The 144,179-nt window shown below is 49.0% G+C and overlaps 1 protein-coding gene across 1 annotated transcript; it reads right to left on the bottom strand.

Moving 5' to 3' along the window:
- Nucleotides 1–42,872: 42,872 nt before the first annotated feature.
- LOC149336128 (uncharacterized) lies at nt 42,873–142,412 on the bottom strand. The gene is made up of 17 exons (XM_089554081.1): nt 142,354–142,412; nt 131,416–131,550; nt 128,148–128,186; nt 127,596–127,637; nt 127,131–127,169; nt 126,136–126,174; nt 117,591–117,679; nt 114,864–114,914; nt 108,197–108,232; nt 86,113–86,142; nt 82,675–82,716; nt 75,103–75,115; nt 74,767–74,969; nt 66,436–66,548; nt 58,797–58,875; nt 51,074–51,214; nt 42,873–43,022 (listed from the first exon to the last, which is right to left on the bottom strand). Exons 2-17 carry the CDS (start codon nt 131,432–131,434, stop codon nt 42,873–42,875), a joined length of 1,125 nt encoding a protein of 374 aa, XP_089410207.1. The 5' UTR covers nt 131,435–131,550; nt 142,354–142,412.
- Nucleotides 142,413–144,179: the final 1,767 nt, after the last annotated feature.

Here is a 144,179-nt window from a genome sequence, read left to right as displayed (position 1 = left end):
CTGTCGCCATGCTACGGCGTCTTCTCTATTGAGTTGTTCGTGTGGGGGCGGGTATTTTCGCCTGATCCCTTGGTAGTAGTTAAAGGGACTGCGAAACACTCTTGGTTGGGATACCGGCTATACTTCAGATGGATTCTTTATGTGACACAGATGCTGACTTAAAAAGAATTACAGGAATCGATGCACAGGAACGGGAGTTATTCAATGAAGAAATTTCAAAATACAAGCAAACAAAACGCTGCCCTCAACTCGATTTTGGCGGGGCTTCCCACTCCTATTTCGCTCTCCCAGTGACGGCACCTGGCGCAAGCAATCAAAACAGCCCGCCAGAGCACGTCATTAACTACTATACATTAACTACTATCATGAAATGTGCAAGTCATTCTTAACTATAACCATCATTATTACACGTTTCTAGATGTTTCCTAGACATTGTGGCGAATATTCTAGACAGTTCCATCCTTTGACAGGTGAGTGATAGGACATGTATGCATTAGAACAATGGTAAAGACCAATTAGCCTAATTAACCTTTCTAGTCAGACCACTTAAATAAAACCGAGTAGGAAATTGGTCGAGTTGGGGAATCGAACCAGGGTCTCCTGAGTGCGAGGCGAGCACGCTAGCTACTCCGCCATGCCAGCTCGATGGTTTAGAGTGAACAAAGGCGCGTCTAGCTAATAGGGCGTCTTCGTTCACTCCCATCTTCCTGCCTTCCTTTAATGCGAGGTTCAGGTGTACATCGAGATATGCGAGAGAGGTACATTTCTTTTCCTCAAAAACCAATTTACCGTCGACCGAGGCGTAGATCCTAATGGGCGATGGCGTTTTGAGGACCCCTTGCAGCGTTGCACGATGCTGTTGCGTTCCACTCATAGAGGCGAAGCGTAATGTCTCAATCACACATCAGTGACACAAGCAGCAACACTGCGCTTAAGGCTTTCGCCTCACCGAACTTTAGCGATTGTTAACGCGACCTTAACTAGTACTCTGATTAATTAGCGTTAGTTAAGGTACAGGCGCAGTGCACAGTCCCGCATGCCTCTTTTTAAGTACTACTACTACTAATGATGAAATTCCTTTATATGTTCCGATTGCCTTTCGATTGCACCTGATTAAGTATCGATTGGCTATTGATCGGCATATGTCAACAAAGTGCCCCCCTGAATTTTTACTTACTGCGTTCGCTACATGGTACAAAACAAACAACTTTTTTGCAATAAGACGGGTGCTCAATTAAACTGAAATAATAAAATCGCTGCTAAGTGCAACAGTTCCTCAGAAAGAGCTGCAAGATTTCCGTCTACGCAGTTGTATACAAAGCACCTGAAAGGAATAGTGGAAAACAGCCCTCGTGGTCATCACAACGGTGGGACGCCACCGGGGACGTCTGCTCGGAAATGGCGCCCCTCGGTTGCTTCCATCCATGGAGAAAGGAATGCTTTCATGCTTGTACACCTGTGTCGGTGTGCCTTGAAGAGTACACACACAGTACGCGCATTCCATATATTGCCTGAAGTCTGTGAAGTAGGATGCCATGACAATAATGAATCTACTGTACTGTATTTTTCTAAGATATATCGCGTGACCCGGCCGCAGTTACGTTTGACCTTTAGCGGAGTGAATATGGGCGACAAACTCGCTCCTTCAGATAGCCCGGCTGCAGTTAAGCCGCGCCGCGCACCTGTGGCGCTACTGCCACAGGTGCGCGCAGCAGCGGCCGGTAGCCACGCGTGACCTGTAGACGCGGCGCACTGCGTTCCTTCAGTTGGAGGCGCTCCGCTTTTGCTTTCGCAACCTACCAGGCGTAATGGTAATGGACCCTCTTGAACTTTTTAATTTGGACACTGTTTCGGACACTTGCGTTGCTTGTCGATGTATGTATGTGTGTTGCATCGGGCGACATCGATCGCCATAGTGTTTCTTCTGTTTTGTAGAGGGACCGCTGTCCCTTGTATGCTCCAAGGTGAAAATAAACTTCACTTCATATGTGTAGACTGCTGTAATTGACAGATTATGCTACCCGAAATGCACCGAAGGTAAATCACTCATCTCATTAATTAGTCCTGGCACATGAAGCACATTGGACTGACCCACTGAGCAGTTTTTTTCGTCACTACGACGCTCCTTTTGAATGCATTGTTCCCCGAAGAATTTTTTATGTTACTAAGTCTAATTCTGTTACTTTATCCAGCTGCTTTATTCGTTACAAGCATGTGTGTGCATAATTCTTCTACAAAGCTTGCTTGTAGGAGAATCACTCTACCATTGTTGCCTCCACATTGGCAGACTGCGCAGGTAAAGCCAGCTGTTCCCAAGTCACATCAGTCCAGTGAAAAATTGTTGACATTCCTTCAAGTCACGATGACTCTTTATACGCAATGCACCGAAAGAAGTGTGCCATCATGCTGAACCTACACGAGGATTGGAACCTTATTTTCAGAATCAAATCACCTTGCCTGCTTGTAGACTCTGAGGGGGCAGTCCCATTTGAACCATGCAACTAACAATGCATTACACGCATAGAGAAACCGCTCTGAATGTGTATTGATGAATATTTTAGTTTCCCTTGGCATATATGCTAAACATCTGTTTGACTTCAGTGAGCCTGAGAACTTGTCAGGGTGCTCGCCTTCTCCAAATGCTGCCGCAGTGAAATAAACATTGGTTAGTAGGCTCCATCCTTCTTTGGCTCTCATTTCAAAATAGCCTAGCCCTTTATTCTTGCAGATGCTGTTCTGGAATGCATGGCACCTGGGAATGGTGAATGTGCTGTGAAGAATCCAACAATCTTTGTATGAATGAAATAAACTTAGGATAGAAAAACTTGGAGAGAAGAAAGTTCGCTGGTAATGGTACTTATTAGCCAACAGTAATGAACTATACTTGGTCGTAGGACCTATACCTACAGGAACTGTCTTGATCATTTTATTGACGCTGGTATCCAAAGCACCCAGGCTAGCAGTTAGCCGAAATCTTTCTCAGAAAAGCTCTATAAGTGCATTCTAAGAGCAGCGCATATTTGGATTTTCAAGGACACTGCTATCAGGCGAGAAGAGCATTCGACACAGACTGAAACAACCATGCACCTATTTGCACTTGGCCAGTTGATACATTGCACTCTGACACTCTGAGGGGGCAGTTCCTGGCAATGCATTGCTTGGCTGGGCTCACTTTCGTTCATATATTGATGGTATCTGTTTTTCTTTGTGGCCTGTTTATTCCCTTCTATTTTGTTACTTCATTTTGCCATGTTTTCCTGGCTTTGTGTGATATTGCAGCTGCCTATATAAATGATTGTGCTGCTTGACAAATTCAATGCTCGTCTCACCTTCCTTGTTCATGAAAAATGCAAGCGAGACAGTAATCGCAACTATGGGGTGTGCGACATGAATCGAGGCGAGGGAATGAAAGGTGCGTACAAGCGCATACAAGTTGCTACGATGTCGGCAAGGCATCGGAAATGCAGTCAAGTTTACCTAAGTACAAGCAGAATGATAAGGTTAAAAAGTTTGTGGGACAGCCTGTTCATGACAAAGACAAGGGAATGGTAACCGGTGATCATTTCACAGAATTTTTTCACACTGCTTAACCGAGAAAAAAAATATGCAACATCTTTATGCAGCACTTACCTCTAGAGCTTACCTATAGGGGTAAGAAGGTTAGAAAAGCTAAAGGCTGAAGCAGAGAGAACAAGCAAGATAGGGATCCTTGACAGCTAGGATGGCTATTTGTACATGCGCTGTAATCTATCATCTGCCATTTTCATGTGGCCATGCATATATTTTACATATTTTATTTATTTATTTATTTATTTATTTATTTATTTATTTATTTATTTATTTATGTATTTATTTATTTATTTATTTATTTATTTATTTATTTATACATACATACTGCAGCGCAGTTATATGCGCTATGGCAGGAGTGGGAAAAACAAAAAGCAAAATACCAAAGGTAACAGAATACAACAAAATGTACAAAGTGAGCACAATAAAGTTCAAAACACACAAAAAGTAACAAACAAGAAAGGAACTGTCAATGGCACTTTAGGAATATTCAGGTATTATGTGTCTTCGATGGCAGTTATAAAACTTTGGATTGGAGATGAACGAATGGATCCAGGTAGACAATTCCAGGCTTCTATTGAACGGGGAAAAAAACTCAATTTGAACAAATTAGTACGTGCAAAATACGGTATTAAATTTAGCTCGTGATGACTTCTTGTAGATGATAATGGTGCAAAGCTAATGTAGTGGTTAACTGAGAGCCTTACCGAGGAATTGACGATACAATGTAATTTTAGTGATTCAGTGTGGCGACGGGCGGAGAGCGTGGTTAAATTCAATGAGAGAAGTGTAGAACATGGTGAGAAATCGTGATCATAACGATGACATAAAACGCACAGCTTTTTTCCACACTACAGCTGCGTAATCAAGAACAGGGCGGATTAAAGTTTTATACAGCAGTAACTTTGTGTCTTTTGGTGAATTTGGTAACGTGCGTCGTAGGTAACCTAGTTTTTTTAGTTTTCACAAGTAGCAGTCCATGTGCATTAGCGGGCCATCTTTATCAGTGACAGATAGTCATCTTCTTAGACAAGATCTGAAAGCTGGCTTAAACATCAGTTTTCCCATCTGTTTCTCTTTCACTGTATGAGACGAGTCTAGGCACTGTCCACTAGCCAGGTGTGCTCTTCCCTTCTATTTATATATTTGCTATCAGAACCTCTTCTGGACTATCAAAATACCTCGCAATTGATATCCTAGTTAACCAGTACTTTTTTAGACTAAGTAAGAGGCAAGGCATCGGAAATGCAGTCAAGGTTACCTAAGTACAAGTGGAATGATAAAGTTAAGAAATTTTCTGGGACAGCCTGTTCATGATGAATGCAAGGTAATGGTAACCAGTGATCACACAGAATTTTTCCACGCATTTTTGTGCAATGGAAAGCACTGGCAGCATGGAGTGTGTGAAAGTACCATGCAGGTTCCAAATAGACATGATTAAAGTCAGTGTTCACCGGTATCCAAAAAAATGTTCCACGTATGTTTTCAACTTTCAGATTCAAGATGCCATGTTAAAGTAAGAAAGAGTCACTCTGTGGAATTAAGTTTCCTTATGGCATGCATATGCTTCATTCCTGAGCATCCTTTTCAAAATCCAGTGTGCTTTCCCAGTTCAGTACACCTACCTTTCCCGGATTTTATCAAATATTACCACAGCATGTACAAAAATAGCACACACAAGACGTAACATCGCTTGGCCTCAACTACTCGGCCTAAGTAATGAGCGGTTACCCATGTGAACACACACAAAGTTTCAAGAAATGCTTCGGCGCGGCAGACAAGGACAAAACGTAGAATAACACGCCGAAGCATTTCTTGAAATATGTATGACCAACTGGCCTACAAAACAACACTTCTCACACACAAAGATTTGCCTGAGGTTCTCTTTTGGACGAAGCCTCTCCATTGCACTAAGGTGGATGTTACTATAGTGGGATACAACTCAAGAACGGAACTGCCTTTCCCCGTCGAAGGACCCCCTTCCAGACAATAGTGTTGGCTGATTCTCATGGCCCCTTGCTACAATAGAGAGAGGGGTCTATCCCCGACCATAGAAGGGAGGGATTGTCCCCTTTCATCTACCACTCCCTGCTTTCTCACACAACAGGTTTGGTTTGGTTTTATGGGGTTACGTCCCAAAGCGACTCGGGCTATGAGAGATTCCGTAGTGGAGGGCTCCGGAAATTTCGACCACCTGGGGTTCTTTAACGTGCACTGACATGTCACATTCTCCTAACCCTGTTGTCACAAAACAGGGTTAGGAGAATCGGCCAATGCAACTGGCTGGAAGAGGGGTCCTTTGACAGGGAAAAACTGCTGCATTCCCTAGTAGCACGCTTTGTTGCCTCAGTGTAGCCACAACGTTAGCTTCTAACATTGCCTTAACATGGCTAGCGTCCTCTTTCTGCCATGTTAACGCAACATACATAAGACAACGTTGAGACAATATTGCTCCAATATTACACCAACTTTCAGTCAATGTTAAAGCACCTGCTGGAGACAATGTTAATGCAACATTACTACAACATTTTCTTAATATTGATACAACTTTTTATTTCCACACATGCAACATTCCCACAACAATGTTACTGCAATATTGCTGCAATGCTCTCATAATGTGTCAGAAACTTTCAGACAGCTACCAATGGCTGCTGCTCAAAGCGATGCCATGTACAATGACATCGTCACACCAGAATGTTTACGGCAGCTTAAGGTCACAAGAATGAGCAATTGAGCATTACTCCTTGCTACACAGTAATGCGGTGCTTGCTATAGAATACAAATAATTACAAGGCTGCACTGCACAACACAATGTTTTTCGATACTTTCCAGACCGCTTACTCTAAATCAATCCTTAAATGTAACATTCATCACCTCTCTACCAGTGCTCCTATCGTTTAGTTGCAACAAGATTCCATAACATGGTTATTCTGACAATAAGACTGATTTATTAAATAGACAGAAATATAATTTAGAAAAAGGAAGCAGACTCAATATTTACAAAAACCCATTTGCATAGCTTGAAAAATGCAACGCGTGGGCTTATATTTTCACAGATATGATTTATTTAATTACTTTATAAAGAAACTTCAAACAAATCTAAAAAAACAGCACACATGTGAGCTACTCAGGAACCAGAACCAGAGCTAATATTTTAAACAGTTACTAGGCACATTACCATAGCATGAAAACGCGCACACACCTTTCAACTGGCATGTTATAAATACAAAACACTTCAGTAAACCATTTACACAACAATAGCACACCTTGAAAACATGCACCACCTGGACTTTCTATTTCCCAAATATAAGACATTCATTTTATGCACAAAATTGCAGCAAATAAAGTAGCAGTGCAACCTAGTTGGCCATTCAGAAACAAAGAGCAGAGGTATATGAACAGCAGAGTTAGTTGTTGGGCTGGTTAACTCCACTGATTTAGGTTCATTGTTTTCCAGCCCTACGGAACACACACACACTGATACATGAGCCGCCGCGGTGGTTCAGTGGTTACGGTGCTCGGCTGCTGGCCTGTTAAGACACGGGTTCTATCCTGGCTGCGGTGGTTGCATTTCGATGGAGGCAAAATGCTAGAGGCCCATAAATGCAATCTGCATGCAAAAGATCTAAAGAATGAGGACAGGTTCCAAACTTCTCAAGCACTGCAGTGATTGTACAGAGATTTTCAAGTGTGAAGATCCTTAGCAGAAGGAGACCACAAACCACTTATGAAGTGACAGAGACGCATCATATTAAAAAAGCTGGTTCACAATGTGCGAGCAATACTTCAATTGTATCATATGAGGCAGAAATGATGTTTCTTTCATAGTTTTTATGATAAAGGTGTGATAAGTTTTTTTTTTCCTGTTGCGCTGGTATTAGGGCATTTAAGCAGTGTCTGGGCCTTAAATAACCAGTTGTCAGTGTGCGCTGTGTTTTATACTTTTTCCCAACTTCAGTAAAACGGCAAGTTGGTACATACTTGAAGAAAACAGCGCAGCAACAGGCACAAGAGAGAAAATGGGACCGGTGCTGACTAGCAAATGAAGGTTTATTGAAAAAGAACACATAAAATATACTCAATTTACAACCAACAGCGCGCATGAGCTGCGCGAACAACACTGATAAGCTATCAACTTCAGTCATGGTGGTCAAGATTCAACAATTCCCAGTCATGAACGACCGTCCGTCCTTGTTCATGATTGTGAACTATTGTATCCTGGCCACCATGACTTAAGTTCACAGGTTATCAGTGTTGTTCGCGCAGCTCATGTGCACTCTTGGTTGTGAATAGAGTATATTTCATGCATTCCTTTTCAATAAACCTTCAGTTGCTAGTCAGCACCTGTCTCATCTCTCTTGTCCCTGTTGCTGCGCTATTTCCTTCAAGTATCCTTCTTCCCTTCTTTGGTCATGCACCGTTGCACTGGAAAATTACAAATTTAAAGTACTGTCAACATTTGCCTGAGCAATTTAGCACTTCTAAAACATGCTTGTCTTCTGGTAGCCTCCAGCTGCTCACGATAATGGTCTCTTCTAATTCATGATGTCACAAGTGAGCTGCATCCCTGGAAAAAAAAGAAAGAACCAAAAATTTCCTAATATAAGCATCTTGGTGAGCACAAGTCTAATAACAAATCTTTTACACTCCTCAATGAACACAGACATTGGACAGCTCTATACAAAGAACTTAATGTCCAGTCACTTGGCTCAGCCGAAAATAGTGAAAAAAAACACCCTTCCCTGGCACCGCGAGCATATTTTAACAGCCTGAGCAACAAATTGCTCTGAAAGTGGCTAAAAAATGCATTCATTACATAAAAGACATTGACTATTCATGCCACCTAAAATTCCTCAAAAGCAAACAAATAATTTACGAACACAAATTCCCATTTCTGCACCTCACAGCAATGGTCAGTGCTGCTGTCTAGCTTGAATCCTGCCTATAAGCGGACCTACTGGTGTCAGCCATGGGGACGGCCATTCAATTGCTGAAAACCACAAAGGCGTTTGTAGATGAAGGCGTAGCCGGCCGGAGGTGGTTGCACATCACTCCCTTTGTCTTCCCTCAATTGCGCCATGGCAGGTGGCCGACAAAGTAAACCGAGCGAAGACGGCAGGCCCAGCCTAGTCTTTTTCAGCCTCACTGCTGTGCACAGTTTGAAAGGAAAAGTTGCTAACGGCCGATTCTTCCTGGGCTACATAAGCTAGATCACAAACTGATGATGGATGCAGGGGTAAGTGAATGCAGCTAGCACAGGAAAGCGCTAATTTGGGGAATATGGGAGAGGCTGTCGCCCTGCAGGGCGTACAGTCCAGCTGATGATGATGAAGGATGATTGAATACCAATGAATGTTTCACTTTTCTTACCCTTAGCGCAAATCGCGGGACAGTTTCATAAATGTTGGTTATAAGAGTGTACATCTGATTGGGAGGGAGAGGGCAAAGACTAAACTGCTGGCATGATGCAGCAGCGTCAGTTTCGAGTGAAAGAATAAATTCTGGTTCCTTGCTTACAATGCCGCTGGCTTTATGCTATCTTCCAGTAGAATGCATGAGAACTGGTGTAATGCCCTCGCACAAAGTGCAGACGTTAAGGAACATGCACAACATGTTCTTCCAGAAAACGAAAAATTCCAAAGTAGTGGTAATGACCATCGGTCATCACTGCTGGATCAGTATGCCTCGGCGGCTTTAGTAATTTTCTAGCATCCGTGGGTAACCCTGGATGGTATGGCTTCAGCACTTTAAGCAGGTGAGAAGCAGGTAATTGGCTATTAATTGCCCACACGCGCAAGTCGTGCTCTAGACATTGAGTAGCAGCACCAGACTCAAGTGTCATCCTATCTTCATAAACCACCAACACCTCATTGTCATAAATCCGCGACAACTCTTACGTTGCACATTCTATGTCAGAGATGCTGCTAGTGGTGCTAAAATCTGACAAGTGAGAACTGCGGCTTTCAACTGCGTCCTCGGCTGGCGCTGATAAAGATGATAAAATAACATTATGCCATGAAAAGGCATCTTGATACTGTTCTGCTCCTGTAGCGCACAATCTGCTGCCATGACTATTATCAAGACTGACAACTGCCAAACAGTTTTCTAGTTCGTCGTGAAGAGCCTCTGCTGTTCTTCGGCGTCGTTGTCGAATGGACACTTCGCTTAGCGAACACTTCATTCTCTTCATGATACAACGAGTGTAGCACTTATCAAACTATCACGAATGGCATGGGTAACATGGCTTTGTGCCAACCAACACTAGGTCACAGCATAACAATGAAAGTCTAAAAATCACTCACCATTGAGGTCATCCTCTGGGCGAGAGATGAATTCCAGTGAAACCACAAACAGCAGCGTGGGCACAGCGACCGCAAAAAAATTGTACTAGAAGAACAAAAAACGTGAGATCTTGCCACGACTGCCGCTGACACGGAGGGTCTCGGATGAGCGCGCGTCGCAGTGGATTTGGGATAGTGATCTCCATGGCCATTAGACTGCGGGGCGTCAGTGAAACCAAAACTAAATTTCTTCGGCAGTTTCAATTTTCTCTGCATGTTTAATTGAAAAACAAAGTAATTCCAGCTTTTTAAAAATATTTTAGATAGAAATATACCTTTCCACCTGAGTGTCACACAGTGCAATTACACTTGCACTGCTCACCACTTGCATACACACCACATGCAAGATTGCACTTGATGTAAAAATAATAAATACTGTTATGGTGAGGAGACGTGATCTGGTACCGGCTTTTTTATTTGGGCTTCAGAAATAGCCCGAGAGGGCAGACAACCTATAGTATGAACGTTATAGCAATGCCATCGTATGTAGTTCAACATTTAATCATCATTTGACAATATTGCTGCATTGTGAAAAGACCACTTTAGAGCAAGTTATCAGCATGTTGCTTGGTAACATTGCAGGAACATTATCTAATGTTAAAGAATGTTAGCGCAACATAGTACAACATTGGCAATGTCGCAACGTTGCAGTAACATACTGTGCTACTAGGGTTAAGCAATGTCCGAATATATGCAGGTACATTTTTACGTGGCGCCAATAACCTAATTTTTAACATATTATTCTGAAAAGCTGCGCATGCGATTTTCCCAACCCGCACAGGTTTGTTTTTGCAGCTATGCTCATCTGTGTTATGAAATTGAATTCAGGGCCTATGTTTACGAACTGGTGTGGACAGTGGTGGTAGACGTTGTCCGGCGCACCCCTATTCCAAATGCGGCCGCGCAAAAAATGGGCACTTGAGACCTCTTTCGCCCGCCGCGGTGGCTCAGTGGTAAGGCGCTCGTCTACCGAGCCGGAGTACCTGGATTTAAAACCCAGGCGAAACGCAAGAGGCGCCCTTGTGCTGTGCGGTGTCAGTGCATGTTGTAAGCAGGGGTTGTCGACAGAACTGTCACGCTTTTCAATTGGTCGAAACGGTCGTGACGTCACAGTGCGCGAATTTCAAACAGGGCCAATTGTACTTCGCCTACTAACCATGCAACCAATTGAAGGGATCGTACAGTGATGCTCCAAGTAAGTGGGACTGAGTTTAGTTATTTAACCAATTAGCCTAATTACCTTTTCTAGTCAGATCAGATAAGTAAATAAATCTGAGTAGGAAATTGGCCAAGCTCGGGAATCGAACCTCGGTCTCCGGAGTGCGAGACGAGCACGCTACCACTCCGCCATGCCTGCACGATGGTTTGGAATGAACAAAAGCACATCTAGTAAATAAGGTGTCTGCGTTTACTCCCATCTTCCTCTCTTGCCGTTACGGCGAGGTTTAGGTGTCCACCGAGATATCAGAGACAGATACATTTCCTTTGCTCAAAAACCAATTTACCGACGGCCAAAGCGTAGAACCGAACGGGCGATGGCGTTGTATGGACTCTGGCAGCGTTGCAAGACGCTGTCGCGTTCCGCTCTTAGAGGCGAAGCTTAAGATCTTGACCAGACATCAGTGACACAAGCAGCAACACCGCGCTTATGGCTTTCGCCTCACCGCACTTTAGGTCAACAAAGTGCCCCCCGGAATTTTCCGGAGATCTCCACTACGGCACCTCTCTCTCCTTTCACTACTACCTTCCTCCCTTCCCTTATGGCGCGGTTGAGATAGCCGCCGAGATATGCGAGACTGATACTGCGCCATTTTCTCCCTGCTTTGTCACAGAACAGGGTTAGGAGAATCGGCCAATGCAACATGATGGCCGCATAGCTCATCGCACGCTGATGCGATGAGTCAGCCCGCGCAGCGCCGAGCTGCTCCGACTAGTGCACTGCACGGGCTCGGGCCGGCCCAAAAGGCCGGGCCGGGACATGGTTTGTTTCGCCGGGCCTGGGCCGGGCCCGGGCCTGAAGTTGCGGGCCCGGGCCGGGCTCGGGCTTAAAGCTGCGGACCCGAGTCAGGCTTCGGCCCGTACAGAAACGGCTGGTGTCCGACTATTCACTCACTGTTGCACAGTGAAGTACACAACTGCGGCATTGGAGCAGCGACACGGATGAGCTATGGGGCATGGTACGCGCTGAGAAAAAAACTAAGCTTTATTCATTGACTTATCTATTTCCTTATTTCCACGAAGCGGGGGCTTAGTGGTCAAGGCGCTTGATTACTGAGCCGGGGAAGCACGGTTTGCTCCTAACCTCGGCGGCCGCATTTATATTTAGGCGGCAAGCATGACAGCCATGTATTTTGTAGTATCATTGCTCGTTGAAGAAATTCAGGTGGTTGAAATGATCCGGAGCCCTCTGCTTCGGTGTCTCTCACAGCCTGACTCCCCTTGGGCCCTTAAGCACCAAAAACATAGCTTTTATTTTATAGCTATATTTTTCTCATGTGGTAAAATTCTAAAACTAAAGCGCGTTTGGTTTTCTTTTTGATCAGCTGACCGGAACGTCTCGTAAATGCAATAGCCACAAAATCTCGTGAGAGTTTGTAAATCTCATCTGATAAGTCTATCCCTCCTCGCTTCTTCATCCTGATTGTCATGACAAGTGTTATCACGCGGTTCGCGCGTTTTCTGCTCCACCAATAAGAGTAAAATTCAACCCGTCTCAATTGGCAATTGATGGTTCGTCATCCTAAACATGCTTATGCACTAATAAATTCAAGGAGAGGGCTGAGTCGGGCTGGTTGGTTCATGTTGAATGGTACGGCAAAACAGCTGACGGACGGGACGGAAGAAGATGAGACAAACACATGCGCTGAACTAACAACCAAATGGTTTATTGCGAAAGAGGGGTGCAATATAAAGCATAGAAGGGAAAACTGCGGTGTAAACATGAAAAGGCATACATTCTGGATATCATCAATGATTAAGAAAAGCGATCTCCTGTGGGAATAGAGCCACCGATGGTTGGCTTACACATGAGTTGCCTAATGTGTGAATGTGAAAGGCCTCCGATATCAGGCGTGAGGTGTGATCTCTACACTTGGCGATGATAGTGGTTTGGTCTAAAAACGCCTCACATTTGTCGCAATCTGCGAAATGAATGACCATGTTATTTCGGCGTGACTTGTTTTCTATGTCTTTCGCGTGTTCGCGTAGCCGATCATTGACGCACCGTCCGGTCTCCGCCAGTGTATCGCTGATAGTGTACCGCTACAGCGATACACTATCATCGCCAAGTATAGAGATCACATCTCACGCCTGATATCGGAGGCCTTTCACATTCACACATTAGACAACTCATGTGTAAGCCAACCATCGGTGGCTTTATTCCCACAGGAGATCGCTTTTCTTAATCATTGATGATGTAGCGCCCGGCGACGCTATAAAGCGCCGGCGCTGAGATCGGCGTTACAGCGCGCGCTAGAGGAAAATAAAGACGGACAGCGCGTGCTCGTGGCGCACGCCCGGCACGGGCAGTTCGGAACTAGAAGCCTGCCACGCTGGTCGTCTCTCTCTGGTGCTCCGCTGCGACCCCGCAAAAACCTCAACAGTGGTGCCCTGGCGAACCTTGCCTTCTATCGCAGCGGCGTTCCAGCATGGCGTACTGGCAGCACCCAAGTTTCGACCCGCCGCTCCCGGCGTTCCGGCCTGCAGGCGTCGGCGGGTGGTTCGCCCAACTGGAGGCTGCGATGTACCTGAACGGCATCACCATCCAGCCGTTCAAACACGAAGTCCTTTGTGACATCCTCCCGGCCGACCTCCTGCGTCGGCTCACCTACTCTGCTTTCGGCGGCCGGCCATACGATGAGCTGCGTGCGGCCGTCTTGGCGTACTTCGGCGCCTACTACGTTCCGCCGCCGCTCTACGACGCAGCGGACCCGTTTTCGCCGCCGCCAGCCTCTGGCCCTGCACCGGCCTCGCTCGCGCCCACGCAGCCTTCATCAGAACCCGGCCCGCCTCAGCAGCCCCTCGCCGCCTCGCCGCCACTCCCGTCCAGCGTCTCCAGCCCGGCTGTCTCTCTCGACGCCACACCAGGTGGGATCCGCACGAGCTCCGCCTCGCGTCCTGCTCCCACTACTCTCCTACCCGCGTCTCTGGCTCTGCCTCTTTGCGCTTCAGTGGCGTTGTCGCCAGAGCCTCCTGCAGCCAAAGACGACTCTGCGGCAGCAGCCGTGCCGAGGCTTCCGGCATCTGCATCTACCTCGTCACTACCGCCAACAGCTCTGCAGGCCTCTTCTGTGAGGTTGAAGCCGTCGCCCGCTGATGCTAAAGAGCCCTCGACAACGACCAAGCCTGCTTGTCACACTCCCAGCCCCTCAGAAGGTCCGCAGAGCACTACTCGTCATCAGGAGCAGGATGAGAAAGCCAACCCGATGACAGCAGTAACAAGCACGGCGATCGCCTCCAGCCCCACTTTGCCTGAAACACTTCCTGACCCAGTGTCAGCGCTTGCTCTCAAGCCCGACCATGCCCACACGCGCATCAGCACTGGCCAGTCGCTCCGGACGGCCACTCCCGCTTTACCCCAGCACCTGGAATTGAACCCAGCAACTTCCTCCGTCATCACCACAGCTGTCACCGTTGTCTCGTCGGTCACACCTGTGCCAACCCTAGTGGCCGGGCCGCACTGCTCGTGCCCTACATCAGGGGCACCTGAGCCATGTAAGCCAGCCATTTCCACCTATTTGGACGACTTGAAGCTGGCGCTACAGCAGCGACACGCCACCACGCTAAAGACCACATCTGTCCACGGAGCCGTTTCGACCGCTCCCTTGCTTGTGACGGCGTACTCTGTGTGCCAGCTTCCCGCCGACATCAGCTGCCACGGTCCAGCACCAATGACACTTGTGCCAGCGGGCAGCACTACAGTCGGTGACGGCCCCACCATGGCCTCCATTGCCCTAATATGCTTTGCCAGCTCGGCACCCTGCATCATTCGCCCATTGCGCAGCAGCCAGGCTCGTCCACCTGAATCCGCGCCCTCCACCCGACGGCTCTTCCCGGACCCTGACATGAACTTACCGGACCCTCCCTCCATCGCGTGACCTCCATCTGTACCCCGTCGGAGCTGTTAAGAGTGGACAACGTGGTCCTGAGAGCCGGGTGTGACTCATCGCAAAGCAAGGGATATGACGAGGCCTGGCGCCGGCGGCAGAAGCATAGACGACGACGGCCGGGGCTGTTGCACTCCAAATCACCGAACCTCCGAACCGATCGAAGGACGCTGTGTCCCACGGACCTGGGAGAAATTACTGTCAGACGAGTGTCGTCGTTAGGCAAAGATGCGGCGACAGCTTGCGACAGCAGCGGCAACGGTGAAAGCAGAGATGCACAGCAGCAGCACGGCAGAAGCACCGGTATACGTTGGCCGAGTCGACCTTCGGGTCACCGAACGGGATGATGCTACGCAAGGTCACGCTGAGCGAGGCTGCTAATTGAAAGACGCTGTGTCGAATGGGTCTCGTGCTTCGGCCATCCGGCGGGGGAGTTCGAGAAGGTTCAACCACCTGCGAGAAGACTGCGGGATTCTGCTTTCCCACGGAGGCAACGCACAGAATACTTGCGGCAGTGGTCAAGGTGACGCATCTGTGTTTGATGACTGTCTTCCCCTTCTCATCCCCCGAGCTGTGAGAGAGCGAGAGCTTCAGCACCGCCCGTGCCGTGGGTGGTACCGCCAGCGTCATCAATGGCCCATCCGATTGGACAACGTTATTCGAACCAAGTTCCCCAGTCAGGGATCTAGGGAACGCGAACCGTATTTAACGGGATGTTGTGTGATCGGAGCATTGCATTCTATTCGATTCGATTCTCATCTGTAAATATGTAGAATAAACCCTTCTGTACAGTTTCTTTGATAACGCAGTCCGACATCGTCATTCGGAGCCGGTACCTGCGGGGCTAAACGAGTTAGTCATCTCCAGGACCCCTCCGTCTTCAACTCTGGTTCCAGCGGTGGGATAGAAGCCCCATCTTTAACACTGGTTCCAGCGGTGGGTGTGTGTGGCCCCCGTTCCCAACACTGGTGGCAGCGGTGGGATTGTGGCCCCGTTTCCAACACTGGTTGGCAGCAGCTGGGATGGACCGTGCGACATCGTACTTTCTCCACGGGTGAGCGTTTTGGTTTTGCTATGGGATTCGCCAGGCTTTAAGATTCAGAGAATAATCTTGACTGGGAATCAGGGCTTTGCCGTTTGAGAGGGGTTATTCTCAAGGCATTGTTGTGTTAGCAGAGCCAAAGCGGAGAAAGCGTTGTCATGGACCTAATGAGGTTGTACAAGTCGGACTTGCTGTTGATATGCGAGGAACTGTCAGTTGAAGTGCCTAGCAAACTAACCAAAATTGAATTGGGCGAATTCGTTCTTAAACAAGTCAAGCATAACGATCAGTTGCTGGTAGATACGTGGAATTTGGTACAAGGGGAAAAAGCCCGCAAAGTAAAAGCCGACCAGGAGGCTAAAGAGAAAGCCGACCAGGAGGCTAAAGAGAAAGCCGACCAGGAGGCTAAAGAGAAAGCCGATCGGGAGAAAAAAGCACGTAAGGAGCAAGCTGATCGAGAGTGGGAAATAGAGAAGGAACGGGAACGGCAACGGCAAAAGTGGAAGGTTGAAATTGAAACAAGGAAACTAAAGATATTAGAACTTCAAAACGAAATACGAAGAAAGGGCGGTAGTGTGAGAGCCGGAAGTCCTGAAAGAGCAAGCGATGCTTATGAAATAGGTCCGCAGATAAGACCCGAAAAGTCTGTGACCGTAGCCGCGTTGGTAAATCGCGACACCACGAGGGAAGTGGCAGAGAACGCGTTCAACCGGTACGGTAGTCCAAGGAAAGCCGCAGAATCCGAGACCGTGTCCAGTGTAGTTGGACGTAATGCTAAGAGAGAGCATTCCGAGATAGCGTCTCAACGACACGAGTGCGAGGATTCTCCTCCGAGTGAGGCAGGAGTGGCAACGGACAACTTTGTCGGGACTGTTACGAGCGCGACCCTTTCAGTAGAGTCGATACAGGCGTCAAACCGGCAGAACCGCGAAAAGGGAGATTTTCCTAGCGAGAAAGGTTTCGAAGTTGAAACAGCGGAAACCCCCTTTGAGAGTAACAACAGCAGTAGAGAGAATGGCGCGCAGAGCGACAGCCAGGCGGGCTCAGTTGTAGCTCAGCACTGCAGAGTAGAGAATGGCGCGCAGAGCGACAGCCAGGCGGGCTCAGTTGTAGCTGAGCACTGCAATGTAGACAATGGCGCGCAGAGCGACAGCCAGGCGGGCTCAGTTGTGGCTGAGCACTGCAATGCAGAGAATGGCGCGCAGAGCGACAGGCAAGCTGGAGAGGACAACTCCCGAGGGAATGAGCTGGGGATCTCAGGGGCAGTTTCATGCCCGTCTGTCAGCTGCGTGGAGCTGGCACTCTGCTGCGAAGGCACAGAGGCCAGTTTGGAATTTGAGGAAAATTTCCGAAGTGCGACGGAAAGACTAGAGATAGCTAGTTGCGATCAGCAGACGCACGCGGCACAGTCTAGGCGCAGAAAAAAGAAAAGGGCAAGAACCAAGAGGAAACGGATCAAATTCAAAGCCCTAAATTCGGTTGCGCGGACAGGTGCGAAAGAAAGAAATGCGGTAGAAGGAAAGGCGAGGCCTTCCCGCGTTGCACCTCGCAGACTTGCAGCTGCAGTTAATGATCTCGCGACACGTGCAGCTCGTTGGAAGGCTGACTGCAGCAACGGAAAAGGAAGTATGCGTTTTCCGACCAGAACAGGCGCGAAGTGCTTCAAGGGGCATCGGCCTGTAAGAAAGAATAGACCGCGCCGTCCGGACAAACAGCCAGTTAGGAAAAAGGCAAAGCGGCCCAAGAGATCAGAAAGCGCCAGGTTGCACGGTACTCAGCGCATGCGAGCGCAGGCGTCGAACAACCGAGACGACACCTGCAGGCGTGTTCGGCGGGCGCACTTGAAAAGGAATCGTCCTTCACATTTGGCACCGCATTCTAGGAAGCGCGCATGGCGAATGAGTAGCCGAGCTTCCTGCATGGGGCGAGAGAAAGAGGCACCTTCTCGCGCTGGTCACTGCTCCTCGTCCAGAGCCAGAGTCGGTTATCGACATTGTAGGCGCGACCAAGGTTTTCGAGAGCCTCGAGGGGGCGCGGAAACGACAGGGAGAGTCGGGGATCGTTTTTTTCTGCAGCCTTTTGTCACGAGTTGACCGCAGTACAATCAGTCAAAGCGCGACCGCGGCGGGCGCGTCTGAAAGACTAATCCTTTCAACTCGGCGGCGGGGAGTCAGCTTTCCCCCCCGCGTGGCGATTTGAAGTAGCTGTTTTTTTTTTGTTCCTCTTTTTTTTTTGTGCGTTTATGAAATCAGGCAGGGAAAGGCTGCTTTTTGAGTTAAAACGAGTTGATCAGAGGTTAGTTTTTTTCCTTACCTTAGACAAGGGCTATGGCGTCACTTAGAAGGGCTAAGGTGTCACTGAGTTAGAAATCACAGGTGTCGATTTCCCATGCTACCAAGAGATAAGGGCACTCACAGGAGTGCAGCTCGCGTAGAACTGCGCTTAGAGTCGCGTAGACGGAGCGTAGATCCCTTGACTGACTGACTGACACCTTACGAAAAGGGAGCCTCACTGACATACACTGAAATGACCGAAGAGAAAACTCGTCTGAAGGAAGCGCTCGTGTCCCAACCTTTGCTTCAGGCCACTTATTTCAGTAAAGAAGTTCAGTGTGACGCCAGTGATAGAGGACTGGGTGCTATTTTAGGTCAAGTTGGCGACGGCCACGAAGAGCACCATGTTCAGTACGTCAGCCGCAGGCTGACCTGTAGAGAAGAAGCGTTCAGCGCTTCAGACAAAGAGCGCGCCTTTGGTTTAGACGGCACAGATGTTGTCGGGTTACCAGAGCTACTTGAACGGCGCAAAGCTCATATTTGAGACTGATCATCGTCTCAAACATGCTTATGACAGTTTTGTCCCCCCCCCCAAAAATGGTCGCTTGCTCAGACGGAGTCCTGGTCTCCAAAAACAATTTCTCGATGCGTTTCAGGAACGGAAAACCGCACGGAAATGCTGATGGATTCAGCCGATTGTTGTAGACAGGACTACTTGGTAGGACCACCTACCGTGTGTGGGTTTTTGTTTTTAACCTTGGTCCAAGCAGTCCGTCTTTGGCGATTTCAAAGGGGAAATTTTGCGCTTTCTCGGCACCAAAATTACGCCAAAATTCAGTCATGTTTTATTAAACATTTATTGTCATTGTGGGAAGCCTGGTGGGTCTTTGGCAAATTCCGAGCGCTTGCTTGTGGGTCAGTGCCCTGTCTCGTGGAACAGTCCACTGATGCCATTCTTTGTTGAATGTTCGAGCTTGGATGCCATTTCTGGAAACCAGCCCTTCCACCCGACTCCGGCCTCATCTCTTCCTGCCCAGCGGTCGTGAACGCTGGCCATTCGAGATTTTTCGGGCCGCGGACGAGCTGTTAAGAGTGGACAACGTGGTCCTGAGAGCCGGGTGTGACTCATCGCAAAGCAAGGGATATGACGAGGCCTGGCGCCGGCGGCAGAAGCATAGACGACGACGGCCGGGGCTGTTGCACTCCAAATCACCGAACCTCCGAACCGATCGAAGGACGCTGTGTCCCACGGACCTGGGAGAAATTACTGTCAGACGAGTGTCGTCGTTAGGCAAAGATGCGGCGACAGCTTGCGACAGCAGCGGCAACGGTGAAAGCAGAGATGCACAGCAGCAGCACGGCAGAAGCACCGGTATACGTTGGCCGAGTCGACCTTCGGGTCACCGAACGGGATGATGCTACGCAAGGTCACGCTGAGCGAGGCTGCTAATTGAAAGACGCTGTGTCGAATGGGTCTCGTGCTTCGGCCATCCGGCGGGGGAGTTCGAGAAGGTTCAACCACCTGCGAGAAGACTGCGGGATTCTGCTTTCCCACGGAGGCAACGCACAGAATACTTGCGGCAGTGGTCAAGGTGACGCATCTGTGTTTGATGACTGTCTTCCCCTTCTCATCCCCCGAGCTGTGAGAGAGCGAGAGCTTCAGCACCGCCCGTGCCGTGGGTGGTACCGCCAGCGTCATCAATGGCCCATCCGATTGGACAACGTTATTCGAACCAAGTTCCCCAGTCAGGGATCTAGGGAACGCGAACCGTATTTAACGGGATGTTGTGTGATCGGAGCATTGCATTCTATTCGATTCGATTCTCATCTGTAAATATGTAGAATAAACCCTTCTGTACAGTTTCTTTGATAACGCAGTCCGACATCGTCATTCGGAGCCGGTACCTGCGGGGCTAAACGAGTTAGTCATCTCCAGGACCCCTCCGTCTTCAACTCTGGTTCCAGCGGTGGGATAGAAGCCCCATCTTTAACACTGGTTCCAGCGGTGGGTGTGTGTGGCCCCCGTTCCCAACACTGGTGGCAGCGGTGGGATTGTGGCCCCGTTTCCAACACTGGTTGGCAGCAGCTGGGATGGACCGTGCGACATCGTACTTTCTCCACGGGTGAGCGTTTTGGTTTTGCTATGGGATTCGCCAGGCTTTAAGATTCAGAGAATAATCTTGACTGGGAATCAGGGCTTTGCCGTTTGAGAGGGGTTATTCTCAAGGCATTGTTGTGTTAGCAGAGCCAAAGCGGAGAAAGCGTTGTCATGGACCTAATGAGGTTGTACAAGTCGGACTTGCTGTTGATATGCGAGGAACTGTCAGTTGAAGTGCCTAGCAAACTAACCAAAATTGAATTGGGCGAATTCGTTCTTAAACAAGTCAAGCATAACGATCAGTTGCTGGTAGATACGTGGAATTTGGTACAAGGGGAAAAAGCCCGCAAAGTAAAAGCCGACCAGGAGGCTAAAGAGAAAGCCGACCAGGAGGCTAAAGAGAAAGCCGACCAGGAGGCTAAAGAGAAAGCCGATCGGGAGAAAAAAGCACGTAAGGAGCAAGCTGATCGAGAGTGGGAAATAGAGAAGGAACGGGAACGGCAACGGCAAAAGTGGAAGGTTGAAATTGAAACAAGGAAACTAAAGATATTAGAACTTCAAAACGAAATACGAAGAAAGGGCGGTAGTGTGAGAGCCGGAAGTCCTGAAAGAGCAAGCGATGCTTATGAAATAGGTCCGCAGATAAGACCCGAAAAGTCTGTGACCGTAGCCGCGTTGGTAAATCGCGACACCACGAGGGAAGTGGCAGAGAACGCGTTCAACCGGTACGGTAGTCCAAGGAAAGCCGCAGAATCCGAGACCGTGTCCAGTGTAGTTGGACGTAATGCTAAGAGAGAGCATTCCGAGATAGCGTCTCAACGACACGAGTGCGAGGATTCTCCTCCGAGTGAGGCAGGAGTGGCAACGGACAACTTTGTCGGGACTGTTACGAGCGCGACCCTTTCAGTAGAGTCGATACAGGCGTCAAACCGGCAGAACCGCGAAAAGGGAGATTTTCCTAGCGAGAAAGGTTTCGAAGTTGAAACAGCGGAAACCCCCTTTGAGAGTAACAACAGCAGTAGAGAGAATGGCGCGCAGAGCGACAGCCAGGCGGGCTCAGTTGTAGCTCAGCACTGCAGAGTAGAGAATGGCGCGCAGAGCGACAGCCAGGCGGGCTCAGTTGTAGCTGAGCACTGCAATGTAGACAATGGCGCGCAGAGCGACAGCCAGGCGGGCTCAGTTGTGGCTGAGCACTGCAATGCAGAGAATGGCGCGCAGAGCGACAGGCAAGCTGGAGAGGACAACTCCCGAGGGAATGAGCTGGGGATCTCAGGGGCAGTTTCATGCCCGTCTGTCAGCTGCGTGGAGCTGGCACTCTGCTGCGAAGGCACAGAGGCCAGTTTGGAATTTGAGGAAAATTTCCGAAGTGCGACGGAAAGACTAGAGATAGCTAGTTGCGATCAGCAGACGCACGCGGCACAGTCTAGGCGCAGAAAAAAGAAAAGGGCAAGAACCAAGAGGAAACGGATCAAATTCAAAGCCCTAAATTCGGTTGCGCGGACAGGTGCGAAAGAAAGAAATGCGGTAGAAGGAAAGGCGAGGCCTTCCCGCGTTGCACCTCGCAGACTTGCAGCTGCAGTTAATGATCTCGCGACACGTGCAGCTCGTTGGAAGGCTGACTGCAGCAACGGAAAAGGAAGTATGCGTTTTCCGACCAGAACAGGCGCGAAGTGCTTCAAGGGGCATCGGCCTGTAAGAAAGAATAGACCGCGCCGTCCGGACAAACAGCCAGTTAGGAAAAAGGCAAAGCGGCCCAAGAGATCAGAAAGCGCCAGGTTGCACGGTACTCAGCGCATGCGAGCGCAGGCGTCGAACAACCGAGACGACACCTGCAGGCGTGTTCGGCGGGCGCACTTGAAAAGGAATCGTCCTTCACATTTGGCACCGCATTCTAGGAAGCGCGCATGGCGAATGAGTAGCCGAGCTTCCTGCATGGGGCGAGAGAAAGAGGCACCTTCTCGCGCTGGTCACTGCTCCTCGTCCAGAGCCAGAGTCGGTTATCGACATTGTAGGCGCGACCAAGGTTTTCGAGAGCCTCGAGGGGGCGCGGAAACGACAGGGAGAGTCGGGGATCGTTTTTTTCTGCAGCCTTTTGTCACGAGTTGACCGCAGTACAATCAGTCAAAGCGCGACCGCGGCGGGCGCGTCTGAAAGACTAATCCTTTCAACTCGGCGGCGGGGAGTCAGCTTTCCCCCCCGCGTGGCGATTTGAAGTAGCTGTTTTTTTTTTGTTCCTCTTTTTTTTTTGTGCGTTTATGAAATCAGGCAGGGAAAGGCTGCTTTTTGAGTTAAAACGAGTTGATCGGAGGTTAGTTTTTTTCCTTACCTTAGACAAGGGCTATGGCGTCACTTAGAAGGGCTAAGGTGTCACTGAGTTAGAAATCACAGGTGTCGATTTCCCATGCTACCAAGAGATAAGGGCACTCACAGGAGTGCAGCTCGCGTAGAACTGCGCTTAGAGTCGCGTAGACGGAGCGTAGATCCCTTGACTGACTGACTGACACCTTACGAAAAGGGAGCCTCACTGACATACACTGAAATGACCGAAGAGAAAACTCGTCTGAAGGAAGCGCTCGTGTCCCAACCTTTGCTTCAGGCCACTTATTTCAGTAAAGAAGTTCAGTGTGACGCCAGTGATAGAGGACTGGGTGCTATTTTAGGTCAAGTTGGCGACGGCCACGAAGAGCACCATGTTCAGTACGTCAGCCGCAGGCTGACCTGTAGAGAAGAAGCGTTCAGCGCTTCAGACAAAGAGCGCGCCTTTGGTTTAGACGGCACAGATGTTGTCGGGTTACCAGAGCTACTTGAACGGCGCAAAGCTCATATTTGAGACTGATCATCGTCTCAAACATGCTTATGACAGTTTTGTCCCCCCCCCCAAAAATGGTCGCTTGCTCAGACGGAGTCCTGGTCTCCAAAAACAATTTCTCGATGCGTTTCAGGAACGGAAAACCGCACGGAAATGCTGATGGATTCAGCCGATTGTTGTAGACAGGACTACTTGGTAGGACCACCTACCGTGTGTGGGTTTTTGTTTTTAACCTTGGTCCAAGCAGTCCGTCTTTGGCGATTTCAAAGGGGAAATTTTGCGCTTTCTCGGCACCAAAATTACGCCAAAATTCAGTCATGTTTTATTAAACATTTATTGTCATTGTGGGAAGCCTGGTGGGTCTTTGGCAAATTCCGAGCGCTTGCTTGTGGGTCAGTGCCCTGTCTCGTGGAACAGTCCACTGATGCCATTCTTTGTTGAATGTTCGAGCTTGGATGCCATTTCTGGAAACCAGCCCTTCCACCCGACTCCGGCCTCATCTCTTCCTGCCCAGCGGTCGTGAACGCTGGCCATTCGAGATTTTTCGGGCCGCGGACGAGCTGTTAAGAGTGGACAACGTGGTCCTGAGAGCCGGGTGTGACTCATCGCAAAGCAAGGGATATGACGAGGCCTGGCGCCGGCGGCAGAAGCATAGACGACGACGGCCGGGGCTGTTGCACTCCAAATCACCGAACCTCCGAACCGATCGAAGGACGCTGTGTCCCACGGACCTGGGAGAAATTACTGTCAGACGAGTGTCGTCGTTAGGCAAAGATGCGGCGACAGCTTGCGACAGCAGCGGCAACGGTGAAAGCAGAGATGCACAGCAGCAGCACGGCAGAAGCACCGGTATACGTTGGCCGAGTCGACCTTCGGGTCACCGAACGGGATGATGCTACGCAAGGTCACGCTGAGCGAGGCTGCTAATTGAAAGACGCTGTGTCGAATGGGTCTCGTGCTTCGGCCATCCGGCGGGGGAGTTCGAGAAGGTTCAACCACCTGCGAGAAGACTGCGGGATTCTGCTTTCCCACGGAGGCAACGCACAGAATACTTGCGGCAGTGGTCAAGGTGACGCATCTGTGTTTGATGACTGTCTTCCCCTTCTCATCCCCCGAGCTGTGAGAGAGCGAGAGCTTCAGCACCGCCCGTGCCGTGGGTGGTACCGCCAGCGTCATCAATGGCCCATCCGATTGGACAACGTTATTCGAACCAAGTTCCCCAGTCAGGGATCTAGGGAACGCGAACCGTATTTAACGGGATGTTGTGTGATCGGAGCATTGCATTCTATTCGATTCGATTCTCATCTGTAAATATGTAGAATAAACCCTTCTGTACAGTTTCTTCGATAACGCAGTCCGACATCGTCATTCGGAGCCGGTACCTGCGGGGCTAAACGAGTTAGTCATCTCCAGGACCCCTCCGTCTTCAACTCTGGTTCCAGCGGTGGGATAGAAGCCCCATCTTTAACACTGGTTCCAGCGGTGGGTGTGTGTGGCCCCCGTTCCCAACAGCGCGTACATTTCGCCGTTCCGTCTAGGCGGGGGGCCCTGTAGCGCCCGGCGACGCTATAAAGCGCCGGCGCTGAGATCGGCGTTACAGCGCGCGCTAGAGGAAAATAAAGACGGACAGCGCGTGCTCGTGGCGCACGCCCGGCACGGGCAGTTCGGAACTAGAAGCCTGCCACGCTGGTCGTCTCTCTCTGGTGCTCCGCTGCGACCCCGCAAAAACCTCAACAATGATATCCGGAATGTATGCCTTGTCATGTTTACACCGCAGTTTTCCCTTCTATGCTTTATATTGCACCCCTCTTTCGCAATAAACCATTTGGTTGTTAGTTTAGCGCATGTGTTTGTCTCATCTTCCGTCCCGTCCGTCAGCGCTGTTTTGCCGTACCATTCAACACTAATAAAATGCATTCGGGAAGAACATATTAGTTTAGGACGCTTATAGTCTTCAAAGCACACACCGTGAAATACTCAAGCCTTTCAGCTTTTCGTTTCTGCTGAAAGGCGATCAGTTCGGCTATGAGTACAGCCTCTGAGATCGCGTCCACTAAAAAAGTGTCATCCCACTGCTTACTAGGCAGCTTTGTTTAGACATCCGGGCGGCAAAACTGATTGAAATCATGGGGGAATGCAAAGTAGTCTACTGCGCGCGTATGCAGCCCTTTTTGTTTGGCTCTCGGAACTCCCCGAATTTATCATTGCGCACCTACACAAGTCAACACGAGATCACTGTCCAAAAGACGGGCCTGCCGAGCACAACTCTTAATCACTTTCTTCTGGGTTAAAAAGAACCTACTTTCTGCAAGCCAAACTGTGGTTTCAGAATCTTTGTCGGCCAGTTTCTTATCGGTCCAGTAGCAGTCTACTTGCTCAGAGTGAGCGGTATACCTCAAGCGTTACTGTGAAACGGGCCGGGCCGGGCCCGGGCTGGGCCTCACTCTGGGATTCACGGGCCGGGCCGGGCTCGCTACAGCGATAATTTAGCGGGCCTGGGCCGGGCCCGGGCTTGAAGCCGCGGGCCTGGGCCGGGCTCGGGCTTCAGGTCGCGGGCCCGGGCCGGGCTTGGGCCTCAGATTGAGGCCCGTGCAGTGCTCTAGCTCCGACACCCGCGGCCGACGACATTGACGTCACACACACGCGCCAATCAGGAAGCGCGCACATGCGATGAGCGACAGTGACGTCACGGCTTAGAGGAGACCAATCAGGAGGCTGTAAAGACTAGACAGGTTCTGTTAACATATGACCTTGATAATCAGCCGTTAAAGGCTTCCGCCTTAAAATAACCAACACATGCTGAATGCTTGCTCGGGTGCCTACAAGTGTCCCCGGCTTCTTAGCAGGACGTTACATTGGCCCACATGGACGCGGTTTTCCTCTCCGCTGTTCTCTCCTGCGCTCTCTCGGGGCGCCGGAGATTTGAACACAGTGCTCCCAACTTGTGATTGTGCCATTGTTTTTGCTGAAATAGGAAAGTAACTGTAGATGGTTAGCAGACTCGAAAACCGTCTATTTGCTTAAGGCTCTTAAGGAAGTGCATGCCCAAAACTAGTTCATTCCGTAATGTCTGTACAATCGCCTTCCTGTTCGAAGCCAAGTAGCATGCAATGGGGGCCCTCGGGAGGATGTCCTGGGCACGTGTTATCCAGCCCAACAACGGCCTGTGTGGAACCTACAGGGCCACACAGCAGCAGTTGGGCGAACCTGTTTCCCAGCTCCGCCACAGCCCACGCGGGACCCATGGGGTCTTTCTGGTTTCAGGCGATGCTTGGAATAAACAAACTTCGCTTTTACAACACTGCGAGAATCTGCCATCTGCACTACAGCACCGGACCAATATTTTTAGATTTCCGTGGGGCGTTTATTCACTCTTGCATAGACTGCTGTTACAAAAGCTCTCTTCTTAACCTACCTGCCATACTTAGGATCTTGTTGAACCTTTTCTACTTGGTAGAAGAGGGAAATGGTTCTCGATGGCGTATGAACTCATGTCAATGCATTATCTGGCGTCCCGCAAGGGGCCCGCTTCTTTTTCTGTTTAAGTATGTTGCCGAAACTGGTTCTAGCTGCGACATAATATACACGCTGAGGACGCGCTTGCGACGCAAACGTTCGCGTGATCTGCGTGCTTGGTATCGGACTTCGCAACAGCAACAAAAAAAAAAACACGGGAGCCAATACAACTGAAATTTGAAACTTGCCTAAATGAGCACGCTTAGGTGTCCGCCCAAGTGGACAACAGTATGAAAATAAAATAGCTGCCGACTGAATGTTTTCATTTTTTCTTTCGTCCGCATGATATCTCACTACTGTTTTCCGATTCAGTTGTCACTGCGCCTTATATGTTGTATAATACACGGAATATCAGAATTCCATCTTGTTTCCTGTTTGCGTGGGTTCCGCGTGGCAATCTCCGCCGGGCAGCGGAGAAATTCAATACCGGGGCTTCATGCTCTGTCCTGGTTTCCTGCCTACTTACCGGTTAGAGCGATGCAGACACTGATTTTCGTACGCACCGCCGAAGATACTATTCAAGGAGAACCAAAGCCTCAGCTGTGGTTTTAGTACCCGGGTTCCGGGAGATGTTTTTTTTATTAGAGAGTATTCCAAGTTAGGAGCTGGTTGCCACAAACTCATGAGCAAATCAGGGCGCTCAGGTTCCTTTCCACAACTCTGGCCACAGCTGCATGACGTTCCATGTCATCAAGCCAGCATGATTTTATAGCATGTTTTTTTGCGTGCGCAACCTGCAATTCAAAGATGTGTTAGCCTCGGTGATCCATTCATGTGGGCATACATAAACATGGAGCAAATTTAATGACCTCTCCCTATAGTTGCGTATGCATCACCGTTTCTGCCTAAAGGCTGAAGGTTACAGAAGGCTCAACAGATACTCGATAACTGTATGCATGGCAGAGTACGTACAATATGAAATTACGTGGAAAAACACAGGGATAAGTTTCTTGGCCTATCAGAGCACTTTCGGCGCTCGTGCAACTTTGAAGTCTATTCAGGGCGCCTTTATATTTCCGCAGCAAAAGGAAGTATTTTCCCTACAGCGCCCCTACTGCCTTTTAGTGCGTTGAACAGAAACAAGTGAGACGGGACTTTTAACAGGTAAATGCGCTTTTTTATGCATATGTGGTTAATGCGAAGCAGAGAAACCTGTTCACCGGCTCCTATGAGTCCGTACCGTATCTCGAGTCATGCCTTTGTGCTCCATAAAACACCTTAATGTCTATGTAAGTGCCTTTGGGTTGTGTATATATAGTAGGGGCCGTTCGGAATTTTCCTGGCCGCCTGGGCGTCTTCCCCCGTTACATCTGTAGGCGGTTATGCTGCCAGTTCCCGGACAATTTTCACACGATAGCGGCGGATGTAAAGAAACTAGGCCACTATGGATATATTTTAGAAGCTGGATATTTTTTCCCCCACGGAAATCCAAATAGAATTTTTTAGCCATGTAGCCTAGCTGGGTGCAAGATCTTATCAGCAGTTTTTTTTTATTCCAGTCAATCATACTCCCTGTAGCTTTTACACCACCCACCAAGCAAACAGCTGTCTCAGTACTGATTGACAGTACCTGCGGGGGACATTTATGTTTTATTTTCACCTACGAACAATTTCACACTCAAATTGTGCCCCAGTAAAATATCTCTGCAGGTGCCGCCGTTAACAGCGGCGAATGCATCGATGCTTGCTTACTTTGTGACAGCTTACTGCTGTGCCCCAGTAAAATATCTCTGCAGGTGCCGCCGTTAACAGCGGCGAATGCATCGATGCTTGCTTACTTTGTGACAGCTTACTGCTGTCACAACGCCGCGCTTATCCGCAGCAGCTTAGCCTGGCTCTTATTAAGGCGAAAGCCTTTATTGTCTCATCGTTGTAAGCAGAAGTAGTCGACAGAAATGTCACGGTTTTCAGTTGGTCGAAACGATCGTGACGTCACAGTGCGCCAATTTCAAACGGGGCCAATTGTACTTAAACTAGTAACCATGCAGCCAATTGAAGGGATCATACAGTGATGCTCCAAGTAAGTGGGACTGAGCTTAGTTCATTGCTTAATTACCCAATTAGCCTAATTAACTTTTCTAGTCAGGCCATATAAATAAATAAAACCGAGTAGGAAATTGGTCGAGCTCGGGAATCGAACCCCGGTCTTCGGAGTGCGAGACGAGCATGCTATCCACTCCGCCATGCCAGCTAGATGTTTTGGAATGAACAAAGGTGCGTCTAGTGAATACGGTGTCTTCGCTTACTCCCATCTTCCTCCCTTCCCTTCCGGCGAGTTTTAGGTGTCCACCGAGATATGAGAGACAGATACGTTTCCTTTCCTCAAAAACATTTACCGACGAGCGAGGCGTAGAACCGAATGGGCAATGGCGTTCTATGGACTCCCTGGCAGCGTTGCAAGACGCTGTCGCGTTCCGCTCTAAGAGGCGAAGCTTAACACCTTAACCGCACATCAGTGACCGCACTTTAGGTAAAAAAAAGTGCACCCCCCCTGAATTTTGATGGTTTCCACCTAGATATGTGAGACAGTTACTGCGTAATTTCCTTTCCTCAAATACAATTCATTTTCTTCATTACGGGCCATCTTTGTCTTTCTTCTTTCACTCCCACTTCCTCCCTTCCTCTACGGTGTGGTTCAGGTGTCCACCGAGATCAAGGCATCGCGCCGAACGGGTGGTGGTTCCGTACACTCCCTGGCAGCGCTACAACACGCTGTCGCGTTCCACTCCTAAAGGCGAAGCTTAAGGGTCATTGATTAGCAGTTAATTAGTATTCAGGTACTAATAAGTAATTAGCCATTAATTAGTGATTTGTCATCGCTTAGTAATTAGTACTCAATTACATGTGACGCCACCAGTGCCACAGAAGCAGGCAAAGTGGTGCGGAAAACGCTTTCGCCTCTACACACTTTAGACAGTCGTGCCCCCTGAATTTTTTCTACCTACCCTTCCACAGAGCTCCAACAACACTCCTCCAGCAACACAGCTTTAACTGCACTTCTGTACTTGATGTGCTTGTGTGTGTTTGTGTGTGTGCATGTGTGCGTGTGTGCGTGTGTGCGTGCGTGTGTGTGTGTGCGTGCGTGTGTGTGTGTGCGTGTGTGTGTGTGTGTGTGTGTGTGTGTGTGTGTGTGTGTGTGTGTGTGTGTGTGTGTGTGTGTGTGTGTGTGTGTGTGTGTGTGTGTGTGTGTGCGCGCGCGCATTTTCGCGTGTGAGTGCAAAACGACGTTTTGTGGTGCCCCTAAAGTGCCACTCGACATCCTTTAGTACTGGCTAATTACGCCCGCGCCTGTGTGCGTTCCCTCAAGGCATGGTACTAAATAGCACAAGAAAAGACCACAAGGACTAGTGCTATATCAAAACGACTGGTTTATTCCTGAACGTACAGGCAATTAATAGAAGTGTCGACATGATACAACAAAAAGAACGAAAACCGGCATACAGCACACATCAGCAAACAAATCACCAAAAGGCATGAGCCAAAAGCAATACCGAAGGTTGACTGATGCAAGATCTCTTCACACACGTAATTCCCAGGCCAATTGAACCAGGCCAATTGAATTGAAGAAAAAGGTGCTAATGTTACCTTTCTTTTTGTGATTTGTGTTTCAAGTGTTGCAATGGAAACAATCTGCAATGCTCCTTTAATATCATTCACACATCGGCCAGGCTGGCCAGAGTAGGAGGCACCACATCCCACAGGCCCTTAAGGTTGAGCGGGTCACAGTACTGTTGCGACTGCCTTCAAGGAGTTAGCGCGCAGATCGGAAGGGGTGCGGTGGCTTTGCGGGTATGTAGAGCCGCGCAAAGGTATGCTGCCAGCTTTGTCACATCGGGTTGCATCAGGCCGCAGCGCGCGGCGACTGCGTTCGCAAAGTGAGCGGGTGGGCGGGCTTACGCCTACGCACACTTAAGCAGTCTGCTCTCGGCCGACTCTACCGCTGGCGTACCTTGCTGCCGCGCTGGCTCAATGATTAGGGAGCTCGACTGCCGACCAGGAAGACGCGGGCTCTATCCCGGCCGTGGCGCTCGTATTTCGATGTAGCTAAGTGCTAGAGGCTCAGAGTCCTTTACTACTGCCTCCCTTATAGTCTAGTTGCTTTGAGACGTTAAACCGCATGAAACTAAAACCCAACCTTACCAAGCCCTCTATAATCCCGCGTTTCCACCAGCAGCTGCTGGGCGGCTGCTCTTCGCAAGTCATGTGCAGCGGTGAGTGAAAGAGCTCGGTCCCAGCCTCCTCTAGGCGCTGTACTCTTGGCTTGCTCTCCGGTGTCGTCCAGGTCAACCCCCATTGAAGCCTTTCGGTTACGAGCCCCAACGGCTACATAACATTGGCGGCGGTGGATATTAGATCCCATGCCTCGGACCTCTCCTCGCACCGGTTCATCGAATCCCGAGCGACTCCCGCTGGTGTCTACGCCCATACATCGCAGCATCCGCCGCCTTCACGGCCTTGCCCCAGAGTTCGGTCTCCTTCCCGACGCGGCGCTCACCGAACGGCCAGTTGAGCTTCCTCCCATGGCGCAGGCGGGTTCCCCTCATCTAACCCTCCAGCAGCCCCGTGTGCCGACCAGTTTCCATGGCACTCCTGCTAAAGACGTCGACGACTGGCTTGAGCAGTTTGAACGCGTGGCCAACTTTAATCGGAGTTCTGCCAGCTGCAACACGTGTACTTCGCGCTCGAAGACGGCGCCAAAACCTGGTTCGAGAACCGGGAGACCAGTCTTCAAAGCTGGGATGCCTTGCGCCAGCAGCTGCGCGATATGTTTGCCAGCCCCGACCGCCGCAATCGAGCGCGCCGCCTCCTGGAAGCCCGTATCCAAAAGCCCAACGAGACCGTCGCCATGTTTGCCGAGGACGTGATTCGTCTTTGTCGGCGGGCTGATGCCAACATGACGGAGGCCCGCCTCCGCGAAGGCGGAGGCTTCAGGGATTTTCACGTCACGCCCCGCGTCCACGATTCGGTGAGCCACCTGATGCAGGGGGTAAAAGAACATGTGTTCACTGGTTTGGTCCGGAATCCCCCCCAGACCGTTGCCGACTTACTTCATCAGCGAAGCAACCCTAATTGAGTGAACCCTGCAGCAACGTTGCCGACGTAACGAGTCTGCATGCGTTCAGCCCTTCAGCACGATGGCCGCTTCGTGCAGCGCCAGAGAACATTTATCTTTGCGAGAGCTGACACGAGAGGCAGTTCGCGAGGAGCTCCGGAAACTCCACATCGTCTCGCTTGATCCGACAGTCGCTGCCGTCCCTGAAGTTGGGCGCGAGGAAATCCCGCAAGAGTTTTCACTGCCTCAGTTGCTGCCAGAGCCTCGCGCTCTGTTATGCAGCAGCTGTCCGTCAGCCCGCGGTGCCTCCCGCGCAGCGTCTCCCGTTCGACTCGCAGCCGCCGTCCGTTCTGCTGCCGCCCTCCCACCAGCGGCCAACACAGCCAGGGCTGGCCATGCAACGATCGGTTCGGAAGGCTGATATCTGGTGCACTCTTCGTCAGCGGCCGCTCTGCTTCCACTGCGGGGAAGCCGGCCACCTGTATGGGCGCGGCCCCTACCGCGAACTGGGGCTTCAGGGATTTTCACGTGCCGCTCCGCGGCCATGCTATGGTGAGCGACCTCGGGAAATCGAGGAGTACCTTGCTACCCTGCAAACTTCACCGAGCGGCCGCCCACCGTCACCCTGTCCCGTCCGCTACTCGCCACCTAGCCGTCGTACTTTTAGTGATACGCTGAGGGGGCGGTCGTCAAGCCCACGCCGGGGAACTGAAGGTGGCGACCTAAGGGGGGCACGTTGCTGACAAACGAAACCGACCTCCCGAAGACCCCCCACCCACAACGACGCAGCGCGATTCCGTGACAACGATGCCGCCGCAGCTTGATTCTGTGACTCCGAGCTTCCCTGATACCGATGACAAAGCTAGCGTCGACCTTTCCGTGCTTGTTGACGGGCACCCAATGACTGCTTTAGTAGATGCAGGAGCAGACTGAATGGCCTGGCCTGGACCCCAGATTCGTACTGCTCGTGGCCACCTTAGAACATCGTTATGACGTTGCACTGAACGAGTTACTATTGTTGGCTCCATGTCTTTGTCGTTTTTATTATTCTTTCTTACTGTTGCAAGGACCTAGTACTCGGCCTTAACTTTTTACGACAGCATGGTGCCGTCGTTAGCGTTCCTTGCCATTTGGCCATGTTTTCACCGCCTGCACAGACTTCCTCAGACGCCGAATGAAGCCACGCATTTTTGCGCAGCCTTGACGCGGATGTAACCGAGCCGCCGCGCACATGTACCCTCGTTACTCTCGGGTGTGATGACCAGTCCAGTGCTGCAGGGGTTGCCGAACAGAACACTGAGCTGCTGCTCCATCACGGTGTCTGTATTGCCCGCGGTATCGTCCATCTGACCAACGGCCTAGCGGATGTACTAACTTCGGGAATGAACGGCAACACCTCCCTAAAGGGACCACGGGCGCCTACTTGGAAGTTATCGCCGAAAGTCCTGACTTCGTCGCACTCCAGAACGGGACATCCGCCAGCCAAACTGCCCGATTCGCCCCCGATGTGAAGCCCGCTCTGTTACCAACCCAGAAGGATCGCCTGCCTCGGCGGTCAAGCAGACGCCTTCACTAAGCACCGCATAATAACCGACGAACGTATCCGACCAGTACGACAGAACCCATACCGAGTATAACCGAGGGAAGGCGAAGTCATCGCTCAACAGGAAGACGAAATGTTGAATGAGTGTCATACAGCCATCCAGGTGTCCCTGGGCATCACCTGTCGTCTTGGTTAAGAAAGATAGCAGTCTGAGATTGTGTGCTGACTACGGCAAACCTAACCAGGTCAAATAAAAGACGTCTACACGTTACTACAAATTGATGACTCCTTGGACCGGCTGCGCCATCCGCGCTACTTCTCCTCGCTCGATCTCAAGAGGTTATTGACAGCGTATGATGGACGCAGTCTTATGCGGCCTTAAATAGCAAACTTCTCTAGTCTACCTAGACGGCGTTATTGTGTTTTCTCCAATGTTCAAGGAACACCTCCAAAGTCTTTCCACCGTACTACGGGCTATAAGATCTGCCGGCCTCATGGTAAAACCTGAAATGTGCCCCTTTGGTTATGAAGACCTCCGGTTCCTGGGCCACGTCGTCAGCCATCGAGGTGTTCAGCCCGATCCCGCCAAAACTGCAGCCGTCGCCAACTTTCCTACTCCCTCCAAGAAGACAGCCCGGAATTTTTTGGGACTGAGCCTATTACCGCTGATTCATTGCAAAATTTTTCACGAATTGCGGCCCCGTGACGCATCACCCAAGATGATGTCACCTTCATCTGGACAGGCGAACAGCAAAATGCATTCGATTCATTACGGCACCACTTGCAAATAACGCCTGTGCTTGTCCCCTTTAATCCCAATGCCGAGACCCTGGTCCACACGGATGGAAGCAATGTAGGCCTCGGCGCTGTACTCGCGCAGAGGCAGGACGGCGCCGAGCTAGTCATCGCGTACGCTAGCCGGACTTTTTCCCATGCTGAATCCAATTGTTCCACCACCGAGAAAGAATGCCTAGCTGTTGTATGGGCAGTGATTGAATTTCGCCCGTGTCTTTATGGCCGTCGCTTTCAGGTCATGAGCGACCATCACTCTTTGCTGGTTAACGAATTTCGCAATCTCTCTGGACGCCTTGTACGTCTACAGGAGTTCGAAGTGACCATCGTGTATAAGTCCGGGCGCCAGCAACGCGACGCCGACTTCTTGTCCCGTTTGCCTATCCAGTCTGCGAACCAAGACGAAGAGCCAAACATCCCTCTTATCGCAGCCGTCGACGCAGACACTGTTTCGCAGCATGAACATAAGGAGCCGGCGCTCGCACCACTCATCGACTTCCTGAAAGCGCGTACTAATGAAGTGCCCCGTCCCTTCACCAGAACGCACCTCTCGTTTTGTCTCCTTAACGACGTGGTGCACAAGGTCAACTTTTTTCTAACGGGAAGGGATGATCTACTCGTCGTGCCAGAGACTCGACGCGACGAAATCTTGCAGGCATGTCATGATGAGCCCAACATCGGCCACCTCGGCTATGCTCGAACTCTGGCTCGCATTTAAAAGTTTTTACTGGCCCAAACGGCGGCGGCAGTGCGCCACTACGAATGAACGTGCCACAGTTGCGATCAACGGAAAATGCAATCTGTGAGGCCGGCTGGTTCACTGCAGCCTGTACGAACTAACCCAGATTTCAACTCTCCTGCAATGCTATCCATGTACGTGGGTGTTGAACATCGGTCTTGGGATGACATCCTGCCGTACCTCACATTAGCGTACAATACGGCGCAACAAGAGACCACGCGCATGACGCCCTTCCCGCTGTTGTATGCGCGCGAAGTGCCCAACCATGCTAGATGCCATGTTGCCCCATGACGGCTATGATCCCGAAGCTGTTACCGAGGAATTTATTCAGCGCGCCGAAGAAGCACGGCAGCTTGCGAGACTGCGCATCCGGAACCAGCAAGGCAGAGACGCTCGGCGTTACAATCACCGCCACCGAGTACAGACCTTCGAACCGGACTACAGAGTCTGGCCGTGGACTCTGATTCGACGCCAAGGACTTTCCGAGAAACTGCTAAAGCAGTACTTCGGTACCTACAGAGCGGTCTGTCAGCAGAGCGACGTCACATACGAACTTCTTCCCGACGGCTCTTGCACTAATCGCTGCCAGGAGCAGGCCGAAGTGGACCACGTTGTGCGAATGAAGCTATACTTTCCACGGAGGTCCCCTAGTAGCCTACCGCCACGCCATAACCGCATGCTTCTTGTGACTTCATTTTCTCGCTATCCTTGCTTACGAACTGCTTAATTTTTCTTACATTTTCTTAGAAACTGCTTATTTTCTTGGTTTCTTTTCTTGCACATGCATCGGGTCTAATGCCGTGTTTCCACCAGCAGCCGCTGGGTGGCTGCTCTTGGCAAGTCTCGTGCACCGGCGAGTGAAAGAGGCAGAAGCTCGGTCCCGGCCTCCTCTGGGTTCTGTGCTCTTGGCTTGTTAAAGCCTTTCGGTTGCGAGCCACAACGGCTACGTAACCATATGCTGCTATACAAAGTCATAGTCTTGGCAAAGTATAGAACCCAAGGGGTCTGCTACTGAGGCTCGCAGTGCGGCTCCTCTTGCCTCCTAGGCACCCTGATCTCACCGAGGCGGGAGCTATTTGGGTCCTGAACACTCCCAAGCTTAGGAGTGTCAAATTTGAAAAAGGGCGCCGCTACACGGCTTGCATGCAAATCCTATGCAGACTATATTTTTGAAAGACTGTTCACCTCTGATATGTACTGGTTACCGGTCGGTTCATAGTGCTTTGTGTACTGTTCTGTAAGATTTTACACAATTTTAAAAAAATAGGTTGTCAGAGTTAGAAAAGTGCTTTTTCTGGCATGGGACTGTCAGCAGCATGCGAAATAGGCTGGCTAACAATGCGCGTTCGCCTACAGTTATGGTAGGAATGCGAAACCTTAGATATATATTTGAATTTTCAGTGGTTGCAGGCTAGCCACGGCTGCCACACCTGACAAGACGCAGCTTGCTGATGTGCTCATTCTGGAGGACCGGCGCACAAGGACTGTACAGTTGGCTCTGCAGCTGTCAATCAGCCAAGGAAGCGTTCATGCAATCATTCGTGCTATTGATTACTGAAAAGTGGATTCACGATTGGTTACAAGCTCTCTTACCTCAAACCTCCCAGGCCACAGATCTCAAAATATTTGAGCGGCTGAAATGTTTTATTACTGAGGGAGGAGCGTTCTTGTCCAGGATTGTGACAAGGAATGAAACCTGTGTTCGCCATTTTAAGCTCGAAAAAAAAGACACTCGATTCTGAAGCTTATGTGAAGACAGAATCGCTTCCAGCGACTTCGGTGCCTTAAGAGCTCAGGTGAATGGTTGATTCAACGTGATAACGCTCCTTTCATTCTATTCCATCCTTTACATTCTCTCTTAATGATTATATGCCCCGGTAGTACAAGAGCCAGCCGCCGTCTATAGCAGGAAATTCAGAGTATGTCAGATCATCTTTTCATGCGGCATTGAACTTCATTCCGCGCGTGATCACCACTGCATGGACATGTCGATCAACATGTTCGCCTGCATTCTTCCGACGCTGGGCAGTGCGTGCCTAATCACTACGTCAACATGCGCGAGTACTCTACATCAGGCGACGATACAGTGCAATCAAGCTAACGTGAGCCTCGCGATGGCTACAGTAAGCAACCTGGAAACTTAATTCTAGAGTTTTATCCAGTGAGGCTAGCCTAGCACCGCTGTTCTAGGAAATAATGGGTAATAAATTGTATGTCATTCAGGACAACCTTGCACTTTAGCCAACCAAATGATCAGGCTGGCTTTCGTAAAGGATACTCGACAACAGACCACATTCACACTATCAATCAGGTGATAGCGAAATGCGCAGAATATAACCAACCCCTATATATAGCCTTCATTGATTACGAGAAAGCATTTGACTCAGTGGAAACATCAGCTGTCATGCAGGCATTGCGGAATCAGGGTGTGGAAGAATGTTATGTGAAAATATTGAAGATAATTATAACTATTGCACAGCTACTATATTCTCCATAAAATCAGCAATAAAATTCCAATACGGAAAGGTATCAGGCAGGGAGACACGATCTCGCCAGTGCTCTTCACTGCCTGCTTACAGGAAGTATTCCGGGGACTGGAATGAGAACAGTTGGGGATAAGAGTTATTGGATAATACCTGAGTAATTTGCGATTCGCTGATGACATTGCCTTGCTAAGCCACTCAGGACAAGAACTGAAAAGCATGATCAATCAGTTATACAGGCAGCGCAGAACGGTGGGGCTAAGAATTAACGTGCAGAAAACCAAAGTAATGTTCAACAGCCTTGCAAGGGAACAGCAGTTCGCAATTGGTAGCCAGGTGCTGGAAGTAGTAAGAGAATATGTCTACTTAGGGCAGGTAGTGACCGCAAATCCGGATCATGAGAGGGAAATAACTAGAGGAATAAGAATGGGGTGGAGCGCATATGGCAGGTTCTCCCAGATCATGAATGGTAGCTTACCAATATCCCTGAAGAGAAAAGTATACAACAGCTGTATCCTACCGGTACTCACCTATGGGGCAGAGACGAAGCTAACAAAGAGGGTTCAGCTTAAGTTAACAACGCAGCGAGCTATGGAAAGGAAAATGATAGGTGTAACGTTAAGAGATCGGAAGAGGGCGGAGTGGGTAAGGTAACAAACGCGGGTTAATGACATCTTAGTTGAAATCAAGAGGAAGAAATGGGCTTGGGCGGGGCATGTATTGCGAAGGCAAGATAACCGCTGGTCCTTAGTGGTAACGGAGTGGAATCCAAGAGAAAGAAAACGTAGCAGGGGACGGCAAAAAGTTAGGTGGGCGGATGAGATTAAGAAGTTTGCGGGGATATAGTGGCGGCAACTGACAAAGGACAGGGTTAATTGGAGAGACATGGGAGAGGCCTTTGCCCTGCACTGGGTGTAGCCAGGCTGATGATGATGATGATGATGATGATGTGGGCAGCCTCGTGAGGACTAGCGTTGGGTTCCAATTTCAGTTAGCCCCTCCAAAATGGCCACGACACCAATGCGGGTTCCAACGGGGCAAACCCAAATGCGGCCTTTCCACATGTTCTCCACTGGGGGCTAGATGTAGTAATGTGGCATGAGGAAGCCCTAGCAACACGGGTGGCACGCCTATAGTATAATCCCCTCAGTGGCCGGCGTAGGTAATCTAAGGGCTACCCCAGCCCCACTTGCTGATGTACTCTTTGGGAAGCAGATGGCATGTACTGTGCTGTCGTGAATTAGCGGTGAGACGAGAACAACGTGTAGGATTCCTTATCAATGAGGTGCCTCTATCCGTTATAATTAGTGCTGGAGCGCCATACCTCAGGACGATGTGTTCCGTTAAAAATTTCGCAGCCTCGGCTGCTGTCCCACGCCTGGCTTGACAGGGGGTGTTTTTCGTCGTTGACAATTAAGGGGTACAAGCTGAAGGTGGTGTGGAATCATGAATAAAGCAAAATCACAGTGCACTGTACAGATGGGTGATTTGATTGCCCAAATCGGGCACCGTCGCGAAACCGCTGTAGGCCCTCATAGGCAGTGGTGGTTCCAGAAAAAGGGAAGGCCCGAAAACTACCCATTTTTCTGCATTAGACCGATCACTGTACTGTCCGTGGCCTATAAGTTATTTACTAGTGAAATCGCTAATGGCGTCACGACAACCAAATAATCAGGCAGGCTCTCGTGAACGATACTCGGCAACAATACCAACCGCTGTCTATAGCCATCATTGATTGCGACAAAACATTTGGCTCAGTGCAGCCCTCTGCAATGACGCATGCAATCTGGAATCGGGGTGTACAAGACTCTTACGTTAAAATAAAGATATTTTCACGTAGCAGTTGGTGCTGGTAGCGCCGCGTCTAGACGGCACAAAAACGCCAACACCGAGAAGATGCGACAGCACACCGAGAATGCCAGGGCGGAACGTCAACTTCAGGAGAGAACAGCGTGGCGCATGAGCGCCAGCCGTCACGACCTTGTTGGTTCAAGGTGCGCATTGTCTCAAGTTGTCGAGCTTCTACGCGAAGCGTGAAGACCTCGGCGTCAACGTCGGGGCCGCGGCCATCATGGGGCCGCATTGCTTCCAACAATGTGGACACTTCGCGGGCGCACAATAAACAGAAGGGCGTCCTCCGCGTGGTTTCCTCTTGAGCCGTGGTATACGCGAACGTGATACAGGGCAGGATATCGTCCCAAGATCGATGATCACGTCAGCGTACATGGACAGCATGTCGACGAGAGTTTTGTTAGGGCCTCGGTCAGGCCATTTGTCTGGGGATGGTAGGCCGTTGTTTTCCTATGAGTAGTGCCGCTGAGCCGCATGAGGGATTCCAAGAGTTTGGCACGGAAGCGGTGCCTCTATCCGTTATAGTTAGTGCTGGAGCGCCATACCTCAGGACGATGTGTTCCATTAAAAATTTCGCTGCCTCGGCTGCTGTCCCACGCCTGGCTTGACAGGGGGTGTTTTTCGTCGTTGACAATTGTGGCCGGTGCACACGTAGTGCGGCACCGATGGCAGTAATATGTCTTTGGGATCCGAGCCAGACTGCGGGCGTAGCCGTAGGTGGGCTCGTCATAACACGCCTGCCAGATTTCTTCACGGAGATGCCCTGGAACGACGAGGAGGTAGTCGCTTCCCGTTGGAGAAAAGTTCGCTTTGTACAGCACATTGTTGCGCATACAGAAAGAGGACTGCGTTCTTGAGAACGGCTGGGGAAACTCCATGGCACGTGCTTCCAGGAAGCCCATGAGAGTTATCAGCGCCGGATCCTCACGTTGGTGACTGGAAATAGTCGCTGCGTCTATGGCTGCGATGAGAGTTAATTCCGGTTCGTCGTCGTCGAGCACAACCTCGACTGGATTTCTGGACAAGCAGTCGGCATCTTTATGCTGGCGCCCTCATTTATACACGATGGACATGTCGAGCTCCTGAAGATGTAATCTCCGACCTGCAAGGTGGCCGGAAGGATCCCGTGAGTTCGTCAACCAGCAGAGGGAGTGGTGTTCGGTTACGACTTGAAAATGTTGGCCGTACAGGTAAGGTGGAAATTTCATTACTTCCCATACCACGGCGAGGTATTCTTTTTCGGTCGTGGAATACTTATATACAGCACGAGACAGAATGCAGATGGCGTATGCTATCACGCGCTCAACGCCGTCCTGCCACCAGACTAGTACAGCCCCGAGGCCCACGCTGCTAGCATCTGTGTGGATCAGAGTCTGTGCACGAGAGTTGAAATGACCAACGACAGGCGTGGTTTGCAAATGGCGCCGTAATTAATCAAATGCCTGCCCACGCGAACGGGACGTCCTCTCTTGTAAGATGAGTCAACGGTGCAGCAAGTCGGGAAAAGTTGACAATCAACCGCCGGTAATACGCGCATACGCCAAAAAAATGCCGGACCATTTTCTTGTCTGAAGGAGTGGGAATGTTGGAGACGGCAGTTGTTTCAGCAGGATCCGGGCGGACTCCGCGATGGCTGACGACAAGGCCCAGGAAAAGGAGCTCCTCATAACCAAAGTGGCAGTTCTCGGGCCGGCAGTTCTTAAAGCCTGTAGCACGGTCAAGAGGTGCTGGAGGTGTTCTTCGAACGTTGGCGGAAATACAACAACGTCGTGCAGGTATATCGAGCTCGTCTGCCATTTCAGGTTCGACAAAACAGCGTACATTGTTCTCTGAAATGTTGCCGGAGACGAACACAAACACAAATGAGCCTCTAACTCAAAGAACATCCGGCGCCACGAAATCTGTCTTCTCACGATCCCGCTCGTCAACTTCAATCGACTTGTAACCCACGGGCTCCTCGATGGCTAGATAACACCCTCCTGCAGCATTTCTTGGACTTGCTCAGCCATGGCTTCATGCTTCCGCAATAAGAGACGATATGGGTTTTGTTGAACCGGCCGGGTACTGTAGTACGTTATTAAGCGCTGCTTAGCTAGACGCGTCTGTTTGGCTGCCGGCTTAGATGAGAAACAGTCTCGGAACTGAAGCAGAAGGCCGATTAGGCTTTCCTTCTCGTTTTGCACCTGGGTTCATGTCGAGTACCAACTGGGGTGCGTGACAGGTGGACGTTTCGCTCTGGAGGGGAAGACAGTCGGGAGTTCTGGCGATGCCCTCGAAGTATGCGACTGCGGTGGCCTTGGCGATGTGTTGTCGTTCGGTCCCAAAATTCGTTAGGACATCTGCCAGTCCGTTGCGTAAGATTACGATTCCTCTCGCGAAGCAGAACCCCTGAGAGAGCACCAGCGCAGTGTTTTGTTGAGCTACGCCGTCAGCACTCCACCGGTCGTCACAAATAACGGTGACGAGGGCGCAGGATCGCGGAAGCACGGTCGCGTCGATGATGCGCAGGGCCGTTCTGCGTGGTTCAGTGTCGGCTGAAACTGTTCCAGGAGTCAGAAATGTTATCAGACGATCAGGGAGGGATATGATGGCACCATGCTGGAGCAAGAAGTCCATTCCAAGGATCAGGTCCTTGCAGCAGTTCGGCAGAATGAAGTTGAAAAAAACAGAGCTGGCAATGGTGACTCGAGCAGTGCTCCTTCCGACAGGCGTCATGAGGTGACCGCCAGCAGTAGGAACTTGAGATCCATGCCTTTCTGTTTTACCTTGCATAGGCGATGCGCGAGGTGCTTGCTTATTATTGAAATCTCCGTGCCTGAGCCGACTAAAGCAGTCCCTGGGTGCCCTTCAACGTGAATGCGGAGGTCGGCGCTACCAACTGCATAGGTGTCAGGGAAATTCGACAGCACAGAATCAGGCTGCGGCGGCATCGGGATCTCGGCACGGCGCTCAGGCGTAATTCGCGGGTCTTCGTAATATCCTCTTTAAGCAACATTCTCCTTTGAGGTCGCGGCTTTCAGTTTTCCCGGCGCAGGCTTGCAGACCGGCCCTGCAGTCCATCTGCGAAAGCGTGGCGCCTGGGCGACGTGATTCGCGCAGGAGACTCAGATCGTGGTGCGCGGGTAGAGGTAGTTTCATGGGCAGCAAGGTATTCCTGTATGGCGGAGCGGTTGGCCGCAGCGGGTGGTATGGCAAACGTCGCAAAGGTGGCAAGTCGGAACGGAGAGCCTCAGCATAGCTAATAGGGCGTGGCTCTGGCATAATGACAGGAGGAGGCGGCTGCACTGCTGCATGGCTCACCGCAAATGAGTCATTTCCAAGGCAGCGCTGCTGCAAGGCGCGCGCAATGGCGGTCGCTGCTTTGATGAAGTCAGCTATAGTCTGCGGGGGATTTCGGACAAAAACAGCGAAGAGCTGGTCCTTCACATCTTGTATCAGGTGGCAGAGCTTTGTGGCTTCCGCCATATCTGGGTCACCGCGCCGACAAAGACGGGGCAAGTCCTCTGCGAACACAGCAACGCTCTCATTTGGCTTTTGTAAACGAGCGTCCAGGAGGCGCAGTGCACTATCCTCGCTGTCTGTGCTAGCAAACGTGTCCCGGACATGCAGGCGGAAAATATCCCAGCTTTGGACATAGGCCACCCTGTTCTCGAATCAAGTCTAGGCTCCGTCTTCGATTGCGAAACACACGTTCCGCTGCTTCTGCGCAGGGCTCCACTGGTTGAAATCGGCGACCCGCTCACACTGGTCAGGCCTGTCTTCAGCGCCTTCAAAAGTGGCGCCATGGAAGCTGGCTGACACGCGGGGTTGCTGAAGCGTCAAGTGTGAAGCGCAGCCTGTGTCATGGTGGTATGCTCACCAGGTCGATGAGTGCGTGCCTCTTTGTGGAGGAGACCAAACTCTGTAACCAGCCCCAGGAGGCGACGGCTGCAGCAGTGACCGGGCGTGCAGACAAGCGATAGCTGGTCGGGACTCGATGAGCGGCTGTATGGCGGGGTCCTGGACATGAGACGTCGAGCCCGCAACCTCCACCAGTGTCCACTTCCACGTAGCAAAGGGTGGCAGTAGCGCCGCGTCTAGACGGTAGAAGAACGGCAACACCGAGAAGATGCGACAGCCCACAGACTCGGCCAGGGTGGAACGTCAACTACTTCAGAAGGGAACAGCGCGGCGCACGAGCTGCGTGCCTAGTGGCTATTGCTACCTAGTGGCTATTGCTGTAGACGCGACAATATCTAGAATGATTGCATAGCTACTATAGTTTTCTCAGTAGTTAGCAACAAAATTACAATAATGAAGGTTTTCATCAGGGACACCCGTTCTCGCTAATGCCTGTTGACAGGAGGTATTCACAGCCCTTGATTCAGTACAGGCCATTGCCTTGCGAAGTCACTAAGGAGATTAACTGATAAACATAATCAATGAGTTAGACAGGCGAAGCAGAACGGTGGGTCTAAAAGTGGACACACAGAAATCCGAAGTAATATTCAAATGTTTCGCAGGGAAACACCACTTCACAATAGGTAGCGAGGTACTGGAAGCGTTAACAAAATTCGTAGCCACGGCTGATCTGGATCATGAGGGGGAAATAAGTATAAGATAAGAATGGGGTGGAGGGCATATGGCAGGGTATTTCTGATCATCCATGGCAATTTACGAATGTACGTAAAGAGAAGGGAATATAAAAAGCTTACTCACCTAAGCGGGAGATAAGTGGGGACTAACGAAAAGCGTTCCGCTTAAGTTAAGGACAGCGCAACGAGCTATGGAAAGAAAAATGGGTAATATTGATAAACGAAGTGGGCAGAAAGGGTCTTTTGAGGTAGTGGAGTGGTTTCCAATCGAATGCTAGCGCAGGAAGGAAATTTAAATGTAGTTGAGCGGCACTACCCCCATTGGAAGATGCCATGCGCATTCTTATTGTCAAGCCTAAGGAAAGCTACTGCTAGTGCATTTCCTAGATGTTCTCAATGTGAATTTTGTTGGCCGATATGATTATTCCACACTGCATCGGCTGCATAGGAATTACATGGAATGAACTAAAGAGCATGACATTAACACACGAACACTCAGTGCAATCAGACCAAGACCAAAAAAGTTTCAGGTGCCATGTTTGTTTTATAGAAGAGTTCTTGGTAACTGGAGTGGGAATTACCTCCCGAATTTAGGAGGTTTTAATGTCCAGTTAGACAAAGTGCGTTCTTGATCTATGATATTTTCTTGGATTTGATGGCCAACGAGCCGCATGAACCATCTCCAGGAATTATGCACACGCAAGTATCCCCAGTAGCACAAGGTGGCGGGACCATGCGGGTCCGACATGGGCAATGAGGGCTGGTGGCTGCCCGCAGTAAACCCACAGGGGTCCCCCGTGGGTGCAGTGCTTGCACAAAACGCTGGGGTTGCCTACTTCGTGCCCGAATGGGACCCTCCTCGGCTAGGCATAGGCTTAAACAGACTGGGCAGCCCACCTAGGTCCCACCGCAGATACATGCGGGCTAGGATGCGGGCTCTATTATGGTGAAGCGCGGGCAAACCCCAAAAGGGGCTGCCCGTACACCACCATGAGGGAGCCGCAGTGTTTTTGTGTGGGCAAAGAGCTAGTATTCCCGCCTTCAGCCGACATGGGTCCCGCGTAGGAAATACAGGGGCTAAACTATGGGCTTCACAGTGGCGAAGCGTTTCAGGCATGCAGTTTGGGCTGTCTTAGTTAGCAACACCGGCGAAGGTCCCGCGTGGGCTGGTCATGGGCACATTTGCCATTCCGACGTCTTCACCGCCTGTATTCGAAATCGGGTATGAAAGGGGGTAAGAATGGGCTGCGTGCAGTTCGTGTGCATAAAAGATGGGGCTACATGACTGTGAAGTGCGGGCACGCCCAACAGGGGCTGCCCGTGCAGCGCCCTAACGGAACCAATTGGGCTGTAGGTGGGCTAACACCAGTATTCCCGCCTGTAGCCTAAATTGGTCCTGCATGGAAAATATATGGGCTAGGCATGGGCACAATCGCGATTCCAACATCTTCCCCGCCTGTATCGTACATATCTGGTAGAAAAGGCCTAAGCGTGAGCTGCGCAGTAGGAAGACATACAGTGTGTGCGGGCAAACGGCTAGTATTATATCCGCCAGCAGCCTTCGTAAATCCGGCGCAGACTACTCTGGGCTTCACAGTGCAGAAACATCATGCGCCATTAGCGAGTTGCCGGGCAAAACCTATCGACAGTCATGCGTACACTAGTTGTACACGGGAAGAGTTGACATTCTTGCATTTAGTCTGCCCCCCCATACATCATCAAGACACAAAATTCTTGATTTTTGTGCAGGCATTCTTTGCGCGTCGTCTTCGTCTAGTGATCGCACAATGATAACGCAACTTGGCCAAGCGCCATAGCGAGCTGCTCTTTGAACGTCGTAATAACAAAAGAACCAGCTTCTGAGATTTGTTGGTGCTTCTTTTGCGTTTATCGCTTTGTATTTTTTTCTGGTGTGCTGCGGTCGCCGCGGAGAAAGCTGCCAGGATAAGGTTTCTTGCTTGTTTCAGCGCACTTCAATTACGCCAGCACTTCAAGCGCTTTCGTCGTCTCCATGCAACATGTGGCGCATGGAATTCATGACTAGTTTATGAACATAGCGAGACTCCGGCGACTGCGCCAGAGGCTGCAAAAGGTTTGTTACTGTCGCGTTAATTGCAGCAGCTTTCTTAATGTCCGCTAGCAGCAGTCTGTAGCGACGCATCGATCAAGACACAAAATTCTTGATTTTTGTGCAGGCATTCTTTGCGCGTCGTCTTCGTCTAGTGATCGCACAATGATAACGCAACTTGGCCAAGCGCCATAGCGAGCTGCCCCACCCTTCACCCTATCAGGAAGAGATACTAATCACAAATCGCCGATTCACCCTATCAGGAAGAGATACTAATCACAAATCGCCGAGAACATTTCTATCGACGAACAAGAAAAGGTTAGCTAGCGAAAAGGTACCTCCTGTAGAAACGTCACACGAGTAACCTGTCTTTGCGCACTTTTTTTTTTCAAGTTTTTTTCTCCTCTCACCACCGCCTTCCCTGCTTTTCCGGTCCACTCAAAAAAAAAAAAAAACCTGCTCAACCCTGGTTTTTCTGTCTGCCTTTGTTCCTTCGCCGAGGGCTCCTCTGTGTCTGTCGTGTCCCTCCCAGCCCCCTTCCCCGAAATGGCGCGGAGGCACTCAACCTACAGCCCACTACGGAACATTTTAAGCCGCCCTCCCGACCACACTCCCCGCGACGCTCCATGAAGTGGAGAGGGGGCTCCGATTCTACTTGTTCACTGTGTCCGGTCGCTGCACCCCCGCCTTTCCTGCGTTTGTTTGGAACAGGTTTTTCATTCCTGCGGTTGGGTTGAGTGTCAAGGGATGAAGGTAGCTGCGAAAACACGCTGGCACTCGCTAGTCCTCGTTGAATTTGTGTTATACAGTTTTTTGTGCCTTTCCTCGTGTGGCTTGATCAATCCACGATCGAAGATGACATCGCCTTCGATGCGCACGTCTAGAGCAAGTATGGTGGAACCATGTCGTCCTTGTCTCAGTGTTGAATACTTTCGCTCCGAAAGACGTGAGTGGTGAACAGTGACATTTACTGACATTTGAGCGGTGGAGGCTACGGCGGAGAAGGCGGATTTTATGACGGCGACATCGTGCTGCTAGGACGTAAGTACGCATTTGAAATCACTCTGTTGTCTGAGTACTGCCAGCGTCTCAGTTATATGCTCGGCGTCAACAGAAACTTTCTAGTTGTTCAGTGTCTTTTTTGAACCAGCCAGTTCTAGATTGCACAGCGTAGAGAGAAAAAATACCGAAAAATTTTCTGTTACATACCGAAATTTCTTGTCCTTCATGGTAACAAGACTAAAATTAGTTTTGTGGTGTTTATTCTTTCTTTACACAGGCATATGGTGCATACGTGCGAGCGCAATCAGCAACGAGCGTCCTGAGGGGGAGCGGCTTAAGGCCCTGAACAAACATCACGCATCGCATCGATGCTGCGGAATGTGCCGTAAATAAAGGAGGATGACCAAGCAAGCATTGGAGTCGTCCGAGCAACCTGTTTACACCCCAGCAATGTTACGACACACATTTGAAACACAATATTGATTCAAATACGAAAGGCGTGAGGTGCATTCACGATACTGAGCATTGCCAATCGTCAGGGCCAGGCGTCATGAGACGCCTGGCTTGTCCGTGCCTTCTCTTTCGTCCTGTCTTCTTTTGCACGCATTATCTCTTTTTAAGTAATGTGACGTACACCTTCCGCTGCGTGAGATTCTCGGTAGCTTCTTTTCGTCTTTTTTTATTTTTCTTATTTCTTTGCGATTACCAATCCACAATCACTTTACCGATAACGATCGTCGATTACAATCCCAATTATTTATTACCTATGATCAATCCTTATCTAGCTTACAGAGCACGGCATACTACGCCACTTTTACACATACACACCATTTGTTCCAGTACACTGAAGCACCATAACACCCCTTTTCATTCCGTCCAATTTCTGACGCGTAATTTGCTTATTAATATTTGTCTGGCTCCGCGGTGGCTCAATGGCTACGGCTCTCGGCTGCTGACCCGAAAGACGCGGGTTCGATCCCGGCCGCGGCGGCCGAATTTCGATGAAGCCGAAATTCTAGAGGCCCGTGTACTGTGCGATGTCTTTGCACGTTAAAGAACCCCAGGTGGTCGAAATTTCCGAAGCCCTTCACTACATCGTCCCTCATAGCCTGAGTCGCTTTGGGACGTTAAGCCCCCATACACGACACCAATATTTTTTTCACTACTGTCAGACCAGAACACATCCCAAACACAGGTTACTAAGCCGTACACCCGACCACGCGTTCAATGGGTGTCGCTCAAACACGCCTGAAGTAATTACCCTTCCTGGCCTACGGGATAAACAACAAACAAAAACCTTCGTGGCATATGCGTTACTTGCCCACCTGGCGCAGTGGGGCTATTTTCTTTTTCTATTTACAGGAATTTGGGGTTTTTTCCGATGGGCGAAGCCGCGATTTCACCTGAACGAGCTCCTTACGCTGTCGCTTAAAGGTGCACTGAAGAGGATTGTGAACTTGTCTTTTTGCCGCGGGAACTCGATCTACACGTTCCTAGCATTCTTAGAAACTGCAACTTATTGCCCTGTATTGCCGATTTCCCTAATTAAATCGAATTAACGTCCGGCTCCCGCCCTTTTTTTGAATTCTGCCTCGTACGATGGGCGGAGTCGACCAACGCGTGAAGTTCCTTTCAGCCAGCTCCGTGGAGGCTTTGCTTTCGCTTTATTTTGTTTTTTAGGTTTCCATGAATAAATAGTTTCATTCGCAGATAATATAGCCGCAAAATAAGCCCGCAGAAATAAAAATACGCGCGGACTATTTGCTACTACGGACTACTACGTATTACTCCGCCGATGGCAGAGCGGCAAGCCGCCACGGGACTGGGTGAAAGGCACTCCACGCGTTGGTCGACTCCGCCCACCGTACGAGGCAGAATTCAAAAAAAAAGGGCGGGAGCCGGCCGTTAATTCGATTTAATTTGGGAAATCAGCCATACAGGGCAATAAGTCGCAGTTTCTAAGAATGCTAGAAACGTGTAGATCGAGTTCCCGCGGCAAAAAGACGAGTTCAGATTCCTCTTCAGTGCACCTTTAATACCTGCGACTGTCCAATACTAGACCTTTCCCGGAATGCATCACAGCTCGCGTTTCATGTTCAATGGGAAAAAGATAGCGCGCACCGAGGTGTCTCTAACAAGGAGAAGAAATTAGGAGGGGGAGCCATCACCCAAGGAAAGCCGGTTGAGAAGCAAAAGTGGACTGTTTTGAATGCGGATGAGGTCCAGATTGGGCTAATTAGTGTATATTCATAATGATTGTTTAACAGCGCGAACACACCAAGTCCAAGAAAGAGAGAGGACACCTCTTTGTCCTGTCTCTTTCTTGGTCTATGTGTGTTTGCCTGTGGGCCGAACTTGGGCTAGCCCACGTGGGCCGGACTTGGGCTAGCCCATGTGGGCCGGACTTGGGCTAGCCCACGTTGGCCGGACTTGGGCTTGCCCATGTGGGCCGGACTTGGGCTAGCCCGTGCGGGTCCCCGCTGCACTGCCGCCTAAGCCCCCCTAGAGGTCGCCTCTAAGAAGCCCATTACTGCCCCTATGGGTCCCACAAAGGACCGAGGAAAGGCCCCTGTATCGTTTTTATGCATGCAGACCATAGGGGTCCCCTGCTGGTCCTATGTAGCAAGCCCACTGGGCTGCCCCTGTGGGTCCCGCGCGATGCCGAGTTGCAAATCCCGCACATATCCCACATCGGGCCCCCATGGGCTGCCCGTGTGGGGCCCACGAGGGCCCACAATTCCGAGCCCCGTTTGTGCTACTGGGGGTACGTTGTTTGCCGAGTTGGTGACTGAACATTATCAGCGAACACAGCGCAAAAGCTTGGAACAATAGAGAACAGTGATATACAAGGGCGCTGACTAACAGCTGGATCAATTTACTGCGCGAATGCATAAACACATATGATTGCTTGCTTAGTGCCTTCGTTTTTCGTGTTAACTACACATTGCCAGTAGCGGTTACTGCAGTACAGAGAGCAGGAAGATGGTGGAAAGGGCTTCCAAAGAAAACTATTTGGGCCTACTTGCGTCCGCAAAGCCCTGAATGAGTCGGCGTAGCAACAAGCGTGCTCGGCGGTTGTCGACCCGAATGCCCGCCGCAAGAAGTGCAAACTTACTAGAACATTCTGGAGCAACGTAGAACCAGCTCCGCCTGGATGCGATCAATCGAGATAAATCGGCGTGCTGGCTGCTTTTAAGAATGAACAAACACTACAAAGATTCGCTCTATAGACTTGAGCTCACTGAAGAAATCAATCCAGTTGCTTGTCAGCGCTCGCGTATATCTGTACTGTTGTGTCGTTCCGTTTTGGCTATATTTTTTCGTAACTTGAACATGGACAAAAACAGTAATGACCTGTGCTTTGCGCTGCTCCAGCTTTTTGGATATGTTAATTTGCTATCTGAATTGAGCAATGTCTGGTGCATACCTTGTGAAAGTTATTTCAGCAATAAAAACTAGCTTAAAGGGCTCCAGGCCACTTCTTCAAGGCGAAGTTGAACGGGCGTAGTTCTAAGCATTCAAACCCCGGTTGCTACTTTTGGCATTAATATTGCGCACCGCGCACTGTGGTGACGTAAGGTGCTGAACTCTAGTGTGGCTATTCCACCTGCTGCTTCACCTTTCCATTATGGTACAGCAGGGGCCATAAGGCGTATTTCTATTCTGATATTTATCGGCAAGTACGTTTGCAATCTAATGAAGAACACTTATCTTCTTACCATCTCGAGGAATGTCTCAGTAGTCTCTACACCGTACCACGCTCCCTGACATTTCAAGCGGTCAGTCTCAACAGGTTTTCTTCTGGCACATGTCTAAAAAAAAGAAAGTTACTCTCGTGAGATAATTTCTTAGTTCCCAAAATATCTGCACACCAACATTGTGTTTCAAAGGTCAATTACCGGACACGAGAAGAAAGTTAGCCAATGTAGCAGCAGTTCGTTCCTCTTGCTTGAACACGAATAAGAAAACCAACTTTGATATGGATAATCTCAGTTTAACATTTTACCGACAACTGTGTGAGTGCAATAAAATTTGATAAAACACCAAAATATGCGTATTGCTATAGGACTAACGATTCGTTTGTTTATTCGAAATTAGCATGCAAGGAAATTATAGCATTACGGTATTGGCATAAAGCCCAGGCATGCAAAAATCGCTGAAATTCCTTTTCGCGCGCATATATCATAATCGTGCTTATAACATTTCCAAGTACTTGCCTCGTGCGCATCAGCCTCCACATTATACTTCTTACAGCGCCCATCGCCGGTAGAATTGAATCCACCCAGAGCAGCGATGCCAGCTGTCGTTGTGATACCTACTGATGCTGACAGCTTGTTCTGTACTAAAACCGCTCTTTCCTGGAAAAAAAGAAAGGTATTCGGGTAAAAGAAAAACGACTACCACGGCAGTAATGATGTAACTATCAGGTCACAGATTAAGCCGTAATAAAAGAAATTCGGCAATTCATTGTAAATGACACTATGCCAGCCATAAATTTTCAATGCTTGCTAAGAAACACTTGACGACTTACAGTCGCTAACTTTCTCCGAACGAAAGCCGTCGATGTTAGATGGACTTTGGTGATTCCACTATTTTCCGAAATGACTGACATGAAACATTCCGCACAATTTGTTCCTTACTTTTTTGATGGATGTTTCCGTGCAATTTTAACGACATAAAGGTTGCCAACTGCGGGGAAGTAAAACTATACCTTAATTGGTCCAGTTTCCATTTTTGCATCGTTGCACCCTTTGCATCTCAGGAAGAACACTAGCGCTTATATGAATAAGCTCCGCTTAACATTTTCCCGTTTTGATACATCAATAACTGAACATAGGAATAGCGCAACGCATGAGCTCATCCTGTGTTCTCCTGCGTGGGGTAGTGGACACTTGACTAAGGGGCTTAGGGAAAGTGCTCTGCATGGGCTCCGCAAAAACCCCATTATAATTGAGTGCAACCATTGATCGGCAAATAACCTTTACTAGCAGTGAAAATCTCACGTCGCCAGGACTACGTAGAGACCAAGAAGCTGCTAAGCGGATGCTTTGTCATTTCACTAGTCATTCACAGCGTCTGCCACTGCGCTAGCCCTAACGCCCAGTGCGACGCACGCTACCGATGGGCCGGCACCGCCAGCCCTAACCACCCCATGGCCTCTAGTCATGGAGCTTTCACCACAATGACCAGACAGAGAATTCTCAATGAGGCCTCGTGGCGCATAGCTGAACAGCTCGAAGAGGCGAGGGACATGACACTCGTAGCCGCGGACGGCAACATGACGACGACTCTAGGCTAAACTAGTCAGGCTACGATGCATACTCTGTGTCCCGCCGCCTCGCCTAGCGATCCGAAGACCTAGCCAAACAAGCACGACTACGTTAAACTGCCCAAGGGACGATTCAAAGTCGTTATAAACCACAGTCTCAGGGCGACTGCCTTTAAATTAAGCGACCGCATTCAAGCCTGGTGAAGGAAGAGAAATTGTGCCCATCGGTAACATGCTCGTCGTGGTTAATGACACGACATGATTCGTTCCCCTAACGGTGCTAAGGTGGAGGCGCTAAATCGGGTATGAAATCTATGAACTCAGCGCATACTGCTCATCATTGGAGCAGTATGCGAGCAGTGGAACATGGTATCTTTCCGGCAACACATTGCTCTCGTGATCAACATAAGTGTTGCCACCCAACAGTCAAGGCTGTCGACGCGATGATGCTGGGCCAGTCGCAGACGGCGATGGTCACTTTCAACTCGAGGGCTCAACTTTTTAATACGGTCGTCACTATGAGGGGAAGGTGTGCCCCTATCTGCCGACCAAGGAGTTATAGTTCTAATACCCAAGTCATCGAATCGATGTTTTCCGAGAACCAAAGCCCTGCCGTAGTGTGTAAACTCACGAACAAAGAAGGACATGCACGCGGCCCCTTTAAGTGTGAGTGATGTGGCGAAGCTCATGAAAATGGGGAGATCGGCAGAAATAAAGACAGAGCTAATAGGCTGCCAAGAAGATTCGGCAAACGGTGAGCCGGTTCAGAAGTACATCCCCACTGCTCTTAACCGAACAATACTAGCCAAAAGGCTGCACAGACCTCTCTCTGAAATTAGCAAAGCGAGAGTCAAGAGACTACCTTTGATAGAAAAAGAGCAAGTGCTGCATACAGGAACGCAAATGAGTGACGTTGACACACACCTGCCCTTGCACAAGGTGCCTCGAACACGCTTCGTAGCATGAGTCTCATGCAGTACATGAGCAAATCGGGCCTTTGCGACGTTTACCTCGTCAACATGTACTCAATCCCCAACTCAAGCCCACGTAGCAATAACTGAACATGGGAATAGCGCCACGCATGAGCTTGTTGAGGGTTTTCGGGGTCGCAGCGGAGCACCAGAGAGACGACCAGCGTGGCAGGCTTCTAGTTCCGAACTGCGCGTGCCGGGCGTGCGCTCCGACCACGCGCTGTCGTTCTTTATTTTCTTCTGTCGCGGGAACGCCGATCTCAGCGCCTGCGCTTTATAGCGTCGCCGGGCGCTACAAGCTCATCCGCAGCTCATCCAACTGCAGCTTAGTGTCACACAATGTCGGCAGAAAACGAAAACATCATACTGGCTACAGAACATTCCACAATAAATTGTGCACGAAGGGTCCTTGAGTTCCCGAACTAATTATGGTGATCAAATGCTTCAGTACAGAGGCGTACAATGCAGGCATACAAATTCTCTGTCAAGCTCTGCCACAATTCAGGATGGTCATGAAATGTTACGTCTAGTCATTATGTTCCACCACTTGCAGTACATTTTGCTTTACATTATTAATATTTTTACCTTATATACATTTTTTTGCAATGTACCTATTTTTATCTGCTACCCTGTGAAAGTACTTTATAAAGTGGGCCCTCCGCTTCTTTTGTTGGTATGAGAGTTGAACGTTCCCCAAGCTGCTTGCATGCCCTTTTTGCATCGGCTTTCTTAATCCGTGGGGAACAAATGAATGAAATAGTTTCGAAGGCGGTCTTGACGTACAGAACAGCCACCATCGTCATTAGCATCCGATCAGAAACGAGAAACCCCCCCCCCCCCCCCCCTAATGCCCTGATGAAAGTTTCGACAAAAGCCGAGGTATCGAGTTAATAATTGTGGGTGACTAACGCCGTGCACAAAAACTGGTGGTACCAGACTGCTTCGGCGAAGTCTGAATACATACGACTACACTCTTCTGGATGCAAAGCATCAGACATTGACGGTTATGGATGGCGACCCGACTGACAGACAAAATAGCAGTACTAGGCATGGGGCTAGGCATGAGGCTAGGCAAAAAAAGAAGCTTGCAAAATGATTGTGTGGATCAGTGAACAAGACGCTACACAGTATATTAACAGCGCTCATCCCGTGTTTCATCTTCAGTCTAGCATGCCGGAAATTAACTAATAAAGTTGCCATTAGAAAGGCGTACAAACTGGCACTAGGGTTACCCCTATGGGCTGCGAACAGTAAGTCTGACTATCTGGGAATCCACTGCACCTCAAGAACATCCCGATAAAAGACTATCCGCAAGATTTATCAAACCACAATCATATTCATGGTTAGACCCCTACCCAGGATGCCAGAGCTAAAAACCATCGCTATAAATCACCAAACCTGCAAAAAAAAGCTTTAAATCTACCCGCCGAGTTTGGTGCAGTGAGGTGACAGCAGCCACGGTCACTAGCAGGGCAAGCCAGTGTACCGGACAACTTTAGCAACAAAATGCATCATGAAAGCAGCAGAGGTGAATAGCACATGCAATCCCAGAAACCTCCATGAGGCAGTTACTGAGTAGTAACTCAAGACGCCGTGTGCCGTGCCTTCCGAGGCAATTAGTAACCCTCATAGCAAACAAGTTCCTGTCCGCCCAGCCAGCTTAAAGAAAGAGACCCAGATAGGCAACGCACGATTGTTTGTGTCAACGAGAGTGGGGTAGTGGGCGACACTGGAGTAGACACCGGTGTCGGCGGTTACACTCGCAGGAGGACAGACACACCAATAGAGCCCAACGCAACACCAGAAACATGCATGGGAATTGTCCAGCAGCGCAGGAAATCGTGTAGGAACTAAGAACCACATGGCAGCCTAAGCCGAGAGCAAGCCAGAAAACTTGGGTGCCTAAAAAGCAACACATATAAAAACAGAGTGTTGAGGATTTGCGGGGTCGCTGCGGAGCACCAGAGAGAGACGACCAGCGTGGCAGGCTTCTAGTTCCGAACTGCCCGTGCCGGGCGTGCGCTCCGAGCACGCGCTGTACATCTTTATTTTCTTCTACCGCGGGAACGCCGATCTCAGCGCCGGCGCTTTATAGCGTCGCCGGGCGCTACAGGGCCCCCCGGCTAGACGGAACGTCGAAATATACGCGCCGACAGTGCAGAGATGGAGTAGCCACGGCAGGCAAGCAGGCAGCTGGAGTAACAGTGTCCCCACGGGGTCGCTGCAAGGTCCGGTAAGTTCATGTCAGGAGCCGGGAAGAGCTGTCGGGTGGAGTGCACGGGCTCAGGTGGACGAGCCTGGCTGCTGCGCAACGGGCGAATGAAGCAGGGTGCCGGACTGACAATGGACATGAGGGCAGGGAAGACCATGGTCGGGCCGTCACCGTTTGCAGTGCTGCCCGCGGACACAAGCGTCGTCGGTGCTGGAACATTGCAGCTGATGTCGATGGGGATCCGACGCGCCGTGTACGCGGTCACAGGCACAGGAGCGGCCGAAACGGCTCCATGGAGTGACAGAAGCTGTGGTGGGACCGTCGGCACAACGGTGACAGCCGTGACGATGCCGGAGCAAGTTGCGGGGCTCAATCCCAGGTGCTTGGGGGAAACGGGAGTGACAGTCCGGAGCGACTGGCCAGTGCTGATGCGCGTGTGGGCATGGTCGGCTGTGGGTGGCCGCAAGAAGGTTGTCGCAGTGACAGGCCGTGGAGCTGAGACGGCTACATCAGACGGCTGGTTAACTGCAACAGACACAGCTGGTGGATGGACAGTTGCTGCACTGCTCGGTGCAGGTAGCTCTACCATTCGTTGCTGAAGGTTGCTCAAGTCAGGCACCAAACAGACGCTTGCTGCGACAGTGTCGAGCTTCCAGGATCAGACACCGAGAAGTGGTTGACAGTACAAAGGGCTTGGGGTGCGGCCTCTTGGGCAGGCGATGTGGCCGCCGGGGTAGTGGGGCTGGTATGTGGCATAAGCTGCGGTGGCGGCAATCTCACTTCGCCTTTAGCACGATCGTTCAGGTCAGTGACTGACGGCTTCAGCGCAATGAGCGATGAGGCGGCAGGTAAGCGTTCGGCTGGCAGCGATGCTACGCAGTAGGGTGCAGAAGTTTGCGGAGTGGGGCACTCGTCGAGGAAGAGCTCGACTGACGGCGGCACTATTGCAGATAAGAGAAGTTGCTCACCGGGCTGTGCCGTAGATGCTGTATCGTCCGTACGGGAGGCGGTATGGCCGGAGGCGCTGAACAGGGTGGCGCGAGGCGCATCTGTCGCCGAGTTCGCTGACGTGGCAAACTGCGGTGGGACAGGCACCTCAACGAGCTGCTGAGGGAATGACTGCGGACTTCGGGCCGTGGAGTCGTCGCACAGTGCTCCTAGCGTGTCCGGAGTAGCAGGATGTGCTGTCGGAAGCGATGCGGTAGCGTCTGGTGCGGTCGGTGCTAAAGAAGCTGGGCCGGAGACGCTGGACTGGAGTGGCGGCGAAGCGGCGAGGGACTGCTGAGGCGGGCCGGGTTCTGATGGAGGCTTCGTGGGCGCGATCGAGGCCGGTTCAAGGCCAGAGTCTGGCGCCGGCGAAAACGGGTCCGCTGCGTCGTAGAGCGGCGGCGGAACATAGCAGGCGCCGAAGTTAGCCAAGACGGCCGCACGCAGCTCATCGTATGGTCGGCAGCCGAAGGCAGAGTAGGTGAGCCGACGCAGGAGATCGGGCGGGAGGATGTCGCAAAGGACTGCGTGTTTGAACGGCTGGATGGTAATGCCGTTCAGGTACATCGCAGCCTCCAGTTGGGCGAACCACCCGCCGACGCCTGCAGGCCGGAACGCTGGGAGCGGCGGGTCTAAACTTGGGTGCTGCCAGTACGCCATGCTGGGACGCCGCTGGGATAAAAGGCACGGTTCGCCGGGTCACCACTGTTGAGGATTTGCGGGGTCGCAGCGGAACACCAGAGAGAGACGACCAGCGTGGCAGGCTTCTAGTTCCGAACTGCCGTGCCGGGCGTGCGCTCCGAGCACGCGCTGTCCATCTTTATTTTCTTCTACCGCGAGAACGCCGATCTCAGCGCCGGCGCTTTATAGCGTCGCCGGGCGCTACAAGAGCACTATTCCTTAAGACATGGGCCACATGATAAACAGCGAAGGTGTCCACTGCGGAGACACTGCTACGTTGTACCGCTCAAAATGAGGATGCAGGTATAGCCCATAATGCCTAAAATACTTTAGTGTTGAGCAGTAGGAGAACCTAGGAGACTCAGACCCGAAGCGTAAGCTAAAGCAAATACAACAAACCAGAGCCGCCGCTGATGCCAGCGGACTCCTGGGACAAGGAATGCAAGCTACCACTCTTACTAACTTCTTCCTAAGCTACTATCCTAACTGCAACATGGCAGCCTAAGCAGAGAGGAAGCTACAACACATGTGTGCCCAGAGACCAGCACGTATATAACACATGCGTGTCCAGAGACCAGCGCGTATATAAACAGTAATACACCACAAGACTTGGCCGACACGTTAAAATAGCGAATCAATATCATGCGAATGTGTCTTTCGCACTATTTTTGATGTCTCAGCCAGTACACCAGCTGTGCTGACTTGCACTGGAGTATTGCTTTGGGTGCATGTTTTAGAAATGTATGATAAGTATATTGCTACATTTGTACTCCTTTCATTTTAGCACTTGCCTCACTGCCTTCATTTCTTTCCCTGGTCGATTGCCTAAAACCAGGACCTGCTATACGAAAGCACCAATGTTATAATAATACCTCTATAGCACATAAGAACTGAGCTTTCATAAAAGCAATATTTCTCATGTTTAATCGGTACAGGGACCTCACTAAAAGAGTGCCATCCCTTCGCAGGCCTCGCCGATAGGTGCATAAATGTTGGCACGGTGAACATTACGCGTATTTACAGAGTTCTTGGCCGGAACACATATTTCGGGTTTGTTTTGTGCCGTAGCGTTGTGTTCTTTGGATTTGAGGTCCGTGGCCGCCAGACTTCAATTAGAGGACTAGTAACATCATAGCCAGCAAATCGCTTTTTTTACAGCGTTCTTACCACGCCGAGGGCAGATACCATTGCTTAAAACGGGGATGGTATGTGTGCTTAATTTCTTTCACAAGCTGTTTCATGTCTAGGAGCACGATGTATTGGCACTATCGATGCATGGTTTGGTTTTAGGTTTGGTTTTATGGGGTTTAACGTCCCAAAGCGACTATAGCTATGAAGACGCCGTAGTGGAGGGCTCCGGAAATTTCGACTACCTGGTGTTCTTTCCGGAGCCCTCCACTACGGCTACGGCGTCTCTCATAGCCTTAGTCGCTTTGGGACGTTAAACCCCATAAAACCAAACCTAAAACCAAACCATGCTTCGATAGTGCCGATACATCGTGCCCCTAGACATGAAACAGCTTGTGAAAGAAATTAAGCACACTAAAAAAACATGCATGAAAACGTAGTTCCATGCGCACATGACTGAAAAGTATTTTGCGTTTAGAATGTTTTTCGCAGAGAAATAATTACTGAAAATAATTGGAGTATTGCCTTGGTTAGATGTTTCCAAAATGTGTGGCGAATATCATTAATTATGTGTTATTTGCAATTTGTATCAATCTTGTTTTCGTAATGTAGACGCTGCAAGGCAGATCCCAAATGCCTGCCCTACACGGAAAATTTTGCGATATATGCGGCGTCTGCGAAGTTTTACTTACCAAATATTTTTCTTCATACCACAGACCTTTTTTCATGCATTGTCCAGTTACTTTTCGTAATCCAACGATGAGTCCAACTCTGGGGACAATAAAAAAATATTAAGAATTTTAATGAGAACTTTAAACTCATGCGAAATAAATTTCAAATGATGCCGCCATTTCAAACAGAGATCAACTGATAAAATTCGGATAGGCTCCTCGGCATATTATGTATCAATCTTAACGCATTGTCATGCATCAATCCAAACCTCTGGTTTGGTTGGTTTCAGAAGGGATGCATTAAGAGACACGGGTAGTAAATATTTATGCAAGAAAAATATTTTTATCTCGAGTTTAATATCTGTATTTGTCCAAAAGGGAACTACTTTTTATGAGGGAGCCGGAATCCAAATTTTTCAGTAGGCTGAGTACACAGATGGGGTATCCTTATGCTGCCCCCCGCCCCCCCTTGAAGAAAACAGGTGAGAGTGCTTTACAGTTCGCTAATATCCTGAGGTAGGTAATGTGCACTGCTTTTGCCACGCGGTCCGTAGCCCTCCAATTTCTGCTGTATTACTGCGCGCTCATTGTTCAGGAAACAAGTCTAGTATCATTGCCACATACCCATCCACATTTCAAAGCACAAGGAAGAGCCAGCTACTGTGCAGTGGAGGTGACGTTCAAAAGGGGTCGTGTGCTGTGCGCTTAAGCAACACCAAGCTATGGAAATTAAGCCACAGCTTCCGCTATCAGCTCTGTCACAATCCTTGTGCACCTTTAGGATGGCAATTTCTTTATACAACCACCATCTGAAGCACCATATGTGAAGCCTTGTGACGGTCTTCACAATAACAATAATGCTTCAAGTTCAACCTCTGGGCCTCATAGCGTCTGCACACTAAGGTTTGTGGGAGTCACCCGTATTTAAGTCTACGAAGCATTACCTCCATCATGCGTTAAGCTTTAATTCTTATAGAAATCAGGAGTTAAGTTCATAGATGGCATTATATTGCGTCCCAAAGAGCTCGTAGGACTACAGCACATGAAAAAATTCAGGGGGGCACTTTGTTGACCTAATGTGCAGTGAGGAGAAATCCTTTAGCGCGGTGTTGCTGCATGTGTCACTGATGTATGGTTAAGGTGTCAAGTACACAACTGTTTGGGAATCCTAAATGCTGGAGACATTGCAGGGCGTTTTGGAGGCATCCGTCTGATTCGACGCCTTTCTTCCAACATTCTCCAGCGTCCTAGACAAGGAGAACTGCTTATACATTGGCAGGGGGTAGCGCAGCGATTAGCAAGCTCGGCTGCGGAACGGAATGATGGTGCTTCTAATTCCATCCTGCATAAAGATATTTTTTCTAGTCCGACTAGAAAAAAGCGTGACATTTCTGCTAAAAACCTGTCGACAACGATGCGGCTTTAAAGGCTTTCGCCCTAAAACATGCATCGCTTCCGATCGTGTGTGGCCCCTGTATTACCCTCTGTTTATCAGGGACGACCTGAGAAGCCTTTCCAAGTGCGCAGCAGTCCAGGACCAAAATTTTTCACCAAGTTCAAGACAACGTATTGGTGTGCCCACCCACACATGATCAGTGGGCTGGAGTGTGGTTAAGAAGTACTTGCAGCTGGGCTTGCTGGTGCATATTTGTGAAAGACATGAGAGCGCAAAATGGCCACACGGACGAGTAAGGGAACAGGACGGTTGTTTCTATGCGGTTTCTAGTGGGGTTGTTTCTAATCTGTGCACTAAGTTGAACGTCCTTAGCGAAAAAAGGCTGTTCCAGAGACGCATTTCGAACGTATTGTATTAATTTCATATTATTGTGTATTCGTTGTCCCTGTGATTTAATTCCAATATGAATTTTTCCTAAGTACGCTAGCAGTAATATTTTGGGCGCCGTGGTGGCTCAGTGGTTATGGTGCTCGGCTACTGACCCAAAAGATTCGGGTTCGATCCCGGCCGCGGCGGCTAGAATTTCTTTGGAGGAAAAATTCTAGAGGCCCGTGTACTGTGCGATGTCAGTGCACGTTAAAGAACCCCAGGTGGTCGAAATTTCCGGAGCCCTCCACTACGGCGTCTCTCAAAGCCTGAGCCGCTTTGGGACGTTAAACCCCATAAACCATAAAGCAGTAATATTTTGAAGTTCTTTACAAATATGTGAAACATAACTTTCGCCTGCTTTGTATACTTATTATACATCATAATATACAGAAAGTACATGAAATCAGATACATGGCATTAAGAATGTACAAAAATATGTGTTAAATACATTACTATAAAAATGCACGATATATATATATGAATTCATTAAAAAAAATATATTCACTTCGGCTTAAAAAACGTCGGCTAGTCGGCTGCACTGAATGCATTGTAATGATCAATGTTGTCAACAGCTGAACTATAACGAATAAGCAGGTCATAAGCGATAAGCATAAGGAGCCCATTTCTGAGAAAACGCGGAGTTGTCGATCAAGAAGATTGTGACATCACAAGGTCACGTGACAGAGCTTGGACGGGAATGATTTCTACACACAGCAAATGCCCACTAAAACTGACGTCAACCAATCTAAACATGATATTTGGGTGACCTTGTTACACCCCACTAGAGACGACACTTCACCCTGCCCGGTGAGACTGTGGGCCCCCGAATTACCGCACAAGAGGCGGACTGGTCGCGTCAGAATCTGAGGGCAATCTTGTACCGAATTGCTAATGGTAACTTGCTTCAGGGATCGATCAGGAGTCGAAGTATCAATGAATACATGGGTGTCTATGGAAGCCGGTTGGCCTTGCCAGTCGGGGCTCTTTCATTGGCATGTTGGGGCTTGGAAGCGCCTAAGGTGCCCCTGCCTGTATAATTCTGTCATGTTCAGCACACGTTGTGAATAAGTGGCGATTGCCTTTTTTGCTGAAAGTTACCATAAACGGAAGCTCGACAGAAAAGAGTTCTGACTGCTCCCCGAAACATGATTTCGAGGACTGGATTGTTCTAAGGTAGCTGAAAGTGTGCGGCAAAAATGTTTAAGCGAACTGCCCATTCTTTGGAATTGGGGTGTATTTTGGACATATTTTGTATTTACGAAAGTACACTTTTAATACATTTCCGACGTGCAAACTCGATTTCCCAAAAGGCAACTTCCAGCAATTTGCCACTACAGTGCGTCCCTGCTATGATGATAACGATGATAAAGACGCACTCGGAGCATGCTTTAAGTGAGGTATTTCTGGCAGATTTGAAGAATATATTTTGAATACCAAGCATAAAATTTCAAGAACATATTTCTTGCATATTTTGGTGCATTTATGAATAGAAAATATGCTTAAAAGGCAATATAAGTATCCTACCATGTATTCCAAGTCCACGTAACACATGAATGAGTCTGAGGCCTTGTTTTCGATGTAACGCACATTCCAATGGACTATGTGTGGTCCGACATTTGTGCGTCACTACACTCAAACCATCTATTTTTAACGCGGCACACAAAGTGTTATTCTGTGGGCGTCGTATTTTATGACATCTTAGGTTGTACCGATTGGCTCGAACCCAGAAGCAGCGGTTTCAAGCCAATAGACACGTGGGCAGTCGAGGTCTTCATTTCTATAAAACACAAAGCGATCAAACTTGGATTTTGCCAGTTTGGCGTCTGAAATTTGTGGACATACTTTGCAACGGGTTTTTCCGCATGGGTGGCATCCACCTCGGATAGCGTTCTTCTTTGTTTTCGTATTGACATGCATGTCTCAAGTTTTTGTCCCTGCGGTACACCACTCGGAGCGGTTCATTGAATATTAGTTTGGTTTGGTTTATGGGGTTTAACGTCCAAAAGCGACTAAGGCTATGAGAGACGCCGTAGTGAATGGCTCCGAAAATTTCGACCACCTGTGGTGACAACCTATTACTGTCTGATTAAGTTAAAATGACGGCTTAGATGTTTACCGTGGGATCCGTTGCGGAGTAGGCAAGGATTAGGTTTGTTTTGATAACTTTTTTCACCTTTTCTGCCAAGATGGAAGAACGGTCTAGGTTGCGAGCGCGTTGAATAGCGTCATCGACTATTTCCCCCGTGTATTTCTGTTGTGACAAAGCGGACTTGAGAGTCCCCATAGCACATATTATTCGGTATCTGTGCGCCTGAGAATATGAAATACTTGTTTTGCAGTGCTTCGGGTGGCTACTGTGGAAAGGGAGATGTTGTATAGGGTAGTCGAAAGGCAGTTACTGTCTACCGATATTACCACGTCCAGAAAAGTAATCTTTGAGTCGAAGATACAGAGGGTAAACCTGATGGAGGGATGCAGGGTATTAACTTAGTCCAACAGGCTCGCTTCATCATGTTGCCATACAAAAAAGATGTCGTCTAGGAAAGGCTTGTAGAAAAGTTTTTTTGGCTGCTCCTCAAGGAAGGGAATTTCTACTGACGCCATAAAGGTGCTGGCATAGCTAGGTGCCATTGTTTGTGCCCATCGCAGTACCGCTTGTTTGGCGGTAGTGCTCGCCATCAAAGTCGAAATTGTTGGAATTATCTTTTCCGTGCCATTTTCATTTCCATTTTTCTGCATATCCCTTGAAGGAGGGCAGAAAGTTGGGCAAGTTCGTAAACATTCATGATGGGTTCCAAAGCGCGACAAGACGGAGACGAAAGGAAGAAACACACACGACAAGTGCTTACTAGCAACTAAAAACGTTTATTGCAACGCTGGGAATAAATAGGGGTCACGGAAAACAAAGAGCTAAAATATAACAAGACAGAAAAAGAGATTAGCCGTTACTATCTAAAAACGCTCGTTCCTTCTCAGAGAGCAAAATTGAAGGCTCACTGACACAGCCCCTTGTCTTAGCAATATGATATGCTTCTATGATTTCCCTAGTCTTCTGGTCGTGATGCGAAAAGATCACTGTCGTTTGATCCAATAGGGCTTGGCAGGACTTATCTTTTTCCCAGTGCTTACGCACATGACTTGCCAGGTGCGTACCTGTGCCACTTCCTAAAGCCCGGCGATGTTCTGCGAGGCGCGTGTTAATGCATCGACCAGTTTGGCCGATATACACAGCCCCACATGACACGGGAATCATGTACACCACGTTCCTTTTGCATGTGACATAGGGGTTTTCGTGCCTGATTGCACATATTTTACGCGCACCAGCGTTTTGCTGCCCGTTACGGTGTCGATGTGGTTTTTTCAGCACCAAATAAGCTGAGCAGGATTTGTCGTGCGGTAGAAGAGAAGGCCTCAAAGCAAAACGCTGGTGCGCGTAAAATATGTGCAATCAGGCACGAAAACCCCTATGTCACATGCAAAAGGAACGTGGTGTACATGATTCCCATGTCATGTGGGGCTGTGTATATCGGCCAAACTGGTCGATGCATTAACACGCGCCTCGCAGAACATCGCCGGGCTTTAGGAAGTGGCACAGGTACGCACCTGGCAAGTCATGTGCGTAAGCACTGGGAAAAAGATAAGTCCTGCCAAGCCCTTTTGGATCAAACGACAGTGATCTTTTCGCATCACGACCAGAAGACTAGGGAAATCATAGAAGCCTATCATATTGCTAAGACAAGGGGCTGTGTCAGTGAGCCTTCAATTTTGCTCTCTGAGACGGAACGAGCGTTTTTAGATAGTAACGGCTAATCTCTTTTCTGTCTTGTTATATTTTAGCTCTTATGTTTTCCGTGACCCCTATTTATTCCCAGCGTTGCAATAAACGTTTTTAGTTGCTAGTAAGCGCTTGTTGTGTGTGTTTCTTCCTTTCGTGTCCGTCTTGTCGCGCTTTGAAACCCATCATGCATATCCCTTGTCATTTGTTATTTACTTACACCAGCATCGACTTAACTCCAAAATCTCAGAATGAATTAACCTGCGCGTGCATGCAAGTCTCGAAACCACATGCACTGCGCCAAGATTTATCAAATTACGGTCACCATGTGATATTTGTTTGGCGCCACATTTCATCAATAGTTTCTGTGTTTATGTGTTAATATTTTATGTGCTATATATGTTCTTTAAATATTTTTTGTGTTAATACTTTCTGCTCTTCCCTCCTATTGTTTTGTTCCCCCAAATTCGTCTTTGCCTTCCTATTGCGCGCTCGGGATAGTTCGGTATTTTACCCGACTGATGCTGCTTTTTCATGGGAAGCGCACCGCGGGCCACGGGTTGAAACAGTCGTGTATTTATGGGAAGAAGGGCGCCAGATTTCCTGGAAGAAAAGCCCGACAGGAGAGCAAAGCGAAGAAATGAAGCAAAAATACGCAGATGGAACCGTCGCAGGCTGCCGTTGCGGCGGTTAACAAGTGAGTATTGGTCGTCTCTCGAACATGTCTGCCGCAAGCGTCTCAGGATACCTGAAACGGGGTGCCCACTCGGACCCAGCGGCATCCTGTGTTCGTATGTGTGTGTGTGGGGAAGGGGAAGGAGTGAGAGGGTGACGCATGAGAGCTATCGTGCTGTCTACTATACTGTCCCTTGCCCTCATTCTCTAGTTTGTTTCGAGGGCAGAGATTATAGCTCCTCGCTTGTTCTGTGTTACTGACGAAACCGATTCATTCTAAGCCTGCCCTGACGAAGGGAATATCATTCCCTATATCTTTTTGCAGTTACCACATCCCAGCGCACATTCCCATCTGCTGGCCCAGTACTTCAAACATCAGTCTTTTCTTCGCTGAAACAACGTTATTTCAATGTCAATGCGATCACTTTAAACGCAGGAAAGCTTTGCAGCAGGGCACCATTAACGTCGCCAGCGCTCGAGAGTGTTAGGCCAGTATCCACGCTTTCACTTTTTGCTCTTGAAACGTTCTGTTGGAACATGTCCCGATATTAAGGACTGTCATAAGCAAACAGCATTAAAAGCAATTTAAAATGACCACTTCAATGAGAACCCACCTTTGCATGACTACGCCTGACTACGCCTGACTACGCCTGACTACGCCCTGACTACGCCAAATTCACCCTGACTATGCCAAATTCAACGAATGCATTCTATGGATCTCTTCAGCTTTTACATTAATTTCTGAATGCGAAAATTCTAATGTGTGCTGAAAATTTTTTACAAGCGTAGAAGGCCGATAGATGCATTCTGACTTCATTCCGTGATGCGAAGATGCGGTGTGTGTATCCAGAAGTGCGCACCGATTTATGTAACTCCCGTGAGTATAATCTTCACCAAATATAGGGCGCCTAAATGTGAAACTGACGAGACAAGACACTGGGCAAGCATTTCTTTAGTAGGGAGCAGCGTCGTCATCGAACACATGGCCGAGATTGATTCTCTTTCTTTGGCGGAGGTTATAAGAAGCTTTGGAACAAAACCAGTAAAAAGCTGAACAGACGGCAATCAGGATACCTCAGCTACAGTTAGAGAATACTCCTGAAGACAACCTAGTACCACGAGCTTGTGTGCTCGATGAGTGCCGTCGACTTTTTCCTGAAAAACACTTTCCCAGTAAAGCGTGCCAGTATAATTATATCCTGAATTGGGCTTGTAAACAGGAAAAAATAGGTCGACTCCTCACGCATTTACTAGATATCGAAGAATGAATAAATCAAGCTGTGTCGTTCTCGCTGCCTACGAAAGCGACACAGGCTTTCAGCTTTCAAAACGAATAGCTGAATGCCTCTCAAGACTACGCAGTGAAGTGTAGATATTTTGCTCACCTTTGGAAAATAGCTGACGATGCTTGATTTAGAATTTTTTCTTCAATGCTTACAATTTCCATTCCGATTAATATTTTGTCCTTCTTGACGCCTTTCAAGCTTGTTAGGAAAGCCTGCGAGGAATTGAATTTCTTCTGAGTGAATATGCAACAAACACCACATCACGCCATCACATCACAACACGCCAGCTGTGACCACGTGATTCATAACGCTAAGTACATGTCATGAAGATCTATAGCTATAAGTGAAAACGCTTCCCCACTTTATCGCGGTCGAGACCAGCAGTAAAGCTCTCAATGCGCCGAATCAAATTAGGTATTGCTAGGCCCAAACAGTCCCAATGGCATCGTTGCATGAGGCATAGCTTCAAGAGACGAAGCAGTGAGGGCCATGGAATGATGCTGTGCGAACAAATGAAGTGGCCACCAGTGAGGGCCGATGCTTGGGACTAGGAACGGGAGATGCTGGCGTCCTTTTTTGAGATCAAGCGCGCTAAGGTAGAGGAGTCTATATCTACGGGCAGTAAATAATGTCCAGTTGAATAATACACCGACTTTAATTACTTGTTCATCCATCGCAATCTTTAAAAACAGACAATTTCTTCTGACTGTCCTAAATATAGTGCATGTAGGGTAATTTGCTTCGAGTGCCTTAAATGTGGCGCATGGCATGAGTTCTTAGTACGTGAGGTTCACTATTAGCTATGCATTATTAGCGTGGAAATGCACAGCGCTTAGCTGCCTGTAGTACACTGATGTCATTAAAGGCACGGTATGTTTCTTGTCGTTCCTGTCTTCGATGTTCTGTATAGTAAAAGATTATTAGTCTCAAATCTTTCAGAGAATGTGCGGTAGGCTAGTCATACCTAAACTGTTGTCCTGTATGCGTAAGAAAGCATAACGCAGCGCTTACTCTGAGCTACAGATATGAGATCACAACACGGCAGTTGCGACAGTGTCTGACAGGATAGCTTTTACACAGTGTCTCACAACAGAAAGAAATGAACGACCTAACGAGTCTGAAAAGCGGGCGGAGTGCTCTGGATATTTGGCTGCCTCGACTGCCTTAGGTTCGTAACCTTCACTTGCTCTCCGTCACTAATCCTTGCAGCAATCAGCTTTTATTTTTATTATTCCTGCAAACTCCAAGCTACCAAATCATCAGTCTGGTATCCTTCGGTCGCGTACGAGAGTTTGCAGACATCACTATTGTCACTCAGATTAACTACCTTAAATTTCAGGTTAGAAACATTTGTTATGGCGGCTAAATACCCATGGTAGCTGTACCTGTCTAAGAAAGGTCTTATGACGTCACACTATTTGCTGCGCCTTTGAAGAGGCGGCTTGGCGCACTATATCACAATGGAAAATAAGCCGTGCTGTGAAACGCACACAGAGTATGTCAGTGATGTAATCGCCCAGTGGGTGTTATGTCTAGCGTTTTCATAATTATACGACTTTGTTTCTGTTTAATTTTTAATCACCATCCATGCGATGAATGAAAACAATTCGAAAAACTAACCCCTCATAATAAATCTCAAACTGACTCAGGCTGTTAGGAACGCTGTAGTGGAGGGCTTCTGATAGTTTCGACAACCTGAGGTTTTTTAATGTGGACTTGCATCGCACAGTACCGTCTAGTAGAGCGAGCGTCGGTGACGGGAGCGGTCGCATGCCGCGTCGGCTCCGTGATAGATCGCAATCAATTGCGATACATCAAATTTACCCAGCAACAGGCGCCGGCTATCTCTACGCATACGCAGGGCGGGAGTGCGCTGAACGCAGCCTCGAAGCGCTCCAAGCAACCCCGGTGGCGGCCGCAGTACACGCCGAGTATCGAAAAAGACGACATCGTCGTGGTGCTGAAACCGCGAAACACGGTCGACCTAAGAGCAACTTTTGGTCCTGGACAAGCCAGCGCTGCAATCCGCAGCATCCTCGGGGACGACGCAAATGCAGGACTTGCGGTGTGGCCTGTTTGGGACCAAAACGTGCTAGTATGTGCGTTGAAATCAGTCGACGCCGCGGAGAAGCTACTCCGGGATATTGTGGTGCGGGTTGGGGAACGCGAGCTACCGTTCCGAGGACACCCCAAACTCTCCGGTGCGTTCTGTCGCGGCGTCGTGAGTGTTTCGCCTGATGAAACATCTGAAAGCGTTAAAAGAAAACTCTGTGCGGAACCAAATGTGGTGTCTGTGCGCAAGCTGGGGGGAATCCTGGTTGCGGTGATCACCTTCGCGGGGAGTAAGGTGCCACGGACAGTGTTGTACAGCTACGAACGGCTCCCTGTTCGCCTGTACAAGAAAAGACTGCCTGCATGCCACCGCTGTGGCACAGTGGGTCATCGGGCCGATGCGTGCCCGCGAACGCAGCCAGGGCGCTGCAAACGCTGCGGAGTCCAGGTTCCCGATGCCACTCCTGACGGCCCGGCGGAACATGACTGTGTTCCGAGCTGCCTCATCTGCGGAGGCGGCCACCCTACCGGAGCTCCTGGCTGTGCCTGGCGGTTCCGGAAAGCCATCAAACCCAGCTCCCCATCAGGATCCAAATCGAAGACAAAGACGGGGCCCAAGCAGGCTCCTCCGCCCAAGGCCAAGAAAGCGCCAGCTGATCAGGAAACCAAGGCCAAAGCCGGGCCATCGAAACCAGGAAAGTCCGCGACCCAGGCGGTGCTCCCGGTCCTCAACGCCAGGGACTTCCCGCCCTTGACACCCGTCAAACCACAGGTGAGCAGTTGGAGTAGGGCAGTCTCGGGGCCCCTACCCGTCCCTCCCCTACCGAAACCGCCCTACAGCAGCAGGTAGAGGAGCTCAGGTGCCAGAACCAAATTTTAGCGCGCAAAATTCATGAATAGAAGCTGAGCCAGACGACGAGGATGACGGATCATACGTAACATCTTGCCTCACTAGCGTCTCGCGACATAGCGGGGACACGGTAGTTGGATCTACTGGTCGCGTTGCCGGCCTAGAGGCACTGCAGCGCCAAACCGAGCAACTGGAGGAGCAAGTGGCGGCCCTTCCGAATCAAATCATGTCGGCAGTCGGCGAGTCCTTCCAGGACATGTTCAAGGCAGCTTTAACGCAAGCACTTCCCGACCTTATGGCCCAGGTGACTGACTCGGTCCTTAAAGCCGTGCAGCCCTGGGTCAGCACCCAAATTAAGAACGCCACAAGCTGCGAATCCCCTCACCTCAAACGTAAGACAGCCTCCCGCCAGGCAGTGGAGGAACATGGTTCAGGCTCGGCAGCTGGTGGGTCGGTGCGGCCCCTCATTGGGGTTACGCCGGCTCCCGGCCACAGCTAATCCGATCGCCCTTAAATAAATACAACAAGATGGCTAGCAGATGTAATAGGAATTCTAAAAATTTTGAAAAATTCCAGATCATCCAATGGAACTGCAGGGGTTTCAGAGCTTGGAAAAAGCGGTCAAACCTCCAGCTTTACCTGCAGTCCCTAGGTGACATGCCGGCGCTAATTGCACTGTAGGAGCCTGGCATAGACGCTAAATTATCAGGCTACAGCACCTTTCAGGGGGGCCCCTCTACGTGCATCCTGGTGAATAAGGCTTACACTGTGGTTCAGGTCGACTTAGACTTGAGTACCGAGCAAGAATATACAATGGTCCGAGTACTGCCTCAGACGCCGCGACCCGTCAATACATATCCTCAACATATACTGCCCTCCGCGTAAGCCGCGCGTAACTTTCAATGAAATCTTCCTTCGCGCGATAAAATTGGCAGCCAAAGAGCCTCTAGTGATCGTTGGAGACTTCAATGCTCCCAGCCTTCATTGGGGCTACCACTTCGAACAGGCAAGAGGACGTAAGCTGGCGGAGCTCATCTCCACCCTCAGCCTCACGTTGCTCACGGACCCGGCGTATCCCACTCGAGTGGGGAATTCGGTAACCCGCGACACGTGTCCAGACCTTTCTCGTTAAAAATGCTAGAGCGGCTGCCTGGGAGAACTTGGGAGATTCTCTAGGCAGCGATCACCTCCTTCTCCGGATTACACTCGAGGCAAAGGCAGCGCGCAAAAAATGGGGTCAGGCCAAGCTGACCGATTTGGCACAAATTCCGAAATCACACTATCCCTCCCGTACTATTTTCCGGCGGCTACGCGGAGTGGGCTAACCACACATACAACATTCAGAAACAACACGTCACAACACTACAAACCACCGAAGAGATCCCCGCAGTGGACACCCACCTCCTGCATTTGTGGGAGGCGCGCCGGAGCTTAACTAAACGGTGGAAAAAGCAGAAAACTAATCGCAAATTACGCGACCGCATAGCCAAACTCACAGAGCAGGCTGCAGCGTACGCTGCCGAGCTCTCAGATTCAAATTGGACAGCACGCTGCTACGCCGCAGCTCATCAGATGAGCTCGAAGGGGACGTGGCGTCTTTCGCAGTCTAATCGACCCCTCTTAAACGAGAGGGGAGACGCAAAAGCAGCTCCGGCGGGCTCTGCAAAGGTTCCAAGGTACGACGGCGCAACTTGCGGACACTCTGTGCGACAGATATCTCTGTCGTATGGAGGACCCGCCTGGGCCAGAGTACATGTACTCTAGCAGGCCTAATGAAACACTCAATGCCCCTTTTGAGTTGCACGACCTTAAGGCGGCCTTAAGCAAAAATGCGCCGGGGTACGGCTCCGGGACGGGACCACATAACAGTGAACCTGTTGGCGAACCTACCGGACTCAGCCTACCTTCATTTATTAGAATACATCAACCAGATCTGGGACGGGCGTCCACTCCCTCCCGAGTGGAAAACGCCACTTGTGACGTTTATCCCTAAAACAGGTAAGGTCGTGAATACAGACAACCTGAGGCCCATATCAGTGACCTCATGTGCGGGCAAGCTTATGGAGACGATGGTACGGGATCGCCTCTCTCCATACCTGGAGAGTAAGGGCTTCTTTGCAGTCACCATGTTCGGGTTTCGCCCTCACATGTCTGCACAGGATGTCCTTCTCCAGCTGCACAGGGATGTAATACGACCCACAACTATGCAACACAATGACAAAGCCATCCTCGCCCTTGATCTAAAAGGGGCTTTCGACAATGTGAAACACGGAAGCATCCTGGCCAACTTGAGTTCTACCGATTGTGGGGCTAGGGAGATTTCTTGTCTAATCGCCAGGCCTTTCTTCGGATTGAGGGCGAGGAATACGGCCCTTACATGATGGGAACACGGGGTACCCCTCAGGGAGCAGTGTTATCACCGCTCCTGTTCAACATTGCTATGATGCGCCTCCCAAGCCAATTGGCCCGAGTGGAAGGCATTTAACACGCGTTATATGCAGATGATATTACAATTTGGACCACTCAGGGGAGCCTTGGGGACATGGAGGACCGCCTTCAGCAGGCTGCTTCCAAAGTCGATGCGTATGCTAATGAGTGTGGGCTCTAATGTGCTCCAGCGAAATCAGAGCTTCTGCATGTCAGAGCGAACCCAAAGGATAGGACAGCAATACACATCTCTCTGTCAGGAGGTCCTATTAGAGAGGTGGAGGAGCTCCGTATTCTGGGCCTTTTCATTCACCAGAGACTCAGACCGGACTCCACTATTGCGAAACTCAAGAGAGTAGGCGAACAGGTAGGGCGCATGATCCGCCGCGTTTCCAACAAGCGGGGTGGTCTGCGGGGCAGGGACGCGCTTCGGCTCGTCTATGCCTTCGTGACTAGCCGGATCCTCTACGCCGTGCCATATCTCCGCACTACTAAGCAAGACGAGGCGCGAATAGACGCCATCATTCGCAAGACAACTAAGCGAGCCCTGGATCTCCCGGTGGCTACCTCTAATGCCAAACTCAAGGCATTGGGGGTGCTAAACTCCTACCAGGAGCTGCGGGAGGCCCACCTCGTGAACCAATACACCGGCTCACGCAGACGGCTTCTGGGCACCGCCTGCTAAACCGCTTACACATCCAACACGACTGCACCCCAGAGGAGACGGAGCGAACCCAGTACTATGGCGCCATATGCTCTGGGTCTCCCCGCTCCCCCGTAACATGGACACCGACATGCATCAAAACAGACGACAAGCGCGGGCTTGGGCTCTCGAGAGACAACACGGCTCCCGACCCGGACCATCGCCCACGGGATTTTACTCGGCCGCTGTCGTTCACCAGGAAATGCACGTTGATGGACTCTCCTTTCGAGCCCCGAATTCAATGCGGGCCGAGGAAGTACCGATAGCGCTTGCTGCCGCCCACGCCAATTCGAGAATAATCATCACGGACTCCCGAAAAGCATGTGAACATTACTTGGCAGGAGAGATCTCCCCCTTAGCTGCTTGTATTCTACGACGGACTGCCACTGATCCAACACCCAAACGAATCATTTGGGCTCCTGGCCACCAGGGCTTACGAGGTAATGAGGCCGCTGACGCGGCTGCCTGAGCGCTTACTCACCGGGCTCCTCGTCCCAGCTCTTCTGGCTCGGAGACTAACCAGCCGCTGCTGCGATTGAGGGAAATATTAACACATTATAGCGACAACCACCGCCTTTTCCCGGCCCCGGCAAAAGGGCTGAGTAAGACGGAGGAGCGAACTTTAAGGCGCCTGCAGACAGGTACTCTACTCTGTCCTGCAATAATAAAACATTACGATCCTAACACGGATGGGCGATGCCCACACTGTGGAGAGACCTGTGATATCTTCCACATGGTGTGGGCATGTACTCAAAATCCCTACCTTCCCCCTTCCCCTACCCCTTCCAGAGAGGCATGGGAGACTGCCCTCCTCAACTGCTCCTCGCTTGAGTCCCAAAGGGCTCTGGTGAAACGGGCGAGAGACGGGGCCTCGTCATGCGGTGTCCCGGACTAGGGACGCCGACTATGTAGCGGGGCCACTCTGTGGCTCCCAAACTCTTTTTCACAAAATAAAAGTTTTCACCACCACCACCACCACCGTCTAGTAATTCGCCTCTATCGAAATCCGACCTCCTAGTCAGGACCTAGCTCGCATCCTTCAGCCACCAGCCTTCAGCGTCCTTCAGTTTACCAGCCGAGCGCCATGAACACTGAGATACCACGGCGCCTACGAAGTCAAAATAATTCCTGCATTTACATATTTGTTTAGTCCCGCGGCTACGCGGATTTTTTACAACCCCTGCTCATACGGGAAGTATGAGCACATTACTGAGCCAGAACACGAGCTGACAGAAATATCAGAACATCAGCGCTGTAGAAATGTTATTCGTATAACTTTCACTCCTTGGCCGCAAGTGATCCCCCGGGATGGGAGGATAACCCGTTCAAACTTAAGTACAAAACAGGCCCAGTGCTAGTTCATCTGTTGGCTATCGCTGTGAAACTTAGAGGGCTGAACTCTAGGCTCGATGTTGACCACTTAGGAAGAAAAACGTGACGCATTGACGTGAGCGTTTCTCATGCTATGCTTCTGCTTAAAAAAAGGGCTTAACTGAAGTTAAGGGCAATGAAGATAGCTAATGGAATGCACAAATGATAGCTAACGTTATAAGACCGTAAGCGGGCAGAGTGGGTGGCGGAAGAAACGCGGGTCAGTGACACACTACTCGTAATCCAGAGGAAGAAATGGGCTTGAGCGCGGTGTATAATGAGAAGTAAGAGAACCGGTGGTCCTTAAGGGTAACAGAGTAGATTTCAACAGAAGGCAAGCATAGCAGGGAGCGGCGGAATATGAGGTGCGCGGTTGAGGTTATGATGTTTGCGGGTGTACGGTGGCTGCATCAGGCGAAGGACAGGGTTAATCTGAGACGATGTTGCACCATGGCGTTGCAGCGGCAGTTTCTATAACAATCTGATCAAGTCGGCATCGTCGGCAAACACTGGTTGTTCTGAGTTACCACTGGGCTCAATGACGCGAACGCTCTTGGCGAAAGTCCCCAAGCAGCACAGGTAGTCGGTCCAATAGAGAAAACGGATGGTAGCACTCTGGCCCTTTGTAGGACCAGTTTTCCCAGTGCATTACAAATATTAGGCTCATTACCTGAGCTGCTAGGGGGGGGGGGGGGGGGTGTCTATTCAGGCGGGATTGCCGAAGGCCTCTTCGGACGACAATCAAAACTTTCAACAAGGCATCCCCTTACAGCCTTGAAACAAATTGCATTATCTGTTTGCATTCGAAATTTTGTCTCTGTACCTCAACCTCCACTTTCTTTGCAAATATGTGTGGCGGTTCACGTTCTCGGATTGGTCCATATAGCGCTCGACTTCATGCATGCATGCGTGCCTAGGAAGAGGCTGTGGTAGTAGGAGGGAAGCCGCTTCGCCACTTCAAGCAGGGACGCATTACGTGATTCCCATTTGGAGAAAGAGCGACCAAAGTTAGCAGTTGTATACTTACTTGTAAGATTCCAGTGTCAAGGAGCTCCTTCAATGAAATGTCCATAAAGCCGTAGCCTCCTGCAGTTTTGTAATACTCATGGACTTTGTTTTCCTCAAAAAACCTTGCATTATTCTTCCAAACAGATCGGATACCAGGGTAATAGGTGAAAAAAAATCTGTGGTGGTACCTGGTCCGCAAGTCAAGGTCGTCGTCCTTTATATCTGAAAATAAAACCGGAAAGATATTTACATTTTCAGACCCCTTTTAGCCCGAATGAGCTCTTCTCGCCTCTTTGCGAACCTGTGTATTAAAGTGGCGAAAATTCGGCGGCAGCACTCGGTGAAAGCATACAACCTCCGTGCTTGGGCTGCAACATTCAACAGAAGTCTTGGTTTATTTACAACCTGCTAATTCAGGGCTAGTCGCCACAGAGATTGTCAATTTAAACTATTATTGCCGACACTCCCAGATCTTCCCCTGTGTGGAGAAACGCTTGAGTAGAAGAAATGGACAACTTTCGCAATCCACTTTGTTTAAAACTACACTTGCGTCACGCCTAATTTCATTAAGGCTCGACACATTGCAAATTTGGTGTGCTATTTTTAGTGAAACTGGTGTTCTTAGCAAACGCGGTTTTCGTATTTTGCCAAAACCTTAAATTCTAAATATTCGTCCTCGGTCATTACTCGAGCAATGTCCTGTTGTGTCCGGCCGCGTCACGCTCGTGTCGTAAACTATACTGATGGAAAAAGAGCTTCCTGTTAACGTGACAGCGTTACGAGCACCGTTGAAAGAAGGTCCGCTGTCGGAATCGACGTTGTGAGCGACGGTTCAGGGGCATGACCCTGGCAGGTGGCTGCGAAAGAGCAACTTGAAGGCAGGTCGGCCACCTAGGTCGCATGACCTTGCGGTGTCACCCCAACCTACCCACCAGATACTAAGAAAACTTCTCACCATGTCAGGTGGCAGGTAAATTAATGATTGGTCAGTCGGGAAAAGCAACCTAAGCTGCACGAAGCTCTCCGCTGGGAGCATCTGCTATCGCAGAGTAGTGGCACATAGCTTAACCGCTGCACCACTGTGTAATGAGGAGGACTCCCAGAGATCAGTGAACGTAACACATACAGTGACCATCCGCATATATGAGGAAACAGAAAAAACGGAAACAGTATGACAGGAGAAATTCAGTTCGAAACTATCCAGCGGTCGTAGGCGAATACCACAGAATGCTCGATGCATTCTCAATGTCCAGTGTATCATTTCAAAACTGAAAACTTGCATCCTCGCCGTCAGATACTTACTTAGCTGAAGTTTTCCGTCAGGCCTAATCGAAGTCGGACCAATAATTCTTAAGCACAATTCAAGAATCCCAGCAGTCTGGACATAAAATCGGCTACCGCCTTTAAAAACACAGGACAGCACCGCTGAAAAAAATGAATACATTAGTCAACGTAAGTGTAGGATGAAACGATGAAAGACGTGCGCGTGTCCACGCACTGTGGCGAACCTTCATAAAGTGCGTTAAAGCAGGGACCGGCTTTTTTCAGGCGGTCCGTAATTAAACACATGAGATGTAACTCTTCCTGATCACGGTGAAAGAAAACAAGTCGGCATGTATATGATTGTAGGGGGACCATCTAACCATTTTTAACCATTTTAAGTTTTCAAATCGTCAGTCCTAAGCACGTGGAACCTGCTCCTAGTCAAGTCACTCCTATTATGGAATATAAAAATTTACCCGCACAAGAGGCATGTTTCTCAGCCACGTAATTTTTCTAGCACAGATGCGAAAACGGGTATGAACCGGATTGCACGCACTGTGGAAATCTAGCATTTACTATCGAATGAAAGTTCAGGCACTATATAAAGTGGTCCCGGTCTTCTACGAACTGAAAAAGTGAAGCTTTTATTTCCTAAGGACAGGGTCAGAAAGTCTCGCTATTAACCATGTCCATGCTGTTCAGCGGCGCATCTGATGTAAGCTAGTGGTTTCCATAGGTTGCACGTTTTTTCGCGTACTGGGTGCAAACAATCAATTTTTAACATCTAAGTATATATCGAAGACATGAAGGCTACTATAAATTTGTTGGAATGGAGAGCAAATACTGAGTTATTATGCAGCAGGTTTCTTACGCTACACGGAGCTCATGGGCATGGTTGATGCTATATTTGGTCTCCCTCAGAGTTTATACCGGCACATCAAATTGCCGCGAATCTAGTCATGTAATACGCGCCCAGATTTATCCCGATTGATCGCCTCCAGCTGGTGCCGATTATGCGTTGTTCCAGGATGTAGTAACTTTACGCGCTTTATCTATAAAGTTTGCTACCAGCTTTAAAATGAGCCTGATGTCTTTCTGCAATTCGGACTACAGTCACCACTACATGATATCTGTAGGTGGTGCTAACTGAGGTCTTAGTCGCCCTCACTCCTTGAGAATCGCCAAAGCCGCCCGAGCAGTCAGGAATATGAGTGCTGTCTTGCTCTTCAACAAACTCAATAAATGAAGCTTTTGTTTCCTGATAGGAGGCTCAGAAGATGTCTATAATCCATGTCCATGCTGTTTCACGGAACACATGATGTAATCTATCTGTTTGTTTGCAAAGTTCACGCTTCATTCGCGTTTTGGACGGTAGCGATCAAATGGTAACATCGATATATATTTTGAAGGCATGAAAGCTAATCTGCGTATCTATATTATCGGTGAAGAACATGTAGCAGAAAGAGCAAATACCTAAATTAGTGCGATCGATTGTCAGGTCCTAGGTGAGAAATGAAATCCCGATAGAAATAAATGTTCTCGCTTAAAATATTTTTATACACTCAAACACATGAGGAATGAGTGAGGAAACCGAAACCTGGCAATATTGTCACGTCAAATGGTTCACGTATGAAGGAATATTTAGTTGAACGTGCTGCACGAACCAGGCACTAGGGAGCTTCAGTGAGGAAGAACACCAAAACCATAAGCCGTTAGCAAGCATGCCCAAGGCTTCCAAAATGCTAGATAATAGAGTTCGGCCACGTTATGGCGTTGCTACACGTGTGTAGTACGACATTACTCCTGCCGTCAGGAAGACAGGACTCTGTGCCGCATTCCGAGCGACGGGAATCAGGAGCCTTAAGGATTCATCCTGGCCACGTGGACAACGTCGAAGGTCGGCCGTCTCTTTGCGGAGAATTTCTTAGTGAACCTCGCTGAGTTGACTGAGCACGTCGATGGACCATAGTATCGGCGAAGATGCTGTTCAGAGAGCCCTCCCATGCAGACTGGGCCCCACACACAGACTTGTTCACCGAAGTGTAACACATCTCCGTGTATGCGAGGTTGATTGTTCGTGCCAGATGTGCTGTCAAGCGAGCTGGCGTGGAGTCTCGGCACGACTATCAATTTTGGCAGCACCCGCAACAGAAGAGTGAGCACGTTCTGGAAGCAGCGTTGAGTCCATGGTTCTCGCTTCGCGGCTATGCACAAAAATAACGGTCCGAATAGCGTTGTCTCTCTGGTCGCAATGCTGCATGCAAAGGTGACATAAGAGGGTACTGCTTCCATATCCGATGGTCATAGTCGTTATACATTGAAATCACGTCGGCCAGCGCCTTGTTGCGCCGTTCTCTTTGGCTGCTCCTTTGAGGATGGTAAGCGCGGTTGTTTTCAGGAGATGTTTGCCTCTCATTTCAATAGTGCATAAGCGCTAAGACGCAAACGCTGTTCCCCTGTAAGTTAAAATGACGGTGGGTTCATGGGGAAGGACAATGCGTGAATAAAGGCCGAAATTTCAGCAGCGCTACCACTCGAAAGACACTTGGTTCCCAATACCGTCTTAAATAGCCTGTGATGTCCACAATATACCAATTGTCTAGCGTGAACCTGGGAAATCGGCTGAATACATGCATGCCGACTTGTTAGAACAGCGGTGGGCAGTTTAGGAAAGAGAAAAAACAGCCTTGATGATGGCGTTAGGGAGCGCTTCACCACTGATGCAAGCCGGGGCAACTAGCATTCCCATGTCAGTGCCCAATTCCCCAAAATATCCACGTGCCCAGAAAATGGGTAATTATGCCATGCCGGCAGGACTTCGCCGCAAACTGCCGTAGGTACACCGAACAGACATACCTACCCTTGGGCCTTAGTTATAACAAACGCCGACTCGTAAAGAAAGTGACGACAGTCTGCGCGAGACAAATCGCGAAGGAGGGGCGGACTGAGCCCCTCTTTCAATAAGCTCAATGAGTATCGGAAGTTCAGTGTCGTCTCGTTGTTGAGCGAGGACGGACGTCGAGGTACCGCCAAGAAAAACAATCGTATTCGGGGTCAAGTCTATTGTCTTTGATAGGAGCACGAGAAATAGTCTGCATCCCTTGCTTCCTTCCGCATTTAGAGACAATGGTGACATCGAATCTTGTTACGGCTTCAGTGTGCAAGTCGTCTTGAAAACTCTTTACGGTTCGCGGGTCAGCAGAGCGAGTTGTAGTCCTTGACGACCCAGAAACAACGGCCATACAAGTATGGGCGAAATTTCGTCACTGCCCTTACAACTGCTACATTTTTTATCGGTGGCAGATTTTTTCGCCTCGGACCATGATAAAGTTTGGAGCGATAACTCGCTCGAGACCATCCTGCCACCGCACATGGAATGCGTCGAGTCCTACGCTGCTTGCGTCTGTGTGCAGAAAACGGTTCTGCATCTTTTGGTGCTCAGCCATCTCAGGTATCCGGTGGTTCTCCACACAACGCCTATAACAACTACTGAGGCCCAGAAAGCGGAGGACGCTTTGCTTGAGGAGACAGAAAACTAGCACCCACAATTAGTACAAACCATCCAGGGTAATAAGGTTGGCATCTTCCGATCAAGTTCGCCCACATCGACTTGCTAATAGCCTCTGGGTAAATGTAGATACGAGAAGCACGTGGGGTGGCCCAGCCGGTACCGGGAGTCAGAGCGCGGAAGAGAATTCGCGCCTTTTCTGGTGACTTTCTTTAAACACCTGTAATCAACATATAGCCCTGGGGTTAGTTCGTCGTGGCCAGTACAACAGGTGACGCCGTGTGCTCGTCCACGGCTGTATGATGTCGTACTGGAGAGGTTTTTGAACTTGCAGGTGAATGCCGGTACGTTCTTTCTGAGAGATCCCTTAAGGCGTTTCGTCGAATATATTTGGGTACTTTGTGAGTGGTGTCTAACTTTGGACGGCGTGGTAAAACTGTCGTTTGGAGAGTCCCTTTTTCTCCCCAGTCAACTTTTTGGTTAGTCGGAGGTTCGCGTTCAAATCGATTTTATGGGCATGGTCGGTGCCGCCACTGATGCAATGTTTTCGGACAACACGTGCTTTCCATCGCATTCGCTGGGCTATTCATAGTACATAATAGCTGTTTTGCTGCTCAGACATTGAGCAGTTATCGCACTGGACGGTAGCAAACATGCTGGCTCTTGACTGAATCAAAACGTGGTCACCGCAGACACGCAACTTAGTCTTGCGCGGCTCTTTACCTTTACCCACGTCAACAGTGCGCTGGGTGGAAACACCGCGGTGAGGCCGCAGTCGTACACAACACAAACACAGTCAACGGGCTCACTTTCAAAGCCTACAGCGCAACACACGCGGAGGAGATTGCCATTGCTCTGGCTCTCACTACTCCCAAGTCGAAACACATCATCACCGACTCGCGAGGGGCCTGTCGGAACTACGAGTTTGGCTGGGCTCCCCCGCTTGCCTGGCGCATACTGGAACATAGCTGTCGATCTGAAGATCCAACTCCACGCAACCTGATTTGGGCCCCCGGTCACCAGGGACTCCAGGGAAACGAACAGGCCGATCAGGCCGCCCGCGCACTCTCTCCCCGGGCTATCTCCCTGTCCTTGGAAGGGTACTCCCAATCAGACAATCTGGCCATTACATACAAACAAATCACCGATTACTACAAGGAGGAGCACCGGCGCTACCCGGCCCCTTGTAAGGGTCTGGATCGCGCTGACGAGCGCCTCCTCATCAAAATTCTTACTAACACTGTACTGTGCCCGGCGGTGCTTAAACATTTCAATACATCCTTTGATGGCGCGTGCCAGTTCTGTGGGGAGGTGGCTGACACCTTCCACATGGTTTGGGCGTGTCAGTCAAACCCATCTATCCCCCCCAACCCCAACCCCACCAGAGAGGACTGGGAGGCGGCCCTGCTCGGCTGTCAGGACATAAAGACCCAAAAGGCCTTGGTTCACCGGACGCGGGCGGCGTTGCTTGCCAATGGGGCCCCGGAATAGGGGCTCCACCTAGTATTGTTAGGGGAAAGGGCCAATAGGGCCTACCCCAATCCCCTCTCTGTAAATATTTATTGCATTATAAATGTTTTTCACCACCACCTCAAGGGTGAAGACACCACCGTACTCCCATGTAAATCCAAATCGAGTATCATTGGAGTACTCAGGTAGGACTGCAAAACAGCAATGGAAAGCAGTACCGCGGATCTGTATTCGCAAAGTGGAGACGCCAATTGGCGCCACTACATGCCCACCAACTGTGCAGATCAGCGTGACAGACCAACGGTAATGTTTTGTGTGGGCCATGGTGAAGAGAGTTCTCTTTGCAGAATTAACCAGTGCGGGCACGTCGTCGTTGTCGGCAGTTCAGTATTGCAGATATTAAGGCGGAAGCCTTTAATGCCTCATCGTTGTAAGCAGCGGTTGTCGACAGAAATGTCACGCTTTTCAATTGGTCGAAATGGTCGTGACGTCCCAGTGCGCCAATTTCAAACGGGGCCAATTGTACTTTGCCTACTAACCATGCAACCAATTAAAGGGATCGTATAGTGATGCTGCAAGTAAGTGGGACTGAGTTTAGTTAATTCCTTACTTAACCAATTAGCCTAATTAATGACCTAATGACCTTTCTAGTCAGACCAGATAAATAAATAAAACCGAGTAGGAAATTGGCCGAGCTTGGGAATCGAACCCCGGTCTCCGAAGTGCGAGACGAGCACGCTACCACTCCGCCATGCCAGCTTGATGGTTTGGATCAACAAAGGCGCGTCTAGTGAATACGGTGTCTTCGTTCACTCCCATCTTCCTCCTTCCCGTTACGGCAAGGTTTAGGCGTCCACCGAGATATGAGAGCCATATAATTTCCTTTCCTTAAAAACCAATTTACCGACGAGCAAGGCGTAGAACCGAACGGGCGATGGCGTTCTATGGACTCCCTGGCAGCGTTGCAAGGCGCTGTCGCGTTCCGCTCTTAGAGGCGAAGCTTAACGTCTTAACCACACATCAGTGACACAAGCAGCAACACTGCGCTTAAGGTTAGTTTAGTTTATGGGGTTTAACGTCCCAAAGCGACTAAGGCTATGAGAGACGCCGTAGTGGAGGGCTCCGGAAATTTCGACCACATCGACTGACATCGCACAGTACACGGGCCTCGAATTTCTCCTCCAAAGAAATTCAACCGCCACGGCCGGGATCGAACCCGCGTCTTTCGGGACAGCAGCCGAGCACCATAGCCACTGAGCCACCGAGGCGGCGCACTGAGCTTAAGGCTTTTACCTCACCGCACTTTAGGTCAACAAAGTGCCCCCCTGAATTTTTGTGTACTTGGATTGTCACTGCTGCCGGGCGACACCCTACAAGCCCTCTTGTGGCTTTGATGTCCTGTGCAGGATTGTAAATATTGTATGAATATTATTTATTATTATTATTATTATCATCGGAGTCACTGCGTGCGCTTGAGCGGCACTTATCGGCGGCAGTAGCCACTTGAGCGGTTACTGCAGCCTGTTACTGTTGCCATATTAAAGTTCGTAATTCCAAGAAAACTTCAAAGCGTTTCTTTTTAATTATCCACATTTAATTATCCAATTTTTAATTATCCGGAATCCACGAAAGTATCCATGCACGCAGCATATATTATGACAACTTATTCTATCAATACACGCTTACCTTTTTGAAACCTAGCGTCTTCTTCGCTGATGGTGGTGGTTTCTAGAAAAGAGTACAAAGTGTTGTTGCCTTATTTATTTAGTGTCAGGTTTTAAAAGCTAAGCTAAGAAGAAACTCTAGAAATGCTACCTCAAGTGCTTTTCCAGACAAAGTGTCATTCAACACGTACAGGTATGGCGTTAGAAAAAGTCATAGTGTCAAAACTTTGCATTGCGCTAAAAACTTAGTGTGTGGCCGTGGGTGGCTCTCCAAAGCCCTTAACAACACAAAATGTTAGGTGTCTTAAACAGCATGTCAAAACACAACTAAGGCAGAAATACAGTAAATAATGTCTCAAGTAAAATACTGCGGGCGAAGAAAAACTGTCTGTTGATTACGAGGAAACTGGTGCAACTTAGCCACGTGCTTTCGATACCTCATTTTGAACCACAGGTTTGGAAATTAGCCAATTATGCTGTGAAATAGAAAGTGGGCGGAAAATGATGCAGCGAGGTGCGACTGCTTAAAGCGGCTTTTTTGGATGTTTAACGCTTGTTTTTTTGCGCCATCACTAGAGCTCGCACTCGCCGATTTCTCCCTTATCTTGTCCCACCATGGCACATGCCCGCCGTGCCCACTGTGGAAGGTGGCAGTGTCGAGGGAGCTTGGTCGGGACGAGCAATCTGAGCTCAAGCCCCACCGATGCACAAGTACACCACTGCGCTAGGAGTGGCATGGGCAATTTCGCCGACCTTTACCCCAAGCATGTTTTACATTGGAAACCGAGCCTCAAACGGAAACAGAAAGCAAAATCAATGCATCGGAGCATGTAATTCCCATTTGTCCTAACCACGCGAAACCGTCCACCATTTGTTCTGCGCCTAATAGAGAAAGTACAAAAGAGAGCGTGTTCGAAAGCCACTGCGCTCAAAATTGATTGTTTGGCTGCGGTGATCCCATGAAGGCCGGGTGGCGAAGAATCAGTGCCTGACAAGTTCCGGATAGCTTCAATACTCCTCGTAATTAGTCTAGTTTAGGGTGCCAGCCGTTTCTAACCGCAAGCAGTGAAAAATATGCCTCAGCCTCAGCAAGTTATTGTGATCGCTCTTCATCTTGCATCGTACAGAAAATATCCCATATACGGGGTGTCGAGAACACTTATGGAATGGGCACACACACAACACTAAATGAATGGGGAGGGCTTACTACCCGAGAAAACACTGGCTAAGTTACTCATCATGGCTCACGCTGAGGGAACAACAACGGAGAGCCATGTGAGTTTCTTACGCAGAGGACATTTAAATGAATTTGAGTAGAGAGACTCTAGTGACCAAGCAGTTTTTTGCAGTGACCTCAAACTTAAATGCAAATGCGCACCCATATTCTGCGGAAGATCAGCCGCGACATGCAGTGCACCCTTTCACAATCCTGATTGCTACATGCTTCACTGTGGGCTTCAGAAGAACCGGGCTTTCCGTTCTTGTGTGTGACATCACTGCGGAGTCCCCGCAAGCAGCAGGACGGACTATTTACCATTCATTAGGTGTCCCTACGTGATTGGTTTTTGTCTTCTCGCATTATGTGCAGGCGGTTTATTAGAGATGCGACATCTTTTGCAAGAAAGCTGAAGACACTTACCAAACTTTTTAACCGAAGCACATTCAAAAACTACTTATTTCATTCAGACGATTGCCGACTCTGCCACCTACTTTTTATCGTTAAAGCCGCTTAACTGCTTTCTTAACTGCTGAACCGGTACACTATGCCGTGTCACTCGAAGCAGCAGAAGCTAGCTTCTACAGCTGACAGTTGCATCGTGGTATTATACGCAATTCTTTTCTGCGCCGTCCACTATCGCGGGCGTAGGAACTGATTTTCGTCACGAAACGTGTGCAGCGCTTGTTACGGGTGAACCCTCGGCTGCCGTAATAGGTGGCACTGGGGAAGGTAAGCTCAGAAGCGAAAGCACGACGGATTTAAGCGAACGCTATCGAATTCCATGAGCAATACATTGCCTTCAAAGTACAGCGTGTTCACAACTTGCACAGGAAGCAAAAATACCTCTCGAACTGAATAACTGCCTAAGATATGTTTAAATAATGAGTATCGAGTGTGCATACGGAATAAATTGATCATATTTGAACTGATTTGTCTCAAAAGCAGACTTTGTACGGCGACTGACCGGCGATTACATTGTTTTTGAAACCTGATTTGTATGCAGTCTGGACCATATATGTGGTTCATTTGGCGTCTTTATCACGCTGTGTTATGGAGGAGTCCACCTGCTGCACATGTGTAGATGCTGGCTTACAATGGCGGACACACTGCAGACACCCTACTTATGTTTTTTGAAGCGACGCCCAACAGTAAATGAACCTGATTTCAGTTTTCGTCTTACACATCAGTATCTGTCCCTCGGTGCAAAAATACATTATTTTGCACTGCACCTGCGAGCCGTGGGGTTCAAAACAAACGCAAAAATAGCTCCTGTAGTGGAGCCAACCACATTGCCATTAATAAAAAAAGCGTGCCATATGGCCTTGCTGTGTGTGGAATTTATCACCGAAAGTTAATTCTCGAGTTACTGGGGCTTTAGGCGTCTCCGCGTGATTCACTCCATTTCGAGCTCAGGCAGGCCGAATCTACCTACCTACCTGCTTGTTTTGTTCGTGGGCAGTACCCGGAAAAATGTGAAAGCGAAGATAAGGTACGCAGGGGATACCGCTACTGTGACTTGCCTTTATAAGCAGCTTAATTCTTTTTCTCAAGAAGCCTACAGAGCACATTTTTCACAATAAATCTTAGAAATGTTTCTAGTATTTTCAGCATCTCTTTGAAATATCAAAACAAATTTGAAAAAATATTTTCTCGATGCGCATTTTTACGTCTGGTGTTCGTGAAGCATCGCATCCATTTTTATCAAAAAAGATAGCCTGTGGCTTTGATGGAAGACTTGCGTGTGTTGCTTTTCTCGCCACCTCTGCCTCGCAATTATCGGTGGAGCTGATACGAGCTGATACGAGCAATAAGAATCCCTACAATGCTTTTCATGCTTCATGAACTGCATGCTATAAGGATGGCCGCCTGATCTGAAGGGCGGTGCCTTGCCATGTTCACATTGTCGGTATTAGGTAGTACTCGGAGAAACCGGATACCCTTTCTTTGTATTTTTCGTTGTTCCAGGAGCAAGCGCGGTGAAGAGCATCCTAGGCAATATCCTTGTTGTGGACAGAGCTTGAAACATGGAAACAAGTGACTCCTAATTGTCATGGGTTGATAATTAGCAATGCAGCCAATTAACCAAATATGCTCATTTCAGTTCTTCGTCCCGTTGTGTACAATACATGTATAAGCTAGACAAAACCCTACGTAATCCTGCTATATAACTTGCACACGTATTTTACGCCTATTCTGAGTTTTCTTCTCTGCCTTAAGCGTTTAAAACAATTAACAGCTTACCTTGTGTTGTTTTAATTGTTGTTTCATCATCTGCAAAAAAAGAACGAAGCGAAAAATTATTGCCGAATCGATAAAGCAGAGTATAGCAACTTCTTGGCAGTCGCAATAGCAACTTTGCTTCCTGAAAATCTCATTTATAGCTCCTTGTTTCTATTCGGCGCAAAACCACCAGTTTTCACGAGCTCTGAATTTTGATGCAAGTCATAAAAGTATTCTCACTCTGGTGAATAAGTTGATTCGGGATTTAAAGCGAAAAAAATACGTAGCAACGGATCGTAACATAAAAATTCACTCGAAAACACATGGCGCGTTCTGCGATACGTGAAGTCGGCAAGGCATTTTTTATTTACCTCTGATTTGCAATATAGTTAAATGTATTGTACAAATATATTTACCGCTGAAAAAACGTCTATCATTGGTTATTGACATTTTTGCGCTACGTGAAAGAAGACTACTCGTAATCTGCACGCAAGCGAAGGTGATCACCAGGACTTTTAAACCAACTCTGTACGGCAAGTTGGCGAACAACGAGGAAGAGTAAAAATGGCGAAAACTCAGTTTGCAAAGGGCGCAAGAGCTTATCTGGTGATTATTTCTAGGCATGTTAGGTATGACAATTTTATCCACACTCCCTTTTTAAATGTTTGCTGAAGATCTGAAAAGAACTGCACAATGAACGGCTCGGTTAAAGCTATGTTCCTCAAAAAGGGCAGATCCTAACATAAGAGAATCTTAGACCGAACCATTGAATGAGTCTTCTGCAGTGCAGAGATTTAACACATTGGACGTGCAATGCAGCATCAACTCCGGCATTCGGAGCGCAAAAAAAAAGATTGTATGCAGGAATCTGCACTGCATTCGCTGCACCCTGCATCCTGCTGGCAGAAGCGTACTGGCCGCCTCTACACTGTCATTTATGAAGCAATTTTAGACAGGGAACCTGATCAATGCTCTACAACCATATCAAGTATATACGCAGTAGTCCTCCACGACGTCGCAACCATACGTGCCATTCATGACCAACGCTGCATCTGCACACAGTTCTCGGCCCCACCTACAAAACAGCGACTAGTTCCGGTACCTCTTTCTCAGACTGTCTATATCAAAACAGCTTACTTTGAGTTGTCTCAATAGTTGTCTCATCCGCTGTAAATAATGAAGCGAAAAATTATTGCCGGATCAATATAGCAGAATATAGCAACTTTTTGGAAGTCGCAATAGCAACTTTGCTTCCTGAAAATCTCATTTATCGCTCCTAAGCAGATGTGCCATAAATGCGCAAAGTGCAATGCTGCAGAGCTCTTTGTCCTTTTACCATTGTCTGCATCGCGCTTCGAGTAAGTAAACCACAGCACGCAGAAAGCCGTAAGCAAGATTTCCGATCTGATGCACAGGAAACAAAAAATAATCATCATTTTTAAGTGAGTTTGCAAAAACGGCCGCCAACATGCAAAACCCTCCGCCGGAGGCGGCTCTGTCCCTCATGTGCATAAAACAGACTACTTTGCTGTATCGGGCAAATGCTCTGGTGTGACACGTTAGTAACGTCTCCTCTCAAACACACGAGACGAGGAGGAAAAACACGCAGTGTCCCTGCAGCGTACGCTACGGCAGTCACCGTCTGCCTAGAATTGAGGTGTGACAAGTTAGGAACGTCTGCTCTCAAACACACAAGACGAGGAGGAAAAACACGCACAGTGTCCCTGCAGCGTAAGCTACGGCAGTCACCGTCTGCCTAGAATTGAGGTGTGACAAGTTAGGAACATCTGCTCTCAAACACACAAGACGAGGAGGAAAAACACGCACAGTGTCCCTGCAGCGTAAGCTACGGCAGTCACCGTCTGCCTAGAATTGAGGCCTGGTCATTCGCGAGGATGAGGGGGAAATACTTGCGCGGGTAACCTCTTTTAAAACCCTCAACGTGTACTGCTCCAGCGTGAATAGCCCGACGAACTGATTCACATCTTGCTCAGCTTGGTGGAACGCAGGCAAGAAAAAGTGTGTGGTAAAAAACCAATCACACGACCGCCATCACATTGGCGCTTTAGAAGCCTATCGATCTTAGAAAGGAGCCAAAGCTTGGCACACTGACCAGCCACCCAGAAGCTTTCATGCGATCTCAAACGTGAGCGGTTACACGTTTTAGCGCACTTAGCGAAAATGCTTAGTCTTGATTAAGACTGCCCATTGCAAGCTCTCAGTGAGTGGATATTTTTTCCTACTTCACGTACATATTTTGACAACTTCAGCCACTAGCAGAGTCCCCCATGCAGCGATACTTCTCAATCTCGTAGATCCTGCTCTCTGCTAAACGCATACCACTGAAGCAGAACACAAAAGCAACGTATTATTACTCGTCCTTCGTAATAGGAAGCAACTATTCACTGGGAGTGGAGTACAGTGCGCTATTTTTATCAGTTGCAAGCTATTATACTTCTCGACCCGGAAGACTGCGCACAAGCCACTACCACGGCCGCTCAATAGAGGCGCACCCAGTGCGCTCTCCATTGAGCGGCCGTGCCACTACTCTGTGCATGTCTGCTGCGCTCCTACTCAGGGAAAAAATGCAGTGCTTAAAATGCTATTGCTGTGAAGCCAAGGGAGAGGCGATGGATACGTTGAATAGAACAAAGAAAGAAGTGTGTGGCCGACTGAAGACCGCCACACAGTGATTAAGGCGAGCTAGGGCACGTTCCTTCAAATCACCCACTGAAATACATAACCAGGCTGTTTTCCTATCGGCACCCGCTACTGCTGTCAGGAATATATTACATGACGAGAATAATATACATAGACAGCTACGGCTAGTGTAACGCGTACACCTGACTAATATAGCATATGACAGACAATCCTCTGAGTGCACTAAGTTCGTCGTGAGTCCATACTGCGTACCACTGATGCAACCTACGCCAGATTAAGGATACTTGGAAAGTATGAACAGAACGTGGATCAGGGCATTATTTTGGAGAATCGAAACAAAAAAGGAATAATATCTTGCTTTGCTGTAATCTACCACGAAAATTCACATGCCAGTGGTTTAATGAGGCTGGTGCACCCTGGTGCCCGTTATGCGATAGGCAAAGTGAGCATTTTTTAACATTTCATCAGCTGCTCACCACTTAACAAAAGACATCAGAGTCACAAGCCGGAGACTGAACTAATCCACTGTAACTTCCTCGCAGAAGTACTTATGGAAGTTCTCTTAATGACCAAACAAACAAAAGCTGCTTCTGTATGTTATGCTGGGCACAAATTAGACATCCGCGAGTATTCGCCAGGCATTGGCTGCGTTTGAACGAACCTTAAGTCCCGCTAACCGACCTGCTCGAGACGCGCAGGAGCGAAAAGCATCCGAGGTGTCTCCTGGGTGCGAAGAGAACCTGAAACCGGGGACCGACTGACAATTGTCAAAGTAGCTGTGCACCCAATTAAGAAAATAGCCTATTGCTCGTCAAATGGTGCTCGAGCTGGAATGCAGTGTCCTGAAGGCCAATTCGCATCGCTAGGCACATTTCGATGATTCGCTCTGTTGTGTGCAATGTAAGATGCACGACATCCGCAAAGTTATGCTATGTCCCATGCACATGTACTTGTCGCTTATTCTGAGTTGCCACACTTAAGCGTTTGAAATATGTGTTTAAAACATTTAACAGCTTACATGGAAATTCATTGGTGGGTTTGTTTTCGTCTGTAAAAAATGATAAAAAATTTACTGCGGGATCTATATACCAAAAGGAAATTTTTGACAGTCACAATTACTAGACATCACGAAAATCGCCTTTACTGCTCTTTGTTTCTCTTGTGCGCAAAAATAGCAGTTTCGAGGCGCTGTGAAACTTGCGAGTTCTGATGCAAAGACTCTTTCAGTGGATAATCGTAATATTTGTGTGCAATACTTCATAACTAATTTTAGAATATGTAACGCTGAACAGACGCCGGAACTTGGTTACTGAGATTTTCCGGCTACGTGAATGACGACGACTCGGTATTCGCACACAAGCGAAGGTGATCCCCAGGACTGTTAAGAACTTTAAACTTTTATTGTAGAACGACGAAAAAGGAAGAAGAGCAAGAATGGTGACACAGATATGGCTAGCTGTAATACTAAAATTGATTTTTCGAGCTAAGCATTTTGAATCGAGTACCGCCGTTCAGCGAAAGCACGGATTGCAAGGGATGCAAGACCTGATCTGATTACAGCGAGGAATGATAGGACTGAGTATTACATCAACACTCCCTTTTTAAATGCTTGCTGCAACAGCACGTGGCCCGTTATGCGATAGGCAAAGTGAGCAAGGCATTTTTTAACATTTCGTCAGCTGATCACCACTTAACAAAAGACATCAGAGTCACAAGCCGGAGACTGAACTAATCCACTGTAACTTCCTCGCAGAAGCGTACTAGCCGTCTCTACGCGGTTATCCAGGAAGTAGAGTTAGGAAACCTCATGCAAGTACTCTGCAACCGGACAAGCTTAATGCAGACGTCATCTTGGACGTTAGATATATACGTGCCGTTCATGACCAAGCCGCTTCTGCATGCAGTCCTCGACCCCAGCTTTATGACAACGATTTGTCCCGACACCTTTTCCCTTTCCCGTCTCTACCAAAACCTCCGAACCATGGCCAATACAGTCACCTAAATAGATGCACCATAGCAGCACCAAGTGCAATCATGCCATCTCTTTGACCTGCTTTTAACGTTGTCTGCATTGCTCTTCGAGTAATCTAGCCACAGCTCCGCAGGAGCCATATGCGGACATTTTTGACCCGAGGCAGAAGTGAAAAGTAAGCATCATTTCAACGTTATTTTGAAAAAACTCCTCCTCCAACATGTAACATCATCGCCGGAGATAGTGCGCCCTCACTCATAAGCTTAAAATCCACTCCTTTGCAGTTTCTGGCAAATGCTGTGGTGTGACGGACTGTAGAAGCGTCTGCTCCCGAGCACATGAGGTGCCCGAAAAACACGCATTGTATGCCGGCAGTCTCTGCTACGGCCTTCACCGTCTGCTCACGAGCGAAACGAGAGATCCTTCAACGATGTAACAGTAGCTTGGTTTGGGCTAGTTGGTAACAGTTCTTCGAAAACATAGCGCAAAAAGGACGCATCGCGCCCAGAAAACCTTCGAATACGTGCGCTACCAATGATTCACATACACAACGAAGGCATTATCCCACGCCGAAGACCACGTGCAACGCAAGTGCCAGGACATCCGACTTCGAAGTGATTAACGACCACGGCGACACAGGAGCGGATTATTCAGTGATGAACAGAATATTCGCTGCGCAGCTCAGGAAAGTCACGATAGTTTAGGACGACCCAAAAAGTCGCAACGCAGGCGGCTGCCTCATTACATCATTGCAACGATGCACAGCGCGAGCGACTATCCAAAATATACGTATCCTGCGACCTACGTAGTGTTACAGCAATGTTCCCGCGATGTCATAGTGGGCATGGATTTGCTAACTGAACATCAGGCGATTATCGACCTACCTTCGGTCCAAGCTCGTCAAGCTTTCGAGGGACGAAACAATCTTTCCGATGACAACAATAGAGCAGCTTGTTCTCTGAAGTGTCCAGGATCAAAACGTGAGCGTCCCACCCGCATCAAGCTTCATGGCAACTATTAGCGTCACGGATGCAAAGACATGAAAGCTGTCATCGAAGGGGACACTCAGTTGCAGCTAGAGCGTGGAATCGACATCGCAAAAGGCATTGCTCATGTACGCAATGGCCAGATGAAGGGCTACTAGCCATCCTCGACGAAGTATAACGCAACCTTAACAAAGGAACGACGATTGCTTTCTTCGACGAACTATCCGACGTTCGTGATGCCTAAGCCCTCTGCGATCGAGCTCATAGACGTTTATCTAGAGAAGGTCCCAAGCACGTCTTCAGCAATTAACCAAGATCTGCCCTGGATCAAAGTGTGAAAACAGCTGTTTCTCCCCAGCGGCGTTTCAGCGAGCAGTTAATACAGAGCTGGCAGGCCTGGTATAATAGCTAACGTCGTTTTATTACGTTCAAATTAAAGGTTCCTAAAAGTCTGCCTAAAAGCTGCTGTTTATAGGCCACATGTTTAACAAGGAGGGAGTACGCCCAGACCCGCAGAAAACGTCTGATAGCGCATTGTTTCTACCACCGGCTGATAAGAAACCTGTGTGCAGATACCCCGGGCAGTGCATGTGCTACTGACGATTTATCAAGAACTTTCCGTGCGTCGCCGAGCCTCTCACCCAACTGACAAAGGTAGACGTCACATTTAAATGGGAAGCGCCGCAAGCCCAAGCCTTCAAACAACTTCAGCGTCGTTTACAAACCCCGTCGATTCTCGCTCACTAGATGCAGGGCGCGTGGGCCTAGGCACCTCGAGAACCGACGGCCTAGAGAAGGTGATCATATTACGCTAGCTATTCTACAGTCCAGACGGAAACACTGACGCCGACTCCCTGTGGCTCATCCTCTGTAGATGCACTGCAGCTGGACGATGAGCATCGCTCCAACCCCGACATAAAACGCCTCATCGCGTACATGAAAGGCAAGGTTTCTTCACTTCCTACCTCGTTCAAGCGAGGATTGTCTTCCTTGTCTACAGAATGGTGTATTCGTGAAGAATTTGGGAACGCACAAAACCCACCTCCCACTTGAAGCTGCAAGTCTGCGCGAAGGAGTTCTACAGTAGTTTGACATCATCGTCACCTACAGTTACAGACGCAAGCTTTCCGACGCTGACTGTCTGCCGATGTCGCACATTATGTGAAAACCTGCCGCGATTGTCAGCGACGAAGGACCCCTACCACCCCACCAACAGGTTTTTTTAATCGTACTACAGCCCCCTGAAGACCCTTTCAGCAGATCGGCATGGACCTCTTTGGCCCTCTCCCCAAGTGAACGTCTGGAAATAACTAGATCATGATAGCAACCGACTACCTGACCCGCTATGTCAAAGCAAAAGACCTACCGAACAGAACAGCAGCAGAAGTCCAAATTTTTCCTATAGTGCACTTTTCTGCGACATGTCGCCCTCGATGTGCTGATCACGGACAGACGAACAGCATTCCCAGCCAGCAGAACTGACGCAAGCCATCCTGCGCTACAGCTAAACGAGACATCCAAGGACAACTGTATACCATCCAGAGACCAACAGACTGAGGAAGCGCTTTAAGCGACACACTCGCCATATATTCGATACCAAAGAAAACATGTGGGACGTCATTCTACTTTAGGTTTTCTTTGCCTACAACACCAGCAGTGCAGAGACCACCCAGATGACACCTTTCAGGCTCGTCCATGGCAGGGGTGCCGCGACCGCACTAGCTGCCATGCTGCTAACATTTCTGAAGAACCCTGCTTGTGTGGCAATGCAGGGAGCGGCACCACTATGAAGAAATAGTCTATCCCTGACCGTAAAGGGCGTAGATTATTCCTTTTCATTTACCTCCCCCTGCTTCATCACACGAACGCGATCAGGAGAATCGGCTGACGCCATTGGCTGGGAGGGGATGCTTTGAAGGGGAGAAGCCACTGTATTCTTGATCTGTATCAGACTATCAGATAAAGACGACGTCGCTGGTTACCTTCCATGCGCGAAAGAAGTCCAAGGACTTTATTTAAAAGCTGGTTTGCATAATGCGTCGACAACATTTTGAGAGCTTTGCAGAAATGCAGGCAGTTATGGCTTGATTCAAAATTTTTCAGTGTCCTTATGGGTAGTGAAGGATGGCCTTACTATGGGGTTCATAGGTGTCTATCGTGAAGTGTTAACCCGTAAGGTACCAGCGTACTTTAAAATTAGTTTTATATTTAAAATTTCAACGCCAAATATTGAAAGTTTCTTTACTAGTACATCAAGCCTTTGTCACCAGGCGATTGGCCAACGCTTTTTAACTAAGGAGGCGCTTTTTCTCTCCTTTGTATATCATCTTTCTATGGTGACACTTCAGGATGTTTGTTTCCCACGAACTTCCGCGATAACCGCATGTTCATAATTTTAAGGGAACAATAAATAAAATGAATGAAATTATGCTAGTTCCAAGTAAAGAGCAGCTTTCACTGTCGCCGCTTATTTCATTTTTCGCTATTATGGATTATATGCAGGAGTACTTTTTATAGCACATTATGTCTTCCTGTGTGCACAACGGCGCCTACCGGGTCGTTGATCTTGAGTCTCGTTGCAATCTTGCAGAAAGAATCTTCGCTCAGCGATGCCTCAGACATTGTAGTACTTGCCGCTAACTATCCTGAATATGACAATGGTGTGAGTTTAATTGGTTATAATAAAGTTTTGGGCAGAATAAGTGGACCTTGTGCAGAGCGGACGGTTATTATGCATTTCAGACCTACTGTGAAAATTCTTGAGCTAGGAGAAGGAACTTTTGGAAGCGCATGTTGTCGTGCCATTGCCTGAGGGGATTTCAACACTTATTGGCCATTTAATCTTTTTTTGTAAATTCTTTTTACTACTCAAGACTCTTGTAAAGCTCCGACGGGAGGAATTTTTTGGCTACAGGAACCGCAGAATCAGCCAGAAAAAAATGGTTCTTGCTTCAATAGTGTAGGTTATGTGCTTTTATTGAAGTCAAAGGACAACAGTGTAGTCATTTTGGCTTGCAAACATGGCAGCATTAAGACTGTCTGTATAGCGGTGGTTGCCTAACGCGCACGATAAACAAGACGTTTGTAAGTCAAAACCGCTTCCCTTTTACAACAGGGGTATGGTGGGTGTCAACATTTCGGTTTAAGCAGTCAACTGCTACTATGACAGCATCGGTGGCTGTTGACTCGCAAGCTCCAGTTTGCAATTCTGAACGCCTGAACAATGTACCAATTGCTAGAGATGAGCCCGCTGACTATTTTTGCTTCGTTAGGAACGCTACTCGTCATTACCTACGCCGTGACATCAAGAAACCAGCGATTCGCAGCCACTCGCAGGCACCTCGTGAGGCGATGGGTTTGTCTCCCGCACATGGCCGAGCACCCACCCGTTTTCTCAAAATGGGTGCGACCTATGCCCCGGCCTGGTGCTCGCCTTCTCAGGGTGCATGACTTGGGAAAGGAGCCCGCGCCTTCAAATGCCAACACTGTGAGCCTGGAATAGGCGTTTCTGCGAAAAAAGGGCCACTTGTGGGCTTTTACCATACGAGCCGGATTTAGGGTTGTTTGACGGTGGAACGAATCGCCGGCCCGTACAGCAACGGTTTCGGCCTAGACCCTTTTCTCAAACATATCTCCCCGAAAGAGCCGAGCACAAGGCCGGGGGAAATCTTGTACCCATTAGAAAACTGGTAGGTACCCGGCGGCACCTCCTCCCGAATGCGAGGCGGATGCTCTACCCCAAGGCCGCGCTTTGGTTAAAGAAGGTTTCGGTATGCCAAAAGAGCTTCCACCTCCCCCCCCCCTAGCCATACACGGACTATGCCAGGGCCAGACCACTTCCCAAGTGCAAGTCTCCTGCAAGAGTGCATGGTGGACCCCCACACCCGAGACTGCTCCTGTACCAATTTAGTTTTGGTCATCCTCGGGCTCGAAAGCCCTCCCATCGAGCGTGGCTGACCGGTTAACTACTGCCACCCCGTTGGTCGTGTGTGGGTCCAACCCATGAGCTTCGGACAGGCGGGGTCGCTACTCCCCGTGGTGCACTTCCGTGATGTGCACCCCTGCCACACGCCGAGGCACCCTTACTTCGGGTAGTGTCTGTCTTTGTGCCGCGCTACACGCGATAGCCCGATTCTACCAAGTTTTATTAAGAGTCTTTGATGTCGGCCCTGTTGCACTAAGTCAGGACCTACCGCCTACATACCGGAAGCGAGAGTGTGGGATTCATCCCACACCCCTTACAGGCTCACAACGGTACTACTCACAGGCTTTCAAGTGATGCAAGCGCCAGTCCTGCTTTCACTTCGTTCTCTTAGCCTACTGAGACGCCTGAATGCCTCAGCGTTTCCCAGAGATGGCCCTGGTTTCGGGGAGGGGAATCGAGGGCAGACCCAAGGAGCACTCCCAAGTGATCTCAGGGCAACGGTTATACAGGGATGTCCCTACACCTGATGACTTTAGTAAGCGGGGATTTCCCTGCGGCGAATCTTCTTGAGACTTAGCCGCAGCAGCCTATCCCTAGGCTGCCTAGGCGTATGAACTCTCTCGCTGTAAGTCCCGGCAAAGGGTTGGTTGGTTGGTTGGTTTATGGGGTTTAACGTCCCAAAGCGACTAAGGCTATGAGAGACGCCGTAGTGGAGGGCTCCGGAAATTTCGACCACCTGGGGCTCTTTAACGTGCACTGACATCGCACAGTACACGGGCCTCGAATTTCTCCTCCAAAGAAATTCAACCGCCGCGGCCGGGATCGAACCCGCGTCTTTCGGGCCAGCAGCCGAGCACCATAGCCACTAAGCCACCGCGGCGGCTCCCGGCAAAGGGTCACCAGAAACGCTTCCAAGGATTATCATTAGCGTCGCCACCTATTACCTGGTTTACTGGATTGCACAACTACTCCCAACGTTACGCCTAGGGCCTTCATCGACAGTGCCCGCATCCCTATAGGTTATAGAAGGAGGCTACCCCTGCTAGTCTTAGCCGTCCTGAAAGCAAACCTATTACTCCACAGCTCCAGCCACAGACAGACTGTGGCCAGGTAGCCGACCCTCCGGTCGACAGCCGACAACAGCGCAAGTAAATCCAGCCCATTATACGCAAAACTACCGAAGTTCTTGTTAGGGTCCTGGTTCACCAAACCCGAAGAACCGCCAGCCCCTAGGCGCCGTACCTCCTTTATGGAGCACAGATAAGCCCTATTTTAATAGGGTCGCGTCGGGTGAGAGCTCACCCATGTTCTTGGGAAACCAATCTCAGCCAGGATTTGCCTTGCTTTACAGGCTCACGCCAACCGAGCCAGGCTGAGAGACAGAACTTAAGCAACACACATCTCCATCTCCCAAAACTTTGTCCTCTGCCCCACGAGGCTGATTAAGGGTTGCTCTCCAGTGGTGTCGGCATCATTTGTGTAAAGCGTGCACCTGCCAACATTTTTCAGCCGCGTCAGTGGCATCTGAAGCCTTCATCTGCAAACGCTTGCCGTTGGTATTTATAGGCATTTTCCGCCCTCCACCTGCCAACCTTCCCCCTTCTAACTTGACTGAGGCAACAGCAGGCCAGGGTGGAAAAGAAAGCTTCCCAAAGAACTACAAGCAAAATGCCTCCCCAAGAACTGTATATAAAAATGAGGCTTGGGTAGCCATTATTCCGGGCTCATTGCTCGTGAAGAACAACCGGCTCCTAAGCCCCACCAGGGGCATTTGATAACAGCCACCTGCCGGAGAAACGAAGCATCGCTTAACAGCTGGCAAGCGTGCCCGTGTAGGTATAAGGACTCGCCGTGATCTATCAGTGTGGCACATTTTGCAGTGGGGGGTTCAAGTCAATTAATTCAGCATTGGAATCAAATCGCAAGATTCCGAGCTGGGAGTAACTCGGGTGTATTAGGGTGAACTTCGAGGAGGGTCGCACCAGTTGCAGCCAAAGCGAGGAAGCTCTAGTAAGCAAAGGGGAGCGTCGCGCCGGCTGCAGCTGAGGGGAAGAAGTGTGAAGAAGGGCGAGAAGGGCGGTTGTGTGCACATGCATGTGTACGCAAGTGGAGTACAGCAAATGCGAAATCACAAAGCCGAGCCCGCCAAAGATTCCGAAGACGCAAAAGTATAGAGCGCCAGCGTGAGCCAACCGATCCAGTGGATATAACGAGGCGGGAAGTCGAAGCAGAATAGTCTAAGATTAAACCTTTCTAAACGGGGTGCTGAATGGTATGCAGGGTGAAAAATGCGAAGAGCGAGAAAGGAGTGAATCGCGGAGTCGCCTTAGGAACGTGCAATTGAGAGGCGACTACAAGCGACTTCAGAAAAAGCGGAACAGAGCCAACTAAGACTTAACGAGCAACTCAGGCGAGTTATCGCAAGGGGAAAGCGGAGGAGTAATATTTAGCCTAACCAGGTAAATCGGGGATAAAGGCTACTTTTCTATACGCAAACACCAGTTTTGGATGGAATACGAGGTCGAGGTCATGTGGCAGCGCACTTCGCAAGGATTTATGTCTAGTCCAGGGCTGGAGCAGCAGGCGCCAGCCTGAGGGGGCAACAAAATCACGCGATGCACTCGCCTCCTTGCGACGTCGCCTTGGTATCTCTACTCAGCTCACAGCCAGCTAGAAATCTGCTAGGCATCTATACAACGTATTTGTTTAATCTGCTGAGATCTTTTTATTAAAACATGAAGGGCTCACAATGGTCTGTCTACAATGGTCTGTCTACAGGGGGAGTTTTTGGCATGGCAGAAAATATGTACTTTGTAGTTGGTAGTGAAAAGGCCAACAAAAAAGGAGTTGCCGTAGTGGTTGGCTCAGAATTATTTTGACCAACTAGGTTTCTTTACCATCCACTGAATCACACTACGCATCCGCCTTTTGTGGTTCGCCACCATAGAAACGTGTCCCGACCGTCTCAGGCGTTTTCGCAGGAAGAGACCCGCGTAGGGAAGCTGTGTGCGGCGCTATGTCAGTGAAAGATCCCGACTTGGTTGTAAACTTTTATGAGGCATCCTAGACGGCGCCCCTTTCTGTCCTATTAACTCCTTCGTGCATTTCCTGAAGGCGTCGTTGCAGTGTCCACCAAGAAGCGAGGCAGTTACTTCGCTCCATATTTTTGACCAACAGCCCCTGCCTTAACTGGGGTTATGCAACTTTCGGCCCATGTCACTCGTCGATGTCACTCGTCGATCGTCGATTCAATTGCGGCGTTGGTGGCAGTGTGTGTGTGTGTGTGTGTGTTTCAGCAATATAAATATCGTAAAATCGGCGTTAAAGGCAACTACAAGACACTTAAAAGGAACAATGGAGAGATTGAGGTTGACTTATATCGATACAATGCCAGTTCCTAAATACAAAAACACCACGTTTTCTGAAAACAAAGCTTTGTAAGGAAGAAAGGTTGGTTGGTTTACGCAGTTTAACGTCCCAAAGCGACTAAGGCTATCAGAGACGCCGTAGTGGAGGGCTCCGGAAATTTCGACCACCTGGGGTTCTTTAACGCGCACTGACATCGCACAGTACACGGGCGTCTAGAATTTCTCGTCCAAAGAAATTCAACCGCCGCGGCCGGGATCGAACCCGCGTCTTTCGGGTCAGCAGAAAGGAAGAAAGGAGCGAGAATTAAAATACAGGTAATGCCTCCACAGGTCCATCACAGCTGTGACAATAACACGGTTAAGGGTCCCTTGAACAATGGCCAGAATGGCCTGCGTCGGTGTAGTTGGCCTTGAGCGAAAATCCCGATGGATTTTGGCGCTCAACCAAGAAGCGCATTCCAAATTGATGCTCATCTGCAGTGCCTGAGACCATGGCATTTCTTGTGTTTATTGCCAAAATAAGGCTCACCTTTATCTGAAGAGGTCGACATCTTGGTATTTTCATCATCTATAAAAGCAGAGGAAATAGTAAAAATCGGTATGCTTTAGTATGCAGATAAGACTGAGGCAAAAGACGATGAGAGTCGATTTTTGACACGTTTCTTCTTTAAAATGTCAAGAGAATTGAGTAACATGCTGGGACATTGATATTTTCTTGGGTGCCACATAATTGGGCGGATTCTTGAAAAAAAAGTGAAAACAGCGCCCCGAGGACGCCTCTCGCCGGCACGCGGCGTAAAAGAGGGGAGAAGGAAACCCCGAAGGGCGACAGGCGTTGGGTGTGTGGATGCCCCCTCCACAGCCCCTCGCCGGCGCGACATCTGCCCTTGACTCCGAACTTTCTGAAATGTCTGAGACGTTCCTACTCGACGCGCGTCGGTGGCGGTGTCGACGCGCGTCGGTGGCGGTGCCATACCAGCAAATTCTTGAAGCAACTCGAAGCCAGTCTCGGCGTCTCACCAATGAGGGCGCGCGCCCTGCGCGAGAAGAGACTGCACAACCGACGCTGTGTGTATGTGCGCGCCTGCTTTGGCTCGAAGAACAAAAAGACGCGAAGCTGGCCAATATATGAACGGCGTTGACCACTGTCGGTCAAGCCCGAGCCGCTGTTAGAGAAGCGCGCCCGCTCGACTCCCGGGGCAGCAGCACTCGCCCAGCCACGTTCCAATGAGGCAGCGCACGCCAGTCTGCGGGACGGCATCGTCGTGAACCTCTAGTTGTCGGACTGTTGCAGTACCAGGTGAACAAAATTTGTTTTGTTGTTTACCTCCCTCTTGTGTTAGTGCACTTTAGGTGCATTACTTCTTTAGTATTGTATTCTATCTCGAGTGTAACTTCACTAGTAGCACAAGGTGACTGGCCCATGCGGGTCCAACATAGGCAATGATGGCTGGTGGCTGCCCGCCATACACACACCTGGGTCCTCCGTGGGTGCAGTGCTGGCACAAAACGCTTGGACTGCCCACTTCATTCCTGAATGGGACCCTCGTCGGCCAGGCAGGAGCTTAATCAGACTGCGCAGCTTACACATCCAACACACATGCATAACGGATGGGGCGAGAACATTCCGGTGCTGCGGTACCATATGCTCTGGGTTGCTCCGCTTCTATGATACATGGACATGACTTCAAATGAAGGCAGACGACAAGCGCGGATTGGCGCGCTTGAGAGGCAATATGGATCTAAAGATGGAGTCTACTACGTGGACATCACAGGGCCGCAGCCCGCAGGATTTTATACCGCTGCCGGAGTCCAGCGGGGATTGAATGTCGATGGGCTAACTTTTCGGGCCCCAAACTCAAAGCGATTGGAGGATGTCGGCTCTTGCTGCCACCGATCCGAAATCGAGAACGGTTATCACAGACTCCTGCCGGGCCTGTGAACACTATCTTGCAGGGGAAATATCACCACTTGTCTCCCAAATTCTAAGACGGGCTCCCACCGGTCCAACTCGCACAAAGCTAGTCTGGGCTCCTGGGCACCAGGGCCTACGAGACAAAGACGCCGCTGATGCGGCCGCCCGAGCGCTCGCATACCAGGCTCGTCAACCTAGCTCTCCTGGATCAGAAGCTCATAAACCACTTCTGCTGTTCCGCGAAATCTTAATGCATTACTGCGATAGCCACAGCGTCTACCCGGCACCTGCCAAGGTGCTAAGGCGGAGGAGCGAACTCTGCGGGGCCTGCAGACAGGAACTCTTCTCTGTCCTACCATCGCCGAACACTTTGGTCCGAACACAGATGGGCACTGCCCGCACAGTGGAGAGATCTGCGCTATCTTTCACGTGGTGTGGGCATGTAATCAGAGTCCTCACCTTCAACCTTCCCCCAACCCCACCTGAGAGGCGTGGGAGACTGCCCGCTATAGTAAAGCGGGAGCGAGACTGGGCCTAGTCGTGCGGTGTCCCGGACTAAGGATACCGAGCATGTAGCAGGGTCTTCCGATTCCTAAACTCTCGCTGAGAGTTTGGGTAGTTTGGGGAGTTTGAAGTGCGAGGTAACCCCAAAAGGGTCAAAGATCTAGTATTCCTGCCTTCAGCCCACATGGGCGACCAAAACCTCCTTTGGCTTGGTAGCTGGTCTCCGCAGTCGTGGGCATCAACTTCGTGTCCGAGACCGCTACCCCCACACGCTTTAAGGTGTCTGGGAATGCACGCTGAAGTGCTCGAAGTGGTGACATGGGGTAACACAGCCCTGCTGTGCAATAAACTGTAGGTAGTTGTAAAAAATACGTGATCGTATTTTTTCTTCAAATAGTCCACACCATATATATATATATATATATATAAATTGATGCTATATATACGTGTGTGTGTGTGTGTGTGTGTGTGTGTGTGTGTGTGTGTGTGTGTGTGTGTGTGTGTGTGTGTGTGTGTGTGTGTGTGTGTGTGTGTGTGTGTGTGTGTGTGTGTGTGTGTGTGTGTGTGTGTGTGTGTGTGTGTGTGTGTGTGGTTCGCAGACACATTGTGCTGTAAATTATATGCCGGTGTGTAAATGCACTATACAACGATCTATTAATATAATGGCAGCATGGACAAGCTTTCAATGAGGTTTGCATGGGCCTTGTCGATATGCTCTAAGCAAAGATGGAATTATCTTTGCAACGCTAGTTCGCCTGTTTTTGCAGCCTGCGCCCTCAACCAAAAAAGTGCATTCCAAATTAATACTATCTGCAATGTCCGTGACCATGGCAGTTCCTTTGTGTATTGCTAAAATAAGGCTCACCTTTAGTTGCAGCCGTCGACGACTGCGTATGTTCATTATCTATAAAAGCAGAGGAAATAGTGACTGTCAGGGAACTAGTGAGGCCATCACACAGCTAATAGAAGGCACGCTGACATCACCAACATCAGGAGCTTACTACTTCAATGAAGAATAGAGGGTGTTTCACTTGAGACTTGAACCACATGTATATGTGGTTCGCCGACACATTGTGCTGTAAATTATATGCCGGTGTGTAAATGCACTATACAAGGATCTATAAATATATTGGCAGCAGAGACAAGCTGCAATGAGGTTTGAATGGGCCTTGGCGATATGCTCTAAACAAAGGTGGAATTATCTTTGCAACGCTGGTTCGCCTGTTTTCGCAGCATGCGCCCTCAACCAAAAGAGTGTATTCCAAATTGATGCTATCTGCAATGTCGTCGACCATGGCAGTTCCTTTGTGTATTGCTAAAATAAGGCTCACCTTCAGGTGCAGCCGTCGACGACTGCGTATGTTCATTATCTATAAAAGCAGAGGAAATAGTCACTGTCGGGAAACTAGTGAGGCCGTCACACATCTAATAGAACGCACGCTGACATCACCAAGATTAGGAGCTTACTACTTCAATGAAGAATAGAGGGTGTTTGACTTGAGACTTCACATAGTTTTTAAGATAGGCCTGTCAGAAGAGGGATTTTTTACACATAACATTGCAGCCGCTGTAGTACATCAGAATTCAGCCTAGAGGTTCTAACTATCAGGGTGGTCAACTATTGTTGAATAGCTAGCTTTGTAAATATTAGTTTGGTTCCCTATTTATTGAGAGGCGTGTAGCCCACCATGACTAATATCGATATCTGTTTTAGAATTTCCAAATCTGTTACCCTTGGTGCTACGGCAGGCAAAACAGCCTCTGCAGTCCATATAAATCATAAATATCAAAAATTTGCTGGGCCACAGCGCCGAGGGTCTACATACCTCTAAGTAAAAAATAAGCCTCAGTACAAATAACTAGCAGTTAAAACTATTTTGAATGGTAGTGAGGCAGCCTGCTAGTTAGCAGGCCTTAGCTGTGTTCTGACGCTCTACTCGTCCAGCGCTTAAAAACATCCAATTGGCCATCGGCAGAATGATATCGTTTTTTATTCTGTGTAAGGAAAGCGCACGGCCATGGCTGGGAGTAGGAAGGAGCAGACAAAGTCTGCTGTTTTCACTGTCACCAGTCACTTGACATTGCTCTGGTCAGGCAAGTAAGGGGGCCACATTTTGGGTGCTTTGTCACATTTAAACACTGAAATATCAGGCCGAATAAGTATGGCTATATTCCCAGGGCTGCCGTCTCCAGTCTAATAGGTTGTTTTGGTTGGGCGTATTGTTTTTTTTTTTGTTTCTTTGTTTCTCCAGCTTTGGGTACGAAAATTATTTTCTGTGGCTGATTCACCCCACAGTTCAGAGGAGCTTTCGTTGTTTCCTGAGTATAAGGTTGTGTAAGATGCGTATGTTCTATGAGAAGAGGCATGGGAGTTAAGTTGCGTTCTTGGCGTTTTAACGACTTTCAGTAGCTGGGGGTCACTTTTACCAGGTGCAGATAGGATTTCATTATCCCAAGTGAATTGCCATTGTTATTTGTTTACTCTAAATCTTTTACTCATTGTGCTGAATATTTACGTTTTGCAGTTTTGCTTTGGTGAACTCGTCCTGCACATGCGTAGCATAATTCGTTACCGGCAATGCAATATTTCTTGTCCATAGATTTCGACCGTTGCACGGTTGTCAATGACATCTATTGAGGCGGAATTGCTTTTATCGAGTTGAGCACTTAGTGAGTCAGTCGAGATAGTGTATAGCATACTTCCTTCATATAATGTATGTTTCCGACGGCGATACAGACACCAATGCATTCGGGTAGAAAGATTGATGAGCTCTGCTGTGAACTATTGTTTTCTCTTCATGGCATGAAATTTGGATTACTCCTGAGGATTGTAAGATGTGGCACAGAGTTTCATTTCGATGCCGTGTTATCTCGGACACCACATCTGCACATGATCGCCGTGCAATGCTTAGACATGTGGAAGAGGATTTTCGCTTACCAACTATAACCCTTCGGAAAGCCTAAACTATTGTTCTACGTCCACATGCGCAGTGCACTGTGCAGCTTGTCTCCAGGGGGCGACAGTACAATCAAGCTATAAACTGAGCTCCCGCTGGCTTCGCAGTGACTGCGCTTGGAAGCAACGGAAGCATGCGGAACACTAATCCGTTTATATACCTTGTGCAATTCTGCACATAATGCCTTCGCATCCTGCGCGTAAGCAGTCACGTGTTCCTTCCGCTTTCTTGGTCGTCGCACTATCCGCATGTTATTTGTTATGTGCATGTTATTATGTGCTTCCCGTTAATGGAATCGGTTAGCGTGGTCAGGCCAGAGAAGGAACGAGGAAGGCGGGAGACAGGATTACGAATAGAAAACATGAGAAGACTTTATACAAACTACTTGCATGATTTAAAAGTAAGACCAACTGAGAGTGCCTCTTAATGGAAGGGAGCATCGCCAACGGCAGTCTTTGGCCGCACTCTCTGCCGAGTTTGATATGCTCTTCATTCCCTAGGATCCCTGGAGGGGGGCCGGGCCTGCCGCAGAAAGGGTGTCCTGGAAAGTTTACTTCGGTTCCGATCACACTCTCTCACCCATTGGACACTACCCGTTATGTGATGCGATTACTGAAGAGGGGAATGCCATCTAAGACGCACCGTCAGCGCGAGTGGCGTTCCCCTATTGTGCAATTGGCCGCGCATGGGGCTTGTGTTCCCCGGGTCTGCAGGTCGTTGCCCGAGTGGTGTGCGTTCGCCTTCGGCCTTCGCCGCCGCTGCCGTCGTCACCCCAGTCTATGGAGTCCGCTGCCTTAATCCACCAGGAGGGAGGGGGGGGGGGGACAAACCATTCCTCTCCCTCGTAACGACTCCCAGAGCTGTAACAACCTCGCGAAATACTTGCGCAGACCTCGTCTTTGAGACCCAGCCATTGTTGCAGCAAGTCGAGCATATATCCATCTATTTCTCCGTCTGCAAAACTTCCTTCATAACAATCAAGAACTTTTAGTGGAGTGTTTCTTGAAGAAACAAAGAAACAAACAGAAGAGAAGAAGGAGAAACAGCTGATAAGCTGCGCTCAAATTTCGCATTAGCAAGTGTACTAGCAAGTGTACTACTGTACTACATCAATGTGCAGAACGCTGCCAGCGTAATGTTTCTTGCTTGTTTCAATGTACTTCACTTACGTCAGCACTACCAGCATTTTCGTCGTCTCTATGCAATATGTGTGGCATGGCCTTCACGACTGGTTGATGAAAATTAGCATCTGGCGAAGGCGTCAGAGGCTGCAAAAGCTTTGTTGCTCTCGCCCTTTCATTGCAGCAGCGTTCTTAACGTCCAGTAGCCCGCTGAAACGTCGCAGGAGTGTCACGTCTTCGTGAAATTTGTCAAGCTTTTTTTCTTTCGTCACGACCGCCTTCTCTACTTTTGATTAGTGCATTCAACAAAAAACCTGCTTATCCGTGGCTGTCGGTCTTCCTTCCCCGATGGCCCCTCCGTGTCTGTCCAGTCCCTCTCAGCTCCCTTTCACGAATTATCGAGCAGTGGCACGCTCTACAACCCATTACAAAACATTTTAAACCGCCCTCCCACTAACCCTTTCTCGCGACGCTTCAATGAAGTGGCGAGGAGGATCCGATTCTACTACTTTTTCACTATGTCTGGTCACGAAGAGAGCTTCGAAAACACACGCTGAAACATTCGAAGATGACAACGGTATCCTACGCGTATGTCGAGTCAAGGATAGTGGAATCCATTCTTCCTTGACTGAGTGATGAATGACTTCGCTCCGACATACATTTGAGCGGTGAAGGTCCCGCGGTGAAGAAGAATTTTGTGACGGCGGTGTCGTGCGGCTAGGACGTAATTACGCATTTTAGATCACTCTGTTGTCCATCTACTGGTTCTGCTTCGGTTATATGCTCGGCATTAACGCAAGACTTTCAAACAGTTCAGCGTCCTATTTTAACCAGCCATTTGTAGATTGTATAGCTAAAGGGGTTCTCGGCGTCCCAGAACAAAAGATCGCAAAATTTTTTGTCAGTTCCATACCAAAATATCTTCTCCTTCACTGTAATTTAACTGAAATTGGTTTTATGGTTTCTATCCTTCCTTTTCAGAGGCGTATAGCGTATACGTTCAAGAGCAATCAACGAGAACAGTCGTGAGGGCGAGCAGCTGATGGCCCTGAACAAACATCTCGCATTGAGGCTACAGACTGTGCCGTAAAGAAAGGAGGATGACCACACAAACATTGAAATTGTCCGTGATTTTTGTTTAGAGCAACAGCCTCTTTACACGCCATTGGCAGAGCACTGCTATGATACAGATTTCGAAAACATTGAATCAAAAAGGGGTGAGGTGCATCGTGTGACGCCTAGCTTGTCCGTGTCTTCTCGTTCATCCTGTCTTCTTTTCTCTGCCACCGTTTCTTTTTAAATGATGTGACGTCAATTTCTGCTCCATGAAATTCTCATTAGCACCTTCTCCTTTTCCTTTTTTCTTTTCTTATTTCTCAACCATTACCCATCCACAATCATATTACCGATCACTGTCGTCGATTACAATCCATTACCATTCAACAATCAGTATCTAGGGCACAGTGCACGACACTCTACGCCACATCCACACATATACACCACTTGTTGCAGTATAATGAAGCACCATAACACTGCCTTTCAATCCGTGCAATTTTATGACGCCAAATTACCATACAAATATTCGTTTTATTTTCATTACTATAATATAGGAACACATCCCAAACACACAATACTAAATCATATGTCTCAAAGCACGCTGGTTAGGTGCCCCTCAAACACACCTGAACCAACGACCCTTCCTGTCCTATTGGCAAGAAAGACGAAAAAAATCCTTCGTGGCACATGCGTTGCGTGTCCTCCTTTGCTGCTGTGGTCCCGGCTTTGATCCCAAAGGCCAGCTATTTTCTTTTTCAATTTTCTAGTTAGAGGACCGGTGGGATTTTTGCCGACTGACGACGGGCGACACCGGGATTTCACCAGAACGAGCTCCTTAAGCTGTCGCGTGATACATGCGACAGTCCAATGGTCTCCAGGGAGAAGAATGGCTGCGACGCATACCCACCGGCTTCTCTAACCTGGAGAATAAATGGGGCCGAAGAGCGATCGTTCCAAGAAAAACCGGTTCTGAAGCGCACGTGGACAGTTTTCCCTGTGGGCCTGGCAAGGGTAAGCCCATGTTGGCCTCGAATCGGTTAGCCCATGTGGGCCTGGCACTGGGGTAACCGATGCGGGTCCACGCTGCCACCTTAGCCCCCTTTAGCACTGCCTGCTTAGCCCCCTTTCAGGTCCCCAAAAGGTTCTGATGAAAGCTCCCTTTATCATTTTTATGCAAGGAGACAATAGGGGTCGCCTGCTGGTGATGTGTAGCAAGCCCACATGGCTGCTCTTGTGGGTTCCGCTTGATGTTCAGTTGCAAATCCTGCCCATATTCCACGTCAGGCCCCATGGGCAGCCAAATATACGCCCACAAGGACCCGCAATTCACAGCCCTATTAGTGCTACTGGGGTCGTGTTCACTCTTACTTCAAGCAGCTTGAACAGTATGAGCATCAGAACATGCGTCGCAATGCAGCATGCGGGACTTTCCCCCCGTACCTCAGTGTTTATTCGCTGCACAGTTGTCCGTAAATGACTGCACAGATCACCGCTTCTTGCGACCTAGGTACAGGTACCTCAGGCCACAAGCGAAATTAAGCATCTCAGAGGCGTTGTCCTCTTTCTCCACAGCGCTAGGGTGATAATTTATATTGAGAGCACTGAAGCACCGACAGGTATAAAACTAAGAAAAACCGTACCTTTTGTTGGCTGTGCCGTGGGCTGCGCCGCGGGGCCTGCAAAAAAATATCTATTAAAGCCCTCCAATCCATAAAGCCTAAAAGCAAAATGCCTCACCGAAAGTTTGAAATCATTGCACATTCATTCATGCCTGCACAAAAAAATTTCATGCTGCAAAGTTGCTGTGAAAATTACAAGTACCGCACAATTTACTCAAGGTCTGCGATCAAACTGGTTTCCGTGAGATGGTAAGCGTGTTTAATGGAAACGAACAAATACTATGACGAAGCTGGATTTGGGGTACCCTGCCATTGATCATCAGCATCCTAACTATATCCATGGGACGGCAAACACTGCCCTTACCCACCGAATTCACCCTCGTCTGCCAGCCACGGCATTTGCCCTTGGGATAACGAAGCTAACCTGCTCTCTACGCTGTTTTGAAAGCGACCCCTAAGCGCACCAAGGAAGCGTTAATGAGAAAAACATGTACGAGGCGCTACGAAAAAACGTGCAGGGTATACCCATATAAAATGACTCCTGCTGGATACTACAGCAACAAATTATGGTACCGCTTCGATGCCGTAGTGCAGCTCTCCTAGGCATGCGCCTCTATTCCTTAAAGGGCAGTGATCTTAGTATGCAACTATTGTATCACGCAATAACCTCACGCACGCTTCGTCGTACAAATGCATACAATTTGTATGGTATTGTTTGACATTTATAATAGAAATGTGTGATTTACAAAAATGAACGCTATTATATAAAATGCCATAAGGTGTTACTGCTTCATAATTTTTTCACTGAGACAAATTCGTGGTGCTAGATGGTTTGGTTTGGTTTATGGGGTTTAACGTCCCAAAGCGACTAAGGCTATGAAAGACGCCGTAGTGGAGGGCTCCGGAACACACACGGACCTCTACACACAGTACACGGGCCTCTAGAATTTTTCCTCCAAAGAAATTCAACCGCCGCGGCCGGGATCGAACCCGCGTGTTTTGGGTCAGCAGCCGAGCACCATAACCACTGAGCCACCGCAGCGGCTCCGTGGTGCTAGAGTACTGGCACCAATTAAATGCCACGCCCTGGACAAATTGTGCTAAGATAAACCGCACCCTGAATTTTTGGTTTAGCTGTCAAGCCTAAAGAATAAATGCACACAGATTAGGTATTTCCGCAGTTGTTACCATAAGTGGTTGGAATAAGGTTGTTAAATAGTAGTGTGTTCAGTGCACGGTCGTACGCGTACTCTTTTGTGAAGCAGGACGAAAACGAACATGAATGAACTTTAGCACGTAAAACCGTCATCCGATTTCACTTTTTATTCGTTGTCTCTGGTCCAAACTTAAATATTGTCCACCGTGAAATCAAAAATACCTCCTTCTCTTTCTCAAGTATAGTTTCCGAATTCGATAGTTTGGTCGCGTTGGGCAAGCCGCAAGGGAAACACTTTTACTCCCCGCTCACCCCAACGGAAACTTATATTTCGGTTCTTGGAATGATTCGACTAGAGCTGCAGAAAAGCTGTCGGAAAGCACTCGATAATAGCGCGAAACTCATTCTATCAGCAGTGTCGACGTGATTTGATTTGGCGAGACGACACTAGAAACTAAACCCTTTCGCACTGCCTGCTAGTGTGGGCCATTCAAAGCGTAAATCCTGTCATTTCTCAAGAAGGAAATGGTACGTGAATTGTATTAGTGTGAATTTTATCACATCGAATACAAGCGTTTCAGTTGAAAAAGGGCATTAGCCTCGCCGCACTGGCACCGCTCAGAATTGAAACCTGCGTACTTTGACCAACCAGAGATTGTTTCGCTGCGCTGGTTACGCCTCCGCCTGAGCGCTTCCGTAAGCCCCCGTTATATTTTGTGGAATGTCGGTGTCCCATCCTCGTACCGCTTTCGAAATCCGTGGCCGCTAGGAACCAGGGAGAAATGGTATGCACGCAGACGCCAGACGCCACAGGAGTCCCTGCAGTGATCTGTTCTGGCTCTCTGTAAGCGGGACCTCACTCTTTTTAGCGGGACAGCCGATAATGATGCTGAAGATTGGCTCAAATCATACCAGCAGGTGACCACATCACAAATCTGATGCTGCTAACAAGTTGAAAGCCGAAATGTTCGGACATCCTGCTTGGCGCACTCTACGCGCCGAAGACCGTTTGCACGGGCGTTCGCAGCTTTTTGGTGTCGTCTTCACAAGCGAGATTGCAGAAGTGGTCAACCTACGCTCGCGTCCCAACGGCCAAGTATTTAATGCGGACAAGATCAAGTATACTCTGAAAGGCATCTAGGATGACGCATTCCAGATGCTGCAGTCGCAGAGCTGCCCGGCTGCACAAGCAGAGGCGCCTCACTGCCAGCACGGCGCGTCTCCTGGCAGCACACGACCACCCTTGCGCTATTAAAAAATCCGTGCGTGAGAAAGTTGCGCATAAACTCGTTTCTGCTGCCCAACATTGGGCCATCTACAGAGCTGGTGCCCTGTTAGCGGCCAACAAGTGCACAACGCCCTCCCACTGGTCTCTTCGTTCGCCCCTGTCGGTGCACACCTGAGGTACGCTGCGCCTTCGCGAGGCCAAGGCCACTCAACTGCAGCCAAACCTACGCTCTCCCTTAAGCGCCTGTGCCTCACGTTCCTCACACTCCGACGCTTTGTTTCCGACAGCTAGGATAATTGGGCAGTCCTTGGTGTACTGCTGACAAGCGGCAAGCCGTCGTCGTGTGCCAGTATCCCAATTTGCCGCTTCCTGGCCTCCTACAGGGGAACTCCCAACGCCAGCCGAGACGCCCCACCGTCGCCCTCTTGTAACTGACCGTGCCAACTTCTCCACCCGGCGCTATCTCCGCGCCACCACTCCATTTTTCCTGTGTGCTAGCGCCTGGATCTTCCGCATAAGGAAAACAAGATGCCCGAATTCTTATGGAGAGATCTGCGCCACCAGCAAAATGCCAATAGCCTCAGATTCTGTATAAGCTGATCGCAGTTTCAGTAGAGGGTGTTCCTGTTTTAGCCCTTGTCACCGGGCTGCTGTTTCTGCTATGGCCGCGGCATTTTGCCGCTCTTTTTGCAAAGTAAAGGCCCAACTTTCTGGATTCTCCCCGCGCGGTGCGCAGGCTATTGTGACGTTAGAGACGTGCACAGCTCGCGTCGTTATCCAGGAGATTGTCTATGTAATTGAATCCGTCATTTGGCAACCTGTTGTCATTCCACCATCATGTGTTGACACTTCCTGTCGTTGCCATAATGCAGTAATCGGTTGTGCTATGCCCCTTCTGCTGCTTCTGCCAAATCCGTCGTTGCCGAAAATAGTGACCTACCTACGTGCTCTCCGGATTTGTTCCCATCTCTCCTGGCCTTGGCCACCTTCGCCCCTCTATATGCGCCGCAAGTAGCGGCCCCAATCCTACGACGCACTCACCCTTTCGGCTGGCCTTATCGCATTGTTCGTGACTTGTCCGTTTACATTTGCTTCCGCTGCGCATCACGGTGATTGCCTCGGCACCGTTCAGCTGATCTATTTCACTCTAATTATTGCACTCGGCACTTCGCCTATAGATGTTTTCCTTTCCTCCGTCGATGCCTCTCTTCCAGCACGTCAATATACTCAATTTCTAAAGCTGCTTCAATAATTCTGTTCCTCCGAATTCACACCAATCCGTTTGGCCCGCACGTCGAGTGTTGCCTACCACGTAGACGCCGGTGTCGAGGCCCCTCTGCGTTAGCGCACATGTCGTGTCTCCGCCATTGGGCGCCAAGTTATTTAACAGGCTGAAATGTTCAGAGCTGTGTGATTCAGGCCTCGCAGTCCACGGGGCTCACCCGTGGTACTAGTGAAGAACAAAAATGGCTCTATTCGTTTCTGTAACCTCGTTCTACCCTCTATTACGCACGCTACAATGCCGGCATCCAGCTCAACTTAAAAAACTGCGCTCATGACCTGAATTTTAGGCCACGTTTTGCCAAAGAAGGGTGTCCCTTCAGATGCTGCCAGACTTCATGCCAAGACTCCAAAACTTGCTTTCATTATGAAACTCTTCAGCTCCCAAGGGGACTGTTAGTATTTTGGACGTTTTATTCACAACTTTACCGCATCTGTTGCCTTTTTAACTGAGCTTCTTGGCAGCAACATGGATTTCTCGAGTTAGTCACCTGGATGCGACGACGCCTACAGCACCTCGCGTAGTCGCCTCATGGCGCCACCCATCCTGTGCCACTTCCGCACGCAAGCCCAAAACCGAAGTACACTCGGGCGCCAGTAGTATCGGCCTTGGACCTGTGCCCGCCGAGCTGAAATCTAGATAAGTGAAATATTTAGTTGCTTCATTTGCTAAAAGATCCGTCCGGCCACCTGGCTCGACGGGCTCTGTCTAAGAATATAACATACGCGTCGTCTACCGGTATGGCCGCAAACAACAGGACGCTGGTGGCCCATCCCGCCCCGCACTACCGGCGGAGATTGCCAGCCTCTACAACCGCGAATCTCCTGCGCCTTCGCTCACCACCTGCGGCATGCCTCCCAAGCAGCGTATCAATCGTCGGCTGGAGCGTCCCGCGCCCTGAGTCAACAAGCATCTCATTTCGCAGTTAGGGGTCTCTTATCGGGTAGCTGTAACTCTGATAGGCGGAAATGACTTCTCGTCATTCCGACATATTTTTTCCCAAATCTGCTCCCGTTTCCACACGGACCAGCAAAGCGGCCACGCGGAAATATTCTCATTCGTCTCAGATAATATTGGAGCAGCATGTATAATTTCATTCTCAAGTATCTCCGCTACTCCTCGGCCTGCCAACGTCGTAAAAAATTGCCTGATTACGGTACAGGTGACTTTCAGCCACTGCATTGTCCTCCTCACCCTTTTTACCATGTTGACACCGATTTATACGTCCCTCTGTCAAACCTCGGTTCTGGCAACCGCTGGGTCATTATAATGATCACCTCACCAGGCACAGTAGAAGCGCCACGCTCTCGGCTTGTACAGCTCGTGATATGGCAGACTTCATTTTGCAGCGCTCCATGCTCTGGCACGGTGCTCCTCGTGAACTCTCAGTGACAGAGCAGGAGTTTTGTTGCCTGACATCCCTGAAACCCTACCCGCCGAGTGCAATATAATTCACGTCACTTGTACAGCCTACTATCCATAAAAATATGGTCTAAATGTATGCCTGAATCACACTAAGGCGCGACACACTGGCCATTATATGTTACTGCCACCACACGAATTGTAACCTCGTTCTACCCTATATTACGCACGCCTACAATTCCGCAACCCAGTCCACAACCGCGTTCTCTCCATTTTTCTTGGCACTGCCATGGTGGCTCAGTGGTCGAGGTGTTTGCTGCTCATACGAAGGACGCGGTTTCGATCTCGGCCACGGTGGTCACACTTCGATGGAGCGAATTGCTAGAGGCCCGTGTCATGTGTGATGTCAGTGGACGTTAAAGATCCCCAAGTGGTCGAAATTTCCATAGTCGTTCACGACGACGTCCCTCGTAGCCTGAGTCACTTTGGGACATTAAACCCCACAAACCATACACCATGTCATTTTTCATCCTTCAAAGCCGGCATCTATCCGCTCCCATTGACAGACTTCGCCCCTACCGCCCTGCCTCATCTTTGTGTACAACTCTTTTTTAAAAAAGCTGCACAGTAAGATTCTGATGACCGCTGCCAGATTGCAGTGTCCCTCAGGACAGACACTAAGTGGCGCCAAAAAGAAACACCGCCATGACAAGGTCAGTTTGAAACTGCTTTCCCACCCGGTTCACTAGTCTGGCTGTTGATTTCCTGCAATGCTCGCGGTCTCTCCAAGAAAATTGCTTCGAAATGCCATGGCCCTACTGCGTCCTGGAGCGCACGTGTTCACTCAACTACATTACTGAGCCCCTCACGCCGTCTGCCGATCTTTGCCGATGTGGCCGCGACTCTGTTCATGTCCAAAGCCTCAAAACGCGCTACGACCTTATCGTGTTGTCGGCACCGTGAGTTGTCAGGATGGGTACTGCTCTCCCCGCAGTCACTGTGAGGAAGGGCATTAGCCTAGCCGCACTGCCATCGCTCAGAGCGGGAGCCTCCTGACCCTCACAGACCAAGGGCTGTTTCCCGGCCGCCTAAGCGCTTCTCTACACTCCCGTTACATGGCAATTATTTTTTCGCGTAAACTACGGATTGTGGGCGACAAAGCGTCATCAGACCATATTGCGACGAAGGAGACGAACGTGGGAGTGGCTCGGACAGAGCGCTCGCGCTAGGCCGGCGGCCATTGAATCATCTCACTGCCATCAGACAACTCTCCTGAATCTTCGGCTGGCCGTCATGAAACAATATTAAAGCAAATTACAAGAGATGGCTTTGTTTTCACTAATTTTGCACACCATGAAAGTATATTTTTATGGACATACATGTCTAGTTGGTGCAATCAGCACCCTGAGAAAATGACCCCGAACAGCCTCTATTTGCAATTCTCAAGTCACCGACCATTTCATTACTAAAGCTACACTGATAAGTCGGTCTTAACTTCCGCATTACACCGAAAATAGCTCTTACCAACATTAATCTGAACCATTACTTATCGTGTGCGGTTATATATTTTTTCTAGCCGCATGGGAGCAAAAACGCTCCTTATTTTATTAAAGCTTCCTCACTCCAATAACTCATATACCCACACACAATATGTACTTACCTCCGGTGGTGGTGACTGTATGGAGAGGGGCCTCGGTTGTCTTTGGCCCAGCTGCATTAAAAACAAAATGAGATGAAATGCAGCACAAAGAATTGCGCGAACTAAGCCTAAATGGCAGCAGACAAGTGGCGCTCGTTTATTTCGCGAAATAAATTACAACGAAGCTGCGCAGTCATTAGCGTGATAAAGGCTTCAATGAATGCCAGTCAAGAGCGTCAAAACTGTACGGTATCTTCCTGGCGATTCATTTGACTGGCCTATACAGGAAGTTATTCGCCTAGATTATGAAAACTTAAAGTGTTCTGCTTCTATAAGATGCATGCCGATGGTCTGATTCGTTTTTTTTCATCACGGCAGAAAAAGCGAGCGCTCGTCACGCATGGCGCATTGTCAACCAGTGCTTTGCAGCAGACTCATACGCAAAAGGAGACAGTGTCAGAGCAAACAAAAGTAGTCAAGACCACGAACCCGAAAGTCAAATCCCGCTCCCTAGCACACACTGCCTTGAGTGCTAGGCTAGAAATTGGTACCGGATCAATTTCGGGCAGGACACAAAACTCCTCTTAATTGCAAGAAACAGAACTATACTGGGCTGTATAAGCGTTCAATACCGTATCAGTTTCGAGCAGTGGCTATGTTGAAAAACAGGATTAGCGATAAGCTGTGGCACACAAGTTATTGGTTGAAGGTGCCGGTACTGAGTTAACCTACGTTAGATGGGACGCTGATGCATTCAACGCCTTCAAGATGCAGTCATTTGCAGCTTTCTCTTCAGCCTCAGTCAGTGGCGTTCTTTCGAATAAGGATGTCGTATAAGATCGCGTTATTTTATTTTCCACTTTGCAGGAAACACCGTGAAATAAGAGCATTTCGCTTGTAAAACTTTTAAACCTTCAAAACCCATACGGCGACATAATCTGAGAAGCTACGGAAATATATTATCGTTTTACAGCCTCACGCAATAGGAAAGTTAGCCTTATGGGTACAGAAGAGCAAAACCTGCGCATGGACTTGTAACAGGCGCCTTTCAGGGTTACATGATCTGTAATGCGTGAGTACCTACAGACTGTCCTAATATCGGCTCAAGTGCTCCCTCTCGGAAGCGCGGCGAAGGCGTTAGACCGCGTAGCTGAGATCAGGCACTGAAGGAGCCGCGGCGCTTAATAGTGGCACGCGACGCTGTTTCCAGCGCTGTACCCGGCACCAGCGAGTCTTACCTCGCCGTCACGCACGCTACCGCTAAAATGACCGTCTGGGAGCAACGACGACAAACTTCTCACTGTCTAAAGCCAAACAGCGAAAACACTTTTGCTGACTGAGGCTGAATAGAGAAAACAGATGTTAATGGCTTCAGTTTTTATTTCCCAAGCGGTCCAACCGACATCATTCGCACGACGAATTGGGGTGGGCCTGCCACGTGAGCTGGAGAGGCTGACGCCTGGCGCTGTTGCTGTTTCTTCGTGGAGCTCACAGCAGCTCCACGAAGAGCTGCTCCATGCTTACAGAGTAGCGTACGTTACGAATGACTCGTTCCCTAAACTGAACATCGAAATTGACTGGCTGTTGCACCTTTCTATTTACTTCGTTTCCAGATTTTCAGCTGCCCAATCCAGAGCTGCGGAGACGCTTTAATCGTAGCTCGCGCACTTTCCTCCATGAAAAATTCCCCGCCCAAGGCGATATGAAGTCGAGCCACAAACAACGGCTATGTTGACGCACTTTATAACACGATCACATTTTCATTTTGTGCATGTATATCAGCAAAGACGGCCACGGGTCTGTTGCGAAGTTACGGTACATTGGGCCGCCGCGGTGGCTCAGTGATTAAGGTTCTTCGATGCTGAGCCCAAACGCACAAGTTTCATTCAGAGCGCGGCGGTTGAATTTCAATGGAGGCGAAATTCGAGAAGCCTTGTATTGTTCGACATCAGTACATGTTAAAGAACCCCATTGTCGCCGCAATTTCCAGAGCTCTTTACAATGGCTTCAAGATACATTGAACGTTTGGAACGGCAACTGCAGATGCAACCTTACTCGATAAATAATTTCAGGCAGCAGAAAAAACGCTCAATAAGGCCTAACACTCCTGAGTGTTAGGTGCAATGGTTTTTCCCATGGAAGTCTTGTATTTCACAATTACACTATAGCCTGCGATATGAAGTTCGCCTCGAACTGACTTGACAAGCACTGCAGAAGAAAATTGTTCTTCGTTCAGTGTTCAAAAATACGCAGCCTACTACTCCGTGAAGTGCGGTGCGCCACAAGCTTTGCACATGTAGGGTAAAGAAATCTGCAAAGGCGCTCAGTGACCAATTCTACAGAAATTCTGGATGCCATTGAAGCAAAAAATGATCACCTGCACTGCAGGTATACCCTTCATTTTTTTGTTCATGTCTGGTTAATTTTGAACACAGAAACTAATACTTCCACAAAATAGCATACACGATACTTTTCGACGTGAATAGGAGCCTATACAAAGTCTGTTACGGCGTCTAAATATTTTATTAGGTCGTGGTCGTCTATAGTATGGCCGCTACAAGTCTGGGAAGACGTCACGGGGTACAGTCTTGCATTTCGCGTGCAGAAAAAATATAGGCAACGCGATAGGCTTTGGTCGACTAATTTCTTTCGCACAAGAAAAGAAAGAAGTGCCGCACTTCGATAGCATTGCTTTTCGATGTGTGCACTTACACATAATGCTTTAAACAAGATAATGCAACAACTTACGCGCGACGGTGAAGACGAGCCACCACAACACCAGGAGGAACAGAAGGAGGAGGCAGCATAGTATGTACAGCCAAAGCCTGCTCTCCTCCCTGCAATGTAACCGATCAAACAGGCACTGCTGTAACTCCATGGCATTTTTTTCCTGCGCGCGCAAATATATGCATAAGCGTTGACTGCCGCCACAGTTTTCTGCCTGGTCAGAATGTGAAAACCTCGGCCTTTCAATGCTCACCGCAACGCAGCCCCATATGCACTTATGTACAAAAACTCTGTACAAAAACACTTTTGAGCACGAAACCTTCTATGAAGGCAATTTTTTCCATGCAATCTAAGATTTCCTGTAATATTCATACACCGGGAGGTCAACCAACGGTAGTCTAGAATTTTTTCTATAAACGTTTTTGCTATCGTCAAAAGCGTTCCCTATTGGTTTTGTACGGCAGTCTTAACTGTTCGATGCTATCAATGGAACCACTTTAAAAGGAACATTTTGCTACCTGCCAGACGAATGAACCAGTATCTTCGATCCTTTCATGAGAGTGTGTGATAATTTCACAATTTTTACATTTTTCTCCCAGATTGTTGCACAAGGAAGTTTCAGTTGCACAATAAAGCCATTAGTTGTCACTTTCTGCTAAAATACGCTTGCACTGTGCATTCCTTGTTTACAGGTTAAAACTTCGCTTTATCGCTGTTTTCTCTATCACAGCTTGTAGCGTCCGTATGATTCCATACTTCCTGTAGATATAGTCCATATTGACAAAAAGCAACTTTTCTTTGTCTCATCTCTTCTATAGTAATTTTTCACAACACACGTCCAAGCTGAGGTCTAAATACAGTGTATGCAATTATAAATTTAAGTATCTTACCAGTTTCGATATCTAATTCAAAGCTTTCTTCACATATATACATTGTCATTGCTAGTTCCCGAGGCGTTGGCAATAAGTGAAACAATGGGTGAAAGTTATACCAAAAAACAGCCGAAATGCTACGCAAACACACTGCGATCATTAAAAGAAGTTAAGAAGCTGTTTAAAAATACATTCCATACTGTGAGCTGTACACACTCTAGGCAGTCTTCGGGCTCTCTCCTCTTACGGTAATACTACCCTTCATATGTATTCATAGCCCCACTGTTTGAGACTATTCCCTCGTGTTCCTTCAGAGGGACACACTACTTAATAGGTGCCTCCGATTATGTTTGATAGCACTGAACACAGGCTGTGATTACTAAGATAAATATCTCGAAAATTCCTCAATAGCAGAAACTGGCACCCATGCTGAAGCAGAAACTGTCGTACTCGTTATTAGGTACAATAGATAGTTAAATATACTAAGTCCCAGCTCTTCAAAAATAATTCAAAATTTCTAAGCATACGTTTTTGCAACTAACCTCGACTTAGAACCATAAAGCCGTTCACGCCCAACAGTACCAAGGTACCCCACTCCTTGAGATTCTTTGCTCGTGTTGCTTCAGAGAGATACAATACTATGCAGGTGGCTCCGATTATGTTTGATAGAACTAAACACGAGCTCGGATTGCATAGATAAATATCTCGAAATTTCCTTAATGGCAAAAAATGGTGCCCATGCCCACCCAGCAACTTAACCAATGGATAGCTAAATATACTCAGTCACAGCTTTTCACTAGCTATTCAAATTTGCTACGCATCTATTCTTGCAACTAACCTCCACTTAAAACCATGTAAGCGTTTACGCCGTACTGTACCAAGGTTTAAATCGAAACATACATAACACCGTGCACAGCAGCAAGAAAGCGACGCTTTGTTAGACGGCTACTGTGAAGTCAAGGTTAATACAGCAAATAACTTACTGTACATATTGTACTTACTTCTTCTCATCTGTAGTCAAAAGGAAACCAAAAACGCTACTTTCTTTTGTGCTCTCTGCATTCTGCCGTTTACTCGTCCTCATGAGGACTCCAATCGTTCAAACAGTTGTATTTTATGGGGTACAATTAGCGAATGCTATATGCCCGAAAACAGGGATAGCTATCCCAACTGCAAAGTATCATATGACCGGCTGGTACAGAGCGATAAGAATATGCAATCCATATCATACTATAAAATATCCCTCTGCTATTTATACGTTTTATTATGGATATGTGTGTCTTATAGATTCTATGGTTATCATTTAGTTTCGCCGACGTCATATAGCCTCCTATTGGTTTCAAAGTTGCTGTATTCAATAAATCAATATTCTTGTACACAAATGTTGGACCTGTACGACACCGAAGATCCGAAATCGTCCTAAACACTGGACCGGGTAAAGTGGTACAGAAGAGCAAAAAAAAAATTACTATCATCGAAAGTGCGCAGACTGCTTAACCTTTTGCGCCGTCCCTAAAAGTCAGAAAGGCAGAAAGATACGGTTATGCCAGTCAAATAACATGGATGCAACCGCGCTGAGAAAGGATAATACCAGTCTGGCCCCGGAGTAACGAGTTGTTTCACTCATGCGTGTACTGCAGGTGGCGGCAGTCCTGCTCTTTTACGAAGACGAGGCAGGCAGCCCTAAACGCGCCCTCCTCCCCGTCTCCACAGTACGTCCCAATCGGGACAACGCGCTGCTGAGAACAGTCGAAAAGGCCGACGTTCATGTTCTTTTTATCGTGACATGCGGTATTTCAGACGCACGCGATGTGCAGACGCTGCCTTTACAATTTTGTGCCTGTTTTTGTATTGCATTCATAACCAAAATTTGCGTAACATTATTCGAAATATGCGAACTTCGTATTAGGGAGCATCATCATACACGCAATTACTTAATCGAGTTGAGAACAATGAAAGTGGACTACTCGGCCAGATCAGTGTTTTTTAGTTGGGGGTCTCGTGTGAACAGCAATGCCACTGTGAAGGCCGGCGCTATTCTCACGCGCTGAAGACAGCGCGAGATGAATGTTACACACGTTCCATAGTCCTTGCCTCCGGCAGATAACAGTGACTAGCTCTCAGCTGTGCCCTTGCCGCATCTCACGTTAGAAGTAAACCTCTAGAGAAAGGTAGCGAACAGGCAGATGCAACTCACGTGGACCGGAAATGTAAGCCTGAGTTCGGAGCTCAACCGCGCGCTAGCTAAAGCAGGCGTGTGTATAAAAAAAGGCAGAGAAAGCTCGATGTGTCTACCGATAAAGTCCATTCTAGCTACCGTCTTTCCTAAGCGTTACCAGTCTTCCCTTACCACGTTTAATGCTATTAGGAGAAAAGAAGGATTGGCGATTAAAGCGCCACCACTCTCATCAGCCCGCATCATCTGCGGTCTCGTTAGCCTGGTTAGAATACACGAAAATATAAGCGGTGTTGTGCGCAGGTGTTTGCGTTGTACGTTGAGGGAAAGTTAATACGTACCGGAAGCTTCCTTGGTGGTGGTGGTGGTGGTGGTGGTGCGCTCTGATACAAGCGCAAAAAAAAACAATTGTGCAATTATTTCTGCCAGATTTATCAAGCAATTGAATGCGGTTTTATCAAGCAGAGGAATGGGGGGATGTGTATACCTACCCATAGGAGCAGAAGTACTGTATCGTTCTGCTTTCTTGTGCACTTCAAACTAGTTTTCACACATCCAACACCTGGTCTACGCATAGCTGCTATTTCTTATCACCCGAAAAGGTATTTTTTTACCTGACTGGTATGGGTTGCCCGTATTTATGGGGCATAAATGGGAACCCTAGTGTAAGGGGTTCACGTTAACGAAGAGGCATTGAGCTAGGGGGAAAAACAGGAAGAAGGCAGAGGCGGTCAGGGATGAAACGCGGGTTATTCGCGTCCTAATAGAAATTGATTGGAAGAGTTTTGCTTGGGCGGGGCATGTAATGCGAAGGAAAAATAACCGTTGGTTCTTAAGGGCACCAAAGTATTTCAAGGGAAGGCAAGCGTAGCAGGGTGCGCCAGAATGTTAGACGGGAGGATGAGATTAGATGCCTGTAGGAATAAGGCTGCCACAACTCGCACAGGTGGTAGTTAACTCGAGAAATATAAGAAGCCTTCGTCCTACACTGAACGTATTCAGTCTGTTGATAAGCATGGCTTAATGAATAATCTAAATCATAGGTGGCTACAGCGCCCTTTGGTAGCTTTTAGAGCTCATTGAGCTGCATTCGCAGGTTCCTACGTAACTTTCCTTTAGAGCGCAGTGAGAAATAATATCCGGTTCATTCAAATTCAATACATAATTAGGAAAATCAATAAAAAGCTTGGCGTGTACCAATAAAAAGCAGATTAGACGCTTCTTTTTAGTTAATTGGTTAAATAGGATTAATTCTTTCAGTGAATGCGTTCCTTTGAGTTAAAGGCTTTGGGTGATGGTGACAGCACTGCAACAGTCGTCGCATTGACGTAAGTTGCTCTCTAAGGGCATGTAGCATTAACGATTTGCGGTACACATGCATGTCTGGAGTTACGTTCAGTTTTCAATTTATAAAGAAAACAAATTAAACTCCATTGCATGTACAGAAGAACAAGTGTATGCCGCTTCTGAGTAAACAGAGGACTTCTCAATGTATACGCTCCTTCAGAAACAACAGTTGATCCTACAATCGAGATTCCATAAAGTGCCAGTAACCAGGCGCTGATAGTATATTCAAAACATCGAAAAGGAAATGCTACAGCGTCCACAAATTGTCTATAAATAGGCCGAAAAGCCTGAAATCTAAGCTTTTAATCATTATGTGCACAAGAATTATTACCTGAAATTACGGTCCATACTAGACGGCTGAATATCTATGGATAATGAAGCATTAAGGAAGACACGCATGTATGTGTATACATTCCGCCTGCGAGCTCAGCACAGATTGTCATGCCCCTTGAATATGACCCTTCTTTGCGTCAGATTGCACACAGTGCATCCTTCTCATTGGACTTTTTCGCAAGGACTTATTGTGTCCTTTCAGAGCGATGTCAGGAATGCTGGGCATGGTCACTTCCGCTGCTTTCGATGTTGAAAATGAAACTAATTCGGCTAACGCCTGAGAAAGCCAATTGTTACGCAAAAGTCTTAAAGAATGTGGTGTGAAGATTCAAGCCATCTCTGGGATCCAATCATCTAGATTTGAAGGTATCAATCCTCCGTGAGACCAAAACTTGAAAATAATCACCAGCAAACATTTCTCGTTAGCAACGGAGACATGATTACCGTGAGAGTCACATGGAAAGTGATTGAACGACGCGGGCGGAGGCTGTGCAAGAACCTTGTTATGATGCCTAAGCATCAAGACTACCAGAAGGCTGACATGCTAGAAGCGCGAGTCCTGTGCGATGTCAGTGCATGGTAAAAAACCTTACGCGGTTTAAATTATCAGCAGCCCTCTACTAGGGCGTCCCTCATAACCTGTGTCGCGTTGGGGCTCTATTATCATATCACGAGAAGGCCACTAAGCATAGCAGCCTAAGGGACTTGGGGGCCCATTATAAGGTATGCATTTTTGCATCGTGTTGATCAATGGAAACTAAGTGTATTTATTTAATGAACAATTTATGGCTAGAAGATGTCATGTATGGCTGCTAAAGCTCCAGAGACTTCGGTTTCGCCAAATAGCTATGAATTTTATCGTGGAACCACACAAAGCCTGTGCATTGCTCAGGATGCGGTCAACACTGTTATGTATAATTTATGCACATAGGCAATCGCCACCGGCTTGACTATGGTTTTATCCCTTTGTCGCTCTGACTTATCTCTCGTTGCAGTTTCAGCCACCCGTTCGCAGAGGACAAGCCGGAAGGGACAAGCCAGCGTACGTGGGCCATAAAGTATTCCTGTAATCTTCAGGAGAGCAGACTCTAGGCTCAGAGCGCCAATTTCACCTGCAATGATTTTGAAGTGCACTGAATAATAAGGTAACAGATACCTTTGCAGTCTCATTTATGTCGGCTTCTCTTGTGCTTTCGCAGAGGCAGTGTATTAAGCACTACTAGAAAGAGTAACAAAGAGCTTAAACTGAAGTAAAAGCGGTGGTTCTGCCAGATTCGCTTCAGGTGTCAAAAAAATTCAGGGGGGCGCTTTGTTGACCTAAAGCGCGGAGAGGCGAAAGCCTTTAGCGCGGTGTTGCGGCTAGTGTCACTGATGGGTGGTTACGATGTTAAGCGTCGCCTCCGAGTGTGGAACGCGATAGCGTCTTCCAACGCTGCCAGGGAGTACACAGAACGCCATGGCCCGTTCGGCTCTACGCCTTGCATGTCAGTAAATTGGTTTTTAAGGAAAGGAAATTGATCTGTCTCGCATATCTCGGTGGACACCTGCACCTCGCTTTAAGAGAAGGAAGGAAGGTGGAAGTGGTTAGCGTGCTCGTCTCGCACTCCGGAGACCCTGGTTCGATTCCAGAACTCGACCAAATTCCTTCTCGGTTTTATTTATTTATGTGATCGAATTATAAAGCTTAATTAGGCTAATTGGTTAATTAAGCAATGTTAATTAAGCAATGAACTAACTCAGTCCGACTTAGTTGGAGCATCACTATACGATCCCTATTATTGGTTGCATGGTTACTAGGAGGAGGAGGTAAACTTTATTAAAGAGGAGGACTTAGGCGCTGATTGGAGTGATGTTCCCCTCCCCGCGGTAGGCTACTCTTCTAGGCCGGACGCCAGGTGGCCGACCGACGATGTCGTTCGGCGACCTCTTCGGCTCGCTCTGTGGCTCGAAGTTGAACCTCCGGGTCCGAGCTGAGCAGCGCGGCCTCCCACTGAGACTGGGTAGAGAGCTGCAGACTGTGCGATGGCTTGTCTTGAGTACGTGAGTATAGGATGTGCGGTGTGTCTGCCTTTGGGTGCCCACCGAGAGAACAGACGGGGCTGTACTGCTCCGGGAACCATATGAAATACATGTAGGTATTAAAGAAAGTGTCTGTTTGGAGCTGCCGCCAACTGACTCTTCCCAGAACCACATAAATCTGAGTAAATAACAACAAGTCAGTTGACTGCATGGTTACTAGCCAAAGTACAATTGACCCCGTTTGAAATTCGCGCACTGTGACGTCACAACCATTTCGACCTATTGAAAAGCGTGACATTTCTGTCGACAACCCCCGCTTACAACGGTGATGCATTAAACGCTTCCGCCTTAAAACTGAAGTAGGCGGTAGGAAAGTGGAAAGTCCTATGACGTCTCGAACGTCGTTCGAAGACACGGAACTGTGCCTCCATGAAATGGGCTGCCTGAGTGTATGGGATACAACTAACCTGCGAGAAAATCTATGTAAAAGAGACTAGGCGCTGCGTGAACGATCATGCACGAGGAGCGGGAGTTATTGTTATCGACGGCGCAAGGCTGTATATTTTGTAGCTATTGCACGGCCTGCAAAACCTATCGACTATGTCTCAATCTGGGTGAAAGTGTATGCAAGAAAAGCAAAGCACAACTAAATCGTTGCTGGTGGAATAATTGCGCAGGAATGTATAGAGGCACGCTGAAAAATAAAAATAGAACTCCATTTGTGCTTCACACGAGTGAGGGGACGTTCCTTGATAAGACGTTTTATTTGCATTTTTGTCTAATCCTGCCTGCTTTCTTGCTACGCATGCTCGCAATATCCTACTCACGGGCATCATATCCACACTGAAGTATATGCCTGCCCTCAGTCAGCTCTTACGGTAGAGGTGAATTTAAAACGCTCAGCTCAGATGTCGTACTAACCATGAACTTGTATAAAGCATTTCTACTCCGTGTCGTGTCATGCCTTCTCGTTCTGTGTCTTCGTTTTTTGCGCAGTTTTCAGTATGAATTCCTACCAACTAGCCCAGTTTACCGTTTTTATTAACTGCATTTCTACTTATTGGCTTCAGAAGCTACAGCATCAAGTGGGACTGTACGGTCGCATCGAACATACGTTAGGTGTCACTTCTGTAGGCGCACGGGTTAAACATCTAGAATGCGCCTGCTCTCTGCCAGCGCTCACATTTATGGCTTGTTGATAACTGCGTCCAGCACGGCATGCTATAGTCAAAACTATTGCATTTTACGTGGACTTTGCAAGCTATAATCGTTCATGCACGTATCCGAACGCGTCTGGGCCGGGCCGGCCGCTGACTTTCCAGCTGAATCAAAGAATGTAGGTTATATAATCAGACTGACATGCAAAGAACCCCTGTGTGTCGGTGCCACTAGAGGTAAGCGACGAGAGTACTGTAAACAAGTCTTAAATTAAGAATTGTCGTTTGCATATACCAGACCATTTTGAAAAACGTCGTATATTACCAGCAACTGCAACTGTCAACATGATTTGTTGTGAGTTCGCTCTTACTGAGACAGGGAATGTCAAGAGCTAAGACTACTGATAGCCATGAACTTGGAAAAGCATTTCTACTTATCGGCTTTAGAAGCTACAGCATCAAGTGCTACCATACTGTCACACCAAACATATGTTAGGTGTCACTTGTGTAGGAGCGCGGATAAAACGTGTATAAAACGCCTGCTCTCTGCCAGCGCTCACATTTAAGGCTCGTTGATAACTGCGTTGAGCTTGGCATGATCTAGCACATACTATTGCATTTCACGTAGAGATTTCGAAAGCTATGGTCGTTCATGCACGTACCCGTGGTGGCCTGGGGTGGGCAGGCCGTGGTCTTCGCGGCTGAATCAAAGAAAGTAGTTTATATAATCACACTAATGTGCAAAGAACCCCAGTGTTTCGTTGCCACTGGAGATTAGCGACAAGCGTACTGTAAACTAGTCTTGAATTAAGAATTGTCGCATGCATATACACCATTAACATGATTTGTTGTCCGCCCAATCTTACCGCGATGAGGGATGTCAAACGCTCAGACTACTCACTGAGCACTTGAGTTCGGATGTCATAATAGTCATGAACTCGTAAAAGCATTTCTACTGATCGGCTTTAGAAGCTACAGCATCAAGTACTACTGTACGGTCACATCAAATATATGTTAGGTGTCACTTATGTAGGAGCGCGGAAAAAACGTCTATAAAACGCCTGCTCTCTGCCAGCGCTCACATTTCAGGCCCGCTGATAACTGCTTTGAGCACGCATAATATAGCACATATCCCTGCATTTAACATTAGAGATTTCGAAAGCTATGGTCATTCATACAGGTACCGTCAGCTGTGGGAGCTGCGCTGGTCGGTGCGGACACAACGACTGAATCAAACAAAGCATGCTATATAATGAGAGTGACATGCAATGAACCCCAAGTGTGCCGGTGCCACTGGAGATAAGCGACAAGGGTACTGTTAACAACTATTAAATTAAGAATTGTCGTATGCAAATTTTGGAAAAAATGTCGTATATTACCAGCAACTGCTAGTATTAACATGATTTGTTGTCAGTCCCCTTTTACTGCGGCGGGGAATGTCAAGCGCTAAGACTACTCATTCAGCCCTTGAGTCAGGATTTCATAATAACCATGAACAGAGATTAGGTGTCACTTCTGAAGGAGCACGGATAAAACATCTAGATAATGCATGCTCACATTTCAGGCTTGTTGATAACTGCGTTGCGCACGGCATGATATAGCACGAACTATTGCATTTTACGTAGATTTCGCAAGCTATAATCGTTTATGCACGTACCAACAGCCGCCTGGGCGACGCTCGCCGCGGTCTTGGATGCTGGATCAAAGAAAGTAGGTTGCATGCATATACAAGACCATTTTGGAAAAAATGTCGTATACTACGAGGAACTGAAACTATTAACATCTGTTGTCAGCCCGCTCTTACTGCGATGGCGAATGCCAAAAGCTCAGACTATTCATTGAGCACTTGAGTCCAGATGTCATAATAGCAATGAACCTGTAAAAGCATTTCTACTTATCGGCTTTAGAAGCTACAGCATCAAGTGCTACTGTATGGTCACATCAAATATACCTTAGGCGTCACTAATGTAGGAGCGCGGATAAAACGTTTATAAAACGCCTGCTCCCTGCCAGCGCTCACATTTCAGGCTCGTTGATAACTGCGTTAAGTACGGCATGATCTAGCACAAATTATTGCATTTTGCGTAGAGATTTCGGAAGCTATGGTCGTTCATGCACGTACCGGCAGCGGTTGGCGCAGCGGTGCCTCCTACAGATACAGCCACTGAAAAAAAGAAAGCAGGTTATATAATGAGACTGGCACACAATGAACCCCAAGTGTGTCGGTACCACTGGATATTAGCGACAAATGTACTGTAAACTACTCTTGAATTAATCATTGTCGCAAGCATATACACGACCGTTTTGGAAAACATGTCGTATATTATCAGCAACTGCACCTATTAACATGATTTGTTCTCAGTCCACTCTTACTGCAATGGAGAATGTCAAAAGCTCGGACTACTCATTGGTCACTTGAGTTCAGATCTCATAATAGCCATTAACTCGTAAAACTATTTCTGCTTATTGGCTTTAGATGCTACAGCGTCAAGTAGTATTGTACGCTCACATGAAACAGATTAGGTGTCACTTCTGTAGGTGCACGGATAAAGCGTTTAGATAATGCCTGCTCACATTTCAGGCTCGTTAATAACTGCGTTGCGCACGGCATGATTTAGCACGAACTATTGCATTTTACGTGGATTTCGCAAGCTATAATTGTTCATTCACGTACCCGCCGGAGTCTGGGCGACGCTGGCCCCTGTCTTGGAAGCTGAATCAAAGAAAGTAGGTTATTTTATCCGACTGACATGCAAAGAACCCCAGTGTGTCGGTGCCACTGGAGATTAGTGACAAGCGCACTATAAACTAGTCTTGAAATAAAAATTTTTGCGTTGTTATAAAAGATCAAGATTTTAAGAAACACGTGAAGCACATTACCGGCAACTCCGACATGAACAAGATTTGTTTATATGCACATTAAAAAACCATAACATTTCTGAGGCAAAATCCGCTGGTTCGACTAGTGCCGCAAACACAGCACAAACTGAACCATCCCCAATTTAAAGCTGCATGAATAGGAATCTGAACTCGTACTTTTACCGCTTGAACCCGATCTACACGTTCCCAATGTTCTTGGAAACTTCGAATTATTGCCCTGCGCTGCCCATTTCCCTAATTTATATCGGATTAACGTCGGACTCCTGCCTTGTCTTAATTCCCCGCAAACGTTGGGAGGAGTCGACGAACTTTTGATCCCGTCCCATGGCGGCTTGCCGCTCTGCCATCGGCGGAGTGATACCTAGTGATCGGTGAAAGCAGAGTCCACGCGTATTTCTATTTCCGTGGTCCTAATTTGCAGGCATGTAGTCTCTACTCGCTTTATTCACGGAAACCTAAAAGAAACAAAATAAAACAAAAGCGAGGTCGCCACGCGACGGCCTTACAGGCACTCCTAACATATGCGGGGAATTTAAAAAAAAAAAGGTGGAGGCCGGATGCTGATCCGAATTAGGGAAATCGGTCGCACAGGGCAATAGATAAAATTTTATAAGAATGCTGGGAGCATGTAGATCGAGTTCTCGCGGCAAAAAGACGAGTTCAGATTCCTCTTCAGTGCACGTTTAAAGAATAGTAAGTCAACCTCGGTCGCATTATTTACTAAATAGAACCCTTACGCAATATGAGAAGCCAACAGCCACAGAAACCAAAGAGCAAAGGGGATTTTTTTATTTTTTTATGCTGTTCGGTTTAGAATATTACTGAATATGTTTTCGCTTAAAGCTAATTAGAAAAGCAGAAGAAAAAACAACCACATGCCGCCGGTGGGATCCGAACCCACGCCCTCCGAATTACGCGTTCGGTGCTCCACCTCTGAGCTACGGCAACGGCTGTCAAACCTTCTGCTTTCGGGGGTATTTATGTTTACAAATAACCTAACCTTGAGAGTGTTCATCAGCGCCACCCACGTTCGTAAGCGGCGGACGTGGAACGTCCTGAGTTACCGCTGGTGTGACGTAGAACGCCATCGAACGGCGAGGGTGGAAGCTGTGTGAGAACCCTCTTGCTTCCTATGGCGTCAAGGCTGCCAGAACCGAGGCCCTCGCTAAGCAATTAAGCAAACAAGGGAAGGGGATTGAGGGGCTCGTTATAAATATGAGAGAAGCCGACAGCCACAGAAACCACGTCACGTCACACCAGCGGTAACTCAGGACGTTCCACGTCCGCCGCTTACGAACGTGGGTGGCGCTGATGAACACTCTCAAGATTAGGTTATTGGTAAACATAAATACCCCCGAAAGCAGAAGGTTTGGCAGCCGTCGCCGTAGCTCAGAGGTAGAGCACCGGAAGCGTAATTCGGAGGTCGTGGGTTCGGATCCCACCGGCGGCATGTGGTTGTTTTTTATTCTGATTTTCTAATAATTAGCTTTAAGCGACAACATATTCAGTAATATTCTAAACCGAACAACAGCATAAAAAAATTTTAAAAAAATCCCCTGTGCTCCTTGGTTTCTGTGGCTGTTGGCTTCTCTCATATTTATAACGAGCCCCTCATTCCCATTCCCTTGTTTGCTTAATTCCTTACGCAATATGTTAACTAAGCTGACATGAGCTTACAAGGGAATTGAAACAGGTGGTTGTTTACATACGTTGAGCGAAATTAACAAGCATGGGGGTGTCTAGACTTGTTTTCACCAATTGGTGAATATTGAAAGCAGAAGAAAAGCAACCACATGCGACCGGTGGGATTTGAGCCCACGACTTTCGAATTTCGCGCCCATTGCTCTACCAACTGCGCTATTGAGACGGCTGCCCGAATTCCTGCTTTCGGGGGTATTGTGTTCGAATAGTTAAGCGACAACCCTCTTATGCTACCTATGGCATTAAGACTGACAGATCTGATGCCCTCTTTGAGCTGTTCAGCAGACAAGAGAATGAAAGAGATGCTCGTCATGACATAAGTTACGGTAGCCAACAGTAATCGAAACCAAGGAGCATCGCGATTGTCTTTTTGAATTTTTGGATGTGATGATTTGGAGAATAATAAGAGGATAAGAAAAACTACCACTTAGCGCCGGTGGTATCCGAACCTACGATTTTCGACTATCGCATCCGGTGCTCTACCAACTGAGCTACGGCGACAGCTGTCCAAGCTCTTTTTTTCGGGGGTATTTATGTGTAGTGTAATCAAACCTTGAGTGTGTTAACCAGCGACACCAGTGCTAAGGTTCGGTTATACTACACATAAATAGCCCCAAAAGCACGAGATTTGACCCTTAAGGTACTACCAAAAATTACTGAGGTGTGTGAGCGTGACAATTGAATGCCAATTATTCCCGCTATAACTCATCGGACAAGCTTTGCGGAAAAAGAAATTTACCGATGGCACATTGGAGCAAAGGGGATGTCAGTAACAAAATGCAGGTCTTGGGAAATCCTACAATGCAGGAGTTAGTAGGCCAGAATCGCGCGAGATTTTTCTCCTAGCCGAAAGCTCAGCTGTGCTCCCTTTACAACAATCTCACTAAGGTTAGGACACCGCAAGAAAGCAGCTACCCGCTGACGTAACAAAGCGCCAAACGTAGTGCAAGCTTACGGTACTCGATTTAAAATGCACTTCTCTTTTTATATGGAGCAGCTAACGGCTCGGGCAATTTGTTCTTGAGAGACTTCTATCTCCCCTAAGTAAAATTATGCGCACGACTGCGGTGCGGAATATTGATTAGTGAATATTTTATAGAATGTCTTGCTGGTCAATGTTCTGACGCATTACCTAAGAAATTTAATTGCGGTTGCCGCACCTAAGCTGCGAACCCTTCTTTTTTCAGTTTCGCAAAGCCACATAAAGAGGTGGGACACCAAAGCGCAGTCCATACTTGTCCGCGAAAGCTCAAACCGCCCCGTTCACGTTTCTCACTCTTGTATATTTTGCGCCTGTGAAGCGTGTGCACGTAACTATTCGCAGCTGCTGTATTGGAAAGAATGTGTTGAATTCAACGTACTTGTCGCTGTCTCGGTCATGTTAGTTAATGGTCTAATTTCAGGTAATTAAGTCAAAATAGGTGGTTGTCAAGTCCGGTTGGGTCAGTCCAGACGGGGGTCACTGCACGTCGGGGTGTTGGGCAGGCCCACGTATGCTGAAAGGAAGGAAGCGAAGGCAAGATCATTAGATGTCAGATCTGTCATCCATATCCTTAGATCTTCGGCGCGATCAGCAGAGACGTCTGCTTTTTGTCCTATCAGGACCTACACCCACGGCCCTCAAGCAAGCCAGCGCCTCCGACGGGTGTGCAGCGTGCGCCCAGGCGTTTGCCCAGATGCGGCGTGAAAGACGTCAGCCTGAGTAGTGGTAACATGCTACCCTGCACGCCCCTCACCCCATCTTCCTTTTGCTGGCGAGGCAACTGATGTCTTGAACACCTTAGCCACGTTTTCCGGTTTGCCAGAGGCACTTTTCGCAATTTCAGCCTGCCCACGTCGTCAATCTGAAGAGATCGGCGCGCAGTGCAGCTGTAAATACAGCGATACGGTTGAGACATTTGGGATGGCAGGCTTACTACTTAGGGCACAGGTCCTAAGCGCTGTCGTCGCCTAAGTTTTTTCTATTGTGATGTGAGCGGAAATAGCCCGGAGAACGTTCCAGTGTATAACTGGAGAATAAAATTGAATTGAATTGAATTGAATATTCAAGTAATTCCTACGTCGAACGATGTGCTTGAATGAACAGCGCCAAAGGGCATCTAAATGTCGGTTTTATTGTACAGCAAAACGGCTTTATCTTAAACAACTTCAAGCCTGTGGCGTATTAAAGCGAAAGCCTTTAATGCCTCATAGTTGTCACAGAAGGTTGTCAGCAGAAGTGCCACGCTTTTGACGGGAGTCCACCTAGATATGCGAGAGTTACTGGGTAATTTCCTTCCCTCAAATACAATTTTCATTTTCGTCATTACGGCCCCACTTTCTTTTTCTACTTCCACTCCCACTTCCTCCTTCCTCTAAGGTGCGTTTCGGGTGTCCACCACGATGACAGGATTAGTGCGACATTTTCTTTCCTCAAAAATCGGTGCGTTCAAAGGGCAAGGCATCGCGCGGAATGGATAGTGGTGTTCCGGTGCTACACAACACGCTGTCGCGTTCCACTCCTAAAGGCGAAGCTTAAGCGTCATTAATTAGCAGTTAATTAGCAATTAGTCATTAATCAGTAATTAGACAATAATTGGTAGTTTGTCATTACTTAGTAAATAGTTCATTATTACGTGTGACGTCATTCAGCACTGGTGCTGACGTCACCAGTGCCACAGGTGGTCAGAGTGGTGCGGAAAACCCATTCGCCTCTACGCACTTTAGGCGTTCAAAGTGCCCCCCGAATTTTTTTGTGTATGACTGCGTTAGCGACCGAATGATATTCAGGCTGAGAGAGACACTAGAGTAAAGGGTTCAAGAAATTTTGACCCCCTTGGGTTCTTTAATGTCTGCTACTGCACCACAGTACAAGGACCTCTTCGACTTTCAAATTGGCCCGCCGCGACCGGGATAAACCGTTCTCTTTCGGGGAGTAGCCTGCCACGACAGTGAGCCACAGCGGCGGATTGTTTATCCTGCGTGTAAGATTATACCGGGAAATACACAGCCTCTCCCTCCTGCTGCCACTTCGGAGGAGTCCGAAGAGGCCGTCATTACCCTCGCCATGACATGCACGGAGGCCCGATATATACTGACTAAAACTGCCATTCTAAATTCTCCACGCGGGAGAGTTAGGGGGAATGGGGGGAATGGCCGGGTTGGAGGGGCAGGCCCACAGCATGTGATAGGTGTCCGAAGGCACCACACTACAGTGCGGGCAGTTGCCGCTAAAGGAGGGGTCGATGTATTAGTGCTGCCGGGCACAGCAATGTATTGGTGAAGATGCGGAGAAGGAGCCGCTCATCCGCCTTCTTGAGGCCTTTACATGGACTAGGGTAAAGGTGATGGCTATATTGATAGTAGGTTGTAATATCTACGTATAGACCGGATTAAAATCGGGTTCCTAGTAATGTGGGGAGGAGAAAACAGCCCCGTGAGAGAGCGCACGGGCGGCTGCGTCTGCTGCCTCGTTTCCTGCCAACACCTGATGAGCAGGGGCCCATATAAGGTAACGGTGTGCGGAATCCGTATCCCGTATGCAATTTTGGTAGATTCGATAAGCTCGGAAGGGAGTGCAGCCTTCTTCGACGTTTCGACAGGCCCCTTGCGAGTCGGTGATTACGCAATGTGAGGCCGCGAAAGAAATCGCGACCTCTTCTGCTTGTGTTGCACTGCGGGCTCTGAAGGTGAGGCCGTTAATGTGTTGCTGTTGTGAACTACCGCGGCCGTCTACCATCCCCCGTGGTGAGGGCCGGAAGCGTCCACGTAGTATACACCTGTTTTGTTGCCATAATCTCGGGCTCGGGCCAGACGCCAACCATTCTCTTCTCTTTATCAGGAGACGCTTGCGGTCCGCACCAGTATCTTCTAAACTCCTCGCGTACAAAACCCTTGTAAGGCCAGTCTTAGAATACGCGAACACAGTCTGGTTCCCTCAATCAATAACTAACATCACAAAACTTGAGGCTATACTACGGAAACCCCTACGAATAATTCACAATAAATACAAGCGCACAGATTCCCCAACATTGCTTGCAGCTTCATCCGGCCTCCAAACACGATCCGCAAGAGCAAAACAAGCGCGCTTAAAATTTTTGTTTCAATTATTACACGAGCAGTACAGGATAGATGTGAAAAAATACGTGACGTACTCACAATCGCCACCTTCACGGCACAAACATACGAACACACTAACCGAGTATGTGTGCCATAATGACACGTTTAAGCATTCCTTTTTCCATCTCTCCATTAGTGAATGTAATCGCTTGGTTCGTAACATCACCTGCACTCAATCCTTATCATCATTCGTGTCACAGATAGAGCATTTGTCGTAATGCACAGTGGCGATGCAGCAACCGTGACCGCAAATCTAGGCAAGAAGACAACCCCTTCTAACTTGTCATGTATGCGATTTTGAGTGCATTCTGAAATTGTGCCTACCATTGTCGAAGATCTGTTCTGTATATCCTTTTGATATGGCCAATTCACTTTTCCCTACCTTTGCTTTTATGCCATGTTTGCTGCCTTTGAATAATATGTTTATATTTTTCTTTTTTGCACTGTACTAATTGCCTCTGCTATGGTCTTGCAATAAGACCAGCAGTATTGTAAATAAATAAATAAATAAAATCATGGTCTTCATGTGACAGGATTGCTGGAAGAGACCGCACGTGGAGGGCACGTCTCCACAGTTCTGGGATGTGAAACCTGTCTTCCATTGGTGTCGAGCAAGAAGGCGGCGACACCACTCCGTCCGTTAGTGGCAAGCGCGTCTGCTGGTTTGTAAGGTACGCCTCATCAAGAAATACAGGTGGATGGTCTGTCCTTTCAAGCCCCAGGCACAACACAAGCTGAAGAGGTTGCTATCGCCCTAGCTGCTTCTGATACCAAATCAAAACACATCATAACAGATTCGCGTTCGGCGTGTAAAAATTACGAGACTGGCTGGATAACTCCACTAGCTGAACGAATACTAAGGAACTGCAGCCGAGACACCGATCCTACTCCCCGCTGCATAGTTTGGACTCCGGGCCATCAGGGCCTAGCAGGAAACGAAGCTGCAGACGCGGCGGCCCGAGCACTCATTCACCGGGCGTTCCCATTGGCTCCTGAGCACCTGAAACCTGAAGGTGGCTCTTTACTCTCGTTCAAAGACATAACATCTTATTATAAGGATAGGCACCGCGTGTACCCAGCCCCTGCAAAGGGACTGGGGAAAGCAAACGAACGCGTTCTACTTAGACTATTCACTAATACAATGCTGTGCCCGGCAGTATTAAAACATTTCGATCCCGCGTTCACTGGCAGGTGCAAACACAGGTGGCAGGTGCAGACACCTACCACATGGTTTGGGCTTGCCAGCGCAACTCAGCTCTCTCCCCCCACCCCAACCCTACCAGAGAGGAATGGGAGGCGGCCCTGCTTGGCTGCTCGGACCTTCAGGCCCAAAAGGCTTTGGTCAAGAGGGCTAAGCTGGCGGCTTCGACCAATGGGGTCCCGGAATAGGGACTCCACCCATTGCGGGGCTCTTTAAGAAAGCCTCACCTCTTTTATTAAATAAAGGCTTTTCATCCATCCATCCATCCTGGAGCTCCTGGAAAGTATTCAGCACCCCAAGGGCCATAAGCCGGCTGTTTGAAGTAGTGATGGGGAGGTCGGGCACGTTAAACATTTATGCGAAGGATTACCTAAAGGGCCACCCTTCCCTTGTTTCCGTAGGTGGAGATACGGAGTCGAATATAGCGACTAGTTACGAAGGCGTTTGCCAGCCGCAAGGCATCCTTACTTCGTAACCATCCGCGTTTGTTGGAAATCCAGTGGATCATGCGGCCCACCTGGTCCCCCACCTTACGGAGTTTGGCCAATGTAGTGTCTGGCCTAATGTGTTTGTGGATGTAAAGTCTGAGTACCCGTATCTCATCACTTTCGCGTATAGGACCACTCTCAAGAGAAAGACATTTTACTTGTGCACTTCTGTTAGGGGCAGAGGATGTGCTGCACGTCGGCGACACCACTCAGCTGGGCCGGCAGCTGCATCATGGTCAGATTGAAGAGCAGCGGGGAAAGTACCGCGCCTTGGGGGCTTCCCCGCGTGCCGAGTAGGTAAGGGCCGTGCTGTCTATTTTGGATTCGAATGTAGGATTGACGATCCATTAAAAATTGGCTTATGTATCGGAATGCGTTCAGGCCCCAGACGGTGTGACTTATGATCTCGCATGTTACATTGTAAAACGCCCCTTTAAGATCCAAGGCGAGTACTACCCGGTCATTATGGGGGCATTCGAGGGGGTGAATTACTTCCCGATTAAGTTGCAGGAGGTCATCCTGTGCGGATCTGTGTGGGCGGTGCTCGCCCACACGGTGCTCGCAAAGGCATGTTTGTGTTCAAGATATGTAGATAACCGATCCCGCACCATCGTCTCCATAAGTTTGCCCACAGAGGAGCTGAGAAATCGTGCGGAGGTTATCTTTTTCAAGTGGTTTGCGCATGCTGGGAAAATCGAATGTAGCGTTGCTAACTTTCGAGGAACGCAGCGTTCCGCGTTACGTCCACTACAATGCCGAACTGACTCCCGTCAAGGAGTATAAGAAAACGGTGCCAGCGTGCTACCGTTGCGGCACGCTGGGGCATCGGGTGTACCGAAAAGATGTAGCCCGGTGTGGCCAGAATGTTGGGGGTTGGTATTGAGGGGATGGCCCCCCACGTTTGCAATCCTATGTGCATAATATGCGGGGGCCCGCAGCTCACCAGCTCCCGCGAATGCACCAGCAAATTCATCCGGCTTCCGTAGCCAGGGCCCAGGCCGCCGATCAAGCCACCCAAGGGAGCCAATTCCGGCGCGACACGGGGAAGTCACGCCACCGGCCGGCAGCAAATCAACTAGATGACGCCACGCTGTGACATGACGCATCCCCCTGGCAAGACAGCAACGGTACCACCACCACCCCGAGCAGCGGAGTTCCCAGCTCTCAGCGCTTCATCTGGCGGCGCCACACATGTCTGCGCAGGATGTCCTACTCCAACTACACAGGGACATAATACGACCCACAGCCATGCAACAAAACGACAAGGCCATTCTCGCCCTCGATCTTAAGGGGCCGTTTGACAATGTTAAACATGGCACCATACTCTCTAACTTGAACACCACTAACTGCGGGGCGAAGGTCTTCGCCTATGTCAGAGACCCTCTCTGCGTGTCAGGCACTCCTCCGGATCGAGGACGAGGAATACGGCCCGTACTCTATGGGTACACGAGGTACACCACAAGGGGCGGTGTTATCACCGCTCCTTTTCAACATCGCCATGATGCACCTACCGGGCCGACTGGCTCAGGTGGAGGGCATAAAACACGCACTATACGCAGACGATATTACATTCTGGACCACCGAGGGGAGCCTTGGGGAGATGGAGGACCGCCTTCAGCAGGCCGCCTCCATAGTCGATGCATATGCTGCCGACTGTGGTCTCCAATGTGCTCCCGCACAATCAGAGCTTCTACACGTCAGGACAAACTACAAGGACAACACGTCTCTACACATATTTCTGTCGGGCGGTCCCATCAGAGAAGTGGCAGAGCTCCGGATCCTGGGTCTGTTCATCAATAACAAACTTAAGCCGGACTATACTATAGCGAAACTCAAGAGCATAGGTGAACAGGTAGGGCGCATGATCCACCGTGTTTCCAACAAGCGGGGTGGTCTGCGGGGCAGGAACGCGCTACGGCTCGCCCATGCCTTCGTGACCAGCCGGATCCTCTACGCCGTGCCATATCTACGCACCACCAAACAACAAGACGAGCGCATTGACGCCATCATCAGGAAGGCAACAAAGCGAGCATTGGACCTCCCGGTGGCTACCTCCAACGCCAAACTGAAGGCGTTGGGAGTGGTAAACTCCTATCAAGAGTTGCGGGAGGCCCACCTCGTGAACCAATATACGCGGCTATCGCAGACGGTTCCTGCGATAGCCGTTCCACATGCTCTTGGTCGCTCCTCTCCCTCGTAACATGGACATGGCTTCACATGAAGGCAGACGACAAGCGAGGGTTCGCACGCTTGAGAGGCAGTATGGATATAAAGAGGGCGTCTACTACGTGGACATCACAGGGCCATCGCCCACGGGATTTTTAAGGAGGAAGCCTTTAATGCCTCATCGCTGTAAGCAGGAGCTGTCGACAGAAATATCGCGCTTTTCAATTGGTCGAAACGGTCGTGACGTCACAGTGCGCGAATTTCAAACGGGGCCAATTGTACTTTGGCTACTAACCATGCCACCAATTAAACGAATCGTACAGCGATGCTCCCATAAACCAAACCAAACCAACCAAGTAAGTTTGACTGAGTTTAGTTATTTGCTTACTTACCCAATTAGTCACCTTTCTAGCAAGACCAGATAAATAAACCGAGTAAGAAATTGGCCGAGCTTGGCAATCGAACCCAGGTCTCCGGAGTGCGAGTCGAGCACGTTACCACTCCGCCATGCCAGCTCGACGGTTCGGAATGAACAAATGTGCGTCTAGTGAATACGATGTCTTCGTTCACTCCCATCTTCCTCCCTTCCCGTTACGGCGAGGTTTAGGTGTCCACCGAGATATGAGCGACAGAGACATTTCCTTTCCTCAAAAACCAATTTACCGACGAGAAAAGCGTATTTGTCCGCCTTTCAGATTGGTCCAAATTGTCGTGACGTCACCGCACGCGAATTTTGACGGGTGTCCACCGAAATATGTGAGACAGTTACTGCGCAACTTCCTTTCCTCAAATACAATTTTCGACTAGTGTCTACTGAGATATGTGAGACAGTTAATGCGTAATTTCCTTTCCTCAAATACAATTTTCATTTTCTTCATTATGGCCCCTCTTTCTTCGTTCACTCACACTTCCTCCCTTCCTGTACGGTGCGGCTCAGGTGTCCACCGAGATGACAGAGAATTACAGCCCCATTTCCTTTCCTCAAAAAGCGTTGCGTTCAAAGGACAACGCATCGCGCCGACCGGGTGGTGGCGTTCCTTGGACTCCGCGGCAGCGCTACAACACGCTGTCGCGTTCCACTCCTAAAGGCGAAGCTTAAGCGTCATTAATTGGCAGTTAATGCACCAGAAAAATGTGCAGTGAACAATCGCGTAGCAGAATGCAGCACTCAGGCTTTCGCCTTTCACCACTTTAGCCGCTAAAGTTCCTCGTAATTTTTTCACGGCTGCCGTAGTCCACCGGGGAATGAATGTCGATGGGCTATCTTTTCGGGCCCCAAATTCAAAACGAGCGGAACCTGTGAACATTATCTTGCAGGCGAAATATCCCCTCTTGCCTCCCAAATTCTAAGACGCGCTCCCGCCTAATCTAACTAGCACAAAACTGGTCTGAGCTCCCGGCCACCAGGGTCTAAGAGGCAATGAGGCCGCTGATGCGGCCGCCGAGGGCTCACACACCGGGCTCCTCATCCTAGCTCTCCTGGCTCAGAAGCTCATAAACCGCTTCTGCGGTTCCGCGAAATCCTAATTCATTATTGCGACAGCCACCGTCTCTACCCAGTACCTGCATTGGGGCTGAGTAAGGCGGAGGAGCGAACTCTGCGGCGCCTGCAGACAGGAACTCTTCTCTGTCCTGCCATAGCAAAACACTTCGATCCGAACACAGATGGGCGCTGCCCGCACTGTGGAGTGATCTGCGATATCTTTCACATGGTGTGGGCTTGTACTCAGAATCCTCACATTCCCCCTTTTACCCACCCCCACCCGAGAGGCATGGGAGACTGCCCTCCTGAACTGCTCCACACTGGAGTCTCAAAGGGCTCTAGTAAAGCGGGCGCGAGACGGGGCCTCGTCGTGCGGTGTCCCGGACTAAGGATACCGACCATGTAGCAGGGTTTTTTGACCATGAAACTCTTTGCATATTAATGTTTTTCACCACCACCACCTGCAACCAACCCAAGGTAGGCAGCTGGGCGGGGGTCGCCTCCTCTCCTTCCCCTCCTCCCTCCTCCCCCACCAGCACCGCCGAAACGCAGGAACTCAAGCGTGAGCTCGCGCTCTTGCGAGCTCAAAACGAAAAACTAGCCAGCGAGCTTAACTCGCTCACAACCCAATTCCCTACTCCACCCGCGTCGAGCGACGAGGAAGAAAACATCACAGACAGGGAGATTCCTACTCCTGTGGAGAGTCGCGCCGCGGCCCTGGAGACCCGGGTGACCGCGATTGAAACAGAATCGGCTGACCTCCCCAAAGTTATCCACGATACCATTGCGTGTCAGGTGGAGAGTGTCATCGCACAGGTGATACAAGCCGTAACTCACATTATCCAAAAATGGTTAAAAGACAATCCGCGCATCCTTAAACGCGTAGGGCCCATCAAGGACGCTAACCGCCCCTCAAAATTCCCGATGAATTTGACTTCTCGGAAGACTCCTGCACGTCCGCGCCGGGCACTAGCGGACAGGGGAGTCTTAAAAACGTAACCCCACCCTCCGCCGCCGACCATGGCCCCCAACCCTAAGTAGCGAGCAAGAACAACTCAGCCGCTTACACGGACGCAGTGGAACTGCCAAGGTCTCAAGAACCGCACGAAGCGGACTCATCTCCGCCTCTATCTTGAGACCTTTGAGTTCCTCGACGCCGTGGTTGCGCTTCAGGAACCCGGCGCCGGGGCCAAACTAACAAACTACACTACATTTCAACACAACCCGCAGACATGTATACTTGTTCACAAGCAGTATACTGCGCAGGAGGTCACTTTCCCCACAACACCGCCTTTCCCCATACTCGATGGTGTCAGTGCTGTCCCTAAAGCGTTCTGATCCACCTGTACACATTCTAAACATTTACTGCCCACCTAAACCTAAGAACGTCACGTTCAATGAAATTTTCACCCAAGCTATGCAGGTGGCGGGAAGAAATCCCCTTCTGATCGTCGGCGACTTCAACGCCCCGAGCAGGCTATAGGGGTACCCTCGGGAGGACAGACGTGGGAGGAAGCTTGCGGAACTTCTTTCCACACTTGGACTCACTTTACACACTGACTGTAAGGTATCGGTAGCGTTCGCGGGGGTCATTGGAACGCGGCTGGGGGCACTCAAAGCGGAGCGTCTCCTTTCTTGGAACGCGGCCGCTCGCGAACGCGCCGGGAAGTACGGGTGTCCACCCGCCCCGCGGAACCGATTAGAGCACGTTCTGGCACGAATGTATATTTGTGTTTTTGTTTTATTTTGTGGTGGAGAGAGCGCTCTACCTTACGGAAGCTGGAGGGCTGGCCATGCCCTGGATGAACCAACCGTGTTAAGAGCGCAACATGACTGGAAGTTACCGAATGTGGGCCGGGCCTTTAGGGCTTTAAAACCGGGCCCCGGAGCTGGAAGCAGGGTTCTGCGCTAATGTGAGATGCTACGCATCTTCGGCAACGCCGAGTAGGGGCCTAGTATTAGCCAGTTCCACCTTTTTGTTATTTTGTATCTTTTTGCCCTTTATTTGTCTCGAGTGCCTTAACTTGTATCTATTGTAAATACTGTACATAAAATTTGAAGTGTTCGCCTTACCCCTGCGTCTCAACTGAACACAAGACCGTCTCTGACGGGCACCCCTGGTGCGAAGAGCTTCAGTCTTCCAGTTGGAACAAACCGTCTCTGGCGGGGGCACCTCCGGTGCAAGGAGAGTAGAAGAACCTGAAATTTACTCTGACCCCGCCAACCCAACACGTGTGGGCAATTCGATTCAACGAGATAATTGCCCGGACCTCACATTTACACGAAACATACGCCATGCCGACTGGCTGAATACAGAGGACACTCTGGGTAGTGATCACTGTATAATCAACACAACCATTTACATGCGTCCCCTGAAACGCCCACTAACACAAGGTCGTGTCCCGGACTGGACGACTTTCCGCACCTCTCTACCTATTGTAGACCCCCTCCAGTCGGGATACGACGCATGGTCCAAATCGCTGACGTCTACAATCACAACACGAGGGATCCGTCATGGCTGCCGAGAGGTGCGGACGTGTATCGCATTGCCTCCGCAGTTTTTGACCATTCCGAACCGTACCAATCCACAGCGCCACCAGATTTTATTTGGAGCTGAAAGAACTCACAAGCTGCCCCACCTGGACACCAGGTTCCGAACGGTAGGCCCAAATTTTGGCTCCTCATCGGACTTGACTCTGCGATTCGGACGGCGTCTCGCCGAGCCTACCGGCAGGGCATCTTCGCCTACGGGAATACATGGGCCGCTAGGCCTGACAAGGCAGCGGTGGTGCGGCCTGAAATCGACCCCGCTCTGCGAACGACACATTCGATCAGACCATGGAAGGATTGCCTCAAAACTTACCGGACGCCCAGGAGATGGAGGAGGACGACCTCAACACCACTGACTCCGAGAGCCCGGTGAGCAACGCTGACGCGGCGTCCGCCACACAGGAGCCGCCCAACCCTTACAACAACGACGCCAGCTGGGAATTGGCATTGTCCAAACGCCAGAAGAAACTCCAGAGGAAAAGCAGACGGATCGCTGCGGGGAACAATTCGACCACCCGAAACAACCCCGGCGAAGACAACTCAACTCAACTCACCCCAACCGACGGAGGGCCAGCCGCCGCCGGCAGAAACGCCAACGGACAAGGAACAGGACACCAGCCAAGGCGCAGGCTGCCTCCGCTCCCTAAGAACGATTTCAAAATTATCAGTCGACCGAAGAAAGGACTTGCTGTCAGACAGCTTCACACCCACCAGGTAGCCCGCGCTGTAGTTGCAGCGTGCAACCAACAATGCAAAGACGAAGATTTCATCATACGGCTCCGGCCAGGATCTAACATCATTATCGTAAGCACCCCACATGAATCAGCTGCCCAACTCGTGAGACGCATTACCAGCCTCACCTTTGCGGGACGCGCATTTGAGATGAACGCCTACGTGGCCGCGCCGGACGATGTCCAACGTGGCGTGATACATGGAATTGATCCCGGGACGACACCGGAAGAACTCAAGGCCCATTTACGAGTGCGCACCCAAGGAGTCACCATACTCAGCGCCCGGATGTTAGGAAAAACCAAGACGGCCGTCATCACCTTTGACGGTCCCATTGTCCCAAAATATGTTATCTACTACGGGGGCGAGACGGCATGCTACCCGTACCGCCCCACGAGACAAGTGTGTTATGTGTGTTTCCAACAAGGCCACCGCTCCGACGTGTGCCCCACACCTAATGTGCGCGCGTGTAGCCAGTGCGGAACGCAAAACCCGCCGACTGGACATTCCTGCACTCCAAAGTGCGTGATTTGTGGTGAGGCCCACCCTACCGGGTCGAAGGACTGCCGCGAACGACTCAAGAAAGTCAGAAGGCAGCAAACCAAGACCGCCCTCAGCAACGCTACAGGTGAAAACGCCAGCAACAGCGGCGGACGTGACAGCAGACGCCGCAGCCGCGGTGACCGCAGCAGCCGGCCGCGGTGGTTCAGCTCGGAGGGAGAGACATCACGGAGCCGCTCGGGATCCCGCTCATCACGGCATCGCTCGCGGTCCTATTCGTTTCCCCCCCTGCCACCCCCTGCGGGGACGAATGCCGGGAACCAGCACCGGAAGAACGAAGACACCGGGTCCGCCCAGAAAAGCAGCAACAAGGTGAGCTGGAGAGCCGATGCTCCCGGGTTTGCTCCACATTCGGGTGGGACTGGTAACAAACTCAACACCAATACAAACAACGCAAACAACCGTGACCTTGAACATGGAGACGCAGAGAAAGCAGCACTTAAGCGCGAACTAGAACTTGCTCGCGTTAAACAGAATGAGTTGGAACGCCAAATTGCAGAACTCACAAAGATAGTTCAAGACCTAAAATCCAACTGCCACCCGCTGTCGAACGCTACACAAACGAACTCCTCGTTGCAGATGAGCGATGAGGAACGCTCAAACTTCAAAGCGGAAATACAACAGATGATGCAACAAATGGTGCAACAAATGATCGAACAGACAATGCATCAGGTACAAGGACAACTAGCAGAGCTACGGAGTGCTTTCCGCAAACAAAAACACACAGAGAACATTAAGGAAAAGGCCTACAACCGTCCTGCGTTAGCAGCTCTCGCCAATCCATCTACATCCCAGGGAACGGGCAATTGCACAAGCTCAAGAACCTAAATCATGGCTAACACGAACCAC

This window comes from Amblyomma mixtum, chromosome 7, assembly GCF_055824585.1.
Source record: "Amblyomma mixtum isolate Tamu chromosome 7, ASM5582458v1, whole genome shotgun sequence".
Lineage (NCBI taxonomy): Eukaryota > Metazoa > Arthropoda > Arachnida > Ixodida > Ixodidae > Amblyomma > Amblyomma mixtum.
Note: the sequence above shows the minus strand (reverse complement) of the source record. Positions and strands in the feature narration are given on the sequence as shown.

Bases quoted from the DNA above. Each gene is read 5' to 3' on its own strand.
- LOC149336128 (XM_089554081.1), bottom strand. The intron at 117,680-126,135 runs GTACGTGCATGA...GTTACATTGCAG, and splicing joins CCCACCCCAGGCCACCACGG to GGAGGAGAGCAGGCTTTGGC. The intron at 86,143-108,196 runs GTACGGTTTTTC...CTTTTTTTGCAG, and splicing joins CACGGCACAGCCAACAAAAG to ATGATGAAACAACAATTAAA.